Source organism: Emys orbicularis, chromosome 5 (genome assembly GCF_028017835.1).
Source record: "Emys orbicularis isolate rEmyOrb1 chromosome 5, rEmyOrb1.hap1, whole genome shotgun sequence".
NCBI lineage: Eukaryota > Metazoa > Chordata > Testudines > Emydidae > Emys > Emys orbicularis.
Window position 1 is genome coordinate 92601644 of NC_088687.1, and position 144179 is coordinate 92745822.

The 144179-nt window shown below is 42.8% G+C and overlaps 2 protein-coding genes across 2 annotated transcripts; both read left to right on the forward strand.

Moving 5' to 3' along the window:
- The first annotated feature begins 51417 nt into the window (after positions 1–51417).
- Positions 51418–79223, forward strand: NMU (neuromedin U). The gene is made up of 9 exons (XM_065405830.1): positions 51418–51778; positions 57230–57288; positions 62320–62370; positions 62474–62533; positions 63397–63426; positions 63532–63582; positions 65579–65653; positions 76877–76930; positions 79188–79223. The coding sequence occupies exons 1-9, from the start codon at positions 51418–51420 to the stop codon at positions 79221–79223; spliced, it is 777 nt and encodes a 258-aa protein (XP_065261902.1).
- Positions 79224–90923: 11700 nt separating this feature from the next.
- Positions 90924–110523, forward strand: PDCL2 (phosducin like 2). The gene is made up of 6 exons (XM_065405726.1): positions 90924–91019; positions 92133–92253; positions 93857–93947; positions 96442–96585; positions 104484–104692; positions 110348–110523. The coding sequence occupies exons 1-6, from the start codon at positions 90924–90926 to the stop codon at positions 110521–110523; spliced, it is 837 nt and encodes a 278-aa protein (XP_065261798.1).
- Positions 110524–144179: the final 33656 nt, after the last annotated feature.

Below are 144179 nucleotides of genomic sequence, written 5' to 3' on the forward strand. Positions count from 1 at the left end.
TTTAAATTTTAGTCCCCAATATTAAAATCAGAGTGTATGAATGTTGCAATTTAGTATCAATGACCTTTCCTACTCTACATTAACAGTTATCCTTTCTTTGGACCGCATTTCTGACTGGTGGTCTTAGTTCTATCACCCATTACATTCCTTCACTGGTTTGGATACACACAAGCTATCCCCCAATCTCTAGGAATTAAGTTATTCTACAAATTCTGCCCTTTTAGGAGCTTACAATTTCATAGTTACTGCATAATTATCTGTTCTTTCACATTAGATAAGTGGTTAGTAAAGTTCTCCCCATCTACCCTCAGAAGCTATTCTTGAGTCCTTAAAGGCCTTCCACCAATATTTCTTTCACATACAAGGTTCCAGCTGGTGGCTTCTCCTTCCTGGATCATAAGCTATAGTGTTTTTGGTAAATGTTAGTTGACCTCTTATTACTCTTAGTCCAGTTTCCTCAAGAAAAGATGCTGGGAAAAATAATTGCCTCCTTTGAACAATTCAGTGAAATTAAATATAAACATTAGGCCCATTAATCTGTGATATACACCAGTTGGCGATGTCTGTCTCCTTGATTTCTTTACTTGCATTATATTATTATTTAGTGAAATAGCAGAGTGAAGTAAAGCAGCTGCATTACAGAGTTCTTGTTAACTTTTTCTTCTTAAATGTATATACCGATAGGGAACGAAGTAGGTTTCAAAAGAGGATTAGAGATGATAGAATTCAATTAGCCTCTAAAGCCTGAGGAGAAGTTGAAATACAAATATAAAAGAAAAATTATCGAAAGAGATGAAAAGGTTTCTGAAAGCTTCAAAATCAGCAGCTTTGATAGTTGGTCAGACCAATGTCATTGCAACATGAGAATTGCTTTCACTTTCTGATGTCAGTGATTTAGCACCAAAAGCACTAGACTTCCCATATTTTAGTAGGAATGATTTATTAGACTCGTCTATGACAGAAAAAGTAAGATGAGGGAAAGTGGTAAGATCTCATAAAACATCCCAGGCTGTCCAGAAGGTGCTCTATCTCTAAAATGCCCTCTCATACAGTACATCAAGTCTTCCGAGTCCACAGTGGACGAGATTTTATTACACATTACTCTACATGTAAGTCTCAATTCATTTCATCATCAAAATTTTAGAAGATTTCTACAATATTAAAAAAAAAGTCTGAATGTGGCATAAGTTATTTACAATCTCCAGTGTGGGATCGTATTTGTAAGATGGCAAATTCTGTACATTTTTATCATAAAATTAATTGTCTAATTTCTATTCCATTTTAATTACTTGCCCTATCCAGAGAGAACTCTGAGATGAAATATGGATCAGGAGTCCTTAAGACCTCAAGTTAAGAATTTTTTACTGTATGAAATTTCCCAGGTGTGGCTAAATCTTTTGTACACTTGGAGTCAAATAGACTGCTGCTGTCACAACCAGGATGTAGGTGGTCATACCTAGTGGTCGGAGCAAGAGTCGGGAGTCAGGTACCAGGAGGTCAGAGTCCCAGTAGGCCAAAGGGAAAACCAAGTGCCAGGCATCAGGAGGCAGGTAGGGTCAGAAGCCAGAATCTAGGGTGTCTCACAAGCATGGGCTGCAGCAGAGGCAGGCAGTTATATTGTTCCTCAGACAGCTCCCCTTCATGACTTCCTGGTTTATACATTGGTATTGGCCAATCAGGGACCTGTCTGAGGCCACCACTCCAGTCCTGCTGGATGGTACTTTCTGCTGAGCCCAGCTTCACAGCATCCTCCCACAGGAATCCAGCCTCACCCTCTTGTGGTGATGCAGAGGTATCAGTGGCCCTGTGGTAGCAGGTTCTAGCCCTACAGCTTCTAACTGCTGCCATGTGGAGATGTGTAATGTTGCATCTGACAAACGTGTAGGTTCATGTTTCAAAGCAAAGTTTGTATTTATTCTCTCATGTGGAAATGTATCTGTACTGTATTTATAACAAACTTCAAAATAATGGATCTGTGGAAGTGCCCCAGCTCTCAAGACCAAATTGGCCTGTGATGAAATTTCTTTGTATTGCTTTCACAGCTGGGGATTCACCTAGTGTGAGAGAATCCCTGGCTGGATAGAGTCAGCAGTGCCAGTTCTATGCCACATTCTCCCAGCAGCCCCTTGGGCAGACACATGGACAGATAATACTATGGCTTGCTGGGCAGATGTGAAGCATGGGGACTCTACATGGAACTATGTAGATTAGAAATGCCACTGATCCTGTATATGTTCTCCTAATAGTCTAGAAATTCCAGTAATTTCTACACTAGCAATTATTTCTTATATAAATAACAACGTTTAGACAGTAAGCATTAGATTGTCACTTAGGTACTGCCTTGAATAAGGGGTAGTATGAAGATACTCTGTCCCAGGGAAATGTGGGGAAGAACAATTCCTTCTAAGGTGCCAGGGGAGTTTTGAGCTTGTAACACCTTGTAGGATAGTGCAGCCTGCTTCCCCTGTATGCCTGACCTACCCTGAAGGCCAAGGCAAGGAGAAGCCATGAAAGAACACAAAGGGAGCAGTAGATGTGTGCTCCCAAGCATAGGGCCTGCAGTTGCCTCTAGTTCAGAGCCTGCAAATGACAGGGAGTTGTCACCATACATACACACACTAACTCCGGCAGTTGGTTAATTTTGTTCCCCACCTTCCCATGTGAATGTCCAATAGGCAAATATCCTTTTAAAACATCACTTCCCTCTTCCTCATCTGCTGTTCACTTATAGAATGCATTCTGGGTAAAATCACTTATGCAGATGAAGCAGCTCTGTGGTCATTCTCCCTGTTCACCGACAGGTGGGAGCAGAGAGCTCCCAGAGGGCTTCAGGTCACAGGGCTTACATGTGTTCTAGCAATATAAGGAGGATGAAGATTGAAATATTTACTATTTTCCTTGAGATCTTATTGAATCTGCTACTCCCAATTGCATTATTATTTATTTATAGGTAGGGTCCTACCAAACTCATGGTCCCTTTTGATCAGTTTCACAGCCAGAGGGTTTTAGAATTGGTCAATTTCACGTTTTCAGATGTTTACATCTGAAATTTCATGGTGTTGTAACTGAGATGGTTCCAACCTAAAAGGTACTCCGAGGTGGGTCTGATCTCCCTCCCCCTGCCCCCAGCCTTTCAGGGGAAGAACAAGTCCTGTCTCTCCCCAGCCTGGCGGCAACTTGCAGCTAGGAGCCCCCGGCTGGGGCACTCCCAGCAGCAAGGGGGAGATCAGATTTCATGAGGCAGGGCTAATTTCACAGTCCGTGACATGTTTTTTAGGGCCGTGAAATTGGTAGGGCCCTACTTATAGTGCCGATGGGCATATTGAGAATGAGACTCCATTGCGGTATGCATTTACTAATATCGAACAATAGACCATCTCTGCCCCTAAGATTTTACAATTAAAATAGACAAGACAGAGGGTAGGGGAAAGGGAAAGAACTTACAAATAGGCAGATGGTTTGGAAATATTACATTATTTCCACAATTATTTTTAGTTCTTTGAGTGGGGTTTAGTTAGGAGGGTATTCACTAAAACAGAAAGATAAGGAAAGGGAAAGGGGCCATAAAAGGGATTGACATGAGGGGAAATAAGGTAGGGGAGACCAGGAAAGGAAGTGTAAGAGACCTCAACTTACTTTGTTTGTTAAGAGAGGGTAAAGATTTCAAACAGGACAGACTTGGGGTTTTTTACTTTATCTCTTAAAAGGGAGTGTAGTATGGAGAGAAAGTGATGGGGTGGGACAGTCCTGGAAGCTTAAATATGCTCTTTCCCCATGCAAAAGATGCAACACAAGCCTGGTGGATTTTGATTGTCCACGTTCCAGAAGAGGCATAAGGTTAAAAACAAATGGTATCAATTAAAGAGAGGAGTTTTGGGTTTTTAATGCTGTCTGAAAAATATCTCTGCGCTTGCTGTCAGAAAAGGCCACTCTGGGTCAGGACTGGGTGTAATAAGGACAAATCATTGCTGTGTTTTCCTTATAATGCTTCTGGCTCTGAGAAAACTTGCTGTAGGTTATCCAGGCCTTTCACAGAGGGTCAGTAAATATTATTTAAAGACTAATGAGGCCTGCTTTGTTATAGCTGTCCAGTGTGGATGTTCCCAAATTATTTATGCACATCTGCTCCACCAGCTCTTGCCAGACATCAGGAACTTTGACAAATTAATACTGTACATTTGTGTATGTAGTATCTACACAGAGCACAACAAAAAAGCCATATAAGCAGTGTGAAGGGAAATTAAATTGCATCATACAATACAATCCCTTAGCCAGTATATTGTTAAATATTTACCAGTTGTGCCAAGAAAGCAAAGTATCAAAAAAGGGATGAATATTAGTCTGTGGAGTCAAGACTATAAATCTGAGATATTCTTTAGTATCCTACCATGCCAAATAGAACAACTTAAATTGTTAAAAATGTAAATGGGTTATTAATATTATAAAGGAAAGGCATTCAAACCATGCTTAAAATGGTTATTCCATTTAGGTCCATGATTGATATTACAAATTCCACAAAAAGCCAAAGTGTGACAGTGATACACGTTTGTACTTCTATGGCTATTTTGGAAATCTCTTCTACACAAGAGAGAGGCATTTTCCCCCTGTAGCTTTGCTTTCACTAAAGCTTATTGGAAATAACATGAAACCCTGTGGAAATTCTCATCTGTTTATCACTGATAATCTCTTTAGAGACTTTGAGTGGAGAAGAGAGAAAGAAACAGGTTTGCAGGCGTAGTGGAAAGCTCATTCTAGTAATGCAGAATTGCTTCCTCTTTTCAGGTCTGCTTATTTTGTCAGCACAGATGTTACTGACATGACTTCACACAACTTGGGAACCACCATTTTAAAACAAGTGAACAACTGGCAACTGCTACCACACTGAAATATCAGGAAATCACTGAGATATCTAAGATACCACAGCATAGCAGAGCTGATAGTGACCTTTTTATTAGTAATCTCTAAGCAATGTATCTGTTAGCAGAGATGTGTGTCCACAAAATTATACTACTCTATTTTATGTACAAAATATACCTATAGTTGCCCCTGTATATATAACATTGACTATAGATGGATCATAAATAGTAAATACCCTAATTTATTCACAAAGATGCTGCAACTCTTAGTACAAACTGCCAGTGTTCTCAGCCAACAAAAAAATAAGATTGCAAGAATCAGTGTTGTTCAACTCCAGTTTACTTTAACAGTCTCTTCAAACCAGAGCAACTGCTTTCCCCCCTATCCTTGGTGTGTGTCTGATCATGTGGCTTAGTTTCCAAGGACTTCAATCCGGATAGGTTCTATCTGACATGACAATACAATATGAACAGATATCATTTAATAGGATGCCAAAGCTCTCAACTCCTTGTTCACAGGGTTCTCTGTTATTAAAGACCATGAGCTCAATTCAGATCTGATGTAAGTAGGTGTGACTTAGCGGAAATAATCGAGGATGCACCCTCTTACACCATGTGTGAATTTAAACCAATGGTTGAATTCTCTTAGTAAGGACAGTGCAACTTCACTGACGTCAGTGGACTTTCACACCCCAATAATAACTCAAATATTGTTACTTAAACTCTTAGATATGAAGGTACAATTATCCTAGTGTCCTAACTCACTTAGCAGTTAACTCAGCTTGTTCGTGAGTTGAGATTGCCTTCAGTAATTAATATAAGCAGGCTAAAGATGGGCAACACCTGAAGATTTTCCAACCCTCTGTCTGTTCTGTTGGGTTTGTGAAATAAATCTGAGTTCACAAACCTTTGCAAAATATAGTTCACAGCAGTGTTCCTCCCTCCCCGTCCCCTACCACAATTCACATTTTATAAATTAATGATTTTTTCTAGCTAAACAAAAGCTTGAGCTAAGTATTCTCAAAAGACCTCATCAGCCACATGATCTTTGGGAAGTTCATGGAACTGTTTCCTCAAGACTATACTGAGAACATAAAGGGAAAACTCACATAGCTATAATGCTGACTATTAACTATAAAGGGCACAAATAGCAACACCATCAGCCTTCTTTCCTTTTGGCCAGTCAATTCTCAATGCCATGGGCAGTGCATACCATCTTGCTTGCTGCATTACTATTGGATGGAAATTGCAATTCGTCATTCCCTTCCATTGTCTTCCATGGGAGTCGATCAGGCCCAGAGTGTGTCAGTTACTCACTGTCCCTCACTAACAGTGGCCAAGCCCTTGGTCACGTTGTCATAATCCAAATCCTGGCAAATTACAGTAGGAGAGAAGAAATCCTGAAATAAAAGATAAGCAAAATATTCACTTGCCTTGACAGCATAGACAGCCCTGCTAAGCAGGCTCTCAACCTCTCTTTCACAGTATAGTTTAGATAGCTGAGCAATTGCACATGGCAAGATCAAACCGCTGGTTATCTCTGTGTCAAGTTGTAGAATGTCTCCCTCACCTGAATGGGTTTTGTATCTCCAGGAAGGAAGAGAGAGAAAAAGAGAGTGAGTGTGAGTGACCAGAGCTCCTTTTACATTTTTACAGAAGTTGAAGCAATGTGTTCCCTATAAAGTCCTTGTATTCATTATTGAGGCAGTAGGATACATGGAAGAGAATGGCAAAAAAGTTTGAATCCAATTCAGATGACTTTCTACGTTTTACTGTCTCAGTCCACCTCCCAAAATTAGATATAGATATTAGGTTATATCCTCTTCCACTACCCCACAAATAGCCTTAGCGATTCCAAATAATACTTTGATGGACCTTTTGTTAGCAGCTACACACTGATCTTTCCAGCCCAATGGTAACTGTGGTGTTTGAAAGAAAAGCCACAGCAGAAGCCAAAAGGAAAACATGCCACAGAGGAGGTTTAAAGGAGAAACCTATTTTATCAAATGATAATCTGAGCATTCAACAAAAGATCAGCTCCTGGGGCTGGGTATAGACTGGGGCTAGCTGCAGACACACAAAAATCAGTGTGATCCCTCTCGTCCATTCCCAGGCTTTCCTTTGACCCGGAAAGTCTCTCCCATTCTCTGGGATTTCAAATGTGTGAACTTATCTCAGGAAAAACAGCATGTACATCTAGTCCTCAGACTTTCCCAGTTGTTGCAGGAAACTTGGCCAGTTGTTCCATCTACAGTGGAGATAAACTCAGGCTACAGACTATTCTTCTTCCCCTCAGGGAAGCCCTATTGCTCTTTCACTGTCTTCCAGCCCTACTGTAGTTCTCAGGGCTCTAGGATCCAGTCCTTCCTAGGACTACAAGAGACCTCCTCCTTCTACCATGGCACATAGCCTCCCTTCTTCCACCTCTGCTTATTTCATCCCTTCAGACTTGACACTTATGACAGATGTTGCACAGCAGCGCCAACTGCAGCACCACTCTGCAGAGAAGACTATTAACCCTTTCCTATCCCAGCCCAGTGTGTGATTTGAATATCCCATCACACACAATCATCCTCATGAGCAAGTGTAATGACCTGTGCTCACTGCAAGTGCACCCATTTGTCTTACACTGCAATATTACAGAGGTTTTCATCTTCGGTGCACCCTGCAAGCTGGTTGTCTTTGCATGCCACTCAGCCCTCTGGCTGAGAAGTGGTTAGTTCAAACCCCTTCAGGGGTAACCAAATGTCTAGGTGTAGTCCTGAAGAATCAATTTAATCTTCTGGGCTATCTGTTCAACCCTTTCCTGGGGTTTCACTGCATTTCCCCAGCTCTGGTTCTGAGCACTGTCCTGCCCAATGAAAGTCCTGCTGAGGCCTCTACACTCCAACAATCTCTAGCACTTCAGCCCTTCACAGGAGCCAGCCTTCCTGTCTGCTTCCAGGTGAAGTGAATGTGACTAACTGGGTCTTTTTAACCCTTTCTTGATCATTACTGGAGGTGGAGGAGATTTCACCCCATCGCAGCAAGCCATGGGCCCATCTGGTAAATGCTATATTACTTCCTTCCTAGAAGAGGAATTCCACATTGTGGTGAGCCACTCTATGTTGAGCTTCACTTGGAAAGAGTAGTGTATGATTACATGCCATGACATTATTTGGGAGCTAAGGGAAAGAAGCTAGTAGATGGCTGAGGAACATTCTGGATATTAAAAAGGAGGGCTGAACAAGCTGGTGGAGCAATGATATTGAACAGTTAGAGCATATTTTCCAGGGTCTTATTGAACCACAGAATCGTAGAAGACTAGGGTTGGAAGAGACCTCAGCAGGTCATCTAGTCCAACCCCCTGCTCAGAGCAGGATTAACCCCAACTAAATCATTCCAGTCAGGGCTTTGTCAAGCCAGGCCTTAAAAACCTCTAAGGATGGAGATTCCACCACCTCCCTAGGTAACCCATTCCAGTGCTTCACCACCCTCTTAGTAAAATTGTTTTTTCCTAACATCCAACCTAGACCTCCCCCACTGCAACTTGAGACCATTGCTCCTTGTTCTGTCACTGCCACCACTGAGAATAGCCTAGCTCCATTCTCTTTGGAACCCCCCTTCAGGTAGTTGAAGGCTGTTATCAAATCCCCCTTCACTCTTCTTTTCTGCACACTAAATAAGCCCAGTTCCCTCAGCCTCTTCTCATATGTCATGTGCCCCAGCCCCCTAATCATTTTCGTTGCCCTCTGCTGGACTCTCTCCAATTTGTCCATGTCCTTTCTGTAGTGGGGGCCCCAAAACTGGACACAATACTCCAGATGTGGCCTCACCAGTGCCAAATAGAGGGGAATAATCACTTCCCTTGATCTGCTGGCAATGCTCCTACTAATGCAGCCCAATATGCCGTTATCCTTCTTGGCAACAAGGGTACACTGTTGACTCATATCCAGCTTCTAGTCCACTGTAATCCCCAGGTCCTTTTCTGTAGAACTGCCACTTAGCCAGTCGGTTCCCAGCCTGTAGCGGTGCATGGGATTCTTCCATCCTAAGTGCAGGACTCTGCACTTGTCCTTGTTGAACCTCAGATTTTTTTTGGACCAATCCTCCAATTTGTCTAGGTCACTCTGGACCCTATCCCTACCCTCCAGCATATCTACCTATCCTCCAAGCTTAGTGTCATCTGCAAACTTGCTGAGGGTGCAATCCACTCCATCATCCAGATCATTAATGAAGATGTTGAACAAAACTGGACCCAGGACCGACCCCTGGGACACTCCACTTGATACCGTCTGCCAACTAAACATTGAGCCGTTGATCACTACCCCTTGAGCCCGACGATCTAGCCAGCTTTCTATCTACCTGATAGTCCACTCATCCAATTCATACTTTTTTAACTTGCCGGCAAGAATACTGTGGGAGATCAAAAGCTTTGCTAAAGTCAAGGTATATCACATCCACCTCTTTCCCCATATCCACAAAGCCAGTTATCTCATCATAGAAGGCAATCAGGTTAGTCAGGCATGACTTGCCCTTGGTGAATTCATGTTGACTGTTCCTGATGACTTTCCTCTCCTCTAAGTGCTTCAGAATTGATTCCTTGAGACCCGCTCCATGATTTTTCCAGGGACTAAGGTGAAGCTGAGTGGCCTGTAGTTCCCCAGATCCTCCTCCTTCCCTTTTTTTAAAGATGGGCACTACATTAGCCTTTTTCCAGTCATCCGGGACCTCCCCCGATTGCCATGAGTTTTCAAAGATAATGGCCAATGGCTCTGCAATCACATCCGCCAACTCCTTTAGCACCCTCGGATGCAGCGCATCTGGACCCATGGACTTGTGCTCATCCAGTTTTTCTAAATAGTCCCGAACCACTTCTTTCTCCACAGAGGGCTGGTCACCTCCTCCCCATACTGTGCTGCCCAGTGCAGCAGTCTGGGAGCTGACCTTGTTTTTTGAAGACAGAGACAAAAAAATCAGAGTACATTAGCTTTCCCCCAACTTGAAGCACAGGAATACCAAGATGAGAGCTGCCCTGACAGTTGAGAAGCAAGTGGCAATAGCCCTGTGGAAGCTTGCAACACCTGACTGCTACCGGTCAGTCGGGAATCAATTTGGAGTGGGCAAATCTACTGTGGGGACTGCTGTGATTCAAGTAGCCAATGCAATCACTGATGTTCTGCTATCAAGGGTAGTGACTCTGGGAAATGTGCAGGTCATAGTGGATGGCTTTGCTGCAATGGGTTTCCCTAACTGTGGTGGGGCGATAGACGGAACGCATATCCCTATCTTGGCACTGGACCACCTTGCCAACCAGTGCATAAACCGCAAGGGGTTCTTCTCAATGGTGCTGCAAGCACTGGTGGATCACAAGGGGTGTTTCACCGACATCAACGTGGGATGGCCAGAAAAGGTGCATGATGCTCGCATCTTCAGGAACTCCGGGCTGTTTGAGCAGCTGCAAGAAGGGACTTACTTCCCAGACCAGAAAATTACTGTTGGGGATGTTGAAATGCCAATAGTTATCCTTGGAGACCCAGCCTACCCCTCGCTCCCATGGCTCATGAATCCATACACAGGCAGCCTGGATAGTAGTAAGGAGCAGTTCAACTATAGGCTGAGCAAGTGCAGAATGGTGGTAGAATGTGCCTTTGGATGTTTAAAAGCTCACTGGTGCTGTTTGGTGGCTAGGTTAGACCTCAGCGCAACCAACATTCCCATTGTTATTACTGCTTGCTGTCTGCTCCATAATATCTGTGAGAGTAAGGGGGAGATGTTTATGGCGGGGTGGGAGGTTGAGGCAAATCGCCTGGCTGCCAATTTTGAATATCCAGACACCAAGGTGATTAGAAGAGCACAGGTAGGCGCGCTGCGCGTCAGATACGCTTTGAAAACCAGTTTCATGACTGGCCAGGCTACGGTGTGACAGTTGTGTGTTTCTCCTTGATGAAAACCCACCCCCTTTGTTGATTATAACTCCCTGTAAGCCAACCACCCTCCCCCCTTCGATCACAGCTGGCAAAGGAAATAAAGTCACTATTGTTTTGAAACCCAGGTGAACTGTCAGGCTAGAGGGAGGTTACTAGTGAAGTTCCTCAGGGATCGGTTTTGGGACCAATCTTATTTAATCTTTTTATTACTGACCTTGGCACAAAAAGTGGGAATGTGCTAATAAAATTTGCAGATGACACAAAGCTGGGAGGTATTGCCAATACAGAGAAGGACTGGAATATCATACAGGAAGATCTGGATGACCTTGTAAACTGGAGTAATAGTAATAGGATGAAATTTAATAGTGAAAGTGCAAGGTCATGCATTTAGGGATTAATAACAAGAATTATTGTTAAGCTGGGGATGCATCCGTTGGAAGTAACAAAAGAGGAGAAGGACCTTGGAGTATTGGTTGATCACAGGATGACTATGAGCCACCAATGTGATATGGCTGTGAAAAAAGCTAATGTGGTCTTGGGATGCATCAGGTGAGGTATTTCCAGTAGAGATAAGGAGGTGTTAGTACCGTTATACAAGGCACTGGTGAGACCTCATCTGGAATACTGTGTGCAGTTTTGGTCTCCCATGTTTAAGAAGGATGAATTCAAACTGGAACAGGTACACAGAAGGGCTACTAGGATGATCTGAGGAATGGAAAACATGTTTTATGAAAGAGTCAAAGAGCTTGGCTTGTTTAGCCTAACCAAAAGAAGGCTGAGGGGAGATATGATTGCATTCTATAAATAGATTAGAGGGCTAAATACCAGAGAGGGAGAGGAATTATTTAAGTTCAGTACCAATGTGGACATCAGACCCTGGTGACTTGAAGACATCTAATTGGTCTAAGTAATTTTTAACTTGTTCTTTCCCTATTTTAGCCTTTTCACTGGTATTCACTATGTTAGACGTCCAATCACCACCAACCTTCTTGGTGAAAACCGAAACAAAGAAGTCTTTAAGCACCTCTGCAATTTCCACATTTTCTGTTATTATTTCCCACCCCCCCTCATTGAGTAACGGGCCTACCCTGTCTTTGGTCTTCCTCCTGCTTCTAATGTATTTGTAGAATGTTTTCTTGTTACCCTTTATGTCTCTAGCTAGTTTGATCTTGTTTTGTGCCTTGGCCTTTCTAATTTTGTTCCTACATACTTGTGTTATTTGTTTATATTCATCCTTTGAAACCTTGTTTCCACTTTTTGTAGGACTCTTTTGATTTTTAGTTCATTGAAGATCTCCTGGTTAAGCCAGAGTGGTCTCTTGCCATACTTCCTATCTTTCCTATGCAGTGGGATAGTTTGCTCTTGTGCCCTTAATAATGTCTCTTTGAAAAACTGCCAACTGTCTTCAATTGTTTTTCCCCTTAGTCTTGCTTCCCACGGGATCTTACCTACCAACTCCCTGAGTTTGCTAAAGTCCACCTTCTTGAAATCCACTGTCTTTATTTTGCTGTTCTCCCTCCTACCATTCCTTAGAATCATGAACTCTTATCATTTCATGATCACTTTCACACAAACTGCCTTCCACTTCCAAATTCTCAACCAGTCCCTCCCTATTTGTCAAAATCAAATCTAGAACAGCCTCTCCCCTAGTAGCTTTCTCCACCTTCTGAAATAAAAAATTGTCTCCAATACATTCCAAGAACTTATTGGATAATCTGTGCCCTGCTGTGTTATTTTCCCAACAGATGTCAGAGTAGTTGAAGTCTCCCATCACCACCAAGTCCTGTGCTTTGGGTGATTTTGTCAGTTGTTTAAAAAAAAGCCTCATCCACCTCTTCTTCCTGGTTAGGTGGTCTGTAGTAGACCCCTATCATGACATCACACTTGTTTTTTACCCCTTTTATCCTTACCCAGAGACTTTCAACAAGTCTGTCTCCTATTTCCATCTCAATCTCAGTCCAAGTGTATACTTTTTTAATATACAAAGCAACACCTCCTCCCTTTTTTCCCTGCCTGTTCTTCCTGAGCAAGTGTACCCTTCTATACCAATATTCCAGTCATGTGTATTATCCTACCAGGTCTCTGTGATGCCAACTATGTCATAGTTGTGTTTATTTACCAGCATTTCAAGTTCTTCATGCTTATTCCCCATACTTGTCGCATTAGTATACAGACATCTAAGATACGGATTGCTGATTATGGCCCCACTAGTCATACCAAGACTGAAGGCAATAAACAGAGATGGGTTGTCAACTCAAACTTGGCAGCATTGAGCTACAATCAGCATGAAAAAAGAGGGATCTTTCTACAGACAAAAATTGGAATTCTTTACAGTCATTTTAACTCCCGCTTCTGTCTGAGAAATGAAACCAAAAATAATGGGGATTGTTTTGTCTTGGTTATTGTCCCTTATGACTCAACTTCTAGTCACTTTATTCATGAATTCTAGTAGCAATAACTTACTTCTGCCTTTACCAATTGTTCTTTCTATTTAGATCCATAATTAACATTTAAGAGAAGCATTTGTACACAATAAGTACCGTGATGGCTTTTAATAGTTATTGTATGCTCTGCTTGTGTGTACATTAATCTTGTTTAATATTCTGTAAATACATAGACACAAGTGTAGGTGTTTCCGATTCCTATTACATGCTACATATGGAGCACATTTAAAATTACAACTGTATATAGCTCTGTGTCAATCTCCCTCTCATGAAATTTTGGTCTGTAATTTTAGCTGATCCTCCTCTTTGAGGTTCTGACTGTCACACATCTCTCATTGAAGTCAGTAGGCCAAATGCCTCTCAATTTACTCACATAAAGAGACTGACTGTATTCATGGATGATTGATGTGGGATTCATGTGCAGTGGTCCAGACTTTGTAGGGCAGCGGTTGCTGGGTTAGCTTTCTCTTACAGGGGGTATTCCTCAAAGGATGTCACAAACAGTAGGCATTGCTGTTGGAGCCATTTCCTCCTGCCCCTAACCAACCAATTTCTAATCCCAGAACCAGATGCCTGCAGAGCGGGGCTTGGAGAAGGGTAGGACAATACGACACAGCTTGCACTCCCCCTTATTCTCTAGATGTAGGTCCTCTCTGCTCTTGGAAGTAGAGGGACAATCTGACCCATACTGATCTAGTTGAACTGGAAAAATAACACATTTTAGATAAATGATAGAGGATTTCCATGGAAGCTGCTTTCACTCCTAACAGTGTTGATTAGGAATGTGACTACAAGAACTGATGCAACTTACCTTGATATAACAATATTTTGTTGTCTCTACTCTGGCATAAAGGAGGCAGCCAAATTGAATGAAGTAGGTGGAAGTGTCCCATGGAAGAATTTGCCTCACTGTGTTTTTCTGATTCTTTATCTGTCACTCTTAATGCTAATGTGAATTTTAAATTGAAGCAGCCAATTCCTCCCTTCTCCCTCTTACCATTTACAGTCATGTTAATTCCTAATCAAGGTTAGTACAGGACCTTGGTCTGATCCAGCCAACCTTGCTCATGCAAGTACTTCCACTGACTTTAGCAGGATTCTGCTTGTATGAGAGAGGCTCATTCACATCTGTAAGGACTGCATTAGGCCCTAAGGAGCAAAAACTAAGAGCTGTTTTCCTCTGCCAAAGCAGGTGACGAAGCATCCTGTGCAATAACAGAATGACTTCACTGAGAGAACTCGCAAGATTTTGCAAGATTGGGCCATTATTTGCAACAGTTGTAGTATAAGACACAATAAATGGGTGAAAACAAGGCCTTGTTCTCACTGTTCCAATCATAGCCCTGCATGTCTGCGTAGCTTTCTGTTCCCTTTACACTTCATGGGAGTATTTAACTGAACTCACATTAGTTTTTACACTGTTGCTAAATCAGACAGAGGAACTTATCCAAATGCTCAGGGCTCAAACAACAGCCTCATAAACACTTAGGCTCCTCTTAAGACCTTAAGGAATATAGAGGGCCTTGAACAGCCCTTTATAAACCCCCCTATTATGGCTTTTTATATTTCTATACAGTACATCTTGTTTAATTAAAGCACATTCAAATACTGCACTGTAAATTAATTCTCAGTTCAGTTGGCTAGCAGATGGTGCCTGAATAGGGTTGCCAACTTTCTACCCACACAAAACCAAACATCGTGCCCCAACCCTCCTCCGAGGCCCTGCCCCTTCTCCAAGGCCCCGCCTCCACTCACTCCATTCCCCCCCCCCCCGTCTCTCGCTCTCCCCATCGTCACTCACTCACTTATTTTCACCGGGCTAGCTCAGGGGGTTGGGGTGTGGGACAGGGTGAGGGCTCTGGTTGGGGGTGCAGCTCTGGGGTGGGGCCAGAAATGAGGGGTTCAGGGTGCAGGAGGGAGCTCCAGGCTGGGGGTGCAGACTGTGGGGTGGGTCTGGGGCTGAGGGGTTTGAGGTGTAGGAGGGTGGTCCAGGCTGGGACCGAGGGGTTTGGAGGGTGGGAGGGGGAATCAGGGCTGGGGCAGGGGCACGGGTGTGGGGAGATGAGGGCTCTGGCATAGGGCTGGGAATGAGGGATTTGGGGTGCAGGAGGGGGCACTGGGCTGGGGCAGAGGGTTAAGGTAGAGGGGGTGTGAGGGTTCCAGCTGGTGTTGCAGACTCTGGGATGGGGCTGAGGGTTTGGGCTGTAGGAGGGTGCTCCAGGATGGGATCGAGGGGATCACAGGGCGGAAGGGGGAGCAGGGCTGGGGCAGGGTGTTTGGGCACAAGAGGGAGTCAGGGTGCAGGCTCCAGGCGGTGTTTACCTCAGGCAGCTCCTGGAAGCAGTGGCATGTCCCCCCTCTGGTTCCTCAGGCACCACCCCCGCAGCTCCCCCTGGCTGCGGTTCCCGGCCAATGGAAGCTCTGAAGCCAGCGCTGGGGGCGGGGGTAGCGTGCCAAGGCCGCTGGCTGCAGGGCCGGCTCTAGGTTTTTTGCCGACCCAAGCAAAACAAAACAAAACAAACTTCCAAGAGCACAACTGCCAAAGCAAAAAAAAAAAAAAAAAAAAAAACCCACCTCCCAGAATGCCGCCTCTGGAATTGTGCCACCCCAAGCACATGCTTGGTTTGCTGGTGCCTAGAGCCAGTCCTGGCTGGCTTTCCCCAAGCCTGGGAGCTGGAGGGGGGACATGCCGCTACTTCCGGGAGCTGCATGGAACCAGAGTAGGCAGGGAGCCTGCCTTAGCCCTGCTGTGCCGCTGACCGGACTTTTGCTGGCCCAGTCAGCGATGCTGATCGGAGCCGCCAGGGTCCCTTTTCAGCCAGGCGTTCTGGTCGAAAACCGGACACCTGCCAACCCTATGCCTGAAGCATCGTAGCATGAACTGCCAAGCCTTCAGTGAGCCACTGGGGACCTAGTTATGCACCCATTGAGGTCAATAGAAAAACTCCCATTAGCCTCAATGGCAGCAGAACTCGGTTGTAATGAAACATTATTCCATGATTATTGTAAATGAACTAATGTAGAGGTTGTGTTGCTTGTTCAGTGTTTTTATTTTCTTTACGATTGCTATGCAATAGTTACTTTCGAGGGAACCGAAAGGGTTTATTTTCATTTTAAATGTTATTCTTAATAATGTACTACTTAGATAGTGAAACCATATTAGCCTAAAGACCCCATAACTGAAAATCTCTTTCTCACCACACACATCTGCTCACCCCTCTGAAGATTTTGGATGTCCTGCAAACCTTCATGTAAATGGGGTTGTACAATAGTGTTTTCATAGTAATACAAATTGTAATATGTTACAAATATTAACTAATTATCCCTTACATCGTCCTGTGAAGAAGGTAGGCAAGTATATATTATCCCCATTTATAAATGGGGGGAAACCGGCCAAAAGGTTAAGTGACTTGCCAAAGGCCACAGAAGGAGTCAATGTCACAGCTAGGTTTAGAACTCGGGAAGTCCTGTCTCCTAGTCCTCTGAGAGCCCATCCTTCCCCACTTTCAGATATTGCTCAGAGATGGCATGTTAAACAAATGTAAGGGTAGCTGTTAAAAATAAAAATAATAACACCATATTCTTGAAAGCAAGAAAATCACCAGGATTGTTAGTTTACAGCTGTAGTTTGGTGGCAAACAAAAAGGGGCATGAAGAGGTAAGTGTTTTGCTTTCACTGTGGACAGGGTACAGTATTCAGATGGCAACATACTAGGTAGTGGAGCCAGCCACCCTCTCTATTGCTTCCAAATAGATTCCAGTGGCACACACCAATTGTAGCAAACGTCTCAGAACATCAAGTGGATAATGCCCTCATCTTGTTCACCCAGGTTGATTGATCACTGTAGTTTGCAATTTCCCCTTTTGGAGGGCATAATTTCATGACAGTGAATCTTACTCTTTAGGCCTGTTTTAGGGTTGAAGTGTTACTTTTTTAATGTTAATTTTTAAATTAGATCATGTCCTGAGTGTCGCTTCTATAACTTCCACAAAATTGACACACTCCAGTCATTTTGAATTGATTTGCATTCCACTGGGCATGCCCAGAGTCACAAACACTCTCAGAGTGAAGTACTGCTAAAATTTAAGTACTTCTGTAAATGGAAATTGCTCAGGAAAGTCCCACAATCCTGATCTCTTCCCAGCTAAAGGGCCTTTAGACATTATAAATTTTTGAACAAGTTTAATTATGCCTGTTCTGAATGACTAGAACTCGTATTCATTGTTATTTCTAATTACATATACTAAGGTCAGTGCAAAATGACCATTATAAAGTTACTGTATGTTTATTTGATCTTTAGGAGTACAGCTACCTGTAGAATTGATAGAGCCTATACTAATAGGATTACAATTTTATAAACATATAACTTTCTAACAATTGAAATATTCTTTAGTTTGACTTCTTAGTCTCACCTTTCCCCTACTTTGGCAGCCATCATTTTAGCAGTTCAAGCATCCCAACGTACTCTAAAGGGAAGGCTGAAGATTTACTGAAGACTTGTAAAGTGAAATCCTGACCCAACTGACATCAGTAAGAGTTTTGCCAATGGGGCCAGGATTTTACCTCTAAGCTTCTTTACCTACTTGGCATTCTCCAAAGGGACCTATTCTACTAATCTCTGTCAGGGAAGATGCTTCAGGGCTGCTGTATGTTTTTATGTCCATCTTATGTCTATGACAGGTACAACCAACTTATCCAGTTTTATTTTGTTTGATAGGTTATTTAGGATTGTAATGTTTAATTACCACTAATCTTTCTTTTAAAATCAAACACAGTAACTATCCTTGCATATGCCTATGAATTGTGCTTTCCTTTATAGCAATGTATTCAAGAGTCTGCTCCACACTAGGAAACTGACTTGCTGAAATCCATGTTCAATACTCGTTCTCCCTGAGTCAAAACTGAAAGCAGTTTAAATGCTAGTGAAAGCTATGTTCACAAAGCATGATTTCACTATGTCACTGTCCAGTCTGGACTGCTGAACAGCTGAAAACTAAGGATTCTGGGATAACTAATTTTAATTCCCACCGGTAGGGATACCATTTCCTCCATATAATGTTGATGACTGTTGTATTTTTTTTCTTCAAATTTATTTAGTTTCTTATTTGATAGAAAATTCTGTTTTAGGACAAATTCTTCTTTAGACATACATCTGAGTGTAGGGGACTTAAAAACAGCTGCTAAGAAACATTCACCTGTATCTGTGAATCTGTACTGTATCTAGACAGTATTTGGTCCTGCCATGCGGGCAGGGGACTGGACTCGATGACCTCTCGAGGTCCCTTCCAGTCCTAGAATCTATGAATCTGCATGCTTGGGAGCATCTCACAAAGGGATATTAAACTGGGAAAAATAAACATAAGAATCCATTTGGCTCAGTGATGCAGTTACTTTCCAGTTCATGACACAATGAAAGCATCAAACAAGTGTAAACAGAGTCTGAATGAGCTCTCCCCTGACATCTAGAGGTGAGCTGTGGAAAAGGACTTGATCTTGTTTGCATGGGCACATCCACCCTGCCTAGGTGCTCAGCATGATGGGATTGCTTGCCCAAATGATCACTTGTGGCTGGTGTTGGATCCCCAGTCTCCTTGTTATTGGGCCAGGAGTAATAAGGGGTTGTTATCCTTGTTGTGTGAATCCAGGGCAGCAGAACTGTACCTGGCATACCCTGGTGGAGGGACTCACCCTCAACTGAATGGCATGCGCTAGGCAGGGAACATGGGTTCAAAAGCCCAATAAGTGGAGAGAGGGTTGGTACAGGTACTTGTACCTGGTGGTGTAGGTACTGTTTAAGGGTCCTAGACACCATGTCACCCTTCCTCTCCCCACAGTATAATAAAAGTGCTAATTTAGACTCAGTTGAAAGTCTTGTTACACACTGAAGAGCTGAAATCACTCATACTTTTAAGACAGTGTCTCTGGTGCAAGAGACTGCCCAGTGTGCAGTAGCAATGAGACTTCCCCACTAACAGCTGAAATCACTAAGAGCTGTGTTAAGTGATGGATGCTGCAGACATCTTGGTGAGTGGCCAGCAGGGCCCCACAGAGAGGAGCAGCAACTGGCTGCTGGGGCGATGAGCGAGTGTCTGAGCAGCAGAGCATGTAAGGTGCCTCCTTATTCTCAACCCCCCCCCCGACCCTGGGTGGAAAGAGGTGAACTCTGCAGATGACTCTCTGAACTCTGGGGCTGCATTGACCAAGGACAGCAACTGGAGTGGGGTGCAGAGAAGGGACAGGCACATTAAAGGGACTTTTTTATTGCTGACTTAAGAACGTGAGGGGAAAAGGACACTGCCCAACTTGCTCGGGTGGGTCTTTTGCTCAGGGTTTATGTTTATGAACCCCAGTTACAATGTTTTACCAAATTAATGCTGAGTTAAAAGTTTTTGCTACACTGAGGCTAGATCCACACTACCCACCTGATTCAGCGGGTAGAGATCGATCTTCTGGGATCGATTTATCGCGTCTCATCTGGACGCAATAAATCGATCCCAGAAGTGTTCCCCCATCGACTGCGGAACTCCTGCTCGCCGAGAGGAGGAAGCGCTGTCGACGGGGGAGCTTGCCTGCGCTGCGTGGACCCGCAGTAAGTAAACTTAGTTCGATCTAGGAAATGTCTACTTCAGCTACGCTATTCTCGTAGCTGAAGTTGCGTTTCCTAGATCGATCCCCCGCCCCAGTGTGGACCAAGCCTGAGATGCAGTGCTTGTGAGAGGGGATGTATTGCCTCTCAGAGGCGCCCAGGGGGTGGTGTGTAGTTGTCCCAGGTCACTAGGTGGGGGCTCGTGCTGGTTTTGTGTTGTATTGTTGAAAAGGAACCCCTAGATATTGAACCCGACCCTTGTTGTTGCCAGCTCTAACTGCCAGAAGTGTTACACAAGCAAGAAAAGTAGTTTCCCCCACACATGCACACCTACAGGTAGATAAGCAAACCATATCCCTGCTAGCTGGCAGCTGCTGAGGTAGTTGTTTGCCACCTTTCTGAGAGAGGGTGCACAGAGACAGTGAACTGTGGGCTGAAGAGAAAAAAACAATTACATTATGTCTAGTTATTTCAGTGCCTGCACAGATATAGTTTGTTGTTGTGAGCTTGATGTACCATGTGTGTTGTTTCATTGTTCATCCACAGTAATGTAGTTTTGTAGAGCGCATCAGTCCATGGAGAAAGTGTAGTGGCATTTCTCTCAGCATTTTCTGGCAGTTTCTCAAAGAAACAATATTAAAGGTGCAACTGCAAACTATCATGATGTGAAGTAGGAACAATAGGAAGAATAGTAAGAGGCCAATATGACTCCCTCAGGAACTCTTTAATGACCTGAAAATTAAAAAGGAATCTTACAAAAAGTGGAAACAAAGCTATGGAGGAGTACAAAAAGACTAGCACAAGGATGAAGGGACAAAAATCAGAAAGGCTAAGGTACAAAATATCCCATCTAGCAAGAGACATTAAAGGCAATAAAAAGAGGTTCTTTAAATACATTAGGAGCAAGAGAAACACAAAGGAAAGTGTAGATCCTCTACACAGAGGGAAAGGAGAGCTAGTAACTGATGACATCAAGAAGGCAGAGGTGTTTAATGCCTATTTTGCTTCAGTTTTCACTAAAAGGCTAATGGTGACCAGATATTCAACACAATTGCTATTTATCTGCCTCATAAATTTTATCATGTTAATTTCATTTATATTGAGTCCAGTTAGTTTAAAGTGGACAATTAAATAATTCAGTCTTGTCTGGAAATTGTGACACACTATGCACTTCCACTACTCTATCTAGCATATAATTGGGAGATATGTGGAAAGCAGAAGAGACATCCCATTTTAAAGGGTGAAAGTGGACAAGATATTGGCTATGAACTTGCAGCTAGGAATGGGTGAGCCGGAGTAGTTTAGATTTGTGTACTAATGTTGACCACAAAGTTCAGTATCTAGATTCCTTCACTCCACATCATGAAGCTGCAGACTTGAAGTAAAAGGTTCTTCTGAGTCAGCCATGAAACAAGATAAGTCTCTTCTCTGCCTTCCATGTTTGGGCTTCTAAGATCAGAGGATGGAGCACTTTTTGTATCCTCCCTCATAACTACAGGGGAGGATGCACTAATTGGAGGAGCAGTGTAATCTTTCGTTACCATGGGATTTGAGGTGACATAGGTGGATGTGACTCATGTGTACACAAACCACAGGAAACAAAAACAAAAAAAATCCCTTGAGCATAGGAAAAGTAATGTAAAGGATTTAACAGATTCACAACCAGGCCTGCCAACAGGAGTGGGGGGGGGCAAAGGGGGCAATTGTCCAGGGGCCTGGGCAATTTAAAAGGACCCAGGAGCCCCCAGTCATGCAGCAGAGCTAAGGCAGGCTTCCTGCCCGCCCTCACTCTGTGCCGCTCTCAGAAGAGGCCAGAACAGCCCTATGGCCCCTGGGGAGGAGCAGGGAGTCTCTGTGCACTGCCCCTGGCCCCAGCAACGACTCCGGAGCTCCCATTCACCGTGAATGGCAGCCAATGGGAGCTGCGGGGGCGGTGCCTGCAGGCAGCGGCATGCGGAGACCCTCTGGGCCCCCTGCCTAGAAGCCACTGCCAGAGGGGTGTGCCGGTTGCTTTCGGGAGCCACCTGAGGTAAGCACTGATCCCCTGACCCACTCCCGCACCCCTATCCCAGCCTAGAGCCCGCACCCAAACTCCCTCCCAGAGCCTCCCCCCCCCGCACCCAAACTACCTCCCAGAGCCTGTATCCTGCACTTCCTCCCATGCCCCAACCCCCTGCCCCAGCTTGGTGAAAGTGAGTGAGGGTGGGGGAGAGCGAGGAACAGAGGTGGGGGGATGGAGTTAGCAGGGGTGGGGACTGAGAGAGGGGGTAGGGCAAGGGTCTTTGGATTTGCACAATTAGACAGTTGGAAACCCTACCGGGCAGGCATGTAGAAGCTCTAGCCATTCCGGAAGAGCTTGCTGGGTACCAGCCAGGGCAGGTGCAGCACCGCCCAAATGTCAGGTAGACTGCATCCACGTGAGCACGGCTTGTGCGTGCATGGGGGCCCATTGACTGTTCTGCCCTGGGGCCCGGAATTGCTGTCAGTGGGCCTGTTCACAACCTTCTCCCATTAAAAATATATATATATTTCAGTAAGCGAACAAGTGAAAATTTAGAGACTCAGTGAGATTTTCCTGTGATGATGGGAGAAGTGAGAGTTCAGCACCTCACAAGATCAGGCCCAAGAATGGTATTTAAAAAAATTCATTTAGTCAAAACAATTGGGACAAAACCTAAAGTCTTCACTGAGTTTATTATTCACTCAGAACTTCCACTGAAGTGTATTGTTAGGCTAAATCCTGATGGGCACCAAGCATCTGCACTTCCCAAATAAGTCACTGGGTCAAATCATGAAGTCTTTACAGCTTTATAAAAGCAGTGGAATTTTGCTTGACTAAGGACTACATAAAAGCTAAGTATCACAGGCTCTGGCCTTAGTACAAACACTCTTTTCAATCCTCCAAATACAACTGAGCATTCACACCATACAAAAAGTCTTGTGGGTTTGTAATTTTAGAAAAACGTTGAGCAAGGCTCTGTGCTAGTCCAGCAAATACTGCACTATGATGGGTGTGCTGTAGTGCTCATGTTCCAGTCTCTAACTTCCTTCTAGGCTTGTAACAACCTGGTTTTTATTTGCAATAAGAGCCCTTTACACTCCTCTGGCACTGGAAAGTGACCTCAAAGTGAGCATAAAGTGAACATGAATGTAATTTAAGGGCCCTTTGCTCTGGTAGCATACAGTGGCCTCAATCAATGCAAACAAGAATCAAGCCCAAAGTCATACTTGTGTAAATGAGAACTGTCACTAAAAGAAGCAAGTGTAAATCCAGGTTAAATCCATTGAATTGAAAACTGAGATCAGAATATAGCCTTAGATTATTAATTGTGCATGTTTCTTCCACTGTTAGCCCGGGGTTTTCAGAACCCAAAGCAGTGGTAACTTAACTGTTTCACTCCAGGTGGTGTCAGGAATAAATCAATGGGAACACAGTGCTTCCAGCTGATGACAGACTGATACAAGTAAGCATGCTCTTATCTAAAACGGCAATTTATTAGATTTAAGCTCACAGAGACATAAGCAATAGGTTTAGAACATCCCAAATAATTACCTAGAATCTGAGATGGTATTGAATAATTAGCAGCAGGTTGGTAATGTTGGTCACTTCCCCTGTGGGGATTAGGGTCAGGAAAAAATCTCTTAGGACAGCTTCAGAGATCTGCTCCAAAATACCCCAAGTCTTTTTATAATTAACTTTTACAAAACACATAGCTCATAGTGACACCCTATTTGGTCATCACTTCTCTTAACTTCAATAAGCTACTTAACAAAACATTCCTAACAATCTTAGTCATAATAAACTTCTATATCAAAATGTGAATGCACTCAATATGGTTGCAATTTGCTCGATCAAATTCTGGGGTAACACCAGGGGCGGCTCTGTTTTTTGCCACCCCAAGCACGGCAGTCAGGTGGCCTTCAGCGGCACGCCTGCAGGCGGTCCACTGGTCACGCGGATTCAGCGGCGTTTCTGCGGGTGATCTGTCAGTCCTGCGCCTTCGGCGTACCTGCCGCCGAATTGCCGCCAAAGCCATGGGACTGGTGGACCTCCCGCAGGCATGCCGCTGAAGGCTGCCTGACTGCCACCCTCATGGTGACCGGCACGCCGCCCCCTGCGACTTGCCGCCCCAGGCACACGCTTGCTGCGCTGGTGCCTGGAGCTGCCCCTGGTAACACCACCAGATCCTATCATTGTTCCCTGGGAAGGAAAAAGCTGGAATTACACTGATAATTGAAGGTTCTCTAACCTATTAGAAGCTGGCCTCAAGAATTCTTGGGACAGGTGCCAGGTCTTGTACTGTTGCATGTGCACACCTTTACTCTGTCATTTTAATTACACAGATCTCAATCAGTGATTGCTGTTGTTATCCAGTGTAGCTCTCACCCTGCAGATAGTTTCAAGTATTAGTGACACTAATGACAGCCGTACACGTCTTGCCTAGTCTTTCACCAATAAGACAATTAAAAATACTAGTTTCTGCAAGATCTTTATCTACCAATGATGACTTAGTAAAGGTGTAGCAGGTAAAATGAATCAGTCACAAAAAGCTTAAGTTTTGTGTAACTCAGGTAACACATCTTTCTACCCACATTAATGATGTCTCCCAGTGTTCTCTCCTCCCCCCAATACCTTGATAAGTTCTCTGTCTCAGAGAACACAAGTCACATACATCCAAACTGTCAGGGCCAGGCCATGGGTGGACTGTGTGCACCAGTCAGTTACCAAGTTGCAGGCAAGAGACAAGTAGCAGGATTAGGCCCAAGATGGGTAAGGGCACCAGGAAATCAGAGTCAGGCACAAAGCGGCAGGTGGGAGGTAAGTTGCAGAGTCCGTGTCAAGCCAGGTTAGGATACCAGGAAGTCAGGGTCAGGTACCAGGTTACAGACAATAGGCAAGTAGTGGAGTCAGGAATCAACTGGGGTCAGAAGTGTAGTCTAGGGTTCAAGTTCTTGGGCAGAAGTAAACAAACAGTCTACATCATTGCTCAGACAGCTCACCATGCTGGCTTCTTGGTTTATATACTTACATGAGCCAATCAGTCAGTGAGCTGTGGAGGGCTGCCACTCAGGCTTAACTGGGTGGGACTTCCTGTAATGTCTAGCATCACAGGCTTCTTCAGGAGAAACCTGACTTGAACCTCCAGTAGTGATATAGAAGTGTGGGCAGCCCCACACCCCTATAGTCCCAGGTTCTAGTCCTGCAGTTTCCTACAACTCATACCACAGCAGCTTTCTGTTGTTGCAAACTATTTTCATAAGTAACTTTTAATGGATTTGCGATGGGTTCCTGCCATAAATACTACTAATTCTTCTATAACGGTTTAAACACACATTGGTCCAAATTCATCCCTGGTGTATTGCCACTCACTGCAAAGGCATTATATGAGATTAATTTTGCCTACTGAGAACAAGCTTTCTAAAAGAACCGATAACCTTAGAAATAAGTGTGTCCAGTTCTGAAATACTAGGCTCAGGTTTTCCATCAACTTTATCACTCACTCAGTATCTTAGATTTCTCATGGGCATTTCTTGATCAATGGTAGACAAGACAAGGTTTAAGTTTCTTGTTATACCTCTGTAGGCACATAGAGTGATCTAATTATTTGTGCACCACCTAAGTCAGACAAACAAAGAAACTTAAAAAATAAAAAAAAATAAAAAACAGACCACAACAACATAATGCCTCTGGACTCAACTGATCCCAAAAGTCAAGTGTTAGTTTGACATCTCTTCTCCTGGCAGGTCTGAGCTTTTGAACTGTTTTATATAAGAAAACAAGTTGAAGCTTTGATGCTTAGCCTGCAGCTGTTACTTTAGTGCAACACTCAGACATTTCTTAAATCTCTTAGCCTGACTGGAGTAGAAAGGACAATGAGAGGGAACATTACAAAATGTTGTGTTCACTATTTAAAAGATTAGATCCTGAGGCTTGTGATGTGAAGTAGGGCTCTAAATTGACCTTTACTATCTTAGCATTAAGGGCAAATTTCAGATTAGTGACTAGGAGACAAATACTTGCATCTGGATACTGAAGTGATGCTGTTATGAGCCAATATCATCTTAAATATGTGTGATCTCTTTGATTTCTATCCCAAAGAACTGCTGTACTTTTGAGGGTGAGCAAAATCCACATGTACAAATCCTACACTCAGCCAAAGAAAGAAGGCGTTAGGGGTGTGGTTTGCGGACAGGAGCTACTCTCAGCACCTCTCTCTGGCATTCAGAAGTCACCCTGGGCCCAAGAGATCCTCTTTATTCACTACCAACTGCCCCGCATAACAAATCATGGGCTTCTGCAGTGCCCCTCTCCCACGCTTCCTATCTGGGAAGCTATACCCTGTAAAGATTCAGTTCCCAATACCACATCTTTCTTTCCCAGCCAAAACTTAATAACAATAACACTTAAACATCATTTATATAACACACAATTCTAAATACTTATAACCAGCCTGTTAACTAAACTTACTAACAATGTTTGTTTAATCTCTGAGGAGTCTTGCATTGTTGCATGAACTTGTGGGTCTCCTTTGAAATATCAGTACTACTGTCAGCGGGCAGTGAGTCCATTTGCTCTGGCAGTGTTATGGCCTGGGGCTTGGTTGTCTTGACCTGCTGTGGTTGTTCCCCAAGCTCTCCTCAGGCAAAACGGCAAACACAGTGCTCCATATCTCCCATCCTTCCTGACGCTCAAGAAGGTGCCGCATATTCCTCCTCAGTATACATCTATTGGAGTGATAACTTCATGAAATTGTGGCGCACCCCCAGGTGACACCACTGCTTTTTGCAACCACCGATTTCCACCATAGATGTGCACTGCATAGTGTTCATGAAATGGGGGCAGCTCCCAGGATCCCAAATCACATTACTACTTTTGTTTAGCTGTATCTGTTTCTTTAGACTTCTGCAAATCCCCATTTCCTCTGACAGCAGCTTCTACCATTACAGGGATTCTAGTTTTCAGTTTAAAGAAGACTTCTGCAGGGGACAAACCATGTTTTATAAATGACAGGATGGCACCAAACAATGTTAAGTATGGGTCAGAGGCTGACTCCGCAATCTTTTTCAGTTGCTGCTTTATCATTTTCCCCCAACTGATTTGATTGGGAATAATGTGGACTAGCGGTTACAAGTCTAAACCCAAATTTCAGTGCAGTTTCTTAGTTAACATCCTCTGCCTGAGTTAACTAAAAAAACCTCTTAAACATGTCAACTGTGTCAGAATCAGCTTGTCACAGGGTTCACTCACCACTAGCAGTGCCTCCTGCTGGCCATCCTGAGAATTAGCTCCACCAGGCTTGCTCTCTTCCTCCGCTGGTGTCTTCCCCCTCCAGTCTTGCTCTGCAGCCGCGTTCAATCTCAGATCTGCAGTCTCCTCTTCATGGCTTGGCTCTCCAGCCAGGTCACTAAGGTCATCCCCTTCCAGCGAATTTAAAGTCCTTCCAGACCCACTGTCTGGCCAGCATCTCCAACACCCTTGCCACTTCCCTAAAGTTTCAGCCCAGGGACCCTATAACAAGCCGACAAGGTCTCTGCGCGGTCCTATCCCTTGCTCCTGTTTCCCTAGGCTTCCCCCCTCTCTGGATTTGCTAATCTCCCAAATCTCTCCACTCAGGAATAACTACAGCCTAATTTTCTGCCTTCTTGCAGCCCTCTTATAGCTCACTGCTCCTGGGCTTTATATAGGCCCCGCCTGTTTCTGCCCAGCTGAGACTACTTCTAATTAGTAGCATGCTCCCCGGTTCCTCCTCCAAGTGCACTCCAGGTGGAGCTAACTGGCCTGCCTGACCACTTTAACGCATCTCAACACCTCATCACACAGGTATTGTCAGAGATAAAACTGCCTTCTGATTATCTTCCTTGTCACTGGCACCCATTGCTTGCAGACACCGTTGTCTTCCCCATCTCCAGAGAGTTTCAGCTCTGGTGTAGCTTATAGCTGCGCTGTTCTTCCACTCAGGTTACTTTCTTTAATTTCTACTTATTCCTGGTAATACACAGTGTTCAGGAATCACTTTGGTATTACAAGAGATCCTCTTTATTTAGTAACATAGTTCTAACTGCTTTTACAGCATCTCTTCCCCACACTTCCTGTCTGGGAAGCTAAAACTCTTAAGGGTACAGTTCTTAATCCCACATACCCAACAACCCCTGCCCCAAGTGTCAAGGCTGGAAGGAGGGTCTTCCAGCTGGAGGAAATAAGAAGGAGAGGTACAAGAAATAAAAGGAAGGAAGAAGGATACTGGGGCTGTCTGCTTTCGAAGAAGGAGTAGTTCTCTTGTAGGTCTGGAAGGAACCGGGTCCCAGAGGCCTGAGAACTACAGCTTGCCCAGAAGAGCAGACAATAGAGTGAGACACTAAGTTTCCTCTTAGTTCATCCATACAGCCTTGAATTCCTTTGATTGTCCCATTCTAGTCCATCTTTTGACAAGTTGGGGAAAAAGAAAGCTCTCTCCAGATCATTGGCCTACTAAAAGTGTTTCTCCAGGTATGGCAGTCACATGAGATCTTGATGGAACACGTAAATAATTTTGTGTCCAGATTTATGAAGGAAGTGTCTGAGCTCCCCAAGATAAATACTGAAAAAATCTTAACGTACATTCCTCAGACAAAATGGTTTAACATAATGGTAGGGGCCGAGCTCCTCTTGACCTGCTGCTCACAAACAGGGAAGAATTGGTAGGGGAAGTAGTGGGTGTCAACCTGGGCAGCAGTGATCATGAGATGGTTGAGTTTAGGATCCTGACAAAAGGAAGAAAGAGTAGCAGAATACAGACCCTGGACTTCAGAAAAGCAGACTTTGACTCCTTCAGGGAACTGACAGGCAGGATCCTCTGGGAGGCTAATATGAGGGGGAAAGGAGTCCAGGAGAGCTGGCTGTATTTTAAAGAAGCCTTATTGAGGGCACAGGAACAAACCATCTCCATGTGCAGAAAGAATAGCAAATATGGCAGGTGACAAGCTTGGCTTAACAGAGAAATCTTTGGTGAGCTTAAACACAAAAAGGAAGCTTACAAGAAGTGGAAACTTGGACAGATGACTAGGGAGGAGTATAAAAATATTGCTTGAGCATGCCGGGATGTAATCAGGAAGGCCAAAGCACAATTGGAGTTGCAGCTAGCAAGGTATGTGAAGGATAACAAGAAGGGTTTCTACAGGTATGCTAGCAACAAGAAGGTGGTCAGGGAAAGTGTGGGACCCTTACTGAATGGGGGAGGCAACCTAGTGACAGATGATGTGGAAAAAGCTGAAGTACCCAATGCTTTTTTTCCCTCCGTCTTCACTGACAAGGTCAGCTTCCAGACTGCTGCACTGGGCAGCACAGTACGGGGAAAAGGTGAGCAGCCCTCAGTGGTGAAAGAACAGGTTAAGGAAAAGAATAGGTTATAGAAAAGCTGGACATGCACAAGTCCATGGGTCCGGATGCAACACATCCAAGGGTGCTGAAGGAGTTGGCTGATGTGACTGCAGAGCCATTGGCCATTATCTTTGAAAACTCGTGGTGATCAGGGGAGGTCCCGGACAATTGCAAAAAAGGCAAATATAGTGCCCAGCTTTAAAAAAGGGAAGAAGGAGAATCCAGAGGAGTGGTAGATATGCTGGAGGGTAGGGATAGGATACAGAGGAACCTAGACAAATTAGAGGATTGGGCCAAAAGAAACCTGATGAGGTTCAACAAGGACAAGTGCAGAGTCCTGCACTTAGGACGGAAGAATCCCATTCACTGTTACAGACTAGGGACCGAATGGCTAGGAAGCAATTCTGCAGAAAAGGACCTAGGGGTTACAGTGGACGAGAAGCTGGATATGAGTCAACAGTCTGCCCTTGTTGCCAAGAAAGCTAACGGCATTTTGGGCTGTATAAGTAGGGGCATTGCTAGCAGATTGAGGGACGTGATCGTTCCCCTCTATTCAACATTGGTGAGGCCTCATCTGGAGTACTGTGTCCAGTTTTGGGCCCCACACTACAAGAAGGATGTGGAAAAATTGGAGAGAGTCCAGCGGAGGGCAACAAAAATTATTAGGGGGCTGGAGCACATGACTTATGAGGAGAGGCTGAGGGAACTGGGATTATTTAGTCTGCAGAAGAGAAGAATGAGGGGGGATTTGATAGCTGCTTTCAACTACCTGAAAGGGGGTTCCAAAGAGGATGGATCTAGACTGTTCTCAGTGGTACCTGATGACAGAACAAGGAGTAATGGTCTCAAGTTGCAGTGGGGGAGGTTTAGGTTGGATATTAGGAAAAACTTTTTCAGTAGGAGTGTGGTGAAGCACTGGAATGGGTTACCTAGGGAGGTGGTGGAATCTCCTTCCTTAGAGGTTTTTAAGGTCAGGCTTGACAAAGCCCTGGCTGGGATGATTTAGTTGGGAATTGGTCCTGCTTTGAGCAGGGGGTTGGAGTAGATGACCTTCTGAGGTCCCTTCCAACCCTGCTATTCAATTATTCTATGAACTCACAGAGTTCCAGGAAAGTGGCCTTACGCATGCGAAAGTTTCGCAGCCAATGGGAATCATCCCATACCCGCAACACTGTGCGGTCCCACCAGTCTGTGCTTGTTTGCCAGGCCCAGAATCGGCTTTCCACTGTATCAACCAGCCCCACTACCACCATGATGTCCCAATTGCCACATCCCATGCTTTCAGGAACGTATGTGTCCATGTCTTCCTCACAATCGTCCTTGTGCCGTCTCTTAGCCAGGTTCTGCACATACTGAAGTATAAAGTGCGAGGTGTTTACAATGCTCGCAACAGCAGCGGTGAGCTAAGCAGGCTCCATGCTTGCCGTGCTATGGTGTCTGCATGGGTAACCCAGAAAAAAAGGTGTGAAATGATTGTCTGCAGTTGCTTTCACAGAGGGAGGGAGAGAGAGAGGGGAGACTGACGACATGTACCCAAAACCACCCGCAACAATGTTTTTGCCCCATCAGGCATTGGGAGATTAACCCAGAATTCCAATGGGCAGCGGAGACTGCAGGAACTGTGGGATAGCTTCCCACAGTGCACCGCTCTGTGAGTCGATGCTAGCCATGGTAGTGAGGATGTACTCCGCCGAATTAATGCGCTTAGTGGGGACATTCACAATCGACTGTATCAAATCGATTTCTAAAAATTGACTTCTATAAAATCGACCTAATTTCATAGTGTAGACATACCCTAAGAGACTGACCTGGGTTTTCAGTAAGGACCTTGTGGTGCTTTTGCCTTCTGCAGCAGAGGTTCTGGTTTGCTTGCTGGAATCATCTGGCCATATCTCACCTAATCACTTCCCTGCCACTGCAGGGGCCTCAGGAATTGGTGGCCCCTGGCTCTCTCCTGTTCTCTGCCTGGGGCACATAGTTTAGTTTCCTAAGGGCTGGAATGTTTTGGTCTAACTAGTCTTTGGGCTTAATATAGGGGCAGCTGGGTGAAGCTGAATGGTCTGTGATATTCAGGAGGTCATACTAGAGGATCTGAGGGTCCCTTCTGGCCTTAAACTCCATGAATTATAATGACGGTTTATAGGGTTGAAAGCCTCAAGGACTAACCAGTGATGTAAAATTGTATAAATGTTTCAGGATAAGAGCATGAGCACCTTATATTTCTCCTTTATTTATATATATATATATATATTTCTCCTTCAGTTTGCTCATCCACACTTTGAATAATTAGGACCTAAGAGGAATAATTATAAACCAGAAAAGTCTTGGCAGATCAGAGAACCTGAAAGGGTGCATCCAGAGAGATTAGAGAGGGGTCAAAGTTGCTTCTAGCCCTGTAACCATTGACAGACGTACTTTGTTAATGCTGGGTAGAGGCTGAAAACAAAAACAAAAATTCTTTTCTTCGTGTTCTACCACATCTAGGACCTGGCCTGCTGATAACTTTCTGAAAATTCTTTCAGGCTCCTCTAATGAAGCCCACCCCTTTGTGACTTCACTCCACAGGCTTCATGCCCAGTTTAACACGCCATGGGGTTGCTTCTTAGCAGGATGTTGCTGGGACAATTTATATGAGGTTGATTGTAACTGCCTCATAGGGATGCACACAGCAAAATCCTAAAAGAAAACAAACAAAAACTACCACCACACACAACAGGAAGCAACCCTACCTAAACTAACCTCCAAACCTGCCTTTGCTATCAGGGACTAACAAAAAAATCCTGGGCACAAGAAAAAAAATGGATCCCAAGACTTCAGCGTCCCTTTGCCATTTTTGTTGCGTTCTGCAAAATTCTACAGATAGATGCTCAGTGTTCTTTTTGTTACCTATGTTGCTATCCTTTTTTCTTGTACCTGGCACAATTAGGCATTTAGCCATTCAAAGCAGAGCTGGTTGGATATTTTTGGACAGAACCCTGTTCTGTTGGAAAATGCCAATTCGCCAATGTTGAAACGTTCTGCGGGAACATGTCAATGCTGAATGCAGCAGCAAAGGTAGGAACTCCCTCCTCCCCCACTTCATTCACCTCACTTGTGTCTGAGCTTTGAAGCCTGTTTGCGGCCATGATTAAGACCAGCTAATTTCTTTTTGTACAGTAATGTACAGACATATTACTGCAAGGGTAACAACATGTGTATTGGCTATGTAAATAAATACAGGATTATTCCTCACTTGTGTGCATGCAATATGTGTTTAACTTACAAAAGTGAGACCATGAGAATGCTAGACAGACAGTAATGGAAACTGAATCCTCTGTTCACAGAACAGGAACAGTGTGAGTAGTAGCAGTGAAAATTTCCCCACACTTTTTCCCCTCTGTGCTTCAATCCTTACCTGGAAGGACAAACAACTTTTGTTTTGTTTGGCCTCCATGTTTACCAAATCGCTTTATTTTTCTGTGTGGGATACCTAAAAAGGAACTGGGTTCTGGATCATTGAATTCAATGAGTTTTGCCAGTGACTTTGATGGGAACTGGGTTAGACCCAAAGATTACTGTAGGATATGAGGACACCTGTCTACTAGCAACTAGTCTGAAACCAATAGCTCATTTACTCTTTCACTTAAGCTTATGTCAGATGACAACAACTTTTAGTCACTACCAACTTAAATTTAATTTGAACCTGTCACTTAGAAGTGAAAGCCTCGGTATCTTAGAACCAATAATCCCCAGAGCTGTCGAGTTCCCTTATAATACCCATCTTAGTTAAGGTTTAATTGAAGCCTGAGTGTCTATCCAATAGTCAGACTGAAAGCTCATATACATACCAGAGATTAGAGAGGAGAGCTCAGAGGATTTATTACTAGCCTTTTTTCATCTTGAACTTAGATGTTGATTTGAGCTTTCCTCCAAGCAGATTTGATCAGGCACCAGAAAAAAAATACAGTAGAGTGTGAAATGAATTTTATGCTCCACATCATGAAAACACATTACATTCAACTCAGCTTTGTGTTAGAAAAAATAGACAAAGATCTAGGAAGGCATTTAGCTAGGCAATAGCTATTCTATTTAAAAGATATTATATACATCTGTGCCCACAACTGTGGGAACAACCAAATGAAATTAGCAGTAACAACAGCCATCAAAAAGAGAGAACATAATAAAGGCAAAGTTTTGTTTTTCCAGGACTATACTGCTCCAGTGCAGTGCAAGAGAGAATTATTAGCAGTGCCAGCCAGATCCTTAATGATAAGGTTGTAAAATGTCAGAACATACCCAGCCACCTTTCAAATAACCTGGGAGAAAAGCAATGTAATGTTCATCAATCCTGACAAATTATTAGAGTCCATGAGTAAAGAAGTAGTAGTGATAGAGCTGTCTTCTGCTGCTGGAAACCATCAGGAGAAATCTTAAAATCAAGAGGAGCAAAGATACAGGGGACAAAGCACAAACCCAACTGAATGATACAAATATCAATAATACTCAACTGAAGGCCTAATAATAAAAGGGAGGAAGTAATACATTGTATACATAAAGAAATATATGAAGATAGATGCAGATGTTTGTGCATTTGCACATTGTGGACTGGTTTCTGTGCTTAGCTGTACAAATCTGAATTTGTTGCCAGGATAGTTGTAATGTAAATGCACCAGGCTTTAAGGCACCTTCTCAAATAATATATTGGTGACTTTGAGCTCTGCTCAGAGTGAGGAGGGAAGTGTACACAGGTTTAGATATTTGTATTTCTTTTCCTCGTTGCCTTTCTTAGTGAAAATAATAAAGTTAAAATTAATTAATCTATTAAGAAGGAGGGAAAGTGCCCCACAGTCTTTCTTCAAAAGATAAGTGCAGTGAGGAAAAGGAGTGGGTGTACTCAACCCAGTGTAACGCTCAAGAGGGTTAACTTTTATGTTCTGTTTAAAAAAGAAAAAGAAGTGGGTTTAGGCTTATTAACGTTTAGTGGAACAAAGTTCAGGGCCTTTGCCCTTATATGCATAGTGGCAGTGAACGAACCCAACAGGGAGATGTAAATATCTATTAGATATGGCTTTCAATAATGAAAACTCTAACAGGCCTTCCTCAAGTGCTGGTAGTCAGACCGCTCAGATATGGCAAAAAGATATCAAGTTTTAAAGTAGAATTTACTGGGTCTTCTTTACTACGCAAGCTTGCTCTGTTTAGTGAGGGGTGAAAATGACTTGTTCCAGAAAATTGAACTAGCTTTGTTTGTTTATGTTTCAGCTGCCACAGATGACAAGAATGTCACTGGGTGACCAATCAGATGTAGGTGAGTGAGGTGTTTTGACTCTGACTAGGCAATATTGTACGAGAGTGTCACAGGCTATGTCTACACTAGCAATTGGTCACAGGTCCATTGACGTGGTTGTGCCAGGCTCCCCCCCACTTCTAAACCCCAGAAACACAGGTTTCAAAAAGTGTATATGGGTCAAGAATGCCTGCATGCCTGAGAGGTGTGGGGATGAAAATGCCTTGGGCTATGGCATGGCCCTGTACCTATGCGTGTTTGTAGTGTGGACAGGGGTAAAGGACTTGTACAATGTCACAAGTTCAATAGTCCACCAGCCCTGTTCCCACAATGCTCTGAGCCCTTTCCTGCCTAACGCTTACCCAAATCTATAAAGGGGGTTGGGAACACCACATGGCTGTGTGCAGCAGCTCGCTATAGAAGCTCTCCACTGTGTTTTATTAAAATTTTATTCCTTTCTCATTCACTGGTTTGTTATTTAATGAATCCCAAGATCATTACAAGAACTATAATAGTTCAGCATATACTAATTAACTTGTTAAATTTGCAAATTAACAATAAATTAATGAGACTTGATAGTCGCGTAGGTAATCACACTGAGACTACAGCCCATTCATGTTTTTTAACTATTGTAATATTTAGCAAGTGAAAACTAACTTAGCAAGGAGCCAATTGTTTTGTCATTTATACCATTGTAAGCCCACTAACTCCAGAGTAACTAAGAAAAGAATTAGGGTCAAAAGTTTGTGTGTGATGTTCAGTAGCGTAATAAAGCCAAACTCACGAGCCACTAGATTTTAGGATAGTCTCTGAATTCCTTGGGCCACATCCTGAGCTGGTGTAAATCAGGGTAGCTCCACTGAAGTCATTCCTTAGTGGAGCGGCCCTGATTTACACCAGCTCAGGATCTGGCCCATTTTTCTCCTTTATACTGTTAAAAGTCAGGAACCCTTTTAGTGGCTTGAACTCCTGAATCCAGGGTGTTCATCACATCTGACTGGATTTTAGGAGCTGTCATACTGTACATGAGTTATGAAAATAGAAAAACTTTCTAATCTTTATATTTTTATATAAATTAAAAACTTCTAAAACAGAGACAGTACACAATGAAGACTGATCCTCCATTCTGTTATACCAGCTTTATGCCAGTGTAGATTCATTAATTTCAATGGAATTTCACCAGTAACAGAGGTAATAGAGTAGAGAATCAGGCCTGTGGAACTGCAACTAATATGTATTTTTAAAAATTTCTTAAGGGGCTGATGCCAATCTAACTAAATGTTTTAAAATATGCTTTAGAAAGGTCTTTGTGCTAAAGGTATTGAAAAAAACCCTGTGTTTCTGTTTTTCCTTCTGTCTGGCTACATTGAATATAGTCTGTAGGATTTTAGTATTTGGAATGGGATGCACATTTCTTTTCCTTGGTATATTCAAGTTCTCAAGTATGTGTTTTGTTAGCAATTAGGTTGTGTTTGTATATTTTCCCCCTGAACTGACTTGTAAACTTTTCTGTTATACATCTGTACATATTCAGGTAGCCATTTATGCACTGAATTTTATGTAGGCTTATTAACATCTATATAAATGTTATGTTAGCATATATTGTAAAATAAAACTTACTTTAAATCATTGTAATCCTGTGTTTTGCTTTCTTTTTGTTTTCTTCAATTCTTTTTCCTTTCTTTTTTTCTGTGGCATTTTTTCTCGCTTGGAAAAGGTCATAACATTTCAGGGTGTTCACTTTCTTTAGTACTGTTATGAAGCCTGAATCCTTGAGGTAATGAGATGCAGCTGATCTGTCAGTGACAATATGCAATGAGTGGAAAAGAAATACAGCAAAAGCAAAGCAAAAAGCATCTACCCTCAGTAGCTTATGACAGTGTAATGGCTATTCACTTTCTGAACATTATTGGAAAATCGCCCAAGGGGACAAAAAAACATGACTATGTGTCACCTAGTGTGATTCTTTTAACCTCTATAGTATTTTCAACCTTCGTGTTAATGTTACATGGTGATTCAAACTTAAGGAAACTTTCCTTCCTAATAGCCCTAGAAAGTGCACTGTTATTTTTCAGCCCTTTAGTAATTCTAAATAGATTCTTGTTGTATGTATTAGTTGGAACTTTTCCTGACTGAAATTTTCAGGTCATTCTTTTGGATGTATATGGCTCAGAAAAATAACAATGACTTTCACCCTAGAGATGGCTAGATTTCACTGGTGGTATCTGTAGAAAGGGGGTGTATGGGAGAGGTAGTACCTTTGAGTGATTTGAACTGCCACACTCCTTGAGTGGTTCTTTTCCTCTCTGGTCCTCACTGTACATCCATCTGTCACGTGTGGCTCCACGTAGCTGTAAGTATGTGACAGCGGCCACATCCCGGTAAACCGCCTTGGCAGGTGGGCTAAACCAGGTGAGGGTAACCAGAAGTGTGGAAACTGACAGTGATTTAGGGATTGCCTTCCCAAGCATACAAAGACTGTTCTGGTAGCCAAGGCAGAAGAGACCATATATTAGTCCAACGGCTTGAAAAGCAGTGCAGCAACATATTGTAGAAGGTGAAAGGCATGATGGGGCACTACGGAAGTCATGGCTATCCACTGCAGCTAAAGAAATCTCCAGTTGTAACAATCTTTGTGCCACTGGGCCAAGCTTCAGCAACTGAGAGAATGGGATTGTCCCAGTGCAACGACTCCCCCATTTTAATCAACTTCACATGTCATTCATTCACATCATCTGTAGAAAGAAAAATGTGTGGCATGATAATTTAAAGTATATGGGTCTGATTCAAGTTGCCCTGCATTTTGTATGGACATTTACCTCAGTAAAAAGAAGGTATAAAATGCTTCCATTCTGAGTGTGTAGTATCTTACATCACTATGCAAATTACTGCATGAGATGCAGACAGAGGTGAAGATTGCAACATGCTACTTTGTAAAAATACGTTGAAAAAATCAGATACTAAGCCCAGGTCTAGTTTGCAATTCTAAAAGTAAGCCTGGTCTTGGTATCAGTGTGTGGGGCAGGCCAGATGGCCTTTCTCATGGGGAGGCAAAATCTGACCTCCTCTAATAGTATGCTGCTGGAGTACCCCCTGCCAGGGAATCTTTGTGGACAATTTCATGGGAAAATACCCTCCTGTGGATTTTCAAGCATAAGAGAAACAATTTGACCCCATAATATATTCTATCCCTTATGTAATGCATCCAATAATTCTATTTGCTTTTTAATTGCTGCTATGCTTTGTGCAGACATTATCATTATTGTATGATAAACAATGCCATCTAGTTCTTTTCTTTGGGAGATCAGTTCTGAGCCCATTTAAAAAGTAATTTAGCCTGTATTTCTAAATATGCACTATCCTGCATTTCATCTATCCTACTGCCTAATATGAATGTCATTCAGTCATCCTTTCTTTTTTTGCAGTCCTCCTTAATTGTTGTTAGTCACTAAGAGAAACAAACTCTAGCAACTTTAATAATAACTGAAATTATAAGTAAATCTGTTTTCTTAAACAGATTATTTAACTTTCTGTACCGTCATCTTGTGTGAGACGAAAGCAATGTTAAATCAAAAAGACATTGCAAATGGAAAATAACGTAGGCAGGATATTCATATTGGTGAAGGTCAGAGTGATTTTTTCCCCATAAGATGTGATATTATTATGCTGTACCTGACAGAAAAAATGAAATTTTGTTGACATATCTTAAATTTTTAATTGCATTTTGAGAAACACAGAAAAGGATCTGTCATGATTTTCATGGCTGTCCTGTTCTTGAATCTTTAATCCACATACAAAATATTTCTCTTCCTCTTTACTGGTTATTTATTTCTCAGTTTTATCTGACTGCAGCAACTCAGCGATGTCACCTTTACTGTTCTTCAGCAAGAAAATGGCTGCTCATTGGGTTTACAGCAAATAATCAGTTGGTACCCTGTCACTCTAGTGAAAGAGACAAGATTGATAAAAGTCCAATGATACCACCACTGGTTTTTAGCCACTGATATATGGTTCATAGTACCATTTGGGACTGCTACTCTCGGTTTCTCCCTAACCTTGAACCTGATATCTTTACTCAAGCATGGCTTCCATGGAAAGTCCATTGGTAGCTACCTGAGTAAAGCCTGCAGCTTTGCGCCCCTAATGCTGAGTCTCTGAATACTGCTTCTTTCCACCTAGTATTCAGTTTTCCATATTCTAACCAGCAGTGCAGCTTAAGCCACTCCAAACTTGTCTGTTGTGATACCAATGATCTATTGTGTTTAGGAGCACAGTAAAACCCTGATCTTTCTCCCATTGATGTTAATAAGAAAAACACCCGTTGACTTAAATGGTGCAGGATCTGGTCTAATTGAATGGGAGGTGGCAACCACTAGCTACTATAGTAGAGGTAGTAGGGCCTGATCCTATAAGGGTGTTGGCGATCCTGAATGGCAGTCAGCATCTTGGAAAATTAGGCCCATAGCCTGGCAAACTGGTACAGCTGACTGAAAAGGTTGGGAGCCATGACACTACAATACTGTGGACTCACTGAGAGTGTGCATTCTAATGCACACTATTTTGCTGCAGCTCATGTGTGTAGCAAATTTAAGGTAAAAAAGTAAACCTCTGAATGATGTATTATTAAGATTGTTTGTCTTTTATAATGCAGCTCCTGTGCGGGATCTGATGTGTAGACAGTTCTCAGTTTCTATAAGATATTTATGCACTGCTGTCATTAACTATGCTTGCTTTCATGAAAAGAAAGTGAAAACATTTGCATTTTATTTAGAAAATACATTAAAACTACCTAGGTAATATCAACATTTATGCTATTTACTGGATAGAAAAGAATATAGCACTAAAAGACATTGAAAAGTACCATTTCTGCCCTGGAGTTTTTTCTTTATTTAAAAAATAAGCTGTCAAGTAAGTATTTTATATTCTTCATTTCCCCCCTACTCTCAGTTGTTGTTTTTTTTTTTTTTTTTTTTTTGTAAAACATCCCTAGAAGTCTGAAAATAAAATTTTCTTTCCCACTGATTTTGACTTTTTCCATTTGGCAACTATTGATTTTTGCTTCACTGAGTTTTGGCAGGGGTTGACGTTAACAATAGCAGCTTTTCTTTAACACCTTTAACTTTCATTGCACTTCTCTTGTCAAAATATAATTGTTTGCACACTAAAATAATCAATTGCATCACACCTCTAGGAATAGTGGCAAACACAGTTTTAACAGATACTGCAATCCCAGCCAAGTGTATATAACACATTGTTCTTTGTGTGTTCCACAAAAGCATCGGTCATTTAGACACATAAAGAAGATTGGGAACATTTATTATTTATGTGCAATATTGTCATAGTTTCCTGATGAAATATTATTTATTTATTTGTATTGTGATAGTGCCTTTGTAACCCACACACCTCCTGGGTGTGGTGTTCTGTCCCACCTAGTGGCACCAAGACCACTTAGAGAGAGTTAAATAAGTCTGTTCTACAGCCTTAGCTAACAGCCAGTTGACTTTTAGCTCACACTGTAGAGGCTCATGCACTAAGCTCCAGAGGCCCCAGGTTCAATCCCGCCCACCGACATCCGGAGTCTGTCGGTGTTACACCTTGAATCCAACAAGGATCAAGATTCCATTGTGCTAGACACTCTAATGGAAAGATGGTCCATACCCTCAAAAGCTTACACTCTAAGCAAGATAAGGTGGTGAAATAATGTATTTTAATGGACCAACGTCTGTTGGTGAAAGAGACAAGTTTTCAAGCTTACATAGCACTCTTCTTCAAGTCTGGGAAAGGTACACAGAGGGTACATCTACACTACAACAAAAGTCCCACGGCATGGTGATGGCTGGCCCAGGTCAGCTGACTTGGGCTCACGGGGTTCAGGCTTCGGGGCTAAAAATTGTAGTGTAGACATTTGGGCTTGGGCTGGAGCCCAGTGTCTGAAACATCATGAGGGGGCTGGATCTCAAAGCCCAGGCTCCAGCCCAAGCCCCAATGTCTGCACTGCATTTTTTAGCACCTTTGCCCAAGCCCCACGAGCCTAAATCAATTGACCTGGGCTCTGAGACATGGGGCTGCAGGTTTTTTTTATCACAGTAGATGTAACCTGCGTGTCACAGCTAAATACAAGGTGGAACAGATCAGTGGCTCTCAACCTTTCCAGACTACTGTACCCATTCAGGAGTCTGATTTGTCTTGCGTATCCCCAAGTTTCACCTCACTTACAATCTACTTGCTTACAAAATCAGACATAAAAATACAAAAGTGTCTCAACACACTATTACTGAAATATTGCTTACTTTCTCATTTTTACCATATAATTATGAAATGAATCAATTGGAATATAAATATTGTACTTACATTTCAGTGTGCAGTGTATTGAGCAGTATAAACAAGTTGTTGTCTGTATTAAATTTTAGTTTGTACTGACTTTGTTAGTGCTTTTTATGTAGCCTGTTGTACAGCTTGACAAATATCTAGATGAGTTGATGTACCCCCTGGAAGACCTCTATTAAAAACTACTGGAACAGCTTGATTAGCATAAGTAGTCAACGCATATTGTAAGACACCATTCAAGGTGAAATGGCAGGTTAACACCTCTGCAGTAATAGGACAAAAAAGGTGAGATAATAGGTTACAGATTGTTGTAATAAACTATAGATCCAGTGTCTTTATTAAGTCCATGATTTTTAGTGTCTAGCAAAGTTATAAAGCTCCCACGCTCATCTTTTGAAGGTGTTGTACAGGTTCCCTATGAGGATGAAGATGTCAGATATGGAGTGATCGCTTTGAGAAAAGTGTTCGCCCAGGGGTGATATGGTGCATTTTCCTTTTATCATTTTTCTGCATGAGTTCATTCAAGAGTGTAGTGATTTGTCTTGTTTCACCCCCATAGTTGTCATTAGGACATTTAGTGCACCGAATGTGTTAACTACTTATGCTAAACAATCTGTTCCACCTTGTATTTAGCTGTGATACTCTCAGTACCTTTCCCAGATAGAAGAAGAGCTCTGGGTCTTTCACAAACAGAAGTTAGTCCAATAAAATATATTACCTGATTCACTTTGTCTCTCTAATATCCTGGGACCAACACAGCTACAACACTGCAAACTACAATCTAAGCAATAAGAGCTTGTCTACACTTAAAGTGCTGCAGCGGTGCAACTGCGTGGCTGTAGCACTTCAGTGAAGACACTACTTATGCCAACGAAAGGAGTTCTTTCATCAGCGAAGATAATCCACCTCCCCGAGAGGTGGTAGCTAGGTTAACAGAATTTTCCCATCGATCTAGCACTGTCTACCTAATTCTCCCATTGACCTCAAGTGGGTTTGGTTGGTTTAACTGTGTTGCTCGGGTGTAGACTTTTCACACCCCTGAGCAACATAGTTATACCAACCTAATTTCCTAGTGCAGATCAGGCCTAATTCAAATACTTTTTCACACAAGTGGTTATTAAAAAGCAAATCCAGCACAGCCTATGTTTATTTACAAATCTGCAGTAGCAATTTTGTAACACCAACTGTTAGCTCATTCAAAACTCACAGACTCCAAAAATCAGTCATCTTCAACTCCAGTGACATCTTAATTGTTTCTGTCCAAATACTCTTTGTTTGTCCTATCCTTGTCATGTGCTCCAGTTGTAGTTTTGGGAACTGCAGGTGGGTCATTCCCCCTGCTGGGTGTGGAGCCCCTCTATGGATTCAATCCTGCAAGGTTCTGAGTGTTATAAAAAGCATTTAAACTTGTGAGTAGTTCCATTGAAGTTAGTAGGAGTACTCATGTTTAAAGTTAAGCATGTGTTTAAGTGCTTTGCTGGATGGAGGCCAGAGTGCTCAGCATCTTTCAGGATTGAGCACTATCTGAAGTAGAGGTTAAAAACCAAGGGACAGGATTGCATTTTACCTTACTAGCTTCCAATTTCAATAAGATCTCTGCTCTTAGACAGTGCACCAAATTCAGCTACAGTTGTAGCTTTCAATGAAGTCAATGGGGGTGGCAGACTTTTGCCTTTTGCCAAAAATGTTCTAGAGTTCTGAAAGCAGAATTTCTTGTGTGCCAGGTTTGTTCCTGGTGAACAAGATTTGTGCATGTATTGTGAGTAAAATAGACAAGAATTCTCTGTATCATTTATTTCTTTTCCAAAGGGAAACAGTAGTTCTAAAGTTCTCTTTAGTTCCAACTCTGAAGTTCCAAACTCATGATCATCTGGAAGACAGGACAGTTCTTTATAGACTGAATGGTCACACTTCTGAATTTCTTTTCTTTTCCTGCTTAACATCTTCTTATAAGAAGATGTTATAAGATGTTATAAAGTCTGAAAACTACAGATCAATTTGAGATTGTTATTATTTTATTAATTATGCATTAGTCACTGACAGTGTGCTTAACCACTTGTTTCTCCAGGGCAAAGCTAGTCACTAATCTTTTTAAAGGCTCACTGCTGCTGATGTGCCTTGGGTTGTTTTAGACCACAGTATGTTTCTTTCCTCTTCAGGCTGTGTCTGAGAGATTTCAGTATTTTGGAATATTAGCCATTTTTCATACATCTCATCAGACCACACCTGATTCATAAATGACTGTAGACGTTCATTATCTTTCTCTGGCTGAATATATTTACAACTTTTTGTTTTTAGCTTCAGAACTTCATAAAGTAAATAAATCATTCTGTTCCATGTCCTGTTCGGTATGTGGAATTAATGAGGAATGTTGGGGGAAAACTGAAGCATTGCATGGTATCAATGGGGTGAGAAAAGTTTATGGTCCATGACCAATTCTACTTTTAAACTGAATGCCAGGCTATAAAAATTATATATTTTTATTGAGTATATTTCTCATGAAGTCTGCCTGCTCTAAAGATGGTGATTGCTTTTGATGGACGGGATGGTTCAAGGGATTATTAATGGGATGCAAAGCTTTTCACTTTTAAATGATTGATTTAAATCCATCCCAGGAAATAGTGACTGAAACTGCTTAGTGGCCTCTATAAAGTCATTTTAGTGGTTTTCAGTTTAGTCCTATTGCACAGGTATCTTCTCCATAAAATCAGCCACTAGGAAATGGCTCTCTTTTTGTAGTCTCAGCAAAGAGGTCAGTGATTAATTTCCTAAGGCTCAAAATGAGATCAAACTAACTAGAGACATTAAGGTTAACAAGAAAACATTCTACATTGGAAGCAAGAGGAAGACCAAGGACAGGGTGGGCCCATTACTCAATGGGGGGGGGGGAATAATAACAGAAAATGTGGAAATGGCAGAGGTGCTTAATGACTTCTTTGTTTTGGTTTTCACCAAGAAGGCTGGTGGTGATTGGACGTCTAACATCGTGAATGCCAGTGAAAATGAGGTAGGATCAGAAGAGGGTAAAATAGGGAAAGAACAAGTTAAAAATTACTTAGACAAGTTAGATGTCTTCAAGTCACCAGGGCCTGATGAAATGCATCCTAGAATACTCAAGGAGCTGACTGAGGAGATATGTGAACCATTAGCTATTATCTTTGAAAAGTCATGGAAGATGGGGGAGATTCCAGAAGACTGGAAAAGGGCAACTATAGTGCCAATCTATAAAAAGGGAAATAAGGACAACTCGGGGAATTACAGACCAGTGAGCTTAATTTCTGTGCCCAGAAGGATAATGGAGCAAATAATTAAGCAATCAATTTGCAAACATCTAGAAGATAATAAGGTAATAAGTAACAGTCAGCATGGATTTGTCAAAAACAAATTGTGTCAAACCAACCTGATAGCTTTCTTTGACAGGGTAACAAGCTTTAGTAAAGCTTCTGATACTGTCTTGCATGACATTTTCATAAACAAACTAGAGAAATGCAACTTTGATGGAGCTACTATAAGGATGGGTGCATAACTGGTTGGAAAACCATTCCCAGAGAGTAATTATCAGTGGTTCACAGTCACACTGGAAGGGCAAAACAAGTGGGGTCCTGCAGGAATCAGTTCTGGGTCCGGTTCTGTTCAATATCTTCATCAATGATTTAGATACTGGCATAGAGAGTACACTTATAAAATGTGCAGACGATACCAAGCTGGGAGGATTGGATTAAAATTCAAAATAATCTGGACAAACTGGAGAAATGGTCTGAAGTAAATAAGATGAAATTCAGTAAGGACAAATGTGAAGTTCTCCATTTAGGAAGGAACAATCAGTTGCACACATACAAAATGGGAAATGACTGCCACAGAAGGAGTATTGTGGAAAGGGATCTGGGGGTCATAGTGGACCACAAGCTAAATATGAATCAACAGGGTAACACAGTTGCAAAAAAATGCAAACATCATTCTGGGATGTAGTAGCAGGAGTGTTGTAAGCAAGACATGAGAAGCAATTCTTCTGCTCTACTCCACGCTGATTAGGCCTCAACTGGAGTATTGTGTCCAGTTCTGGGTGCCACATTTCAGGAAGGATGTGGACAAATTGGAGAAAGTCCAGAGAAGAGCAACAAAAATGATTAAAGGCCTAGAAAACATGACCTATGAGGGAAGATTGAAAAAACCTGGGTTTGTTTAGTCTGGAAAAGAGACGTCTGGAAAAGAGAGGGGACATGATAACAGTTTTCAAGTACATAAAAGGCTGTTACAAGGAGGAGGGAGAAAAATTGTTTTTCTTAACCACTGAGGATAGTACAAGAAGCAAGGGCTTAAATTGCAGTAAGGGCAGTTTAGGTTGGACATTAGGAAAAACTTCCTAACTGTCAGGGTGGTTAAGCAGTGTAATAAATTGCCTAGGGAGGTTGTGGAATCGCCAGGGCCGGCTCTAGGATTTTTGCCGCCCAAAGCAAAAACAATTTTGGCCGCCCCCCCCCCCCCGTTTTTTAATTACCCCACCCCCGGCCCCGCCTCAACTCCGCCCCTTCCCCAAATCCCCAGCCCTGCCTCCTCCCCCCAGGCTCTCAAGCCTAGGAGGGAGGGAGGGAGGGGGAGAAGCGGCGCCCGCGCCGCAGCCACTCGGAGTCTCCCCCTCCCTCCCAGGCTCTCAAGCCTGGGAGGGAGGGGGAGCAGCGGCGCGTGAAACGGCTGTTTTGCGCGCCGCAGCCGCTCGGGATCTTCCCCTCCCTCCCAGGTTTGAGAGCCTGGGAGGGAGGGGGAGACCCCGAGCGGCTGCGGCGTGCGAGCGGCAGCAGCAGCGGAGGTGAGCTAGGGCGGCTGGGGCACATTTTTAGGGGTGGCATTCTGGCGCCAGCCATGCCGCCCCTAAAAATGTGCCGCCCCAAGCACCAGCTTGTTTTGCTGGTGCCTAGAGCCGGCCCTGGGAATCGCCATCATTGGAGATTTTTAATAGCAGATTAGACAAACACCTGTCAGGAATGGTCTAGGTAATACTTAATCCTGCCATGAGTGCAGGGGACTGGACTAGATGACCTCTCAAGGTCCCTTCCAGTTCTGTGATTCTATGTCCTCCTTCAGTCTAAAGGGTCCCCTCAAGATTGGATTGAGGGACACGGGTGGACAGTGCCCATGCTGTACATATTCTGTGGATAGAGGATTTCAGATTCAGATGTGCACAATGGGTCAAATACAGCTCTTTAGTGATTATAAATCCACTGACTCTAGAAGAATTGTACCCACTTATAAGCTGGCTGAATTTGGCCCATCATGTATATTGTTACACAGATTTCTCTCACCTACCTATGGGTTTAACCACATCTTTCTTATGGAAGTACCTGGAAACATCCCTGAATGTCTGGTGCACCCCATGCCAGTGTTCCCAGAAGTAGACCTCACTGGGTCAGACAACAGCTGTCACAGGGTTAATTTCCAGCCAGGATTCCAAGTCAGCTCAGGGAAGCACTCCTAGTTAGGAGCTAATTAGAAACTGCAGGGTCTATCCAAGCTCCACACATTTAAGGATACTACTCTCAGAAGGGAGAGTTGAGGAGTTCTGTTGATCAGATCAAGGTAGGATGTTTTAGGACAGGTGTTCTCAAACTGGGGGTCAGAACCTCTCAGGGGGTCATGAGGTTATTACATGGGGGATGTGAGCTGTCAGCCTCCACCCCAAACCCCGCTTTGCCTCCAGCATTTATAATGGTGTTAAATATGTTAAAAAGTGGTTTTAATTTATAAAGGGCGGGGGGGTTGCACTCAGAGGCTTGCTGTGTGAAAGGGGTCACCAGTACAAAAGTTTGAGAACCACTATTTTAGGGAAACTTAGGAAGTATTGTACCCTGCATTGTCTGTACTTTGGTTTTGAATTTATTGCTTGTAAGGAGATGCAACTAAAGGCTTTTGTCAAACTGGAGTCAGTTTGGGTTGCAACAAAAGCTCAATCAGAGATGCTGATTGTTCATATCCAACCCTCTGGTGAACTTCATGGTTCTGCCTCTGGCCCCTTCATACTCTTACTATGAGTATGCTGTCAGTAAGATAAATTAAGAAAGTACATCAGACCCAAGTGTCTTCTGAGTAGGGATTGACTGACCATCATGGCCTTGCCTACCCTAGACTTATTTCCCAAAACTTGTGTAGGAATTCTAGTGTAGACAGGATGTCTGTGTTTTAAGCATCATGAAGTGTAGACCTGCTCTTGGAAGGATTAGGCATGGAGCTAATGTCACTGGAGGCTGGTCTCCACCATTGCCCCCTGCTGTTGTTACTATTACTGTAGCTGGACTGGTGGTAGCAATGATGGGAATTTTTTGGTAAAGTAAACCCAAGTGTAGATACCACTTCTTTGTGTTTATGTTCCAATATGGGTGTAATAATTCCCTACTATATGAGTACAAATGAAGTGACAGAACCACTACAATGGACTGAATTCTTACAGGCTCCCTATATGTACACTAAAGCTGGATAGATTCAGAGATGGATCTCTTGACCTTGACTCTTCTGGTGACAGAAACAATGGTGCCTTTACATCCTCAGCTGTTTGATTTCCTCTCCATTAGCCATAATTAGTGTTTAGTCAATCAACAATAGGAAGAATGCAAATATTCCAGTGAAACTAATTTCAGTCATCAGAGCACAGAAAGGAATGAACTCCAAAACATCCTAAACTGGAAATATCCTTTTAATAAGGATGTGCCTTATTCCTGCAAGCTGGGTAACATCAATTTCATCAAGCAATTAACCCAAACAAGAACAGATACAGCATGACATATTTTCTCCTCCTCCTATTAAGGATGTTGTATTACTTGCAATTATGCAAATGACTGTTATAGTTTTTCAGGACAAAGTTAATCATCATCAACTATGAAAGCTTTATGAAAACTAAGGGTGAATTTCTAAATACTTGGGGCTTTTTATATGGCAAGTTACCGCTTTGCAAGCCAACGTGTGAATTTACAGCACACAAACTTGATATGCAGTAATATCCCTTGTGAACTCTGTTACAGCACACTGAAAACCCAGAGTGGAGCTTGGCTTACTATGCTTATTCTGTAAGACTCCCATTGACTTCAGTAGAAATTTCGTCTCAGTGCAGACTTCAGATTTGGCCTAATGGTAACATGCCTTTTCATTATTAATTGTATTTGCTCTCTGGTGACATGACCAGAATGATTATCCTTTTCCCCCAAACCTGTTCACATTACTTTGCCATCAGGAAAGAACAATAATGCATTGATGTTCTTTAAAATTAGTAAGAATATATAGGCTAAAATTTGTGGATGGAACTTTTTCTGAGTAATCAACTTTTGACATTTTCTGTCCCCAGAAATAGTGGAAGAATTCACCTCATGAGGAGTCAGAAAAAAAGGGGGGGGAGGAGGACCATTGTTTGGACAGCAGCATTACTTCAGGGTACAAACCAGATTTCATGTTTAATTATTATTGATCTTTCTCATGCATAGAATTCAACTGTTAACCAAACTTGGGGCTGGGATTGAAGATTTGGGAGGCAACACACAAAATCAAGTGTTAGGCATAGGAAGATTAATAAAGGTTCTACTGCAGATCTATAGGAAATGGAGAGATGAGTGGGTGGATCATCCTACTGGAGAATTTTGTCCTCATTGTAGAAATCTCATTTAATATGCTCTTAAGATTTTAGATTATAATGTTAAAACAGATATCAGATGAAACTCAGTTATCAAATATCTTTTTCAAACAAAAGATTGAGTTTAATTCAAGCTTTAGGTCAAGAAAAGTTTCTTAAAACATTTTGTAGCATTGTTTAATATGTCTGGAAGAGTCATAGCTATGTCAACATCAGATTTGTTTATATTTTAATATATTGCTCTATGGTGCATTCAATATTTAACATGTGTATTAATTAACAACATACATAGTAAATTAAATCCTTCCTTTGACCAAACCACAGGACACTGATTCATTAATTTGGACCAAAATTAAAGATTAAGGACATATTTTGCAGAAATGATGCCTACTAATTTGGGCTAATCTCTTTGAAATGGCAAGTCTTACTTCTTAACAGAAACCAGGACAGAAACACAGTCATGATCTATATTGATTTAAAACAAACACTTTTCATTAAGCAGAGATAAACACAGTAATATGATATTTAAAATACAGATTCACTTAATTTAATGCTCTGATGACTGATAGTCTATTGACACTGGGCCCAATTCTGTTTCCAATGAAGTGAGTGAGAGAATTGTCATTGGCTCCAGTGGGAACAGGAAAAGGACTGCTATGACAGAGAATTTTGTATTGTTTTAGTACAGTGGTTGGTAGACTGATCAAAGAATACAGGTTTTATGGCTTGTGAGGCTGTTCCGGGCAGTAGAGGACAATTAGTGAAAAACCTAATCTGCCACAGGTAGGGCAGAGTGACTGGTACTAAGGGCGAAGATTGGACACTGGATGAAATTGTTGTTGCAGGTATAATCAGCTCTTTGTTTCACAGTATAACCAACTCTTATCAAGCAGCCTTACTCCATCATTTACTGTTCCTCACCTGTCAAATAAACTAACACGGCTGCTACTCTGAAACCTGTCAATAAAACATAACAGTATGATCTATTTGAGGGTACCTGGCTCGTGTATATTGTCCATAATTCTGTCATTGCTTAAGCATTATACAACGTTGCAATAGAAACAAACAAGATTTCACAAATAAAGTATTAAGGACTGATAGAAAATTCCAGAAATTTAGGGCAAGATTGTGGATTTGAAGACACTGCCCTGAATAGGGAACAGTGTGAAGCTCTGCCATCCCAGAAGGTGCAACTCACTGGAACACAATCTTTCCACAGCTGCTCTTTGCATGCAGGTGGTGAGGTGAGTAATTTGTTTCATCCTTTAGATTGTGGCCCCAGATGCATCAGCCTTGCTGTGCGCTGTAGCCTTGCCATCTCCTCCCCTTCCCAGCATCATGTTCCCTTAGAGGCATGACTGATCAACCCCGTACTCCCCAACATACAAGAGCTGGGGAGAAGGAAAGTTCCTTGTATGTCCCTGTGCACAGGTTAAAACTCTCATTTACTTTGATGGGAGCAGAGTTAGGTTAACAGTGAGTGCTTTTGAAAATCTCACCCTGAAGTTCTACTGGAAGTCTGTACTATGGATGAGCATCACAAATAATAAATAAGAGTATATACAGGATAAGAGGTGAAGTTTCAGGGAAAACCTTGCAGACCAGAATCAATGTGATTTTAATCCACAAACACTGCAATTTGCATGTGTTATATTTAATAATCTATCATTTTAATTGTATTTCATTTAAATTGTTAAAATGGTTTCCATTTTGAAAATCTATCTCTAGTTGCTTAGTTGGTCAGATAAACTGTGACAGAACCATATTCCACGGAAGTCAAAATGCTTCACAAAATCAGTCCAATTTCACCAGAATTTTTATTTGGAAGAAAAAAATGTTGTATTATAACATAAAATGTATTTTTTTAAAAGTCAACATTTAAATTGACTTTAAAAAGTCAACATTTAAATGAAAGATTCTAATCAACTTGAAACATTTTGTATACTTTTTCTTCACCGAGAATTTCAAAATTGTGTTTTCCCTCCAGTTTGGAATGAAGCCACACTTCAAAATCTTGAACTTTTTCATGAAGCAGAACTTCCATCCTCCTAATTGTTCTAATTAAAACGTTTCTGCACCATAAACTTTAGAGATGAAATTGACCACCACTGCTCTCTTCTCAAAGGTGATCATTGAGATAAATCCCTTTAGTCGTTTTAGAAGTGCACAAGTGTGAAAAAAAACATGTTTGAGCAGGTGCCTTTCCCACAAATTTTGGCAGGTCACAAGACAATACTTAAAGTTAGGCACATGCTTAAGTAGCTTCCTGAACTGGGGGGCTAAAGATCTTAACTCCGCCGTGCTGCTTTCCCATTCTCTGTAGGGAAGAATGGAAGGCAAGAGTCAGCGTAGATACTGCAGGAGTCAGTGCTTTAGAAATAACATAAATGGATGCATCTGACACCAGAATTTTGCCTTATTTTCCATACCTCTCCCCCAGTTGTTTTACGTCTTGGTTGCCCAGAAACTGGAACCCACATAACTACATTGATTTTCATTCACATCGTTAGTTACTTGGGTGCAAATCTAACCCACTTATTTTGGGTTAACAGGGTCCTATTTCTTAAAAAATTGTCATTTTAACCAAAATACTCCATTCCAAATGCAACATCCTACAATGCAAAATACAGTATTTTAACCAAATACAAACGACTCTCAACAAAACAGGCAGGGCTCGCACAGTGGAGCACGCGAAGGGCGTTGTGTGCCACCCTTCACAAACACAGCTTGGGGTGGTTTTTCATGGGAAAAAATCCGTTAAAGAGAGGGTCCAAATGTGTGTGTGTGGGGGGGGTATGCCTTGATCCCGCCATGCCTGTGGCCCCCTCCCGTGGAACCTGGGGGACCCCAGGCCGCCTTGGCTTTTCTTCTCCACTTCCCAGCCACTCAGCCGCGGGCCGAGCTACGAGGGGCCCCGCGCTCCCGCCCTGCTGTGGGTGGGGAGGGACCCCTCGCCCGGGCTGAGTCACGAGCTGCCCGGCAGAGCTGTGGGACTCCTCGGGCCTGGGACCCGCGTGGATGCGGGGAAGCGAGGATGACGCGCTCGCCATGAGTCAGGATGACGCAGTCCACGTGTCCGGGAGATTTAAAAGTTTGGGAAGGGACCGCGGGCTCCGCAGCGTGGCGACTCCAGAGCTGGAGGGAAGCGAGCGACGCAGCCGCGGCTGCAGCGGGTGAGGCAGGGAAGGGCTCCGCGGCGCAGACTCGGGGCCAGCCGGGCCCCCCTTCGGCAGACACCATGTTCAGGAGAGGCTCTTGCCAGCAGCAGCAGCCCCAGCCCCCCGTTCAGCACCACGCTGCCTCCCCCCGCGGCAGCCAGCCCAGCCTTAGGAACCAGCCGGGGCGCCACAGCAACGTGCCAGAAGCGTCCCTGTTATTGCTCTTCCTGCTCCTCGCCTCCTGGACGTGCGCCTGCCAAGGTGAGAAGCAGCCCCTTCCCCAGACCCTGTCCCTGCTCCTCTGGGGTACCTCTAGCTGCTGCTGGGTCCTGCCGCTTCCTAGCCCCATCCCCGCCCTTCTCTGCTCCCCTTGGCGGTGTGCTGGTTTACAGGGTGTTCCCCGCCAGTCCCTCTCTTTCTCGGGGTGCTTAGGCTGAGAGAGAGAACAGGTGGGTGAGGGCATATCTTTTATGGGACCAACTTTTGTTGGTGAGAGACACAAGCTTTCCAGCCCCCCAGGGCTACAACTGCACTGCATCCAAGGCTTGGGCTAGTGTAAGCGTTCGGGGAGCTGAATCTCCAACTCTCCACTCGCCCCAGTACCTGTGACAGTTTATTCAGGGATGCGGCTACCTGAAAAGGTTCAAGGTGTCCAGGAGTAAAACTTCCGGAGTGGGAGTCTCCTAATCTGGTGTCGCCACCAAGCGTATGTGCTTCCTCTATGTTTCTAGCTCACAGGAGAGGTGCTGGGACGGAAGGGAGACTTGGGACACAACCTTGCGCTGAACCTAGGAGAGGAACAAGACGTTTGAGTTAATCATGCCATTCTGAACATGCGGATGGAGGGTGCAGTGATACTGCCCTGCAGTAATCCTGAATACAGAAAACCTTCTCTTGAATTTAAGAGCAACGAAATTGGGAGTCCAGGCAGCTACCTTAAGCACTTACTGGAGCACATACAGAGGTACCCCCCAGAAATGTACACACTTATGGGGAAGTCCCTAGGAAATATTTTGGTAGGGATAAAAGCAATAGGATCCTATACAATTCTAAATCTAAACCATGATAGAAGTTAATAGAGAACAATGTCCTTTCTGTGGATTAATTTAATCATGCCTCAGAATTTTATATACTTCAATTTTAAATTGTATAGGATGGTTTAAAACAACTCTAGAAATGAGACCAGATTGTTACATTCTATGGGAGATCACAGGCATTTCATTTGCCTTTGAAAATAATGTGGAAATCACAGAGAAGAGCTCTGTAGTGGCACAAAGTCCTGTAAATATTGCTAGCCACTGTTTTGTTTGAGTCTCTATCATTACTTTCAGAATAGTACTCCAAACCAACCTGCGTACCAAGATACATCCTGCAGTACCTCAGCACATCAGGGCAGGTTATAGACACCACTGTGGCAATCTTAACTGAATTTCTTATTCATATTACTGCTTATACAGTTTTATTCATGTGAAGCAAGAATAGTGTAATAAACCTGATTATATCATAGTGAAAAATTACAAAAACAAGTAATGCACATGATTATTAATTAATTTTCACACACATAAGTCTGCAATTTTATATATTTTAATTGCAAAGGCATGAAGTTCAAATTTAGAAAGAACTATGGAAAAAGTTAATTTATTAAAGCTAATATTATTTTAAACTGAAAACTTGGCATAAAAGAAAATGACAAGGCATTAAATATTTATTTCTTTATTGCTACTCTGAGTCAAAATGGGCTCAGTGTTCTCAAACAATTTATTTTACAGGAAAAAAATAATCAACTATTCGGCAGCCTGATTTCATTTGAAAGGCATAAGACATTAAACCTGAAAATTACGAATTTATAAAGGTGTTATAATATAATTTGTATTTTTATAGTATTGTTCTATTCTGCATATCTTCAGATGCTTTACAAAGTAGTTAGTTATGTATTCATTGAGTAGGAATGTCACACAATAAGTCATTACAATGAGTATTTTTGTTTTGTTTGTGTTGCTTATCTGAAGGTTGCTTTTCATTTGTGAGTCTATGATATTTAAAAGCACCAGGAAGGAGGGAGGTTTAAATATTGCATCATGCTAAGTACTCTGGTATGGCCATTTTTAAAAAAAAAGTAACCTCTTTGAAATTGCATAGCTACAGAGATATTGGGCAAAACTCTGAATTTCTTGAGTGTACATACTTTGTATACTTTTAATTTAAGAGAACGTACTTGTTAAAATAAATATATTCATACTGATTGCTACACATCATCAGATACCTGTATTGGATTAATGAATACAGATCAGATTCGGCTCTTATTAAAATCAATGGAAATGGAATTAATGGGAGTTGGATCATGTTCTAAATCTACAAGGGGTACAGTCTTGTGTTCTTTGTGCAGCCAAAATTCCCCTTGACCTTAAATGAATATAAATCATATTACCAAAGTTATAAAATGCAGTGGCCATTAGACGTTGATTAGGCATAAACTTGTTAAAATGGTGTAGAGAGATGTTTACATTTATGTGAATCCTGTGTGTGAAGTGAAATGAATTCTACAATAGTCTTAAATAGTTAGTCATGTAGAGAATGTGGAGTCATTTTAAATATACCAATATAAAAATAAGCAAGGCTTTAAGTACCATTCCTTGTCAATATTGTTAGTGTTTCATCTTTTTTGTCTCCATATTACTCTAATGTTAGAAGGCAAGTGTTCTACATGTGATACTTATACAAAGACATTCTCAACAAACATTATGAGTCAAATTGTAGAATACCACTGATATCTTTTGTGCACCCTAAATCTACGTGCTCAGTTTTCTAATTCCTTTAATTATTCAATACAATACAATTTTGTCTTGTATTTTGTCATGGATTGAGAACTGGTTAAAAGACCGGGAACAAAGGGTAGGAATAAATGGTAAATTTTCAGAATGGAGAGGGGTAACTAGTGGTGTTCCCAAGGGTCAGTCCTAGGACCAATCCTATTCAACTTATTCATAAATGATCTGGAGAAAGGGGTAAACAGTGAGGTGGCAAAGTTTGCAGACGATACTAAACTGCTCATGATAGTTAAGACCAAAGCAGACTGTGAAGAACTTCAAAAAGATCTCACAAAACTAAGTGATCGGGCAACAAAATGGCAAATGAAATTTAATGTGGATAAATGTAAAGTAATGCACATTGGGAAAAAAAAACCCAACTATACATACAATATGATGGGGGGGCTAATATAGCTACAACTAATCAGGAAAGAGATCTTGGAGTCATTGTGGATAGTTCTCTGAAGACATCCACGCAGTGTGCAGCAGCAGTCAAAAAAGCAAACAGGATGTTAGGAATCATTAAAAAAGGGATAGAGAATAAGACGGAGAATATCTTATTGCCCTTATATAAATCCATGGTACGCCCACATCTTGAATACTGTGTACACATGTGGTCTCCTCATCTCAAAAAAGATATATTGGCATTAGAAAAGGTTCAGAGAAGGGCAACTAAAATGATTAGGGGTTTGGAACAGGTCCCATATGAGGAGAGATTAAAGAGGCTAGGACTTTTCAGCTTGGAAAAGAGGAGACTAAGGGGGGTTATGATAGAGGTGTATATAAAATCGTGAATGGTGTGGAGAAAGTGGATAAGGAAAAGTTATTTACTTGTTCCCATAATATAAGAACTAGGGGCCACCAAATGAAATTAATTGGCAGCAGGTTTAAAACAAATAAAAGGAAGTTCTTCACACAGCGCACAGTCAAGCTGAGGAACTCCTTGCCTGAGGAAGTTGTGAAGGCTAGGACTATAACAGGGTTTAAAAGAGAACTAGATAAATTCATAGAGGTTAAGTTCATTAATGGCTATTAGCCAGGATGGGTAAGAAATGCTGTCCCTAGCCTCTGTTTGTCAGAGGGTGGAGATGGATGGCAGGAGAGAGATCACTTGATCATTACCTGTTAGGTTCACTCCCTCTGGGGCACCTGGCATTGGCCACTGTCGGCAGACAGGATACTGGGCTGGATGGACCTTTGGTCTGACCCAGTATGGCCATTCTTATGTTTTTATATTTGTATCTACAGTAGTTATTTTCACTCAAGAAGGCAACATTTCATTTTCTCTTAACAAAAGGTTCTATAACATTTTAATTCTGGAGTTTTAGTAACTTTAAATCATAAAGTTAATCAACTTCTATTCATCTTGATAGACTTGATCTGATATTACTAAACTAGTGAAATAGTAGAAAGAGCTAATCCTTTTTACACTGTAAAGTCAGTTTATTTATGTTAACTTGGAGTACTTAACACATGAAATGTGAATCCTTTTAGTTAATAAACTGAGATGATTTTGAATAACATATTTTAAATATATTTATTATTATTTTGGAAACTACAGGCCCACCCTTTAAAGTGCTGAGTAGCCTAAAAACCCACTGATTTCAGATTGGAGTGGAATAGAGTTAGGTTTTTTGGGTGTTTCTGTACTCCTCACTGGAGAGGCTTAGAACCTTGTATGTTTGGACTTTATATTAGTAAGCCACAAATTATTTACTTAAAAAAAAAAAAAAAACCCACAGACTTAATTCCTGAATCCAGGATTGGTAATTGTAGGGACCAATGTTGTAATCCTGCCAGCGTTGTTCATGTGAACAGTCCCAGGACTGCAGGCATTTGCCCATTACCATCACAATACTCCTTCATCCCAACACACTAATATGCTCCCTGAGAAATTCATTTTCAATTCAACAATAATATTACCCTCAATGCACATAGCAACAAACTGTAAATTGTAAGGCAAAACACAAACTTGGCTCCAGCTTTCCAGTGTCACATAAATTAATAATTAACAGATATTTATTATCTTACAACAATCTTAGCATTTCCACATAGCATACACTCAAAAGAGAAAGAATGCAAAGCTGATATGCAACATTTTTTTATCTTGTCAAAAATGCCGCCTTCAAAAAGTCAAAAAATCAAATGCTATCCGTACCACTAAACAAAATACACATAAAAATGTTTCATGTGTGAACCTATACAATATTACATATGTTTAGTGTAATATACAATAAATTAACAAGTCAGAGCTATAGTTACTATTTTCAGTTCTTTGATGAATGCACCGAGTGAGATGAGCTCTTGGAGAGCTATGGGACTTGAGAGGAATTGGAATGGTTTTTTAGACTGGGATTTTAGTTGTCTGGGACTGCTAGACAATGTTTCCAGCCTGCTACTTACAGCTTACCACAGAGTTACATCAGCATGAATGTTGATAGAAATAGAATGACTTCCACAACTTTTACATATGGAGGGTCAAAATCCGCTGTCAGTTACATCAGCAGTGTAAATGACATGAAATCTGAGCTAGAATAGCTAAAATGTATTGGGCCACCTTCCACCTTTGTGTAACTCCATTTTCTTCAAGGAAGCTATTGTGCAACTGTATTGTGAATGGCAAAAGGAACTCTGCTCCAATGAAGAAAGTAACTTCATCAGACAGAAACAATTGGAGCAAATATAATAATGTTTGCGGCCACAGGCTCCAGTATACTATAACTCCCTGTATCTTTCACTTTTGTGCATTCTAACAGTGTATTCTGGGCATCAAATCCTTAGCAATATAAACTACTTGACATACTATATGAGACTATATATATGAGATACTATATATATGAGAAAAATCATTATAAATAGAATAATTATAGCCTTTGTTCTATGGTATCACTGTCTCTGTTTTCAGGTGTACCAGTGCCATCTCAAGAACTACAGGCAGAACAAGATTTGCAGCTGTGGAATGAAGTAAGCAGCAATATCTTCAAGTGTTGGATCAACCATGTGTTTTAATAATATTCTGCTACAGTTTGGCAGTTGTGGATGATTCTTGCTAATTTATTGTATAAGGGGCAGGTATAAAAGATCAGAACACCACTGATGCATTATCATAGAGCCCCTCCTCACGCAGGGCCATATACTCCATATGATCCCTGCTACATGGCTGGAGTTTGAGAGCTGCCATAGTTTCCTGACATCCTCAATCATAGAGACTTATTTTTTGGCATTCCACATCCTTTGCACAGGTTTTCCCCCAAAGAAGGAAATACTGAACTACACGAACTAATCAAGTCATCTCTGATCATAAACAGAGTAGATTCAGATTGGAGTGCATTGAAAAGTGTTCTTCCTACTGCTCACACATGTACCCATCTTGCACTGTAAATATTTCTGACATACTGGTGGAGCTCTTCCTCCGTCCCTTTCTACCTCTCCTACATAGATTGTACCCTTCTATATTGATTTTTGGGGATGGGATGCAACCACCTTTTTCAGATTGCTGAATACTAAATATTTTGTCTTAACCCAAATACTAAAATGATCATTAGGCTGGGAGTTGGGAGGTCATTAGAGTAAGGAACAAATTGTGTTTGGCTCATGCAGAGCTAGACTTGGTAGTGGGAGGCAAGCTTTCATGTAACTGGCAATGATTAGGCATATTTATGGGCCACAGAGAAAATACGTATAATCATAATGTAGAATACATACAATGTAGTGATTGTTACAGCAAAAGATATTACTCCAAAGATACTGTATATGGTACTAAAACACTTACTGAATCACATCCTATCATTTTGGTTCACTTGATATTGGATTATGTACTGCTTCAATTATATATTTTAACATTGTGGGTGCTGACTGATGTTATAGCATGTTGTAGTTCTGGGTTTTTAGATTTATGTACAAATATTTTGATTACAATATGTTACATGTGTGTTAGGTGGCCAGAGCGCATTGTTCTGTGCCTTGTGATACGGACAAAGCATTGACATATAACATTCAGAAGGGCTTTACCTCAGGATATGCATACACTCACATCCACCACATCCTTAAGGTGCTATATGCTATTAGAAAACAGGAGACTGATCATAGGAAGAGGATGCATTTTATATATATATGCATGCAGTAAACTTACTAGTAAAAGTTCAAGATGTTTCTTCTAAAAGGATGTGCATACAGTACCAGGGCCGGCTTCAGGCATCAGCCAACCAAGCACATGCTTGGGGCAGCACCTTGTAAAGGGCGGCCAATCTTGGGGTGGCGGGGGGTGCTCGGTTTTTTTTTTTTTTTTTTTTTTTGGTTCGGCGGGGCGGCGCTCGAGGTGTTTTTTGTTGTTGTTTTTGTTTCGGCCGGGCGGCGCTCCGAGGGGTGGGTTGTTTTTGTTTCGGCAGCGTGGCACGGTGCTGGGTGGGGGGAGTGTTTCGGCAGGGCGGCGCAGCGCTGGGGGGCGGGTGTTTCGGCGGGGCGGTGCGACGCTGGGGGGGTGTTTCGGTGGGGCGGGGCTGGGGGGGTTGTTTCAGTGGCGCAGCGCTCGGGGGGGGTGTTTTGGTGGGGCTGGGCGGCGCGGCGCTGGGTGAGGGTCTTACGGCGGGGCAGCGCTCTTTTTTCTTTTTTTGCTTGGGGCAGCACAGCTGGCCCTGTACAGTACTAATACAGTACAGCAGCCTTATACTTTCTTGTAAGCTTAAACCTAAAGAATAATGCAAAATTTTTCTTAGAAAGTTAACAGATCTGGGCTCTGGTGGATCAAGGGGGTGGGGACAGAGGAAGTTCCAGAGTCAAAGACCCCTCCCAGGGAATGCCTTGCTGCCAGCCTCTGCTCCCTTTTAAACTCAGGAGTATTAGTGCAAACACCTGTGCCGAATACAACCATTGTGATACTGATCATATGAGTTGATGGACAGTCTCTCAGGAAAATGAGTCCCAAACCACTTAGGGGTTTAGATGAAAAATCAGAAACGTAGAAGACATTTGTTTTATACATCCCTCGAATTAGACGTGTTGTAACAAAAGGCTTGCTTCTGCTCTCATTGAAGACAAAGGCAAAATTCCCATTGATCTCAGTGGATGCAGGATCAATCCATAATATGATGAACTCTGTATAGAATGATATAACAAAATCAAACAGTTACAAAGTGTGTGTTTTACAGCAAAATTAATGTGGGATTGGATTATATATGGCACGACTGCAAACTAATAAGAGATACAGCCATCTCCTGGTAGTAGGATCCTCCAAATCATGGTAATTGTTTAGGTTATGAGAATCAGCGGTCCCGTTTGGTTCCTTTTAATTCTTACTAGCAGATCACTCAAGAGACAGCATCCCTAGAATAACAGAATACTTGCCAGGTGTTACTCTTAGACTATGTTTTAACTGCAATAATGGGGTATGAGTGCAGCTCATAAAGACATATCCAAACCAGCTTTAATCTAGCTAGCTTTAGTACCCAAGCAGTGAAGCTGGGGCAGCACATACTTCAGCATGGTCTATATACACCCACCCTGGACCCTAGGTAATTACTTGCATGGTTAGCCTATGCTGAAGCATGTGCTGCTGCAGCTTTGCTACTCTGGGACCCAAGCTAGCTAGATTAAAACTAACTCAGTATGTCTACATGAGCCAGAATCTCACACCCTGGTTGCTGGGGAATTTAATGCACTTGTACTCTGTCCTTGCATTACTATAGTATCTAAGCACTTCACAATTTTTAATCATCATAACACCCTTGTGATGTTGAAAAGAAAAGGCAGGTATTGAGGAGATACATCTGCAAAGATAAAAATTATAGGGTTTTTTTAATGTGAGTTCTTGGTTTTTAGCATTCTCCGAGTCTAGATATTGTAGATTCTTCTCAACTCAACCATTTAAAAGTAAATTTTGGCTGACAGATTCTCAGTCTTGCTCTCCATTGAGACCAAGATGGCCTACAGCTTATCTTGCTTAGTGTTCATGAATTACAGTAACCCTCTAACAGAGACCTCCAGCAGCAGGAAGGGATTGTCCTAGGTGGGAATCCGGCTTAAAGCCTGGGATCCCAAAATATGATTTTTGAATTGGTCTATTTTATCCACTTTTGCTTTACACCTATACATTTTCAACACTAAGTCCACAGTAGCAACGTTTAATAATCTATTAGTATTCCCAGAGACACAGAGATTCAGGAAAAGGGGGAGGGGGAGGAGACATTTGAATATAAAAGGCTATTTGGAGAGGGAGCGTGGTGAGCTACTCGCCTCCCCTCAATCTCTCCTAATGTTTTTTTCATATGATTAATTTCTGAGCAGAAAAGCTTCTCCTAAAGCACCTGAACCAACATTATTTGTATCTTCTTTTGTAACTTGTGCTTGCCAAGGTGTAGCGTTTGGAGTTCTTTATCTCTGATATTTGTTATAGAACTTATTGTATTGTCCAGTCTTTTTTGAAAACCACTTCCCTGGAACATAATGCATGATTGAGAGCGTGATTGCAAAAGGTATTTGTCATCTGGACAAAAAATATAGGATATTTTATGGAAAATGTGTCACATGCTACTGTACGTTGCATGTGACACAAATTTTAAACTGTCATGAAAAGTTAAACCTCTTTTTAAAAAAAATTCCCTATAGTATTATATCCTGGTCCTGCATTCTGGGCTTTGGTAACCCTTCCTTTTTCATTATAAAATATGGTATACTTCCAGTTATCTGAATTCCTTTAATCTGAAAATCCTAGTTATCTGAAGTCACATTGTGTCCCCCATGTAGCCCTATATTCAATCACTTGCTAATAAGGTCTCACTTAGTGCTAATCAACAGCTTTATATTTGTATAGTGGCTCTGAACAGTTACCTGCAGTTACTGAGATGTAATCCTATTTCACCAGCAACAGCATATTGGCAGGATCATGTCAAAAAAAAAAAAAAAAAAAAAGATCTGTGCTGGATCTAAAGCAAAAGTATTAAGCAAACAGCAGCATTACTCCCTTCATTCCCCATGTCTGTATCAGCAAAACTGCAGCTTAAAATAGCACTTCCATAATTTATCCAAGCACCTGGTTATCTGAAGATTTTGGATGTGCCCCAGGCCATTTGGATAAATGGGAGTATACTGTACTCTTGAACTTTCTTCACTGAAAATATTAATTACTTGAATTCATATGACTTTGAGTCCCCTATTTCCCTTTCCTCACTCTCTCCTGGATTACTTGAGAACTGATCAATAAGTGTCTATTCCTGTCACTGGTGTTATATGTTATGTAGGTGGTCCACAGTCAATCAGTCACACCTCCAGCAGTGCCCTTTGGTCTGAGTTTAACTTCCTTGGAATATATCTCATTGGCACTGTGATTTTTATATATAGCATCCCCTTTAAGCCAACCATGTGAGGTATTGAGTCCCTTCAGTGACAACTGAGATCAGTGGAGTCATTGAGAGTTGAGGGTGCTTAGTGTCTCACAGAAGGGGTGGCATACATACCATAGCTCCAGTGGGATATACATACAGTAAATCCCCAGGAAAGCTGAAATTCAGTCACTCTTGGGGAGCTATGGCCTATGTACCTCCTGCATGGCATTATTATTTTATTTAGAGTCTGGAATCCCAAAATGTTCCAGCTGCTTCAGAAGAGATATCGCAACCCCTGCCCAAAGAGTTTACAATTAACTTTTAAGATATGACTCAGTGAAGGTGACAGACGGTAGGAAGTGGGAGAAGTGAGGAAGGATGAGGGGTACAGAAATATGACCATGTGGTTACTGACATTGGGCATGTGCAAATCTTAGTTGTTCAGTCAATTTTTTTTACTTGAATAAAAATATATTTACATGCAGGGAACATGAGAGAGAGAGAGAAAATAACCCAGCTTTGTACCTCAAGAGTACATGCAAAGCATATACAAACCACCTATTTTGATAATCCTGTCATACCTTTTGCTACACTGAACGCTATTTGAAAATGTATATATTTTATCTGCTCACTGTTCAGTCTGACTTTCTAAGATGTAACATCTCAATTTTTACAGATAGATGATGCATGTTCTGCTTACCTGTCCATCATAGATCCTCACCCTGAGGTGAGTCTAGTTAGAGCAATATTATTTTAATTATTTATAATTGTTTTTCAAGTGCCATTAAATAAGTAATCCAGTGTCTGAGTTCACATTTCCTTTTCAATAGACATCCAGTGCACTGGAAGAACTTTGCTTTATGGTCATGGGATTTCTACAGAAACCTCAGGTAGTGCAAATTCAAATCTATTTTACATTTTTGAAATATGATTTTCAATATACTAACTGCCTGAAACTTTAGAATAAATTGAGGATCCATGCAAATAGTAATTATCCCCAGCTTTCTGAGCTGGGCAGTCCTTGGATAACCATGGATACTAGCTTGCCACAGCCTCCAGCTCCATGTTATGTAGTTATGTTGCTGCTCAGGTCCTGGAGGAATAGTATAAATCCATATCTCCCTCACTCTGCAATGCCTTATGAACCTCATCCAAAGCCCACTGAACCCATCTGAAAGACTGATTTTGATTAGCTTTAGACCAAGCCCTATGTTTGGGAAATAATCTCTCTCCGCCTCTGGAATATTCAGTCTATGGAGCTTTCGTAGCTTGTGGGTTAGAGTAACCACACAGCCTCCAGTGTAGGAATGAACTAGTTTCCTTCAGTTACCTGGGAGGGGAGTCTCCTGTCCTCCCTGTATTGGTAGTTTACTTTTACTGGAGAATGGGGCCTCACACCTTGCTGAATCATTAAAACATGAACTCCTTTAAGTCTATTAGTGTCAAAGCAATAAAGTTCCCCTATTCTGAATAGTGGAAAGAAGAAAGTGGCCCAGTAGTAGCATGTTAATGATTGTAAAGAAATGTATGTAATGACTAAAAATGACTTATTTAGTCAAGTTTTCTGGTGGAAAGCAATCAGTACGCAATAGTTTTTGAAAGCAGCAATTAATTTGACAACTTAAGAAATATAATGTGGTTATTAAAAGAGTAAAATGTTCCAAGAAAGTACCAAGATGTTTATAATGTTACTAAAACTGACCTTGGCTTGTTTTAGAAATTAAAGCATCTATACCAATTATTGTTCCCACAGAGTTTAGAGGAAAAAGACAACACTAAAAGGGTAAGGTTGTCACACATATTTTTGGTCACACTTATATTGTCAAGAAAACCATAACCCATTAACCTGTCTTGTAGTAAAATCCCACTTTTAATTTTTTCTGAACAGTTCTTATTTCATTATTCTAAGACTCATGACTCAGGCAATTCAGACATCATGGTAAGTTTCACCACTCCTCTTTGTGAACAAATGTGTGCTTGTACTTAAAAACAAGACAGTATTCCTCTTAGCTGTAGTCTTGATAGTCTCTCCAGCTGGAGATCAAGTTAATAATTTGTGGAGTTTGACACAGTATCCTTAATACTGTACATTTAAACAAAATAATGGAATGTCCAAGGAATGGTGCCAGTGTCTGAACATTGTAACTTCAAAATCTAGGAAAGGTGTCAGAAGACACATGTTTATCCTAGAAAAAATAAAACCATGTTAATTTCTGGTATTTTATAAACAGCATATCTAATATAATTACATGTTGAAATTAAGATCTCATGTGCCTGATCCTCAGCTAGTGTTGACTGGTGTTGTTCCACCAAAGTCAATGGAGTTATGCTGATTTATACTAGTTGAGAGGCTGGCCTTAAATGTTGAAAACTATTAAATATATCTAATACAGCATTTTAGGCAAAATATAAGATGCTAATTAAGATTTTGGATTTCACAGTAAACAAAAAATAGAATAAATCAAATATCCTAATGTTCTGATATTTTAAAAAAATCTCATCACTCAACAAATAAACTACATTTTGATCAGCTCTTGCTTTTAAAGTGCAGACATAACATAGATATTTGTTTTCTATGTGCAACCATGCTCTTTCATTGTGCATCACTGCATTTTGAGAGTGTAACATTCAGACTTTTCCCTTTTTGGTAATCATTCTGTCATGTTTATGTTCACTGTTGTCTTGTGCTATATGTTTCCATTGGGAATATACTGCATCATTGCTAGAACACAGTACAAGTTATTTTCTAAACCTCCAGTTAAATCTATAGTCAATATGTTTCCTGGTTGATTATCATGCATAGACCCAAGGCAGCTGAGTTTGGTGATAGCACTTTGCTAGCTGCTTTGGGACTTCAGCCGCTCATGTTTAGGTTTGATGTTTTTTCTACTGCATGAAATGCTATTTTCTTTAAGCCCCTGCTCTGTTTCTGTACCCTACAAATGAAAGAAAATGACAGTCATTTTGCCTATTAAATATGCTGTAACTTTTGTTACAATAGTAATTCAACCTTTTTGTTGCACTTTGTATAAAAGTAATATCAGATATGCACTGTTTTTCATGTTGTGAACCATGTTCTCTTGTTTAAACAAGGGGATCAATTTGGGCTTAAAAATTAGTTGAATGAATACAGGTAATTATAGTTTGCTTTATTTCTCGGAACATTTTACTCCTTATGTAATAAATAATCCATACTGAGGCCTTGATCCTTTGATTCATTGCATAGGGGCACATTGCTGCACCTGCATGGAGCCCCACTGAACTCAACAGGGATCAGTGCAAGCACATCAGTGTGCCTGAACATGTGAATTGCAGACTCTGGGCCTTAATTTGTCTTTCCTGAAGCTAATAGGGCGACCTGCATCATATTTGCTGATTTTACTTCAAATATATATCTATCCTGGCACGAACACTACTAGAAGTTACTTTTTAATAGAACACCACTTTTATTCCTGTGATTCAAACTATTTTAAAGCAAAATTAACTTTGAGTGCCAGGAAATTTGAAGCTGTCTATTACAATAGCAGATCATCTTAGAAACAGTAGTAATCAGAAATGGAGAATGAAAGCTTCCCAAAAATGTTCTCTGCACAGTTCACTATATTCACAGAGCTAGCCGTGCACTCACATAGGTTGATCGAAGTCAGAATTGGGATTTGCCCCTGACAAAACAATATACAAACAATAACCTATAATGAACACAGTAGAGAAGATTCACTTTACCACTCTAGGAGATGTATTCATAGACTAAATAAATATGCTGTATCTTTCAGGTATAAATTCAGAGTACCCAAAAAGTTAACTATCAGTTAACATCTTCAGTCCTTTGTTTTGCATGTTTTGTCCATAAACCAGTAGTATAATAAGAGACATTCTTTGCATCACAAGACCAGGATTTCATTGTTGCTCATGTGTCTGTGTTCATGTCCTCTCAGTCGTCTGTCCTGCATCCTTTGCTGCAACTTGTTCCCCAACTTCATGAGAGAAGACTGAAGAGATACAAAGCAGACGTATGTAACTTTAAACTATGTATGCTTGCTGTGACCGTTGGTGCCTGGGGGGGGCACGCTGAGAACGCTCAGTCCAGGCAAACTGCAAAGAATGGGGCAGACAATCCCCAAAACTGGTGGTTATTCTATTAGATTCATTAAGGCAGCAACAAAACAGCTTCTACAATACCTCTCTGGTTACCCCGAAGCCAGAAATACAGTTCCCTTAAAGCAATCCAGCCTTGGGCTCCCACCCAGGCAGCCAAGTCAAATATGATGAGGATTACTGAAAATCTTGTCCATCATATATAAAGTTCTACCAATCCCAAGGAATCGGACATATTACCCACTAGGTCAATGAATATTTCAGATCTTATCCATATAATTGCTTACAGCCAATTCTTATTAACTAAACTAAGATTAAAAAGAAAAGAGAGTATTGTGATTAAAAGATTATACATACAGATATGAATAAAGTTCTTAGGTCAGTTTCATAGTAAAGATGGTGAGCTGCTGAGTTGCAAAAGGTTCTTTCCAGAATCAGTTCATCGGGTTATAGTCCAAATAGGTGGTCCATATATAGAGTTTGTTCAAATTCTTCCATGAGAATTAGCAGGGTAATCTAGACTGGAGCTGGAGAACTCAGTCTTGTGACTCAAGCTTCCCCTGACCAAGCTTAAGCAGATCTGAGATACAGGATTGAGGCCTTAGTTCTTTTATAGATCTCTGACAGCAGGCATTCCTTGGGGAAGCATTGTGTCTTTGAAGTAAAACCTCCTATTTCTTATGTACAATTATACATCGGTAATTGGTTGCATTCATAAGCAGTTCATAGACGGTTTACTACAAACTTCAAAGAGAAATAGACAATTTTATTATTACACCCAAGTTTCATCTAAATGTTAATATTCCCTTTTAATCTCTGAATCAATAGAATATAGTAACAAAGAGGAACCATCTGTTACAATGTTAACCTCTAACAAGAGATAGGTAACCACAGACAAGTAAGATCACTATCTTCTACTAATTTTCTAACAATACAAGTCTGCATTTCAAAGCTCTAGTCTATCTAACATGGCTTCGTTAGCTATTTATAAGGAATGGCCCTAATTACCATTTATAATATGTCTTTAAAGGCAGCATTTGGGTCATTTAGCCTGCTTTCTTGCTCAGTGTCACACTTGCACTCCTACGTTGTGTGGTTTCATTACCTCTTTCTGAAAACATCCTATTTAAGTGTTTTTGATCATAGCATTTTTTTCAAGGTGCATCATCATATCGGTATGCTATTTAAGTGAGGTTTTGAATGTCCTATTTACTGGAAAATACTCATGCGCCTTTGATGTTTAACATTTATAAAAGAGAACTAAAATAACATACATTTAATAAGTAATGCCTGAAAAAGGAACAATGACAGATGCCATATCCTGTATAATGAATCTAGATGTTTTATACAGTTTTTAAAATCTCAGCCAAGTGTTGTGCTATCATATAGCTTAATTTTGTCTAAGGGCTCTTTTTTTTTTTCTCTTTGACAAGACTGAACAATATCTACTTATTAAAATGTATTTATGACTTAAATACTTGTAACATCAAGAATTTTCCTAGTAATTACATACAGAAATATGGCTTAATTTAAGACACAGATCAGAAAATTCCCTCTTTTTAATTTTTGCCCAGAGCCTCAAAAGTCTTATTTTTCCAAGCTGTAGAAACATGGCCTTTGAGAATATAGATTCTTCTCTTGCTTTGTGCCTCTATTTTTAATAAGCTTGTTAAAAAAAATTTGCTAGTGTAAACTGATTCAAGATAAATAGATAAGAGCAAAATATTACTCAGTCTGTACAGTCTGAGTCTCCTCTTGCTTACGTTAGTGTAAATTGGGAGTAATGCCTTTGAACTCAACGGTGTATACACTAGAGTAAAACAAGTATAAGTGAGAGGAGAATCAAGCTATGGACATTTTCCCAAAAAAACTCTTAATTCCGTGTCTTATTTTTAGACTTGAAGTACAATTAATCCATTAGATGTTTTGCAGACTAAAAAGTTTTATAGGACTCTAATAGAAATAACAGAATCATTAAAAAATATTCCTGATATTAATATTGCTATGGCATACTCACTGTCAGAGCATGCATGTGCACATTTTCACCCTGCCCCATCTCAAGGCACTGTATTGAAGGGTTTCTTTCATTCAGTCTAGGGTTTATCTGTCCTGGTTCCACAATTTTCTGTTGCTTCCAAGGTTTAGCCTCCAGCCAGGTCACCTGTCAATCTATTCCCCTTCCAGGTTTAACAGAAACATCCAAATATAAGAAAACTCAGTCTAGTGGCCTTTAAGCTCAGTCCTTGGCCTCTGCCTGGGACTCATAGTTCTTAGCCTCTTTCACTCCTGATGCCTGTACTTCCCCTCTTAGTCTGGAGAAGAAGTTGGCGGACCCAGGCCCACCCTCTCCTCTGGGATCCAGCCCAGGGATCTTGTTTTACAGCTACACACTTTTCCTTCAGTCCCTTTGCTGCTCCTACCTTTGCCCTTTACCAGGTCTTTACAAGGTCCCCATCTTGGACTTGTGGCTCCTTATGCCTTCTTCTTAGCCAGCTACAGAGGTGCTTTCTCTGCCAGCAGCTGGGATGTACTGTATACAGTTTCTCTGTCTCTTATCTTAAAGCAATTGGTATCTCCCTCCTTCAGGATCTGGGGTTGTGTTTCAGGCAGTTTCTTTGACTCTTGCCTTATGGCTGTCAAGATCTCCCTCCTTTAGACAGGAGTTGCCGCAACTCTCTTCCTCCAAGCTGGGGCTTATGCCAGCAGTAAAGCCTAGTCAGCTTCTCCTTCAGCTGGATCCTTTCCCCTAATTAGCCCTCCACTTTGGAGGGTTCATCAGGTCAGCCTTCTTCTGCCAGTCCTTGCCTTGCTATGAGGCAGGATGCAGTATATATGCTGGTTCCTTTCCTAGAGCTCATCCCAATTGGCTGGGAGAGCGAGGCACTTTGCCCTACCCACTCTGCAAGGCTCCTGGTACCTTAAAGAGACAGTAATGGGATTCTTTCTAAACACTACTTATTCCAGGAACCATTTCCTCTCTCCCAAAGCCTCCTTGGTCTTTGCCTATCAGACATCTCAAAAACTTAAAGGGGTCCCTGGAATAAGTAGTGGTCCATGGCTACACTCTTAAAGGAGCCACTATCCTTAAGGGGGCAGCTCAGCCTGTCACAAATGTGTAGATGGGTTCTATCATGAAAGTTACTGGGAAATCTCAAATCCTAATGAAGCCAATTGAGCACATCAGCAGTCAGCACCTTGCTGAATCAGGCCCTTTAATTCTTGCATATCTCTGAACTCTGTATATATCCTCTGGGAATGTTGTAAAATTGTTTCTGTTGGGCACATTGTCATATTATTTTTGTTACTAATTTAGATCCCAAACCTGTAAACACGTACTCATGTATTTAACTGTAGAGATTTTGACAGGTTCCAGAGTGGTAGCCGTGTTAATCTGTATCAGGAAAAACAACGAGGTGTCCTTGTGGCACCTTAGAGACTAACAAATTTATTTCGTGGACTAAAACCCACTTTATCAGATGCATGGAGTGAAAAATACAGTAAGCTGTATATATATCATAGCACATGAAAAGATGGGAGTTGCCTGACCAAGTGGGGGGGTCAGTGCTAATGAGGCCAATTCAATTAAGGTAGAAATGGCCTATTCTCAACAGTTGATAAGAAGGTGTGAGTATCAGCAGAGGGAAAATTACGTTTTGTAGTGACCCATCCACTCCCAGTCTTTATTCAGGCCTAATTTGATGGTGTCCAGTTTGCAAATGAATTCCAGTTCTGCAATTTCCTGTTGAAGTCTGTTTCTGAAGTTTTTTTGTTGAAGAATTGCCACTTTTAAGTCTGTTATAGAGTGTCCGGGGAGATTGAAGTGCTCTCCTACTGGTTTTTGAATGTTACAATTCTTGATGTCTGATTTGTGTCCATTTATTCTTTTGTGTAGAGACTGTCCAGTTTGGCCAATGTACATGGCAGAGGGGCATTGCTGGCACATGATGCCATATATCACATTGGTAGATATGCAGGTGAATGAGCCCCTGATGGTGTGGCTGATGTGGTTAGGTCCATCATAGGAAGAGCATATATTAACACAAGTTCCCCAACTTCAGGACTGTCTTGGATGGAGTTTTTTCTTTATTGCCTTATAAAGCAAGCTGGCCTTTTCCCAGGATGTATTTCTGATGCACAGACAGCATTTGTGGCATTTTCAGAGTTTGAGAGACCTAGAAGGCCATGCATAACTTAGGGTATGTCTATACATGGGAGTGTGCTTCCCATGGGAGGGGGCTAGCTGCCTGAGTACATATCCATCCAAGACAACTGGCAGGAGGGCTAGCCTCTCATGCCAGTCAAACCTCCATGGCTACACTCTATATTTAGACATACACATTTTAGAAAACATCATCATAATTAAAAATGCAGTTCAGACAGGAAATAAAATCTCAAACACTTTTGTCAGCATATTTCCTTTTTCTGTGGACTAATTGGAACACTGTACTGTAACTATGCATAGTTGTCATTTCCCCTTGACGTTTAATACAAATTCAAAAATTGGAGGCCTTATCAAAGTTGTATAGACTCCACTGGGAACAGTCAATTGCATTCTGGAGGGCACATTCCTCTTCAGAGTTTTTAGGTCTTTGGAGAGACAATATATTTCATCCAGGGGGAGCTTTAAAAATGTCTTTGATAAACTTGTTCCTGGCTAGCTTTCTGACTTACTAATGAAACAACTCTGTTCTCACCATCTGATGTAGATTCTGCATCAGAGGCTTGAAAATGAGGAGGAAGTGATTGGGGAACAGTGAGCTTAAAAACAGATTTCCCCCCCCCCCCATTTTTTTAAAGAAGCATCTCAAAGTATCTTAATGCATCAAAACACTCATAGCAGTATTAAGCATGAGTGCCTTACATTTGGGGTGAAATATGCTATTCATTTATATTCATTCTTTATGCAGCATTATCTATGAACATTTCTGTTTCTCTTCTTTATAAAGCTGTCAGTTTGTGGATCATACATTTCAGTTTTTGCATAGTTTTGCTACTCACAGATATGTCACGACAAAGAATTCAGACAACAGGGAAGCACACTCTACCACCCATTATGAAAAGGCTGCTCTCTTAATAAAATGTTTGTATTTATATCCTTGCCCCTTTGATATTTTGGCTCTGAGAACATCAGTTCCATTTGCTTTTTCCCCAAGAGATCTAGAGAGGATACACTGAAGATGTACAAAAACTACTTTAATAGTCAGTTGCCTTCTAGCAAGAAAAAGATAAAAAACAATTTGTATGATATCATTCTAATGTAGTGACCTTTTAAAGTATATGGAAGACTCTCTTCCCTGCTTCTTAAAAATTGTTCACTCTGATGAGAAAGCTATCAATATGTAATAAATCACCTAATATAAGAGAATTCTGATTATTTTAAATGTCTTTTCATCAGTTGTTTGGAAACATGAACTACAAATGAAAATTTTTGGAAATGTGTCAAAACAGAAAAGGAAAAAAATGCTGTAAAATCATCAGATTGATGGGGGAAGCAGAAAAATGGAGTAAAGAGATGTATTATGTCTGATTCAGGTGGCATAATGGAATTCAAATGGAATCTGGCTAACAACTAGATCCAAAACAAGAATTAATATTAGGCAATAAAGTTAGATTTTAAAAATGTAACAAGAAATAACGTAGTCTGTACTTCCTAGAAAACTGCAGAAGATTTCATGTTTTGTAAAATTCCGTAACTTCTTCAACATGCTATAAAAGTATCTTAAAATGCTAACTCTGCTATACAAAACTATAATAGATCTTCATGAACTGGAAAAAGATATTGCATTTCTCTTCTTGGCAGGACTATAATATTAACATTTTAAAGCAGTGAACTATGTTGTATATATCTCTTTCAAGAGTGCTGTACTTGATCTTCCACAGTAACTATTTCCTGGGAATTACAGATACAGCTCTGTAAATCTCAGGTTGCTTCTACTCTAGGTTTCCTGTAGCAGAGGATTTTAACATTTTAAAGCTCTGTCTATAGTTATTGTCTAAATATCATGTTCAGACACTGAGAGAAAGGATGGTGTGTCAATCTTGGGGCTTGATTCTCCTCTTACTTAAGCCAATGTTAAGTAGTATAAGTGTGATCATTAACAGGCCATTGCTCCTTCAATTCAGATGTCCTTTTCTAACTTGGTCTCCATTGTGTTACTGTCTCTTAGAAAGGGGGACATTGAATTTTATCACTTGCCTTGCATTTTTCTGAAACATTATTCATAAGGCAAAAAATGCAAAGTGATACCACTTTTAATGACTTTTGATTTAATTATTTATTGGTAATGTGATAGGATTACCAGTGGCATTCCCTAGTGGGCAATTATCCTGTTTTCTTTTGGCAACTGATCAAGTCAGCAAGAGCAAATGGGACAAATGCCCACTTTTGAGGGCGGGGGAGTTAGGTCGGCTGGGACAGGGCTTTAAAAAGGGACTGTCCCCGCCAAAATGGGACGTATGGTCACCCTACCAATGACAGGGAAGGACCCTCAGTCTATCTCTTAGCCCCTGTAGGTAGCTCAACCTTGCCATGAGGATTTCAGTATCTCTATCTTATCTTTACTCCTGGGAGAGGAAATAAGGTTTATGTCCCTTTATGGCAAGGATGTTTGGTATAGGGGGCTGGGCCCTCCCACTCCACTAGGCTCTGACCCAGAGCCCTATGAGAGGCAAACAATGTCAGAAACCAGGAAATGCCTGGGCCACTTCCTACCATCCCCAGCCTCACAGTCCATTTTAAAATATCAAAGGAAAAAATCAGGGTAACTGAACCTTCAGCCCGGCGGGTCTCAGCTGGTAGTCTCTTCCTCCCAAGCGGAGACTTCTGTGGCAGCATGGGTCAGGAGCTCTCTGGGCAGATCTGTCCTATTCCCCCATCTCAGTTGTTTGGCTCCATTTTTAAGCTCCTTTCTCCAGCTGGAGTGTTCAGGAGGACAGAGTCACCTGGGCCCAGAACTGCTCCTTACGCCTTCAGTTCTATGAGTCTATGAGACTCTCTTTCCTTATGTATGCTCTGCTTTGCAGTAATTATTTTAACTTCTCAGTGCTCACTGGAAAAGGTCCTGCCTCCAACGGGCATTTTAGGATATGGAGCAATTTCAATTCTGCCAATTTCAGTTCAGAAACCAGAACAAGAGTGGAATTGGAAACCTCATGTAGCAAAGGTGTTGTACTTACAGTATAGTCCATTTTCTTAAACGGAAATGCTGCAGAAAGGAGGCGTTGGAGAGATTTTATCCACCTCATTTTCCTGTCTGGAACACTACATAAGCTCTCAGTTCACTGGGAGCTTCTGATCAGATCTTCACTTATTACAACCTATGTTGCCACCATTTCTAAGAAAAAATCAGAGGACTATGGACACTAGATATTTCTAGGAAAGAAGACTAAGAATGTGGTCATAGTGGAAACAAAAACCAGAAGGTGCCACCACCAAAATAGCTTCAGAAAAGGATGTCTAATACTTGGGTTATATTAAATATCAGCACAGCTTTTCTGTTGAGGGAAGATGGGTGGTGGTGGTGGAGTTGAACTGTAGCATTTAATGTTATCATTATATTAATTATATTATATTTATATTTTATATTATACTGGTCTTTTGAGACCTTTGCAACAGTACTATTTTAAAGTGCAATAAAGAACTTTTAGTGCACACCAGCATGGTCTACATGAACTAATTAATGCACAACATGTTACTGCACTTTTAAAATCGCAACCACACAGTGTGTATTGCTGCTCTGTACGGACAAGCCCCTAAAGTGTGACTTTTTTTTTTTTTTTTAACTGATTTAGCTAAACTGGTGCAAAACCCTGTTTGCACACACATAGTTTGGTTTAAGAGGGCATTATTTTACTTTAGCTTAAGTCAATCTGAAACAGGTTTAAGCTACACTGAAATAAGCCACTCATAAACTGAAAAAGTGTCCACACAAGAGTTTGCACCAGTTACATGAAATTGGGTTAAAACCTATTGAAGTTTAATTAGTGCAATTTCTGTTTGTAAACAAGGCCTCTGTGTGATGAATCTGTACTTGTACTTGTAGGTACAGTTACTTTGGATTTCTTTAATAGGCATATTATGAAATTTATTATATAAATTATAGATCTGAGGTGTAGTAGAATGGTATGCTATTAAGGAAGATGATGTAGCAACAGCATTGTCTACAGGAAACTTTATGAAAAGCTCAGGAAAATCATGACATTGTGCCTACCATCTTGGGGAAGCATAGCTGAGGTATACTACTGAGTCCTCTTTTGGCCTTGTCCCTCAATATTTACTTTAGCACAACTGTTCTATTCAAGGACACTCATTAATATGCAAGAACAAAAGATTTCCCATGGAGGATACTACACTTTAAGAAGTTATCCTCTCTTAGACTGGCAGGGAACACAGACATTTGAAAGGACCTTTTCTGCAGAATACACCTGAAGAACACTGGACAACCCAGTCAACTTCTGAATAAGGACCATATTGCAAAGAGATATATCCTACAGCAAGATCCAGGTGTTAAGTGACAATGAAGTGTTGCTTGGAATTATTGTATTTATGATCCGGAGTCAGAGTTGTTGGAGAACATCATATAGGATGGGCCTGTTTGCTGCATTCCTCTGTTGTGCGCTGATGCCTTGGGATACCTATTTTGAGTGCATGTATCTGATCAACTACAACCAGTTGATGAGAAAAACAGCCATGCTGCTGAATGTCCATGCATCTGTGACTCAGTGAACATTGATTTTAAATGGGAGCTGTCAAGCAGAAACTCCTGAAAAATCCTATAGAGAACCACTCTGTATATTCAAGCTGAGAGATGATGCACTCATGCGAGCTGCACTATGTGGTAAAGTACACATCACTTTAACAACTATTTGATCTTTTTTGTTAATTATTTTATCGTTGTTGTTTTATCTGTTCTCTGCAAGTTACGATTTTAATTATTGCTGTTTGATAGTATCACCTCCTCCTGAGAACTTAGTACTCTTGCTGAACCTATTAATAGTGCAAGCTTATTTACACTAAGTTCTGTGACAACACTTTCATTCATTGGCCCTCTACTGTATTTACCCCATTGCATCTTTCTCCTCCTTCCCCATTTGCTAGCAACTTATAGACTGCTGCTCCCTTTAAAGAATGTACCTCTCAAACAAGATGGAGGAGGGAAATAGAGGTGACTTGATACTGGTATCTATTGTATTTCTATGTATTTAATTATTTTACAGCTTTCCATCTTTCAGTATTTCTTTCCTCTAAATCTAGTGTAACATGCATTCTGGTAGCACACCTCACATAATATATATATATATAAGCAAACCAGAGAAACCACTTTAAACACTGTTCTTTTAGTCTTTTCAAATAAAAACTAGTATACTTGCTATAAATATATATAATTCTAGAAAGAAGCATATGATGTAAAGAAAATCATACAGGCAATCCCTACAAGTCAAAGCATAACTGGTCCATGGTGATAATGGTGTACCCTGAGACAAGTAAAACAGGGTCCTACCATGCTTTACAAGACTTGAAAATTATGTACAATTTACTTTCTTGGAGAAGTTCCTGAGATTTGGGGAGTCCTATGGTTGGAGATGCATGAGGCCATCCTGATCAAAGGGATCCTCTAAGTGCTGTTATAGACTTCTACTGACATTAGGAGCTAACAAAACATGGTTTTCTATTGGAGAATTCTGACTATGATTGTAATCTGTAATACCCTGATGAAGAGACAGTTGTTAATGAGGAGATACCAGTGGTGGTTGAGAGAGTTCATGATAAATGGATGAATCTAGATCTAAGGGTGTTGTGGGAAGCATAAAGTTTGAACCATTTTGTCTTGAACTTTGATTGGATTAATGTTAACAACAAACATCTTTGTGAAATATCGGCTTTCAAAATGGACACTACAAATATTGGGCTTAGTTCTCCTGTCATGGCCAGTTAGTAGTTAGTCAGATCTAGTGGTCAGAGTAGGATTCCACAGTCACAAGACAAAAGTCAAGAGTCGGCTAGGTCAGGAGATCAGAAGCAGGAGACAAACTGGAGATAGAACTGGGAGTCAGAGTCAGGCTGGGTCAGGATGTCAAGGAGTCAGAGGCAGGAGACAACTGGAGGTCAGGAACCACAAGTCAGATGCCAGGAGTCAAGCCAGGTTGGAATGCCAGGAAGTCAAGCCAGGGGAGCTGGAGCCCCATTGTTCAGACAGCTTCCTGTTCCTGCTGCTGGCTTAAAAAGAGCCAGTGGGCCAATCAGCTGTTCTAGGGCTCTGCCAGTAGGACGTCAGGCAGAGCCTCAAACTGGAGCTGGGCTTTGTGGTCCTAGGTAAGCAGATGTCAGTAGGCTACCAAGTGGAGGGTTGGAGCAGGGTCACTCTTATAAATCGGACCCGATTTTCAGACCCATGAGTCATGAAACCTACAAGTTCTCTATACACGGAACTTTCAGTGAAGGCAAAGGGAATTCCATGTCTGGAGGGTTTTCAGGACTGGGCTTAATATGACAAAATGGAATTTGTTTATTCACCAATCTTTCTTACTATATAGTTGATTAGATCATTGGTTCTCAACTTGTGGGTCATGAACAGGTTCAGAGGTCACAACTCTCCTTTTCTTTGCAGCTAGATGTGGGAAGGAGGAGAGTCCTTAAGCCCATGAATTCTGAGAATTCTCAAGCTATCCCCAAGCACAGTCACAAATATGAGTGATGCAACTTGGAAAGTCAAAGCCGAATTCTGCTCAGCTATGTTGGTGTATTTCTAAAACAATTCTGACTCAACTGAGTCAAAACTGGAAACAAAATTTGGCCCTCAAGTGTTAAAAGGTTATTCCTTGTCAAAATTATTTCTGAAGATGAGTTCTCTTGTATTGTTTAAGGAGAGAATTATACATAAAGTATGTCTATAAGGGGATCAGAGGATACAGTGGTACTGTATAATGGTTGTATTATGTATACAGACAGCTTCATATGTATTAAAGGGAAACTGCTAGACACCTTCTCTCTCCATCTCAATGTTGAAATGAAATTAATACAAATAGCGTAGAATTTTATTTTTTCCTTGGTGAGTTCTGGGTATTGTTGTATTTGGACAATTTTCTTTATCAGTTGGGTTATTCAAGTTTGTGTGTTTTGAAATGCATTGTTGTTTCAGGAGGAACTTCAAGGACCTGGAGGGATTCAAAGCAGGGGCTACTTTTTGTTCAGGGTATGGTTGTTATTTTTTTCTTTTTCAAACTGATTGTTAGATTGCAAAAAGTACAGTATTCAACATCTGTGAGAGCCAGGGGAGCTTGTTTCCATTGCAGCACTCATTATAGTAAAGGATCTATCTGCATTCCCATTATAAACACCTATCATTTTTAGAGGTGCTTAGCACTTGCTACTTCTATTGAGCTCTATAGGTAAATTCTTCAGGGCAGGGAATGTGTGTTTGTACAGTGACTAGCAAAACAGGGCCTGGCTAGGGCCTTTGGGTGCTACTGCAAAAGAAATATTAAATAAAAATCAATAGGTGTTGTCAGAGCTAGGCACTTTCAGATTAGATAGTAATTGGATTGTAAATATTTACCCTTGACAGAAGTGTGTGTCAGTGTCTTGACATGGGAACATTTTCTCCTACACACCAGTTGAAAAATGTTTTTAATCTACTAAAATGGATATTCTGAGATCGTGTCTAAAACTGATTTTCTAAAACTTTTCCACCAAAAATACAGTAAGAAGTTTTGGCATGCTATCTTAATGTGTGTTGAATTGATATGTTCCCATGCTGTTTCTTAATAAACTATCAATTATCATGTGTATAATTCTTGAACTAATAAGGCTTGAGAGCTCATGAGACAGACATAAGTCATCCTTGTCTACCTGGTAAATAAAAGCTTTATTCAAAATAGTATTTCTACATGTTACATATAATACATGCAGTGCCAGGAGATATATATACACAAGTAGTTTGTATTGCAACAAGATACACAATAGTCCTGATTTTCCACTTTGCTTGTATTTTGTCTTGTTATTTGCACTTCAGCAAAGTGGGTGGTAAAAATACCTCCTCAAAATACACTTAGTCCATCCTAAACTTAAGCTGTTAAGCCTTTTTTCTGTTTCTTAACATAATAGATTAAGTTAAGGATGACAAACCTTCCTTAATATTGACTTTCCTGACTTTTGTTGGGTAAAGTCTTCACATTTTTTTTTCTATTTAAGTATGAAGCTGGCTGGCAAATGGTACACATGTTTTGTATATTACATTTCTCTAGTATGAAACTTGGAGTTAGAGAGTTATGATTAACTGAAAAGGCCAAATAAAATTCAAGGGTAACATAAACAGTGGTGTACTTTACATGTCAGATAAAAGGTGGTCTTTCTGGGTCTGAACCAGCTCCTGTTACAGTCAATAGCCGTTGTTTCATTGACTTTAATGGAAGCTGAATCAGCCCCTCATTGAGTATGCAAAATCAGTGAAATGTACACCAGTGGAAGGGTGGAAAGGATTTAGCAAGAACGCAATTAACAGGGCAGTGTAAAGTAAATGAGACCCTGCCAACTCTGATATACTACACATGACTTTGGCCTAGTGTATTCACAAGTGTGGTACCATTAGGACTTAAATTGTATGTCTTCACTAGCAACGTTAAAGCGCTGCTGCGGCCGTGCTTTAACGTGGCTGTGTAGTTGCGGCACTCTCCCAGCGCTATAAAAAACCCACCAAATTCAAATTCTAGAGGACTAAGTAGGGAAGCAAATTCCAAAGCCAATGATGCCTCATTGACAATTCCCTGCTGCAAACCCCTTTCCATTTATAGGGGACTTTCAACTCAAGTGCCTTACAGGACCTGAACTGTATCTGTAACACATGAGGAGGAAGACCTGGTAGGCTCTCCAATAGATAAAACCCAAACCATTCAAGGTTTTAAAGGTCAAAAACAACACCTTACAGTTAACCCAGATCAATCACTGATCAGAGAACACAGGTGTAAAGTACTATATGTTGTGTGTCTGTGTATTCTGCACTGGTAATACTAGACAAATAGCAAAGGTTTAGTCCCATTTGCAGTGCATTGCAATAATCTAGCCATGAGGTAACAAAGGTCTGGATAACCATGATGAGAGCTGTGTGAAAATGGAAAGGGGAGGAAAGAATGGAAAGGAGCTCCTTGTGCCCTCTTCTCCTCCCCCTTTACAAACTCAAACAGAACTGGGCACAGTCTGGCCCTCCATTTTTAACGGTTGTAAATTTGCTGTATAAACAGTTTTCAGAAGTTGAAAAGCATAGACAAGTGTTCATTTCAGTCTATCTTTAAAGATCATCATCCTAACTTTAACTGAGAAATTATCTTGTAAAAGATATGGTATAACTCAAGGGATTTGCAAAATGCAGTTGATACAGGATTACTCTGGGACCTTCTTTAAACCCTGGATGGTTTTAGTGTTAATTTCTTACAAAATATTTGTTGTTTTTCTAGCCACGCAATGGAAGGAGATCAGCAGGTTTCCGCTGAAAAGGTATTTATTACATATTTTTAATCAAGATGCACATCCAAATCCTGCTTCCTTTATACAAATAAACCAAGGTCCACATCTTCAAAAAATGTCCACTAATTTGGGTGCCACCACTTTAGGGTAACCAGTTTGAGATCCCTATGGCCTGATTTTCAGAATTGCTGAGCATCCACATCTCAAATTGAAGTCAATGGGAGCTTCAGATGCTTAGTATCTCTAAGGGTATGTTTATACTTGGCGCTCCGGGTGTGATTCCTAGCTCAAGCAGACATACTTGGTGCTAGCTATCATCAGGCTAGCACACTAAAAATAGGGTAGCTGTGGTAGCATGGGCAGTGACTGGCACAGGCTGGCTGCACCCACCTGGACATGATGGGTACATACTCAGGGTGAGTAGCCCATGCTACCACAGCTACACTACTATTTTTAGCACACTAGCTGATGAGAGCTAGTGCTGAGTATGTCAACTTGACCTGGGAATCACATCCCCTGCTCCAAGTGTACGATAACCTAAGAATCAGGCCATAGGTGTCTCAGTTAAAAATTTGAGGAACCCAAAATCTACGGACAGTTTGGGAAGTTACTACTTACCAGTGACAATATATGAACCAGACTGAATCCAACTTAACCTGGAACCTGAAAGTCAAGTTTGTAGAGCTAGTGCCAGTGACTGTTCGGGAGGGGACGGGACTTTTAGAACTGTAATCTGTGAAAATTTCATCCAGAAATCATTAAAGAAGAATGAACAGGAAACCCCACAATGTCATTTTTATAATTATTTTTCTGAGTAGAACTTCACTACAAATCCCATTAGCATCAAGGAAAGTTGCATGTGTATACTGAGAAGAGAACAGACCTTTGCCTAAATCCAGAGGTCCTTACAAAGACACAACTCACATTGAAACCAAGTAAGGACTTCAGGATTGGATCTCAAACGTGTTAGCTAATTGAAAAACTTCAGAGAGGTACATGAAAGATTTCCTTTACCAGTACTATGATTCAGTATTTGAGTATCTTTTTATTCCCTTTATTGTATTTTAGATATGTAGAATCACATCATATAACTGTATTAACAACTAATGATTTTTTTTTTTTTTCAGGATTTTTATTCCTTACCAGAACTAATGCTGTGGGAATGCAGAATACACGGACATAGTGTTTTGCTCACAAAAATTATTCCTTGCCACTTGTACAATTCTTAAAAAATCACTAGAATGTAAATGTTCCTAAATCAGATTTTGTTAAAATTGCCAATGTTTCTTTAATTTCTTGAGTATATTAAAAGCATCTTAAAATTATTCCATTGATTTATAGTGTCATGATGTATAGCATTGTGTGTAATAAAAATGTAAACAAAAAAATTAGTGTAAGATCCTTGCATGCAAAAAACATTATCCCTACCAGTATTGCTATACACATTTATTTTTTGTTGTAAATAAAGGCACTCAGTAGAGAGTTGTTTTAAATGCAAATGTTTTATTGAAGAATTTTCTATTTTTACATAATGCATTTTGAGAGTAGGCATTTTTAAGTTGTTAAACTAACACTGCGTATTATATTGTTTGTGTGTGTGTGTATATATAAAATATCTATGCAGATTCAGAGTCAGATAGGCTTATCTCTGTACACTAGAGCACTGAGTATGCTCTTGTGCCTAGATAAAGTAAGAGTAACTCCATTTAAGTCAAGAGACTTGCATCTTTGTAAAACATGTGAAAGAGGAAAATCAGACCCTATACACACATGCGCACACACACACACACACATATATATACATAAAAGCAAGCCAAACTTTCCCCATATGGTGATTTTTCTAAAATGGTGCATGAAATCTCACTCTTCCAATATGATTTTCGTTGCAATGCCATTGTATATACAACTGCATTATTACAAAACAGTACCTGAAGAGCCATTAGAATAGTATGCAGTTGGAAAGAATGCAAATACTTCAGCTAAGAAAACGTTCCAAGTAATCATTTCATTCATTTTTTTAGGAAGGATGAACAAAGGAAGTGGTGCCCTTTTCAAAGAGTGTTTTCTCAACCTTGTTATTTAATTTAGATTGGCAAAATGAAACAATTTGTACTGTTTTAGAAGAGAAATAGCTCTACTTTATTTAAATTAAAATATAATCATAACTTAATTGTATTAGCTAGCATAACACAAATGCATTATGGCCCTGGTTTAGGAAAACACTTATGCACATTGATGTGGAATCTCTCTCCTATGTGGAGATAACAAATACTTCCCACAAGAGCAGAGCTGGCCTCAGTCTTCATAGCCTGAATCCACATGTGTCTCAGGGTTTGTTTTCATTAACAAATTAAGTTGTGTCAGAACAAGATTTTGAGGGGTTATGGTAATTAACATAATAGTAAACATAACATCACTCAGTGTTGACAGGTATTGTTGTGTTTAATATTGTGTCTACTGGTCATTGTTAGAGTTCTTCCTTGAGTTACCCACTACCTGCTGACACAATAATTAACATAACAGTCCCTGTCTACACTGAGTACTAGTTTGTGTTAACTCTGTGGGCTACAATAGATCATGAGGTAATGATCCAATCTGAGCAAAGGCCAGCATGTTGCTGAGCAACCCAGGAAGGAGATTGATTTTGCTAACTGGCTTCTGGCCTCCCCATTGCTTCCAGGAGGAAGTAAACTATCCTGTGTCTATATGTGGTGCAGCATACATCTGCTAGTGTACCAGCACTGCTACACTACCCACTGGCCTGCATGAGGGGTAGCAGAGATGTAGAAGCTTTGCGGAGCCTTCTTCCCCTCCTGCATTTTGAGTAGTGGTATGTATAGCTGGCACAAGACAGTAAGGGAGTTATCACAACTCCTCAGGGTCATAATCTAAGAGGATGGAAGTTCCCAGTTTAGTCAAGACCAAAGTGCTTAACATTCTATTAGTTACCATGACTCCTCAAAGTCATACTGTAACAAAACCTAATTTACTAGCAAAGAGATACACTCAGAGTGATTTCCACCAGCAGAGCTCTCCTCAATCTCCCCAAATGGAAAATCCATGCTCTTCTTAGCTGGAATTTTGAATTACTTCCTGATATGGGATGATCTCATTAGAGATTTGTTATATGAACTAATCAGTTCAAATCACTATTTATCAAAAGCCAGCATGGTATCAGAACAGATATGTTTTTTTTTACAAAAGTAGTAAAACAAATATTTGGAATACATTGCTAGACCAAGTTGTTGTGAATGTATCCAATAAGCTATTTGTATCAAACAGCATAAAATAAAATACCATGTTATTTTCACTCTCTTGTTTCCTCTTTAGCTATTTGTCTTTTAACTGGCTGTGATGTCTTTAAATGGCAATTCAGCAAAAGAGGAGTGGTCTAGTTTCAGCCTTTGTATATATTTGATAAATATTTCAGACACAAATATTGTAGGCCATATTAATTCCATCTTTAGGTACAGAGGGAATAAAAATTGCTGAAAACCCATTAAAATGGGCCAAAATCTGTCTGAAATTGAATAGCTGCCATGCTTAGCCTATTACATATATTGTTTCTTGAAGAGAGTGGTGAATCTCTTGGATCAGGTCAGCTGAGACTCAGAGGGTATGGATTCTAAGCTGTAAGGACATATTACCTGAATGTCCTGTGAATCCACCATTTACAATCAGTCCTAGTGATATAAAATACATAAAGTTACAGGAAAACTTGCTAAATATTATTAACCACCCTTTGGTTTATGAAGAAATATACTGGAGATTCCAAATACCCATGTCAGACAGGTTCATTAATATGATACAGAAAAACGTTCTAAAGGACTGGTGCCACCATCAACCTTAATAATCAGGCAATCTACCACGTGCAGCTGTTTTTACTGAGCGCCACGGTCGCACACCCATCCCCACGTCCTTGTGTGTTGCTATTTAGCGCTGGTGACCGAGGGAACCAGCTAAATTGGACCTTTAATCGCCTCCTTCTGACATAACCCAGGGATTGTAGCCACTGAGGTCGGAACGGCGCAGCACAGAGAAAGTTCCAGTTTTCGGTGCATCTGGTGTAAGGGGTCACATTATTTACACATTGACTCTCGCTATGTATTTCCACATCCACCGCAAACACACGCACTTCTGAGGGCCCTGAAAGCTTGGGGAAGCGCTGGATGCAACGGGCGCTCAGCTCCCGCGGTTTCACGACAGATGGATTTGCCCGAGAGCCGAGAGGCAGGCGAGCGTCTCCCTCTAGAACCCGACGGCAGGAGCTCGCGCAGCGGCCGTTAAACCTCGGGGAGAGCGCTCGTCCACATTGTAGCCCGGCCAGGTTCTAACGGCCGCTGAGGACACTGATTTGAATACGCAAATAACCGTTCTCATAGTCCCGCCCACTCCGCGGTGCCTAAGCGGAGACCGTTCTAAGCAGCCAAATAACTGCTCGGGCTCGCGGCCGCTTCACACCGAGGTGCTACAGCGCCAGCCAAGGGGGGATCTGCCCTGCGGCAGGGACAGTGCCACGCGACCCCACCCCTCCGCAGGGCCCAGCCCTGACACACCCTTCCCCGGGGCCGCGAGTGGAACCAGCTGCATCGGTGGGGACAGCGAGTGCCACCCCCACCCACCCCCGTGTGTGCCATGCAGGTGAAAGCAGAGCCTGACTCGGAGAGGGCAGCCGCCGACACTGCAGGCGGACTGGGGGTGGGGGGGGGGAGCCCAGCTGGAGGAGGAAGGGTTGGGGTGGGAGAGCTGAGCTGAGCTGGGGGTTGGAAAGGGGAGGAGTGAGCGAGCCTGGGTGGGAAGGGGGAGGGGTGAGCTGAGCTGGGGGGGGGGGGGGAGCCACCTGTATGCAGAAGTCAGAGTGGGAGCTTCATGAAGGTGAGGGAGCTGGGGGAAGTGCAGGCCGCGTGCACCCACAGGCAGGGTTGGGGGGAAGGTGTGTAATTTCAGGCAAGGGGGTGTCCGACATGCAGCGGGGCTGTGAAGATGCTGTTGGGGAAGCTGGATGAAAAGGGTGACGCTGGGGGCTGCTGAGCAAGATGTGAAGCTGTACAGCGGTATCAACGGTGTGGACGGATTTGTATGAGCAGATGTGTGAAGGTTAGGGTGACCAGATGGCAAGTGTGAAAAATCGGGACGGGGGTGGGAGGTAATAGGCACCTATATAAGAAAAAAACCCAAATATTGGGACTGTCCCTATAAAATTGGGACATCTGGTCACTCTAGCGAAGGTGTGAAAGCTGCAGCCAGAGGTGGGGGAAGCTGGAACTGGGGAGGGAGTGCCACAAAGATGTGGACACTGGGCGGGGGGAGGAAGGGGGAAGCTGCAAGAAGGTGTTGAAGCCGTGACTGGATGGAGGAGTTGGGTGTGCTGGTTTTCAGGATACTCAGGACTATGAGTCAGCTTGTTACCCACTGCCTCTAGTTGTAGGGATTCTTGCCTATGGTGACTGGAGGTTAGCTCCCTGACACCACCAGCCTTAAAGCCACTCAGTCACCCTCCTGCAGGCTCTTCCAGCCATGTCTTTGCCTTGCAGGTTAACAAGAGGTGCGCCCCAGTCCCTTTGTCTGTTTGAAGCATTCCCCTGTGGTTTCCAGCCCCTGGTACTGGCTACTCACAGAAATCCCAGATCCTCTGCTCCCATAGGAGCATCGTACCCTCAGTTTACGAGTTTTGTATTAAATCATCATTCCTGTATAACACACTGCACTTATGAGCACTTACAATAAAATCAAAGAAGGTTTATTTAAGAAAGAACAGAAGTCCCATTGGAAACATGAGTGTGATGGAAACAAATGGTTGCAATACAAAACAAAATAATAAAACAAGAACTAGAATGTATACTTCTAGTTAGTTACCTTTCCTATCTAATAAAGCAGCAGTTCTCAACCAGGGGTCTGGGGCTCCCTGGGGGGCCTTGAGCAGGTTTCACGGGGTCTGCCAAGCAGGGCCGGCGTTAGACTCACTGGGGCCCAGAATAGAAAGCTGAAGCCCGAACCCCGCCACCCGGTGCTGAAGCCTGAGCAACTTAGCTTTGCGGAGCCCCCTGGGGCATAGAGCCCTGGCCAATTGCCCTGCTTGCTACCCCTTAACGCTGACCCTGGTTTTTATATGGAGAAAAACTGTGTTATGGAACAAGTCGGTCCTGGAGTTTTTATAGCATGTTGGGGGGGGGGGGCGGAGAGAGAGAACGGCTCAGAAAGAAAAAGGTTGAGAACCTCTGTAATAAAGTAGGTTTTTACCCCAAAAGTACAGTCTGTGGCAGAGATAATAGACTGGATCCTGGTTAGCCATTCTCGAAACACCCCTGTACTCAACAAGCTGGCTCCTTAGTGAAGGGATACAGAGTGTCTTTCTCCACACTGATATATTGAATCAGTCTTTTGTCTTTATTCAGAGACAGGATGATCCTCTGTCTAACATTCCTTTTTTCCTCCAAGTGGATTTGATTGTTTGTAGTTGTCATGGTTTTCCCTTGACAGTTCTGGGATGGATCAAGGACAGACAATTGAAGCTTGCCTTACATCACTGGCTGATCAGGAAGGGGTGACAACTCCCTCCCACTTGAATGGGCCATCAGCGAAACATATGATTCCGTGATAACCAAGTTGTACTTCAGTATCATAAGGCATAGTTTTCAATATAGTTACATTATTCCTCAAATATTACTCATATGCACATCTTGCAATGATTATGCATATTGGTAAGTTTTAAGATTTCAGTAGAGATCTCACATGCTAGCCTTCATGAGAGGTCAGGGCTACGATAATGGTGCCAACATGAGAGGAAAGAACAGAGGAGTGCAGACACGATCCGAGAGTTAAACCCTCGAGCTTTTTTTGTCTCATGCAGTTCTCATTCATTGAACTTGCTGGTCAGTGATGCAGCATCGGCTTCTAGTGAGGCTGCTGAATTTTTTAATGTAATTCAAAGCATCTATGTATTTTTCTCTGCATCAACTCATCGATGGCAAATTTTGAAGCAACATCTGGGAACATCCTCTCTGACACTGAAACCACTGAGTGCCACACAATGGTAAAGTCGAGTGGAGGCGATAAAACCTATCAAACACCAAATTGGGAAGATAGATGATGCCATAGTTGCCATTATGGAGGATAATGCTATGACAGGAACTGTTTGTGGGAAAAGAGTGGCAGAGGGAAATGGAATCACCAGAATCATACATAACTTCAAATTACTGTGTGGCTTAGTGTTGTGGCATGACATACTGTTTGAAATAAATGTTGTAAGCAAGAGACTCCAACGTGTTGACCTTGATATATCTGGAGCAATGGAACAAATGGACAAAGCAAAGTCATACCTACAGTCTTACCGGTCAGATGAGGGATTTCAAAACATTCTGAAGAGTGCACAGAAGTTGGCAGAGGAACTTCACACTGAAGCTATTTTCCCACCCATTCAAGAATACAAGAGTCACCGAAGAAGAAGACATTTTGATTACGAGGCACTGGATAATCCCATAAGAGACCCCAAACAATTCAAAGTTGAATTCTTTAACTAGGTGCTAGATTGTGCAATACAGTCAGTTGAAGAACGTTTCATGCTGCTCAAGGAATGCAGCAGTATGTTTGAGATGTTGTATGATATTCCAAAACTCCTCACTATACCTGAAGAAGACCTACACCAGCAATGCAGGGCACTAGAGACAGTGTTGACACATGATGACATGCGCAATATTGATGCGAGTGATTTAGGTGATGAACTGAAAGCCCTTTCAAGATACATTTCAGCAGGATCAACTCCAAAGGCTGTTCTGGAATATATGTGCACAAATTAGATGACCACCCTATTTCCAAATGTTTTTGTTGCTCTGCACATACTTCTAACACTTCCTGTAACAGTTGCCAGTGGAGAATGCAGCTTCTCCAAGCTGAAGTAAATAAAAACACATCTACGCTCCACAATGACACAGGAGAGGCTGGTCGGCCTTGCAACCATCTCAATAGAGCATGAGCTGGCCCAGACTGTGGACCTTCAGCAGGAAGCAGTTCAAATCTTTGCAACCAAGAGGGTATGGAAAGCACCACTTTGATTATTCAAACAGATAAAAATGCCAGTGTTTACTACGCAAACAAGAAAAGTTACATTTGCTGTTCAGGCGTTTGAAAGTTAAGTGTTACTTAAAATTTTTGAACAAGGCATTTTAAGTTGTAAGTTCTCCTTTATTGGGGTAGGTAGCCGAGCAGTACCATGAGAGGAGTAGAACAGGAAGAAGGCAGAATTGAGCCCTTTCAAAGTTTTGGCCCAAGCGAGGGGACATGGGGGAGTCATTTGAGCTCCCTGCCTCAGGTGCCAAAATATTGTGGGCCGGCCCTGCTTGAGCACCATTTCATGTCATCTCTACATGAACACAGAAGAGGAATTTTGAAGATTTAGGAGTGGCAGGTGTGTAGTAGTGTCTACCATGCAATGCTCATAGAATCTTCATTGATAAATTGGAGAGGGTCCATAGAAGAGCCATGAGAATGATTGCAGGATAAGAAAACATGCCTTATAGTGAGCGATTCAAAGAGCTCAATCTGTTTAGTTTAACAAACAGTAGGTTAAGTGATGACTTGATTTCAGTCTGTAAGTATCTACATGGGGAAAAAACATTTAATAATGGGCTCTTCAGTCTAGCAGAGAAAGGTATAATATGATCCAATGGGTGGAAGTTGAAGCTCGACAAATTCAGACCGGAAATAAGGTATAAATTTTAATGGTGAAAGTAATTAATAATTGGAACAATGAAAATTTTTGACAATTTTTAAATTAAGATTGAATGTTTTTCTAAAAGATATGTTCTAAGAATTATTTTGTGGAAGTTCTATGGCCTGGTGTTATAGAGGAGGTCAAACTAGATGATTACAATGGTCCCTTATGGCCTTGGAACCTATGAACGTGACGTCTCAGGGGGCTGCAGCCACTACTATAATCTAGCTTTTGCAAGTACCCAGTGCCCAGCCACTAAGATGAGGGAAAGAATCCATCCTTAAAACCCTTGCATTGATTCCCATTACCAAATCCTTGTATTCAGATTTTGTACTAAGAACTACAATTTCACTCTAATGGTTAGCTGTACCACTTGAAATATCAATTTTTGTATTTTTCTTCCCTTCTTTGAATTTAGTCATTTTGTCATGAAGTCTTCCAGCTATGCTAGCAATTTCTATTAGCTTTTCATATGCAGCTGAACTGTAAGTGAGGATTTAAGAATAAATGACATTTCATCTTTCTGCTGTGACTAAAAATTAGTCTGATTCATGATTTCTCAAGTGGGGTCTAAAAGCTCACGACTAAAATTGAAGTAAATGGGAAGGTAAATGACAATTTTGACTGTTGTTGCTGTATATTCTAAACACATTTAAATAGACTTTCTACCTTTAAATACTGACCAACAATGAATCAATGAAAATATCTTTAGTATTTCATTTCTATTCTATTATCACATTTTCTCCACAAAATTTCTAGTATTGTAGGAAAATTACACTAATATTTCAGAAAAGAACAAAATGTTTTGGGATATTTAAGTTATAACCTACATAGACATAATAAAAAGCTGCTCAGATATCAGCAACTGATAAGGAGCCAAATAATGGAGCTTTACCTGTAGAGAGCAAGGAAAACAACAAGCCTAGAAGAATGAGCCAAAGTTTGTGAGCGGGCAAGGGGCTAAGCTTGAGTGGCATCATCTCCTTCTCTCCTTCCAACTTCACAGAGGCACATATGTAAACTTGGAAAAATTCGATTTTTATTAGTAAACATAGATTTTACCACACACACAAATTAATAAAAAAAAAAGTTTCCATCAATAACAGAAATGTACAGAAAAACAAAGTAAAAAAAATGCTGCTTGAGAACTTATTAGAGTTTGATTTAAGGATATTTACTTTGTATATTCTGATGTGATGTTGACAATTGGTATTTTAACGGTTATCAAGCTTTAACTTTTTGAATCTCAGTGTCTACAGTCAATAAATATTTATTGTCTGACCATGACCCATAATATCCCACAACTGTGAAAATTTAAATTGATTAAAATAGAAAAGATTGCTTAAAAATAAAAATTTATATTATCCTTCAAAATTATATTTAAAAAAACCCACAAAATCAAAATCTGTCACACCTACACATGTATAATCTATTCACATCTGGATGGTCATAGATGGGTTCAGAGTGGGGCCTGAGGAGAGTTGTTCTCTGTACCATCACTCCCCACCAATCCCATGGAGATTTCTTCATATAGGATAATGCTGACCCTATCAATATGATCTTAGACTCACAGATTTTAAGGACAGAAGGGACCATCATGATTATCATGCACATCACAGGCCCCAGAATCCCATCCACCCACTCCTGCAATAGGCCATATAACCTGTGACTGAGTTACTGAAGTCCTCAAATCTTGATTTAAAGCAGTGGTGGGCAACCTGCAGCCCACGGGCCACACGTGGCGTGTCAGGGTAATCTGCTGGCATGCTGCCAGACAGTTTGTTTATAGTTGCATGGCCGCCCGCAGCTCCCAGTGGCCGCGATTTGCTGTTCCCGGCCAATGGGAGCTGCGGGAAGTGGCGCGGGCTGTAGGACCGTCAGGGCCGGCCCACAACATTTTGGCACCTGAGGCGGGGAGCTCAAATGACACCCCCATGCCTCCTTGCTTGGGCCAAAACTTTGAAAGGTCTCAATTCTGCCTTCTTCCTGTTCTGCTCCTCTCATGGTACTGCTCTGCTACCTACCCCAATAAAGGAGAACTAACAAATTAAAATGCCTTGTTCAAAAATTTTAAGTAACACTTAACTTTCAAACGCCTGAAGCCATGGCCTCTCCACTTTGTCACCATTGGGGATTTCATACCAGTAATGTGTTGGATGGAAACTTCTATTTTCATTGTGTTTGGGGAACATGAAGTTTTTCACTTGCTATGGCCCATGCAGTACAAGGAAGTCCCTCAGGCTACTGCTCAAGTGGGTCCACAGTCCTGGATCATCTAGACTTAAGGAACTAAACTCAGCAGTAGCTGTTTCTTGCGCCTCCACCACACTCTTCTCTGATCTACACTTTTCTTCAGGAATGTGCATGGTTACATCCATCTGAGATGGAGATATGGATGCTGCAGTAGCTGCCAGGTCACCTGCACTCTGACTAACTGGAAGATCAGACATCTCCTCACCACTCACATCCTCACTGGGGCTGGAAGGCTCACCATGAACATTTGTGTCTATGTATCTCAGGAGAGCTCCTTCCTGCTTAGATAGAAAAGCTTCCTTTGCTTTCTTTCTTCTTCTGAATGCTGCCCCAGAGGGGCGTTTTCTTCTTTCACTCATGACTGCGGTTCTGTGCCCGCTATAGTAGCTCTCAACACTCAATTGAAGCGGACAAATAAGCAGGCTGGTAGCAGAGCCTGAGTGAGGGAAGATATCAGCGTCTTAAGGGCCTGGGCTCCTACTACTTCAGTTGACTGCCTGTTCTCCTCAAGTGGGTTCAGGGAAGCAGCAGGAAACAGGAAGCTCCCTGAGAAGCTGGTGTTAATCAGTCCAGGCTCCTGGGGGTGCTAGAGAGGTACATAAGAGGTACATAAGCTCCTCCTCCTCTCTCTCCTTACAGCTCCTGCTGCTTTCTGTTATTCCCTCTCACCTTTTCTCCTGCCTGCCTGTTATGTCTCTTGTGCCCTCCTTCCTCCAGCACAGCACTCCACCATCTCTGTGCATCTAGAGCAGAGAGAATACATATGCACCAGCAGCAGACACAGTTTTCTACACTCTGGGTCCTAGTGGCGCCCCCCCACAGTCTGGCACCTGAGGCCGCCGCCTCAGTTCTCCTCATGGTAAGACCAGCCCTGTAAGGTTCTGTGGAGACTCCCTGTACAGACTCTCCACTTTCTTCTTCTTGCCTGCTGGTACTGTCTTTCTGTCTTTCTTCGGGGCTTTCTTAGATATATATTCCCCTAAGCGCTAAAGGAATGATTTCACCCTTAGCAAACTTTGAGATATATATATATATATTAGCATATATCTGTGGGATTTTAGACTGACAAACCTTTGTGGAATGGTTTATGAGCATTTACCCAACAAGCAAAAAAATTAAATAGCATTCATTATGTGAAAGCTCTTGTGTAGTGTTCTTGTTCATATGTATCATATTCCTTCCCGGGGATTGCATGTTGGTTCAAGTGAACAGTGTTTATGAAGCACTTTTTTGTATAATCTTTTGTCTTATATGTTAAAACAGTGCTATTTATTTCCACCATAAAACTTTGTGGCATTTACAAATAAGGTAGTATATCAGAGTCAACTGTACATGTTTTGATTAACTACCTAATTTAGAAATCTGTTATGACAATAAGTGAATATTTTCTTGCTGTCCATATCTGAAGATATACATCAGTTGTCCTACTGGGATATTCCATCATTCCAAAATAAATCGCTATAATAAAGAGATGCTTCTGATAGCAAAGATAATCTCAATGAAATAAAAATATAATTTGTCAAATTGCAAGCAGTTTCTTTCTGTTGAGTGTCCCATTGATGTTGCCATATATTTTTAGAATTCCACATTCATGTGTTCTATATTATAAAAAGGAACCATTTGTCATAGTATTTAGGGTGGCTTCTTAATGTTAATACTGATTTAAAAGAAAGTTTATTTTTGTTTTCAATTTTCTAAGCTTGATTTTACATTTCATATTCATAAATTCAATATTTCCTCCTTAGCAATCAATACAGAAGTTGTGATATCAATTCTCTTCTGAATAGAATAGTCCATGAATGTACTGCTGTCTTTTCTTTGTCCAGGCTTTGTTATAATTTTAACTTATTTTATTGTAATGTCATGCCCTGTATTATATGTCAAAGTGCAAAAGGGAACATTCTTGTTTAAACAAAAATACGGGAGTAGATTAACCTGTTGATTTTTGTTTTGTTTCATAATTTCAAAATAGGATCCAAATGAAGATACGGAATGGAATGACATATTAAGAGATTTTGGAATACTACCTCCAAAAGATGAACCAAAAGATGAAACTGAAGAAATGGTTTTACGTTTACAGAAAGAAGCAGAGGGCAAGTAAAGTTTAAAATTTATGCTATTAATATAGCAAAGTATGAAGATCTGAGGATTCTTCAGAAACATTTATCATGACACAAAAGTTCTAACGTAATTCCACTCTTAAAAATAGAATACTTTGGTTATTTTATTTGGTAGTGGTTTTTTATTTTTAATTTTCATTTATTTGTGTTTGGTTATTTTATTCAGTGCAATATACTTGTAAAATAACAGAATAATAGCACAATAAAATATATAGATGTGCTAATAACAAATGTTACCATACACGGTATGTAAAATGACAAATCAACAATTCACCATTGGAAAAGGAAAACCTACTTTCGGATTTTACCACACAGGGTGGTTGACGTAAGCAATATTGACGTTCAAACAAACTACTGATCAGTTATCTACCCACAAAGGCTGGTAAGAACAAAGGGGATCGAATCAGAAAATCAGTCTTCAGAAGGAAAATATGTCTCAGAAAATTATCTTCTTGTAACTGCTTTCCAGTATTCCAAATTCCCCATGTGTTTTGTGTATCCAGCACTGCAAAACAAATTTTTACACAGTGTATGTGACCCAAAATAATAAGGGCAAAATTTTCAAGAGACCTCTGAATTTGTGTCCACTGCTTGGCACATCAAATATTTTCATTCCCTATTACATTGGGGCCTAGATTGCATGCCCACATCTATCGTGCAAATGCTTACACGTATGTTTAACTATGTGCCAGGAGGTTCAATAAGACTACTCATTGTGCTGAGTTAAACACATTTTAGTATTTGCAGGATTGGGGCCTAGGTAGTTACGCTTATCTAGTCAGCATGTGTACCCAAAGCAAAGATTTAGAGTGCCTCAAAACATCCATGTGCACAGCTGCTAGTGCCAGTGTAGAGAGTGCAGGCTCAATTGTGCCCTCTTCCTCAGCCCTGTTTGATGTAGGTTTTGGGAGGCTGTCAGGAAGCTATTTACAGTTCCCTGATTCTGTGCCAGCCATTCCTAGCATGAGTTAGAGCAGTCTAGGGATCTTATCTCAGTGGAAGATTCGTGGAGTGGAGCAGAATTATGTCATGCCCCTGCCTCGTTCCTACTCTGCCTCCTCCAACTCCCAGCATGCCATTTACATTGGTGGCGGGAATGCAGCTAGTGTAGGAGCTAGCTCAAGTTGCTTTATGACACTGGGAGTTCCCCTGTTGTAAGGAGAATTCTCTGTTGGTCGCTTCTGGCCAAAATCCAAAGACTTTGCGTTACCTGAAAGATGCAAAATGGCTGGAACAAAATGGGAAATCTGAGGCTCCTATGAAAATTTAACCCCAGTACAGACATAGTTAAATCCACGAATTACCATGTTATGTTGTATCATGCTGTCTGAGAGCAACATAATATGAAAATGACAAAGCATATAAAGTAACTTATAGTTACTCAAACTTCAGTTGTTTTTCTCTTTCTTGCACAAGATTGCTCCAGAGTTGGCCAAATTTATAGGTGAGACTTGAGATGTTTTTCAAACTGATATTGCTCTCCTGCCTGCATCTAAAGATTCTGTACATAATGTTGAAATATGCATAGTTTTTTAGTGGACAAAAGCTGACTAATTATTTGGCTTGTTCTTTTTAGTGAAACCATATGAAAGAATGACTCTTAAAGAACTAAATGAAGCTGAAGATGACTTTGATGAGGATGATATGAAAGCTCTTGAAATGTATAGGTACAGTAAGATGTTTCTTGCCATATTCACAGTACATATTGTTATTTAGGATGTTTCACACATATGGGATAAAGAAAAATTCCATCCACAAACTGAAAGGAAGAAAAACTACCTACATAGTTATATATTTGAAAATTAAATAGTCAGCTAAAAATTAATGCTATTAGTTAGAAAAATATTACTTTGCCTTCTGGATGGTATTGGTTTGTAGATAGAGTAAATGTTTTAAAGATATATCCTGGCAATAAAGAAAAATGTATGTGTAGTGTATTTATAATTAAAGATTCAGTGGTACGGTATTTCATTCACACACTGTAATTACTACTTTAGAACCCTTAGCACATACGATTGAGTATTTTTAAAAGATTTTTAATACATCTATTGTTGGTCCCATATATGCAGAACCTTCTTTTTTTGCCCCTTATCTAGTACCCATTCTATTTGGTTTCCTATTTCTTAATTCAGAAGGATGGCTTTATCTAACTAATAATTTATATATACACAGTATTTATTATGAATGATTATATATAATCTCAAATCCCTGATAAACTATTAATATTATTATACAATGCTTTCTTACATACAGTATGATACAGAATCAATATGTCTAAGCACTTTGGCTTCTGGGTCAGAAAATCATAGAAGCTTACACCCAAGATTTTTAGGGTATAGTCAATTTAGTCATATTGACCCCATGTGTATAGCAAGTATTTTATAGCAATAATTTACAAAGTATACTTTTGCCAAGATCTTTGGGTAATATTGTGTAATGACTCATAAAAATACAGTGTATGACATTGTCACGAGGTTGCTTGCCCCTTTAAGGGGAATCTGGGCTCAGGTTATCTGCAACAAACTAATTTAAGGAGTCCATCGAGGCAGTTGATTGTATAACAAGTGCTCAGCTCGGTTACAGGGGGGTGCTTACAGAGAGAGAAGCTATCTCAAGACCATGAGAAAAAATCTCCCAGAGCCCACCAGCCACAAGGGGGAGGACTGTGTAACCCCTGAAGCCAAAGACAGGCCTGGTCCACACTAACCCCCCACTTCGGACTAAGGTACGCAAATTCAGCTACGTTAATAACGTAGCTGAATTCGAAGTACCTTAGTCCGAACTTACCGCGGGTCCAGACGCTGCAGGCAGGCTCCCCCGTTGATGCCGCGTACTCCTCTCGCTGAGCTGGAGTACCGGCGTCGACGGCAAGCACTTCTGGGATCGATCCGGGATCGATTTATCGCGTCTAGACAAGACGCGATAAATCGATCCCAGAAGTTCGATCGCTTACATCCGGACCAGGAAGTAAGTATATACGTACCCAAAGAGACGTAATTCACATTTATATTGGGTTTAACAAAGTAGAACCAAAGCAGGGGAATTTTGTCTTACATTCATTTGAACTGTGTGGAATTCTTAAAGGGGCCTGAGAGAAGAGAAACTGAGGCAGGAATTACCTACAACATGACACTAGTTCAGTAGGAGGCATGCCTTGCAACAGACGTATATGAAATAAATGTACCAATGTGATAAAACTATCCACATGCACTAAAAACCAGAACTGGATTTGAACCATGCCCATTATAGTATACCCCTGTACTGTTAGAACTGCTAAAATAGTAGCAATTTAGAAATACTAGACTGGTGTTGATTTCAAGTGTCTACTGCTATTTTATGATAGAAAGAATTTTAAAAGAATGTTCTCATGAACAGAGTTGTGCACCTAAATTCTTACACATCATGGTAAGAATATATTAAACATATTTTGTTTAACACTTTTAAAAAGAAAGTCAGCTGCTGACTTAAAACAATGGCTTTGTTTATTTCAATAAATTTTAATAAAAATTGGCCCTTGGCTGTGAATTTTTCTCACTTTCTACATTGTCATTATTTTTATAGATGAAGACTGCCACCTAGTGCGTTTGCATTCAATTTTTCATTACAAAATTGTGCAACAGTAAGGTATTAAACTCTGGGTTACTTTACTCAATACATTATTTTGTTTTCAAAATCATAAAAACATTTTGGCTTTTTTTTAATTTGTGTTGCTTGCCTTGTCTTCACTGCAGTATCAATACAGACATGTAATATGTTTGTTACTTTAACTTTCTTTTCCTTAATATTTTATATCCTTAATGTTCCTTGATTGATGTAAGTACATATAGTTTCTTTCCTATCTTCAAGCGTTGTCTCGCTAACTAAATGCCAGCACTGAAGCTTTTTAGCACAAAATTATTCCATTAAAACGTAAAGGCAGTCAGATATAGATTATTAAAAAAATTGGCACCACATTTCAAAAACAGTTGCCACTTTTCCAAAATGTACAACAGTATCTATCTAAAAGCAGGATTGAAGTACTAAAAATTGAAAATCATGGTTGTAATATTTCAACCATAAATGATGGTGGGTTTATTCAAAGGAACTAAGAGATACAAAATTTATATTACTGTAAAATAAATTTTAAAAAATTGTACCAAATAATTTTTATTTCTGAAATAGGCAACAACGGTTGCAAGAATGGAAAATTCTTCAGAAAAGACAAAAGTATGGGGATCTGAGAGAAATTTCTGGTGAGCAATATGTGAAAGAAGTCACAAATGCTCAGAAGGATGTGTGGGTTGTAATTCATCTATATAGATCAAGGTAATGCTATGATTATATTTTTTCAAAACTATTTAAGAATCTAAAACACTTAGCAAAAAAAGATTCAAGATGATGAGATGATAAGAAAGACGATATATGCAAAATAGATTATTATATCATTGTTTACTATATCCCCACTTGGGGGGAAAGAAATCTTAGAAAATAAGATTTCTCCTCTGTTGGTCCTCCTTGCTCCATCAGTGCACTACATAGGATTTCTTCACCTTTGACTCACATAGAAGTAATGCAAAAGATTTTTCTTGCTAGCTACTGTTGGCAGACATGAATTGTGCTGGAGGGCAAAAGTTCCTCTGTAGCCCTCCTTCAAGATTCCTCTCTAAGGATTTTGCTGCCTTTTTCTTTCTTTCATTCCCTCCCTCCAACAGATCAGCAGTCTGGTAGGGTGAGGGTCTTTCCTGAAGGATTGAGGAAGGTTGGGGATTGGATTTCCCTAATTTAGCAGTTCTCCAAGGAATTCCGTAGTGGTAGCAGTAATTGCATTAGGATTCAGTGGTAAGATCTAAGGACTCAGATGCTGAGCTCTGTGGGTGGGGGAGTTGTTTTGTTTTTTGTGTTTTTTGTTTTGTTTTTTGAAACAGGACATGGCTTTTTTTCTTAATTACATTGGGAGGCAGTTTCCACTGTTCATTCAATTGCCATGAAACAAGCCTTCCTTCCAGAATCAAGGATCAGATCAGTCAAATGGAAATAAATGCTTATTAAAAATAGGGTGTGGGACCTTCCATACTGTCATAATGGCAGACTCCTTTTGCCCTAAGCATCCCAGAGGGGGCCCAAGAATCAGTGCTCAGTCCCTGTCTTCTGATCACCCATAGCCTTTTCAGTTCATTAGCCACAAGGCTTCAGCAGAAGTTCCCAGTCCAGGGACAGTCTAGGATGGTTTTTTTTTCTGAATTACAAAGTAAACTATATATCTTATTTATTCTGTCTTAAAAAGAGCGGATCCAGTTCTGGACACCACAAAAAGTTCTCAAGATGAAACTAAGGAAAATAGGAAAAGCAGTCTCCCTCATACACAAATGACTGGAAAAGACAGTGAACTCCAAATGATCCAACCTAGTAAAGAGGAAAGTCATCATTAAGGCTTTCCAAAAGTTATACCAAGTTCAACAAAAGGTCACTAAGTTCTTCTCGATTCACAAGATTAACTTCTTCGTTCCTTCCTCTGAACCAAAACTAGTCACTGTAAAGGAAAAATTCCATCTGTGTGGATGGAATAGGTGCTCCTAAAGACCAGAAGATTGACAGTTTGCTGAAGAGTGGCTATAAAACTTTCTCCATTGTCTTATGAACATCCCTGGCCTCTGAAATTGCAGCTTGCACAACTGTTTTCATCATTTGCTCATTCCACAGAGAGAGAGACCTTGTAATGATCTGGAGAGAGATTCTAAGTAAAATGAAGTTACATCAAAATAGCATTTATCTTTCTTTATAAAGCAACCTGGGATATTACCAGTTTCTTAGCCAGTTTGTTCCTTTGCAATACCTAGCTTTGTCTTGAATATGGCTTCAGGCCCCAGATACAGATTCTCTCTGTCTTGGCAACCTCATCCAAATGGGATGAGACTATTTTGAGAATCTCTCATGATAATTTAGCATTCTTCAGGCCTAAATAGGATAGGCCAAGATTTTCAACAGTAGTTGGTGATTTTAGGTGCCCAAATTGAGACATATTAAAGGAGGCTGTTTCTTTTTCCAGAGGATGGATGCTCAGCACTTTCTAAAAGTCAAGCCCATTTGAGAAATCTCAAGTTGTTGGCTTCAACAATACCAAAGGTACTGGTGCCAGATACATAATATGTAGACAAATATGAGAAAAGAAATGAAAATATGTTTGAGTGTCAGAATTCACTACCATCTGCATTACAAAGGAAGGAAAAAGCCGGGGTGGTAAGGATTCAGAAGAGTACAGTGCACATGCTATTTGAAATTTCAAATTGGTGAAATAGTGAGTAAAATCCATTAGTTTTATTAGAGCTGTCTCAATTCTCAAATATTCTCAATTCTCATGGAGATGCAGCTGAGGTCTAATGTTCCTGAAGTTCAGATGTATGCCGTATTGTGAAATCTGGAAGATTCATTGGAGCTCCTCTTTTTCTCTGTCAAAATTTCAACAACCAAAGTTGAGAATATAAGCATTTGGAAGCAACATAAGGCTTCTATCCAACCTTCTGGTGCCAAGATAATCTTTGTTTTGAAGGCTGGAAGTATGCTAATAGTTTTGCACTGGTAGTTCTGAGTTCACCGTCACCCATCCCAGGCAGTTCTTATAGGATAAATTAGAGTTGTGATGTTCCCCTCTGGTGTTTCTGGACCGGTGATCTGCTAGGTCACTCCAATCCTTGACTCTAGGAGCCAGCCTTACCCTGCTCCTCTGTGGGAACCCCCACTCCTGGGCTGTTCACGCCTCTGGCATGTAAGCTGCTCCTTGGATTGTGCAACCGAATGATACCAGCCAATATCTCCGGTCCCAGAGACAACCCTAGGAACCTCCGGCTTGCAGTGCCCAGTTATGCTCATTGGACGCTGCAAGCTTATATGAGTTTGTCAATTTAACAAAGAAATTGATATGTACCAGGCTTGTTATCCCCAGGGGAGTCTCTGACATGCTTCAAACCAAACGCACTACTTCAGGTAGAATAAATAAACAGATTTATTAACTACAAAGATAAATTTTAAGTGATTATAAGTCACAGCATAACAAGTCAGATTTGGTCAAATGAAATAAAAGCAAAACGCATTCTAAGCTGATCTTAACACTTTCAATGCCCTTACAAATTTAGATGCTTCTCACCACAGGGTGTCTGGTTGCCCTTCAGCCAGGCTCTCCCCTTTGATCAGCGCTTCAGTCGGTTGGTGTGGTGTCTGTAGGTGTAGGTGGAAGAGAGAGAGTGCATGGCAAACATCTCTCCCTTTTATCATGTCCTTTCTTCCCTCTTGGCTTTGTCCCCCACCTCCCTTCAGAGTCAGGTGAGCATTACCTCATCACAGTTCCAAACTGACCAGATGAAGGGGGGTGACTCCCTCGAGAGATTCTTTTGTTGCTGCCTAGGCCAGCATCCTTTGTTCCTGTGAGGCTGTGCTGGATCTGCCCTGATGAGGTGTGAACTGCCTCTCTGCTCTTGGAGAGTTTTTGCCTGGGCTTATTTTAAGACATGAGAATACATTTTCAGCCTAATAACTACATACATGAAATTATAACCTATAACATTACTATAACATTACTGTAACAACAATGCTCAGTGCATCATGAGCCTTCCGAAGATACCCAACATGGCAAACTTTGTATTGGATACCACAGTCATTTTACAAGGATGAACATGGGGGTGCTGGGTGTTCCGCCGAGGTACAGAGCATCACAATACTTCTTCTTTGAGTGATGTCCCCATGGGCGCTCCATTGTAGGTGCGGCAACACCTTTGTATCTGGAGTCGGAGATCTTCAATAGCAGTGCCTGTCAGACTGCACATGCACACCTCCCCTCCCCCACACTGTGCGTGGGTAGTATAAATAGCGCTGTGCGGTCCAACCGCCCTCAGTTCCTTCTCTACCGCTGCGGTCTGGAATGGAACAGTTAGCAGACCCACTTAGTTATTTAGATAGTCTCTTGTCTGTTTTTCCCTCTTGTAGTTAGTTAGTTCTTTCATTTTCTTTTCTTCTCCTTCATCCTTAAAAAAAAATAGTTTTTTTGTTTTCCCTAATTCCCGTCAGAGAAGCTACTCCCTCACCCTTATGCCTGGCTCCTCCGGGTGTAAGCGGTGAGTGTCGTGGGGGGCCGCCTTCTCTATAACGGACGGCCACGCACAGTGTATCCGTTGCCTGGGAGAGGGACACATTTCCCAGAAGTTGTTCCCACTGTCTGGGCTTAAAGCCAAGAGCAAGGAAAGACAGGGACCTTAAACTCAAATTTTACCTCAAGGAAAAGTCCCTGCGACCAGCGTCGGACCCCGGTTCTTACTCCTCACCTGAGACCCCCTCACGCTCAGCAAGGTCATCTGATGACCCCACACTACAGCCGGGATCGACGCTCTGAGATCGATCCACCGGTGGTCGATTTAGCGGGTGTAGTGAAGACCTGCCAAATCGACAACAGATCACTCTCCAGTTGACCCCTGTACTCTACCTCTGACAAGAAGAGTAAGTCGACGGGAGAGTTTCTCTGGTCGACCCCCCGCAGTGTAGACCCTGTGGTAACTCGACCTAAGGTACGTCGACTCCAGCTACATTATTCATATACAGGTTTGACACATCTTACGCGCATTTAACATGCGCGATTTCAACTTTACGCGGTCGGCAAAAAAAAAAAAGGGAGAGAAAAACAACAATTTTAATACTATACCTGTAGTGCGGGCCATTTTGCCCGCCATTGAACTCAATGGGGTTTTGGCTATACGCGGTTTTCGCTTTACACGCTAACTGCAGAACGGAACCCCCGCATAAGATGAGACAGACCTGTAGCTGGAGTTTCATAGCATAGATTGACTTACCGCGGTAGTGTAGACATAGCCTCACTCCCCTCGCCCGAGTAAGAGAAGATCATCCCCTGACCGGGATGACACTAAGAAGAAAGCGGTCCCTCCCTCAGCTCCTGAGGCAGAAACTGCAGGAATGCCGTCCCCAGCTAGATCCGTGGTGCTAACTGCTTCTGACAAGAGGCACAAGGCTGCTCCTAGACTGACTACCTCAGCCCCTGATAGTAAGTCTAAGGACTGTGCCAAGGTAAAACAGCAATCATCGGCATCACTGCCTGTTGTGGGCGACCAAAGCGAGCCCTTTACCTCCTCGGTGGCTCCGGGTCCCTTTCTGGTTCACAGCGATAACCCAACTAGTCTCAGTCGCCCGAGCATGCCCTCAAATCCGAGCACATACATGTCTCCAGCTTCTGGGACATATGGCTGCAGCTACATTTGTGGTAAAATACGCAAGGCTGCACATGCGGTGTCTTCAGGGCTGGCTCCGTACCATATATCTTCCTCACAAACACCGCATGCAAAAACTCCTGTCCATGCCAACCCAGGTCAAGGACTCACTACTGTGGTGGACGTGCCCCAACAATGTCTGTGCCAGGGTCCCTTTTCTTCAACCTCCGTCTACCATGATACTTACCACCGATGCCTCCCTCCTTGGTTGGGAAACACATCTATGCAAGCACATTATACAGGGCAGATGGACGTCCACCGAGTCCACCTTACACATCAACCTCCTGGAACTGAGGGCGGTCCGCAATGCCAACATTTCCTACCACTCCTCAGAAACCGGACTGTTCGAGTAATGACGGACAACCTCGCTTGCATGTATTACATCAACAGGCAAGGAGATGCCAGGTCCCATTCCCTATGTTCAGAAGTGATTAAGCTATGGAATTGGTGTATCCATGATGACATCTCCATCTCGGCTGTGTATCTCCCTGGACATCAGAACATGACAGTGGATACACTGAGAAGAACCTTCTTGCACGAGCACAAAAGGCAGCTTGACATGAGAGCACTCCGACCCATCTTCCGCCAATGGGGTCATCCCACCATAGACCTTTTTGCCACTCATGAGAACACCTGATGTCCTCAGTTTTGTTCCAGACCAGGCCTGGGACGCGATTCAATAGGGGTTGCATTCCTTATGAACTGGAACATGCCACTTCTTTACGCCTTCCCTCCCTTTCCCCTCCTGTTCCAAATCTTATGCAAGATACAGGAAGATCAAGCTCTGGTTATACTAATAGCACCGACATGGCCACGACAAGTCTGTTACACGTACCTGCTTCGCATGACACTCTCTCGGCCTATAAACCTTCCCCCAGCATCCTGGCTCCTCTCTTAGGACAGGGGACGCATTCACCATCTCAATCCTCAGATGCTCCACCTGAAATCTTGGCTCCTTTGTGACTCTGGGATTCGGAAATAACCAGTTCAGATTCAGTAAAACATATCTTGATAAATAGCAGGTGCGATTCTACCAGATGAACCCTATTCCCACAAGTGGAACTGGTTCCAACTTTGGTGTGGTGACAGACAGGTCGATGCAGCCTGTCTCCATTACCTGTCATAATGGACTACCTCCTTCAACTCAAACAGCACGGATTGGCTTTTAGTTCTCTTAGAGTGCACCTGGATGCAACTACCACATTACACTGCCCTGTCGAGGGATATTCAGCATTTGTACACCCCCTTGTCAAAAGTTTTCTTAAGGGTGTTCGAAACCTATACCCTGACATATGTCCCTCCACCCTATCCTGGGATCCCAGCCTAGTCCTATGCTCTGTGACTAGACTTCCATTTGAGCCAATGGCAACCTGCTTACTCCTTCATCTAGCAATGAAAACGGCCTTCCTCGTCGCCATTACATTGGCATGACACTTGGGAGAAATATCAGCCCTTATGGGATACCCGGCATATACAGTGTTTTATAGGGACAAAGTGACCCTCTGTCCCCACCCAAAATTCCTGCCGAAGGTTATAATGTCCTTCCATCTAAATGAGCCTGTACACCTCCCCTCCTTCATTCCCAACCACACAACAATTACCAAGAAGCAGTTCTCCACACTTTAGATGTGAGATGCGCATTGTCATTCTACTTGGATAGAACCAAACCGTTCAGGAACTCGCCACGCTTGTTCATATCCATTGCTGAATGCTCTAAAGGCTCCACTATGTCTAAACAATGCTTCTCTAAATGGATTTCCCAGTGCATACGCCTGTCTTACGAACTTCACAATAAGCAACCACCTGCTTCTATCCGGACACACTCCACACGTGTGCTCTCAACCTCCATTGCATTCCCCAATAATGTTTCCATAATAGATATTTGCAGGGTTGCCACATGGGCATCCTCTGATACATTCACCCAACATTATGCCATCTTGCAAGATTCCTTGACGGACACCATTCTCGGACGTAAGGTCCTGTCATTAGCGATACCAGCCGCTCTGAAGCCTCAACTTTCCAGGTAGGAGCACTGCTTTATAGTCACCTACAGTGGAGCACCCATGGGGACATCACTCGAAGAAGAGAGGGTTACTCATCTTGTGCAGTAACTGAGGTTCTTCGAGATGTGTGTCCCCACCAGTGCTCCATTACCTGCCCTCCTCCACTCTGCTTTTGAGCTTAACTTTTGGGCTCTACGTCAGAGAAGGAGCTGAGGGCGGTCGGACCGCACAGCGCTATTTATACTACCCGAGCAAAGTGCGGGGGAGAGGAGGTGTGCATGTGCGGTCTGATGGGCACTGCTATTGAAGATCTCCAACTCCACGCAAAGATGCTGCTGCACCTACAGTGGAGCCCCCAAGTGGGGGACACATCTCAAAGAACCTCAGTTACTGAACAAGGTGAGTAACCCTTTCTTGTGTTACAAAAATCCAGGCATGAAGGCCATGGACCAACATGATGTGGCCATACCACCATACTGAGATTTTCTTTTAAAATTTGACTCTATTTAGAGTTCTTTGAAAAAAAACAAACTAAACTATCAAATGTAAAACTATGAAACTGAATATTCAAATAAGAGTAAACATACGTATTAAAATCTCAAATACAAATACTGCATTAAATAGATACAGACCAAGGTTTCTCAGTGGTGAAGGAAAAACAAAACTCAGACACATGGAGCTTATATAGCGGTAATAACAAACAGTATATGTATCATGACATTCATGTAAATATTTTCAGTTTTTATTTCAACAGCCTTTTTCCATAAGACTCCTTGTAGGAGAAGCCAGAGAAGAAATCTGTAGTGGAAGTCCCATTATAGAGCACAGTAGAAGCATACTGACTACATGTAAAAACTCTGTTCTTGAAAGGTTATTTGTATGGATTCTAGTATTTTCTTGCATGTTTCAAACTGTTGTGGCAGAAATTTCATCAAACCTATCCAATTTTTTCTAGCATCCCAATGTGCTTACTAGTTAACCAACATCTCAGCCTGCTAGCCAGAAAGTTTCCAGAAATCAAGTTTATCAAAGCCATTGTGAACAGCTGTATTCAAAACTACCATGACCGATGTTTACCCACAATTTTTGTGTACAGAAATGGTCAGATAAAAGGCAGGTTCATTGGAGTTACTGAATGTGGAGGGACAAATCTTAAACTAGAAGGTAATATAACAAATATGTTCAAAATAATTCTATAGTAATCTAATGTAATTAATAATCATCAATTCTTAAGATCACTTCTTGGGGTAGAACAGTCTGTTATAGTGTTTTTGTACCATAAACAGGAAAAATTAGGAATTAACTGTTAATAGAAGCTTCTGCATTTCTACTGTAGCACAAATATTAGTACATGTTGATAGCTTGCAATGCTATAGATAAGGTAGGTATGGTGGGGATGGCACCTGTGTAACATCTGATCTTTCCTATGGGGGAGGATTTGATCTAAAAAAGGGTATACATTCCCTCTTAAGTGTGAGTCCCCAACCCAGTTCCATGGGACCAGGCTACGCAGGATCCTTTTCCATATACCCCCCGTTCCACACTGGGCTGTGTGACCCTTACTAGGAGAAAGCCTCATTGACTATCTGATGGTCACTTGACAAGCATTTTTGTCTTTTCCTAAACTATCCAAGCTCCAGTTCCATTAATATATATTCTGCAGCTATTGCAACACTATTCTATCTATCTCTATATTGTAGGTACTTACATGGTCCCCATTACCATAATATCTGAGCAAATCACAATCTTTTTAATGTATTTATCCTCACAACACCCATTTGAGATAAGGAAATACTATATTCTCCATTTTGGAGGGATGAGACTGAGGCACAGAAAGACTAAATGACTTGCCCAAGGTCACAAAGGAAGTCTGTGGGAGAGAAGGGTTGTGTTATGTGTGCAATGGATCACTTTTGTGTGGATAAGTCCAGGTTCCTAAAAGCAGAGGGAAAAACAACCTATTGTTTCGATTTCTTGTTCCCGTCCTTAAATATAGTTCTTGGTGTTCTAACAGCACCTCTCTTTGAGACCCTTACGAGAATCTCTGTTTACTTGAACCCAGGCTCATACCCTATGAAGCACATTAGACCTCAGTTATGCAGCAGAGATCCTGGAATTATGCAGCATGGATTCTCTCTCTCATGCAGTTCAATCACTGTAGTGTTTTGTTTAACTTTTTTATGTTAAATTGAATTTTATTTATACTGCCCAAACTGTTAAACTACCCATATGCTGCACATTTTTGAACTGACGAAGATCTCCATTGTAGAACTTGTCAGGGGAAACCTGGAGGTTTTGACAGCTGTGAATGGGACAGTTAGTTCTTAGCTCCCCAGAAAGCATGGGAACTAGTTTTGGTTTTGAAGAAGCAGTTGAGGCTTTTGGAACCAGGGAGGGAATGCATCTTTAACTTCCCACTTTTCAGCAGGGGCAGAAGTTACTTTAAGCTTTTGGGGTGGATGGAGCCTTGAAGTCCTTATTCCTCACCCAGCAACTTCCACACCACAGTCTTTAATATCAGCAGCACAAAGGAAAGCAGTTTAAAACATTTCCTCATCATCTTCTGCTCCTACAACTTCTATTCCTGAGGGCATTCTGCACCAAAACATTAAAAATTCTGCAAAATTCTGCAAATTGTACTTGTCAAATAAATGTGAGGCTCCAGCATGGCATTGGGAAGCACAGACCACTGGCTCCACAGAGGTGGGAGATCACTGTGCAGCTCCCCCCTAGGACACAAACTCAGCCATGAGGCTGCACCCAGCCCTGACACAGCGCAAGGACTGGGCCTACCTCAGAAACACTCCAAGGCCCTGATGCTCCATTTGGGCGGGCAGGCAGGCTCAGCAAGGCAGGATCCAAGTGTAGAGGGGCTTAGTGTGGGGGATCCAGGTGTGGCTTGAGAGGGTTTCGTGTGGGGCAAACTGGGTATGGTTGGCTCAGGTGGGGATCTGGATGCACAGGGGTTTGTTGGGGGGTTCTGGGTGCAACGGTAATGGAACTCTGCAGGGGGGTCCAGGTGAAGGTGGTTGGGCTCAGCGGGTGGTGTCTGGGTGTGGGGGGTATAGAGTTCAGCAGGGGAGTCTGGGTGTGGGGGGCTCAGTGAGGGTCCAGATGCTGGGGGAGTGGGTTGGGGATGCAGGTGTGGGTGGGTTGTAAGGGTGGTCCAGGTGCAGGGGGAATGGGGCTCATCAGAGGGGGTTCTGAGTGTAGGGGGTGAGGCTCGGCATGGAGTCTGGGTATGAGGGGGTCTGGATGCATGGGGTATGAGGGTTGGGCGGATGGGGGAGCAGCTCCCTGTATAGGGATCCTTCCCCCTGCAGCTGACAAGCGACGGGTGCAGGAAGTGGGGGTGGGAGGAGTTTGCAGAGCTTCCTGCAGCTGTGGGAGAAATCTGGGGGTGGGTCTGACTCGGCCCTGGATGCCATGCAGAGGAAGAGGAAGTCCTGTCCTCCTCAGCCACGCTGTGGCTAGCAGCTGAGCCTGGCACAGGGTAGGAGCCACCAGCCGGGTTTTCCCCAGTCCCGACTCCTGCCCCACAGTGATTTACCTCTCTGCCGGCTGCCTTGGGCACCCTAAACATATTGCTGGGGAGGGTCGCATAACCGCTCTTGTGGCTTCCCTTTGATTCCCCATCAGAAAGTCATTTTTATGCAGAGAAGCAAAGAAATCTGCGGGGGACATAAATTCTGCACATGCGCAGTGGCCCAGAATTCCCCCAGGAGTATCTTCTAGTCAATAGATTTGATATGATGCCTGATACTCCAGTCCCAGGCTTGCTTTCTAAACCTTTCCCTTCCCAGTAGGAAGACTACATGGGTCATTTCTTTGCAAAATGGAGTGGAATTACCATGGATCACTGGGTTTTAGAGAGAACCAACCTGGAGAATGTGATTCACTTCCTCTTTGTATTGAATACCAACTTCCATTTCCCCATCCAACTTTAGGGTCATGAGACAAGATATTCTAAAGTGACAAGTGTTTTTTGTGTTCTTTGATTTTTGGGTACACAACTTGGGACATTCTATGTGGGCCTGAATTTCCAAAAGTGCTGAGCCATCCACCCTGTGAAAATTGAACTTATTTAAGGTGTCATGTTAGGCACCTAGAGCGAGGCACCCAGAATCACTTGTCACTTTAGAAGATCGAGTCTCCTGTTCATGACAGGATGCTTAAAGAAGAGATTTTCTTTGTGGCTAGGAATCACAGTAGTGGTACTTTGTTAGTTTCAAGGCAAGGAGTTCTACTCCCACTATTTTCTTATTCCAAAAAGAAAAGGTGGTCTGTGTCCCATCTTGGGCTTGAGAAGACTAAAATATATCAAAAGATTTATGGTCCAGGTAGCAACAGTAGACTCTATCTCTGCCTTATGTGTTCAAAGCTCGTTTGGGTTTCTTGTTTTAAAGAATGCACATCCATATTTCCAGCAAGGATGCTTATGAGAAAATAACTTAGTTTATATGCAACAAGCAATCATGTTCACTACAGCTCTTTAGAAGGACACTGTCAGTTTGAGTCACATATGAACAAGTACGCTAAGATGGACACTTCAGCTACTCAGGCACACATGAATGGGGTTAAAAAACGGATTCTTTATTCACAATAGCCATATTCAGTTTGCTGCATGCCTGCTACTGTAACGGATAGACTGGAGTAGTGGCTGTATGCTACTGTTTTCCCTTTATACACATTTGTAGAGATTTTTCACAGTTCATGAACCCACAGGCCTGCCCCTGTCCCACCACTACTATCCTGCTAATACCCTTCACTTGCAGAAAATGAGCTATTGTAGAGCTTGGCTTTGTGGCTTGTGGAGGCCTGTGAAATCATGCTGTGTGCCCTCTATGTATCCAAGCCCCACTGTGAAGCATAATTGTGGTGGTTCTGCTGTGTTGTGTGTTCTCTATAGCTCTCAAGATTTTGCCCTATACTTGTGCAAAAACTGTTGGTGGAAACATTTCAGTTTTTCTAAAAATCTGTATTAACAATTTATCCACAATTCAAGTAAATCTCAATTTGGATAGAGTTATTGAGAAGCTATATTGGATTGCCAGGACTAAAATCTTTTACACGATTTGTTTGCTGCACTAATAACGTTTTTAATACTGGATGTTCTGTGGTTCTGTGCCTGACTCTACATTTCAGATTTGCACTCAGTAGAATTGTTGGTTTGTAAGAAATGACAAAATAGGAAAATTTTTAGTTTCTTGGCCAATCCTTGATCGATCTTCCATTGAATGGAAGGGTTAAATGATGTCCTGGAGTAATCCAGTTTGGACAAGGGCTATTTTCTAAACAACTGTACTAATATAGACTGTCACTCCAGCAAGGTTCTATCATAGTTTAACATCGCTTTTAATAGTTGGATGTAGACACACACCAACTCTCTCTGTGGTCTAAACAAGGAGTAAATCAATGGAACTATAAATGTAAAGTTGGTGGAAGACAAGAATCAAGCCCACAAATCCTGTTACAATAGTAAGTGTGTTTGAAAGGGATCTTCTTTGGCTATCCCTCGATGCGAGGATGATGTCTGCCAAGGGGGTTCATTGGTGAGTTTTTAAGTGGCTGGGGAGACCAATCCTTGCCCTGCAGATTTTCCCACAGAAGTGACAGGTGTAATCTTGGAGGAGACATAGTTGTTGGCTGAAGTGTTGTGCCCTTTCTTTCCTTCACTGTCACTTCTCTGTCTCATGAGCACATCAGTTTTCCTCAAAGTGAGCTGTGGCTTGGTGTATGGTGTGGCGTCGCTGTGTTCTGTTCCGCGCCAAGTCCTCCCAGTTTGTTGGGTTGATGCCTCCCTTTTTAAGATGTACTTTCAGTATCTCTTTGAAACGCTTCTGCTGCCTTCTGCGAGCCCTTCTTCCCTGACTTAACTGAGGGAAGAGTACTTGCTTCGGGAGGCGAGTGTCAGGCATACGTACACAGTGGCCAGTTCAGCAGAGTTGGTATTTCATGACCTGCGCTTCTATACTGCTGATGTTGGCTGCAGAGAGAACGCTGATGTTAGTGCATTGGTCTTCCCAGCTGATCCTGAGAATCCTTCTGAGGCAGCACTGCTGGAACCACTCTAGCCGCTTGAGATGTCATCTGTAGGTTACCCAGGTCTCACACCCATAGAGAAGGGTGGGGATGACAACTGCCTTGTAAACCAAGATCTTTGTACCTGTTTGTAGATCCCTATCATTGAAGACTTGTTTGAGTAGTCTTCTAACAGATATGCTGGCACAGTGGATCCTGTATTCAATTTCTGTGTCAATGCTGGCTATTTGGGAGAGGTGGCTGCCAAGGTACGGAAAATAGTCCACATTTTCCAGGGGTTCTCTGCTGATGGTGATTTGTGGAGTTCGAAGAGTAGTTTGTGCAGGTGAGGGCTGGTAGAGTACCTTTGGTTTTCCCAATGTTGAGAGAAAGACTCTGACTGTGATAGGCATCTGCAAAAAGATTTAGGGACAAGAATCAAGCTCAACAATCCTGTTACAATAATAACTGTGTTTGAAAAGGATATCTAGGTGGTAGAATGCCTTTTTCACAGTAGAGCTTCTATTTTAAGAGAAAACAAAAAGACTCAAAAGGTCTGTAGGTACCCAACTCCATATAATAGCTACTTTTAACATGGTGTTACATGTATGTTTCACTTCTTATAATTCATCTAATCTCTTTTTTGATTGTCTGCTTTGAAAATTCAATTACCAGTCCGGTCCATTGGTACCTGTTAAAAAGCTTTTAACAATTTGCAAATTGTATGTATGAATGCATTTTATTACAGTATCTTATTTTTTTCAATTCTCTGTTTTAAGTCATTATTTGTTGTTACAGAGCTTGAATGGAAGTTAGCACAAGTTGGAGCAATAGAAACTGACTTAGAAGAAAGCCCTAAACAAAACATTACAGATATGATGATGTCTTCAGTTAGAAGTGCTTCTATTCATGACACCAACAGTGCTAGTAGGGACAATGATGAGACCAAATGTTACTCACATAGGAATTTTTAATGGTAGTACTCTGCACTGATGTTTTTATGTTTAGTCAACATATGCATGTTTATTACTGGTTTCATAAATCTGAAGCAATGCAGAGATTTGTTTTCTATTTATACTTGCAGTTTAAACTTCTAGAAAATAATTAATATACTGTCTAAAGGCCAAATTCTACCCTTGGATATACACACATGGCTCATATTGAACTGGAAGGGCCTTGATTCTCCACTTCATCTAAGTTCCACTCAACTGGAATGGAGAGGTGGAGTCACAGGGAGCTAACCGTTGCTTTCTGATTCAGGGCTGCCCGGCATCAGTGCAAGATGGGATGCACATGGGGTAATACTAACTAATGTCACTGGTTAATGATTGAGTGTAGCTGAACTCCACTCTGCCAAATCTCTTCCCCATTTCTCCCATCAAGAATCTGGCCCAAAGGATATTATAGGCACACCCATCTAGGAGCAGGATTTAGCCCTTAATCTGTTGAATAATGCAGTTTATTAGTACCTGAGAATTGCATTTAGTAATCTTCTCCAATGTCAAGGATAATTCTCCAACTGTTTCTAATATTGACAATTAGTCTCAGTTTTCTTGAAGAGAAACTGATGCTTACTTCAGAGTAGTGCAGTACAGTCATGGATGAACAAAGCCTAAAGTTATGGATGTAAATGAGGGGAAACGTCCTAATTCAGCATTATTAGTTATTGTGGCTATATTTCAGATAATAATATAATAATGTACTTTCATCATGCTGGCCTCATGTCCTCAACTGAAAAAGTCTCACTGCACTAATGAAAACTTCCCTATATAGAGTCTACTCAGGGCATGTCTACACTTAAAACGCTGGATCGGCACAGCTTCACCAATGCAGCTGTGCTGCTGAAGAGCTTTAATGAAGATGCTCTAAGCCGACAGGAGAGCACTCTCCTGTCGTCTTAGTTAATCCACCTCCCTGAGAGGTGGGTTAGGTCGGTATAACTACGTCACTCGGGGATGTGGACCAATATAGGTCTGTAGCGTAAACCTAAGATGGTTCATGGACTATATATGCAAAAACATCCAGCATTCAGTTCACATTTAGCACATGTATGATTGTACAGCTATATGACTGAGCAAAAACATAACAGGGTGGGCGGCTTCCTACTGGCCATTTCCTAAAGATTAATAGATTCAAGAATCCAATAATTGTTTTGCTCATAGTAATCTAAGTAATTTTACACTGGGTCTGCTCATACATTCCATGCACTGCAGGTCATAGTACTTTCAATGCAAGCAACTAAGAACTGTCCATTGGCACCTGGAGTATTACTGCCTTATCTCACTCACTCCAGGGTAGGAGTACTTGTGGCACCGTAGAGACTAACACATTTATTTGAGCATAAGCTTTCGTGGGCTACAGCCCACTTCATCAGATGCATAGAATGGAACATATAGTAAGCAGATATATATACATACAGAGAACAGTGGGAGCTGGGGAGGGGAGATGCCTGCAGGCAAGAGCTGCGCGGAACTGCTTGCGCGCCTCCTCCTAGGAGCCAGACCTGCTGCTGGCCACTTCCAGGGTGCAGAGCGGTTTGCGGTGCCAGGACAGGCAGGAAGCCTGCCTCTACACCCCGGCTGCACCGCTGACCATGCTGCAACCCCGTGCCCCAATCCCCTGCCCCAGCCCTGAGCCCCCCCCACCCGGAACCCCTTCCTGCACCCCAAGCCCCCATCCCACCCCACCCCAGAGCCTGCACCCCCAGCCCAGAGCCCTCACCCCCTCCCACACCTCAATCCCCTGCCCAAGCCCAGAGCCCCATCCTATACCCTGAACCCCTCTTTCCTGGCCCCACCCCACAGTCCTCACCCCCACACCCCAACCCTCTGCCCCAGCCCTGAGCCCCTCCCACACCCAAACCCCTCATCCCCAGCTCCGTTGGGTCATGGGCATCAACAATTTTCTTCAGCTGGGTCCCCAGAAAAAAAGTTTGAAATCCACTGATTTAGATGATGACTGACTGAGATGAACTGTCTTTCATCAACTCTACCTTCAGTTCTTTCCAGAAAAGTGTTTTTCAATTTCCTTTGGAATTGGTCTCCAAGATGACTACAGTATTCCTCCTGAACTAACCCATTTTTCTTCCTTTCTGGCCAAAGCAGGTGCCTCATACCCCCATGGCAAGAAACTGTTTTTTATTAGATGTTAGTTATGTTCTCAAATTTAATCCCTCTCATTCTCAAGCATTTAGAAAGTCAGAGATGTCTGTTTTGAGGGCTGCAACAAGAGCAATGGTTTGGTTTAAGACTCTGTTACTAGATGGGTCTGAGACTGCATTCTCGCAGGCTAATAAGTATTATACTGAGCTTGTCAAATGCTATTTGACTAGAGAAGCCTCCACTTCATTGGTAATGAAGGTCAAAGTGTTCCAAGATATGTAAGTTAGTGATTTAGTTGTCTCCTCCCACTTATACATAGTCATCCATTTGACTTCTTCATTCTCATGATGCCTCCTGCTAGCAACCTTTTTTTTTAGGGGGTGTCTGCACTTGCGACGGTACAAGGTCACATGTGCGTTGTGGTACCATAGCCTCCCTGTTGTCAATATCTGAAGCTCTGAAGCATGTTTCTGAAGGACAGTCTAGTGTGTGAAAGCTAGCACACATGAGGGGTGTGGGTACGTACATGTATCCACTGTGGCATTGCCCTGTACCCATTCTACAGTGCCGTATGGATGGGGACAAGGGGCATGTACCAGCTTACGGGTATCAATAGTTCTCCAGGGCCATTCCCACAATGCATTGATCCCTTTGCTGCCTGACCCTTACCCAAGAGTACAAAGGTCCCTGACCTCCCCACCTCTTTGCAATTGGTAGTAGCAAACTGCACTGAGCATTTCAGGGGGGTTTCTGCTGAAATCTATTGATCAGTAAGGTGATCATGGTCTGAGAGTAGCCTCCTGGTCTTTGGAGCACACACAGGTGCTGGTCATTCTTTGGTCAGAATACACCATCCTCCATGACTTCATCTGACTTGGCAAGAATATTCACTTGTCCCAGGGGATATTCCCAGAGGTGGGCATTCCCTGGATTCCATTCCAGTGCTGGGAGTGCATAAAGCACTCCTCCTGTACTGGAAGGCAAAGGACTCAAACAATTGCTCTGGGAAGGGACCTAGCACATGCACATGCTTCAGTGAATGGATCAAGAGCTCTCCAGGGCTGCAAGTTGGGAGCCTGAAGTCACTGACTACCTCCGCCTCAATACCGCTGGCCTCATCATATGATGGCAGGCTGGTGAGGAGCAGGACAAAGAGGTAGCAGGGACCTTGGAGGAAGTCCTGGAGAAAGCCCTAGGAGACACAGAGAATGAGCACGTAATTCTGCACCTCTACCCAGATAACAAATACACACACACACACCCCCGAGCCACTACAGGAAAGACAATCCAATGCTGGTAAGTGCTTTTTTTATACAATGGACCTCCACATTCCCTAAGAATATCCCTGTTGCTCTGCTGCTATGTGCCCCCCCAGCACACCCTACTGCTGCTCCACCCCAATGTTGTCCCAGAGCAACATAGCTGTAAATCAATGGTTTTATTAAAATCCCATGAACCAATGTATAAACAAGGCCTGAAAATGTTTTTTAAATCATTTACAAAAATAAGTTAGTCTTCTTTCTCTTTTAGTACTGTACTTTGTTTTACCAGTTAACACAAATGTTTAGCAAATGAATAAGTTTTTTAAAAAACTATTAGAACATTTCCCACTAATAAATACTTAATAAGCTCTTACTGCTTAACAGTATACTTTCAAGGCACAGTAGAAAACACTAGACAAGAGCCTTTGGGGGAAATGCAATAGCACATTTGTGCAGCCATATTATCCTGTATTTTGATCTTGTCAGATATCAAAACCCAAGTTGGATCAAGATGTGAAGACCTTCAAAAATAGCAGGTACTGCAAGAAACATTGGTGGTTCAGTAGGTGTTGCTGTTCTCTTCATATCAGAACTACAATAATACATCTGCATGGTTTGAAGGGGCACTTTGCTACTTGAGGTGCTATCTTTTTCAGAACATTCTTGATTATTAGAGATTTTATGGCAAATTTCATGTGTCTGGGCTGGTGTTAATCTTTGTTTCCTGAACACATTCCCATTTAGATCATACATATTTATGTCTAAGTTGTTCCACCAGTTTCTCCTGGATGTTTTTCACCTCCTGCTGTGTAGTATTCGCTCTGCTGTTTAACCACCAAGATTCAGTGATCTCTATTTATCTCCTACTTACTTCATAGGAAGAGATGTTTAATTAATATTTGTAAAGCACTTTCCTTAGCTGGAAGCCTGAAGTGCAAAATATTGTAGTTAGTAAAATCAAGCTTCTGGTGTAGCAGAATGCAGGATTCCTAATGCTACTTTAGATTCTTCCACTTCTGTCCCCCGATAGCAAACCCTAGATGTACTGCAACCAAAAAGACCAAATGAGAGAGAGATCCCTGTAGAGAAGGGACTATCTTAACCTAAAGTTGTTTGATATGAGATGATGTTGTTCCAGGATAAGTGTTAAAAAAAATAATTGTATGATGGGGTGTGTTGTGGGATGAAGACCAAAAAGAACATGCTGCTAGGTGCACAGAGACTTCGACTCCAGGACAGAAGTTCCACCCAGTCTACCCATTTTGAACTTTGGAGGTCTTCAATTTGAAGGACTCCAGAGGGGGGAGAGAGTAGAAGGTGGACAGCTAGACTGTGATTAGGAAGGGAAGCATTTACAAGATTAGTGTTTCCCAAGCAGAGTAAGAAGTAGAAGGGTTACTGAATGTTATTGTTATCTTTGTTTAATTTAATTAAATAAGAGTTTAGTGGTTTTTTCAAACCCACAGGTGAGAGGCCCCTCCCACTCAATGAGGTTTTGAAGAGATCTGCAGGGTCCTTGGAAAAAAAGTTAGGAAAAGCAGCCCGGATTGCCTGATATTTACACGCAAGTGTCCTAAGAGTAGGGTGACCAGATGAGGAAGAAAATATTGGGACACATGGGGGGGGGGGGGGTTATCGGCAGAGCAAAAAAAAAAAACCAAAAATGGAGTACCATGAAATATCGGGACAAATTGCCTAGATATCGGAAAGGTCCCGATTTTATTGGGACGTCTGGTTACCCTACCTAAGAGGAAGCTTAGAGGGATAAAGGGCTTTATTAGTGACCCAGAGACACCAGTGTTGAACAAGGTGTGTGCTCAGGAAAGGGCAGGTTCTGACAATCCCTATAACCAGAAAAAGAGTACTTAAATGTTTGTATAAACCAACATCCTCTAAAAATTAATGTTTTTTCTAAAGAACAAATGTCTATTCTACATAGATTCTTATGCTATGCTCATAAACATAGTATCTGAGTATTTTAAGTGCAATAAGCAACGTGACTAACATCTGTCATGTTTATATTTTAAAGCTATTGGATATTTCTTTTAATCAACAAATACTTTATTCCTGATATTCAGCTCTGCTATTTGTGAAACAAAAACAACCAGCAGCTAAACTCAATAGGAAGCTGCTCAACAACTTCAAATACAAAGGTAGCCTATATGAATAAGAGAAAAAGGCACATCTTGGACCTTTAACTTTCAAAATTATCACAATACTCAGCAAAATAAAGGGCACCATCTCTCAACTTTAGCCACAAAATGAGTCCTTTATTTACTGTGATCCTATCTTTAAAGTGTTATCCTTCTGCACTGGAACAATAGATTTTTTGCAAAGTATCTGTTCTCTGTCCCAAAGTATAACCAAAATATCAAACAAAAGCACTTCAGACTAGCACACCTTTAGCACAGAACACATCAGTCTGTCAGGCTGACGAAGTTGCTTTTTGCATTTTTTCTACATTTGTTGTTGTACACAGGAAGCTGTAAGACTTAGCTGATGGGAATTAAGGATGGTAGCTCTTTGAGTGTCCTTGGCATATTCAAATTAATGGGCAGCTCAGATGGTGGAAACGTCTGGGAATGCTCATGCACCCCTCCTACCCTGTCCCTCAGCATTCCCAAATGTTCTGAGGGTGAGGCTATAAAAAGGGCTGTGGTGCACTGAGCTGCCTCACTTCCTTCCAGCCACAGCAGCAGATGCATGTAAATTTCTCTGGATCCTTGAGATCCAGAACCTTCTCAAGAATTTTAGTGCCTTAGATAGTATTTTACTATTAGTTTAATTTGGATAGATATAATTAAGTCAGTTCTTGGTGTTATTTAGTTATAGTTTAGATTTGGTTCTGTTGATCAGCTTAATGGCAGATCTGAAGTCCAAAAGACTCAGTTTTCAGAGGTGTACATTGTGTCAGGCAGTGTTCTCAGCCTTGGATGCTCATGTCCGATTGGCATGTCTCAATGATGGCCACAGTATTTCAAGGTATTCTATCTGCAGCATCTTTACTCCAAGACCATGTACAAAGCACCTGAACAGACTACAACAGACTGCAAGTTCTCTTGCTCCAAGAAACTTTGACAGTGATGTTGCTCATATTAGCAGCTTCTAAAGAATCAGTGTCGGGGTCGCTAGATGGCTCACCAAGGTAGGGGTGGAGTAGCCCATGGAAGTACCGGTGGATACCAGCATAGAGCCAACTGGTGATAGCAGGCTGGATGCCTGTGGCAGTAACAGGAGCAGGTTGGGTACTTGAGGCAGGAGCAGGCTGGAAACATCACTAGGTGGAGGGAGAGTTCCCAGCCCAAGTAGTGAGGTTGGATAGACTGGATTGCTGCTCTTCTTGTGGGATTAAATTGCTGTCTCGGAGTCAGCAGATCTGGTCCTCACTTATGGATTGGCTGCTGCAGCATGCCTGAAGGATGAATCATCGCTGGATCTGTCTGGGGGATGAATCATCGCAGGCTCTGGCTGAAGGCTTATCTCACAATCAGACCATAAGATAAAAAGACCACCGTTAGCTCGGAGTACAGCTAGCTCCAAGAAGATCTTGACGAGACCTCCGTTTTCTGTTCTGAGGTTGAGTTCTATGACTGCTACACAGTTGATTGGGCAGGGGTTCTGGGGGCGGTCAGGGGGCGGGGATGGGGCAGAGGTTCCTGGGGGGCTGTCAGGGAAAAGGGGGGGTTGAATGGGGCAGGAGTCCCAGAGGGAGCATATGGGGGGGGTCGGGCCATGACCCCCTCCCCTAACTGGCCCTCCATACAGTTTCTGAAACCCGATGCGGCCCTCAGGCCAAAAAGTTTGCCCACCCCTGCTGTAGCAGCTAAACTACACCATATAGCTCTGCAATTGGATTACATACTGGATCCACAGGACTTATTATCTAAAAGGGGAAGGAGAAAACTCCCTCAAATTTATGCTTCTTGGATCTCCACTTTCGAAATACGAAAGATATCAGGTGAACTTTCTTGCTTTTCTCCGGAGACTTCTACATTTTCTGGGTCCTATAGTTTCTCTGTTCGTATAATTCAGTTTGAAACTATACCTCCACTCAACCCCCATCCCTTCCCTATTTAGGGAATCCCTCTTAAAAGAGCATGTTAAATCATATTCTGTCCCAATAATAGATGGGAGCAACAGAGGAGGTTTAAAAACAGTTCAGAATTCAGGCCTTCTATTCCAGATATTTCCTCACTCCAAAGAAACGTGGAGGATTTCATCTGATACTGGATCTAAGGAAGCTCACCACCATCAGGAAATTCTGTTTCCACATGCTGATGCCAGCATCCATTGGATCTTTCTTTTCCATCCTCGACTGGTTTGCAGCTCTCTATCTAAAGGATGTTTATTTTCATATTTCTAACAGACCAAGTCACAAGTATTTTATGGTGGGACAACAGCACTTCCAGCACAAAGTGCTACCATTTGGCCTATCTTCTGCCCCCATGTTTTGTTGTTGTTGTTGTTGTTGGTTTTTTTACAAAGTATCCTCACTTATGTGAGGGTATTTTCACTAAACTATGAGATAATTGGTTTCTCAGTGCAACATCACAGGATGCTCTTCTTGAGGACATTAGTTACACATGTTCCCTCTTTGAGAAGTTAGGACTCTTGATATATATGAAAGAGTTCCTGCTTCGTCCTACTCAAATAATTCACTTCATAAGAACAGTTCCAGATGCTCAGGCAGCAGGGTTTTCTCTCTCACCAACAGAAGTTGGTCCAATTAAAGATATTATCTCATCCACCTTGTCTCACAAAAGAGGCTTCTTAAGCTTCAACTTGCTATAGGCAAATGTTAATGTTTTCTCTAGTGCTGATGGTCATAATGGCTTCAGCCGCTTATGTCACACCGTATGCTTGACTCAGGATGAGAACTCTACAACACTGGCTGGCAGCAAATTTACAGACCAAGTATGGACAGTATGCTAAAAAATAAATTCTGGAGGGAATTGTGTTATCATTCACATGGTGGGCTCAGAGCGCAAATGCTCTAAAATGAGTGTTGTTTGATCCTCCATCTCCATCCGTAACGATCGCATCAGATGCTTCCAACAAGGGGTAGGAGCACATTTTGATAGTCTAACAGTTTGAACACACTTGAGCTTTGAAGAAAAGAAACTGCATATAAATATTCTAGAGTTCAGAATCATCTATTTAGCTCTCAAGTCTTTTCTACCTCACAACTAGGGAAGAGTAGAACAGATTGCCACAGGTAACATGATAGTAATATATTCTTCTTCAAGTGGTGTCCCTGTGGGTGCTCCACTCTAGGTGTCGGTGCGTCCCTGCGCCAGAGATTTCTCGCAGCAGTACTTGGTCAGGGGAAGGGTGCGCACAGGAGTCGTCTCGTGCAGCAGTTGGCACCCCCGACCGTCCCCTCAGTTCCTTCTCAACCGTCCTTGGCTGCAGACGGAGTTCCGTGGCAGTGCTCTCTTTGATACTTTCTGAAAAAAAGTTACAAGTTAAATAGGAACTTCTTATTAGTCTATACTTAGTTACATTGTTTAGTTAGTCTTAGTCTATACATAGTTTTGTTAGTTCCTCTTAGAGGTTTTACTTCAAAAAACAAAAAACAAAAACAAAAAAAAGGAAGAAGATGACTTTTTCTCTGCTTAACTCCCCGTTTGGGAACAGTTTCTACAGTTTACCATTACAATTAACTCCCACCCTTATCTCTCGAGAGGGGGGAGAGGCTTAACTGCAGTCATGTCAGGCTCATCAGGATTTAAAAAGTGTGACTCCTGCCATGAACCGATGCCGGTCTCTGACGGCCACACATCCTGCATTTGCTGTCTGGGAGAACCTCATATCTCCCAGAAATGCATACATTCCACCAACTTAACAACAAGGGCAAGATGTGACAGGGATCTCCGCTTGAAAATGCTTCTGCTGGAGAAATCCCTCCAACCTCCGCAAGAGACGTCCTCTGGTGAGTCTCATAAACTGAGATCCCTGAGTTCTGATAAGGCTCTGACTTCCAAAACTGTCAGGAAGTGAGCCTCGACCTCTCCAGCAAGGGTCTCTCAGAAAAAGAGAGTTTCCCCAGCGAGGTCTTTACCCTCAGTGCTCCACTCATCCAGAGTGAGCACTTACGAGGCACTGGGCTCCTCCAGCACTGTTCCTCAGCGGACCCCTGCCAAGCCCCAACGCGTGGCACCGGAGTTGAGATGTCAAGTCTCCTCCACGGCACTGACTACCTCGGTGCAGAGCGCGGCACAGGCAGTAGCACCACGATCGATGCTGCCACCACCAGCACCGACCCAAGACTTGATGCCAGCTAACAAGCCGAATCCAGCACTGGTCAGCGCTCCAACGGTTGACCGCAACCCCAAGGCGAGACCAGCGCAACTCCTGCATGCTGATGACATAACAGTTTCTTCAGCACCATAGTCACCACTGCTCGGCATCAAACACTCCCCGAGCTACATAGCACGGTACACTCCTTCATCTCCTGCACCACTCTCCATGCATAGTGGCAAGAAAGGAGACGTGCAGGACAACTGCTTCTCCTCTCAACGTTCATCCCCATCACAGATGAGACCTACATGGAACGCTGTGATGCCTAAGCCTCATCCCTCCGACCATTCACAGCCCTGGTATGCACAGCACTGGCCTTACCCATTACCACCTTACCCCATGCAATAACCACAATGGGGTCCTTGGCCCACATACCAGAACCCCTATTCTGGTCCCCCTTCCCCAGCAACAAGAAGTTCCAGAGTACACCCATCATTACCACACAGAGAAACCTCTGACCCCCCTGAGACAGAGATAGACGAAGAAGAGATACTATCACAGGCAGACCTGGCTGATTCACCACCTGCCCCACACTCATCTTCCGCACCAGATGAAGTGGTAACGCCGTCTACCCCTATGGCACCAGATGACCTGAAACAGTTCCAAGAACTCTTCAAAAGAGTAGCAAACAGCCAAGAAATTGCCTTACATGAGGTGCAGGAGAAACAACATAAGTTGTTAAAAATCTTACAACCGGCATCATTGACCAAGATTGCCCTCCCCATGGATGAGGCTATAATGGAGCCTGCAGAGGTAATATGGCAAACACTGGCATCGGCACCACCCACCAACAAAAGGGCTGACAGAAAATACTTTGTTCCAGCCAAAGGCATGGAATTTTTGCTTTCACACCCTCAAGCCTGCTCTCTGGTAGTAGAGGCTGCTAATCAGTGCAGTAAACAGCCTCATTTCCGCTCCTCACTGCAAGATAAAGAACATAAGAGACTGGACCTCTTTGGGCAGAAAGTTTACTCATCAGCCACCCTTCTGCTTAGAGTTGCCAACTATTCTGCTCTACTAGCAAATTACGACTACTCTAACTATAGTAAAATACAAGAGCTCGTGGAGGACCTCCCCGAGCATAAACGTCCTCAACTCAACGCCATTAACAACGAGGGTCAGTTAATAGCCCGCACAGCGCTGCAAGCCTCAATGGATGTAGCAGACACAGCTGCCTGAACAACTGCAACAGCTGTGGTTATGAGAAGAACATCATGGTTGCAGGCTTCGGGAATTCCAAAAGAACTACAGTTAAAAGTGGAGGACCTCCCCTTCGATAGGGATAAACTATTCTCGTCTCAAACAGACAACGTCCTCCATACCATGAAGGCCTCCCGAGCGACGCTGCGTACACTAGGCATTCACACACCACCTGACAAACGCTCTCGCTTTACACCATACCAGAGGTCATGAGACACCTCATTTAACCATCAACAACCACGATACTTCACTCAGAACAGACCCAAACAACGGGCTCAGAGATGATGAGCTCCACAGAACCAGGCCTCGTCCACTCGTCCATCTACATATAAGCCACAATTTTGAAGTCTTGGTTGAGGGTATGCACGACCTCCCCACACCTCTAGTGCCAACAGATACCCCATCCCACAAGTTTGGTCACCGCCTACGCCCATTTTACCATGCCTGGTCTGCGATAACCACAGATCAATGGGTTTTGGAGATCATACAATCTGGCTACACCATTCCTTTCACAGCCATCCCCCCTACCCTGCCCCCTTCCCCGTCACTCTTCACTGACCCCTCTCACGAGCACCTTCTGCAACAGGAAGTAGACCACCTCCTACTGCTGGGTGCTGTAGAACCAGCACCACATCAATACCAAGGGAGGGGATTTTATTCCAAATATTTCCTGACAGAGAAGAAAGGAGGGGGATGGAGACCAATCTTAGATCTCTGAAAACTCAACAGGTTCGTACGCAACCACAGGTTCAAAATGGTCACTCTGGCCACAATAATCTCAGCGCTAGATGGGGGGGACTGGTTTGCAGCCCTCGACCTCCAAGATGCATACTTCCATATTACAATACATCCTGCCCACAGACGGTTCCTGCGGTTCACAGTAGGACCCAACCACTACCAATACAGGGTCCTTCCCTTCAGACTGTCCACTGCTCCCCGCGTATTCTCAAAAACGCTCACGGTAGTAGCAACACATTTATGACACAAAGGAGTCATAATCTTCCCCTATTTGGACGATTGCCTCCTCAAGGACGCCAATCGACAAGAAACAGCAGGCATGCTGAAGACCACAATAGATCTGTTTCACCAGCTAGGTCTACAGATAAACGAAAAGAAATCCACCCTGGAACCAACCCAGCAATTGGAGTTTATCGGAGCCGACCTATACTCCATACAAGCCAAGGCAATATTGCCAAACCAGAGATTCACTACATGGACCAATCTTATTTCCATGGTGACCATCAGCCCACAAACTTCAGTGAGGACATGCCTTCAGATTCTGGGACATATGGCAGCTTCGATTTTCATAGTAAAGTATGCCAGACTCCATATGCGCTGTCTGCAGCACTGGTTGAGCACACGGTCTATGCACCCAGCAAACACTCTCTCAATAGACGTATGACACTACCACCAAGGGTTATCCTCTCCCTACAATGGTGGACACAGCCAGGGATGTATGCTCCGGGATTCCCTTTCAACAAGACCCCCCATCAATGACTATTACAACAGATGCCTTTCTGATAGGTTGCGGCACCCACTTGGGTCACCACAATGTACAAGATAAGTGTTCTGAAATGGAAACCTGAATACATATCAATCTCTTAGAACTCCGCGCGGTACACAATGCATGCCAACACTTCCTCCCACTCATATGAGAAACCTCAATCTCTATTCCCACCGACAATGTGGCATGCATGTTTTATATCAATCGCCAAGGAGGAGCCAGGTCTCACTCGCTATGCATAGAAGCCATGAATTTATGGAACTTCTGCATCCGCAACAATATAAACATCACAGCATCATACCTACCAGGGTGCCAAAACACTACAGCCGACAACCTCAGCAGGCACTTCTCACAGGAACACAAGTGGGAAATCCTTGACAGTGTTCTCGGCAAAATATTTCAAAAATGGGCTCACCCAGCAATTGACCTTTTCGCCTCAACGACAAATCACAAATGTCCACTACTTTGCTCCAGGGCAGGTCTGGCACCAGGATCATTAGGGGATGCCTTCCTCATCCCGTGGAACGCGTCACTCATGTATGCCTTCTCACCGATACCACTGATCCCACGGGTCATCCACAAGATACAACTTGACAGAGCATACATCATTCTCATTGTCCCCACATGGCCAAGACAGACTTGGTTTCCATACCTCTCATGTCTAGCAGTCTGTGCCCCACAATCGCTGCCTTTCTGGGTGGACCTCCTGTCCCAGAACAAGGGCCTGACACTCCATCCAGACCCAGCGAAACTCCATCTCAAAGCATGGCTCCTCTCTGGTTCTAACATGGGGAATTGAACTGTTCGGAGAAAGTAAAACAGGTATTACTAAATAGCCGTCACCTCACCACTAGAAATACTTACTGCCACAAGTGGAGAAGATTCTCCCTTCGGTGTCAGCAAAAACAGCTGGACACGACCAAGACGCCTCTATCTATGATCCTAGACTACCTACTAGAACTGAAAGAAACGAGGTTAGCCATAAGTTCTATTAAAGTACACCTGGCTGCCATCATGGCCCTCCACGAACAGATAGAAGGGGCTTCAATATTTGCTCACCCGATTACACGGCACTTTCTAGCAGGTATACAGAACATGTACCCAGAAGTACGCCAACCTGCACCACCATGGGATTTCAATCTTGTGCTCAAATGTCTCACAAGACCACCCTTTGAACCTCTAGCAACCTGCTCGCTCCTACATATGTCAATGAAGGTCGCATTCCTAGTGGCAATCACGTCTGCAAGACGTGTCGGTGAAATAGGAGCATTGATGGCTGAACCACCGTACACTGTATTTACCAAAGACAAAATCATGTTACGTCCTCACTCAAAATTCTTGCCCAAAGTGGCTACAAATTTTCATAACAAAACCATACACTTACCTGCCTTCTATCCCAAGCCACATAATGACTCTTGAGAAGCAACGTTGCACATGCTAGATGTCAGACGGGCTGTAGCCTTGGACAGAACTAAACCATTTCGCAAGTCACCAAGACTATTCATCTCTACAGCAGAGCGCTCCAAGGGCTCTACAATATCAACCCAGAGACTCTCCAAATAGGTCTCTACCTGTATTCATACTTGCTACCACCTGCATCACAAAGAACCCCCCATGGGCATCAGATCCCACTCAACGTGAGCCATGGCGACATCGATTGCATTCTTGAACAATGTCCCCTTAATAGATATTTGTAGAGCTGCAACCTGGACATCGGAGCACACTTTTGTAAAGCATTATGCTATCACCCAAGGCCTTGTCTCAGACTCTATCGTTGGTCTCACAGTGCTCTCATCACACACTTATACATAACTCCGAACCCCTAACACTGGTGGGGTACTGCTCTACAAGAACCTAGAGTGAAGCACCCACAGGGACACCACTCGAAGAAGAAGTTACTCACCTTGTGCAGTAACGATGGTTCTTTGAGATGTGTCCCTCTGTGGGTGCTCCACTACCCACCCTCCTCCCCTCTACTTCGGAGTTCACACAGCCTAGCTCTGCGGTAGAGAAGGAATAGAGGGGACGGTCGGGGGAGCGCGCACTACAGGAAGTGCCAATGGCTGCACGAGATGACTCCTGTGCGTGCCCTTCCCCCGGCCGAGTACTGCTGCAAGAAATCTCCGGTGCAGGGACATACTGACACCTAGAGTGGAGCACCCACAGGGACACACATCTCAAAGAACCATTGTTACTGCACAAGGTGAGTAACTTCTTCTTATCTTAAACAAAGGGGAGCACACTTTCCAACTGTGCAAAGTAGTAGTTGAGTTATGGAACTGAGGTATCCAGCATAGAGTTTATCCCATGGCCCTTCATCATGCTGGAAAGGACAACTTGACAGATCAGCTAAGCAGAAATATGACATCTGCATGTATGGTCAATAAAGAAACTGATGACATCTTCAAACCAAGAGGATTTCTGGACATAGATCTATTTACCACCAGATACAATACCATTTCCATTTCTGCTTGTGAGAAGGTATGGCAGTCTCTTGATATCAGACACTTTTCTCCAGAATTGGGGGAATGGACTAGTATTAACTTCCCATTAATTCAGAAGGTAGTAAAGAAGATAAAGCCAGATGGGTCCAGAATAATCTTTATTGTTCCAGCATGGCCAAGTCAGCAATGGTACACAAACCTCCTGCAACTTTCAAAGGGAGTTTACAGACTTCTTCTAGTGTTATCAGATTTGTTGCCTCAACAAAGAGGCAGGATTTACCATCCAGACCTCTATCACTGCACTTGATTGCATGGGCTATATGACTGTAATGGAAAAATCTTTCCCATTAGAAGTGCAGCAAGTTATACTTAACTTAAACAAACAACCCTGCCCCCCCCACAACTCCCGCCCCCCAAAAAACAGTTGACTAAAAAGTGCTATAATTTCAAATGGACTAGAATTGTGAAGCGGATATGTGAAAATCCTGGATCAACACATTTACCACCAATTCAATATATTCTGGAATATTTGCTCAAATTAAAAGTTTTGGGTGTTTCTTTATCCTCTTAGATTCACCCTTGATATTTTCATAGATAATAAATCTCTCATTGCACATAATATGGTTAAGACATTTATGAAGGGGCCTGCTGACATGTATCCACAGGTAAAAGACTTAGTCCCATCAAGGGATCTAACACAGCACCTACTAGGCTAGTTAGAGAACTACATGCCCTCACTGCTAATCCATCTTTTACTATATTTCAAAAAAGATAAGCTGCTGCTTTGCCCTTACCCCAAAGTAGAGTCTGAATTCCGCATTAATCAAACTATAAAGCTACCAGTTTTCTTCCCCAGACCTCAGTCACAAGGGTGAATCAAGGTTGCTTACTTTAGATGCTAAGAGGATCCTCACCTACTATCTGACTAGGACTAAGGAATTTTGCATGTCTTCAAGAATCTCTTTATATCTTGTGCAGGCCATCTAAGGTCAAGCAGTCTCTTCACAACCTATATCAATTTGGGTAGACATTTTATAGAGGAAAGCTATACATTGGCATCTATTTCTCCTCTTGTTAGAGCTGTGTCAGCCCGTTCTACTAAAACAATGGCTATCTCCATAGCATCCCTTACACATGTCCCAATCACTGAGAGCTGCTACTTGGAGCTCAATAAATACATTTACTAAACATTACTCCTTAGACAGAGCATCTAGGGCAGACCCTCAGTTTGGTAGGGCAGTACTTCCATCCCTGTTTAATTAGGATCTTGAGTCCCACCTTCCATTGATGGGATGCTGTTTGCCAGATTATCCCATGAGTGGGAATATACAGAGGATATTCAAAGAACTGAAGGTTACTTACCTGTAACTAAAGTTCTTTTAGATGGATTCTGCATATTCATACTCATAGGGTTGTGCCCAGTGATACAAGTAGAAATCATTTCTTGCAGGTACTGCACTCATGGGAGGGACACAAGGGGGGAGCATGTGACCTCCCCTGTGACTCTCCATGTGACCCCACCCCAGCCCAGGGACCCCACGCTCTCCCTGTCACCTCTGACACCTCCCTTTGTATATACAAACATCAACATGCTTAACTACTCACTTTCCCCCCAAATACATAGTATTCAGTCTGTTTATATGGAATATGGGAGTTGGGTGAGGAGCCATTTCAGCATATGTATGACTTACTAAAAGAAATCTTAAGTAGAACTGTATCCTAAACTGCTTTATGGTGTTGTACCCAAACATTGCATTTCAACGGGGGATTCAACTTCCTTTATAGGAACAGACTCCTGAAACTCTTACCAGTCCACAAAAGTGGTCCATAGTCATGCAAATAGTCCCATTGTCTTCAATGGGATTGATCAAATGATTAAGGGTTTACAGTATTAGGTTCCAAGTTTGTAAATTGTTCTGGATGAAACTGACAATGCCTGATCTGTCAGATAAGGAGCTTCATTCGAATTAAGGTGGGCAGATGTGTGATAAGTCTTAGCTCCATTGCTAAGGCCTGGTCTACACTATGAGTTTAGGTCGAATTTAGCAGCGTTAAATCGAATTAACCCTGCACCCGTCCACACAACGAAGCCATTTACTTCGACATAAAGGGCTCTTAAAATGGATTTCTGTACTCCTCCCCGATGAGGGGAGTAGCGCCAAAATCAACATTGCCATTTCGAATTAGGGTTAGTGTGGCCGCAATTCTATGGTATTGGCCTCCGGGAACTATCCCACAGTGCACCATTGTGACCGCTCTGGACAGCAATCTGAACTCGGATGCACTGGCCAGGTAGACAGGAAAAGCCCCACGAACTTTTGAATTTCATTTCCTGTTTGCCCAGCATGGAGAGCACAGGTGACCACGCAGAGCTCATCAGCACAGGTAACCATGCAGTCTGAGAATCGAAAAAGAGCACCAGCACGGACCATACGGGACCTGGATCTGATCGCTATATGGGGAGAGGATTCCGTGTAGCAGAACTACGTTCCAAAAGTCGAAATGCCAAAACATTTAAAAAAATCTCCAAGGGCATGATGGAGAGAGGCCACAATAGGGACTCACTACAGTGCCACGTGAAAGTTAAGGAGCTCAGACAAGCCTACCAGAAAACCAAAGAAGCAAACGGAAGGTCCGGGTCAGAGCCGCAGACATGCCGCTTCTACGCTGAGCTGCATGCAATTCTAGGGGGGCTGCCACCACTACCCCACCTCTGACCGTGGATTCTGAGGAGGGGGTAATCTCAGCCATGCCTGAGGATTCTGCGCACAGGGAAGATGAGGAGGAGGTTGAGTTTATGGAGAGCACACAGCACTGTTCTCCCCAACAGCCAGGATCTTTTTCTCAGCCTGACTAAAGTACCCTCCCAACCCATTATCCCAGATCATGAAGCCATGGAAGGGACCTCTGGTGAGTGTACCTTTGTAAATATAAAACATGGTTTAAAAGCAAGCTTTTTTTTAAACGATTTATTTGCCCTGAGGACTTGGGATGCATTCGCGGCCAGTACAGCTACTGGAAAAGTCTGTTAACGTGTCTGGGGATGGAGCGGAAATCCTCCAGGGACATCTCCATGAAGCTCTCCTGGAGGTACTCCAAAAGCCTTTGCAGGTTTCTGGGCAGTGCAGCCTTATTCTGTCCTCCATAGTAGGACAGTTGACCACGCCATGCTAGTAGCAAGTAATCTGGTATCATTGCATGACAAAGCCTGGCAGCGTATGGTCCCGGTGTTTGCTGGCATTCAAGCAACATCTGTTCTTTATCTCGCTGTGTTATCCTCAGGAGAATGATATCATTCATGATAACCTGGTTGAAATACGGGAATTTAATTAAGGGAACAGAGGTGGCCGTTCCTACTGGGCTGTTTGCCTGTGGCTGAAAAGAAATCCTTCCCTGCAGTTAGCCAAGGGGGGGCGGGGGGGAAGGATCATTGGCGCTGAGCTTTTCGCGTTTGGCTAGCACGGATCTTCCCTGATACCAGCCACGTGGTGGGGGGAGGGATAAAGCGATCATCCTAGAGAATTGGATGGGGGGGGGCGGTTAGTTTGGTTTCTGCTGCTGCACGTTAACAGGAAAACCGCAGCACTCAATGGGCTTTGCTTGGTATGTGGGAAAGGAGGGCGCTGCTTTTATGAAGGCTGCAGAAGCTGAAAGACAATGGCTTACCATGGCCGCATGCAAGCCAAATTCTGTTGCCCGGACCTGCATCTGTGATCTCTAACACCAAAACCGCAGGCACTCAATATTAAGATGCAAAATGCGATCTTGTACCGAAATCACATGTGCTATGTAATGTGAATAGTGTTGTTCACCGTGAAAAAGTATAAGCATTGTTCTGTAAAATGTATCTTTTTAAATACTTCTCTCCCTTTTTTCCCCTCCCTCCCGCAGCTGCAAATTTTTCAAGCCTCCCTCCTCTGTCCCGAAGGCTATCTCAGATAAGGTGGCGAAAAAAAATGGACGCGAGACGAAATCATGGAATCGACCTGCAATGAAAGAGCTCATCTGAATGAGTGGAAGGACACGGTATCAAAGTACAGGAAAGATGCCAGTGAACGTGAGGACAGGAGGGACCAACGTGAGGACAGATACTCGAGATGAGAGGTGGCGGGATGCAACGCTGGGGCTGCTGCCTGAGCAAACGGACGTGCTCCGGTGTCTGGTGGAGCTTCAGGAACAGCAGCAGGATCACAGAGTGCCGCTGCAGCCCCTGTATAACCGCCCTCCTCCCTCACCATGTTCCATAGCCTCCTCACCCAGACGTGTGAGAACGCAGCGGGGGGGGGAGGGGAGAGCTTCGTGCACCCTCCCACTCCAGCCCAGTGGACAGCCCAAGCAAACGGCTGTCATTATTTTGACCTTTTTAAGGTGGCCTTTTCCTTCCCTCCTATCCTCCTCCCAAACCCCACCTGGGCTACCTTGTCAGTTCTCTCCCTCTTTTTATAATCAAGTAATAAAGAATACATGATTTTTAAACGATAGTGACTTTATTTCCTTTGAAAGCAAGCTGTGATCGAAGGGGGAGGGTGGGTTGCTTACAGAGAATGAGTCAATCAAGGGGGCGGGTTTTCATCAAGGAGAAACAAACAGAACTTTCACACCATAGCCTGGCCAGTCATGAAACTAGTTTTCAAAGCTTCTCTGATGCGCAGCGCTTCCTGGTGTGCTCTTCTAATCGCCCCGGTGTCTGGCTGCACGTAATCAGCGGCCAGGCGATTTGCCTCAGTCTCCCAACCCGCCATAAAGGTCTCCCCCTTACTCTCACAGAGATTGTGGAGCACACAGCAAGCAACAATAACAATGGAAATATTGGTTTGGCTGAGGTCTGAGCGAGTCAGTAATGTGTGCCAGCCACGCTTTAAACGTCCAAATGCACATTCTACCACCATTCTGCACTTGCTCAGCCTGTAGTTGAGCAGCTCCTCACTACTGTCCAGGCTGCCTGTGTATGGCTTCATGAGCCATGGCATTAAGGGGTAGGCTGGGTGCCCAAGGATAACTATAGGCATTTCAACATCCCCAACGGTTATTTTCTGGTCTGGGAAGTTGTAATCAGGCGCAAACTCACCCCTGCGGCGCCTCCTGCTGGTCGTCTCGGGAATTAGCTCACCCAGCATCCAGAGCACCCTCTGCAGGCCAGGTGTCCCGCCTGTTGTTGGCCCCGTGACCCTCCCAGACCCCAGTGCCCTTGGCTTGGGTGCTGTCCCCCTGGCAGTACCCCACTCTCTCTCTGGGTCTCCCCACCTAGGGGAACCCCCACCCCTTATCCCAATGTTGCCTCAGTCGTGGCTACTGCCAGTCACCATCTAGCCCCCGCGCCCTGGGACAGACTGCAGTCTATCAGCCAATCATCACAGGCAACAAGGGGTTTGGACTGGCTGCCTTTCCCCAACCTCATGCTGCGGCTGCCCCTCTACAACCCCAATACCTAGGACCAGGCCCTGCAGCCTGGGGAGTTGCTGGCCTAGGGCTTCCCAGCCCCCAAGGCCTTTCCCCAGCCCTACCTCACTCTAGGTCCCCGGGTGAGCTCCCTGCAGCCAGGGCCGGCTTTAGGAAGTGCGGGGCCCGATTCGAACAGTTTTGACGGGGCCCCGTCAGGGATGACTTAAAAAAAAAAAAAACACGTAAAAACAACACGTGGGGCTTGTACTCAGCAGGCCGCACTCCTAGTCTTTGGCGGTGGGTCCTTCACTCGCTCCGGGTCTTCGGTGGCACTGAAGGACCTGCCGCCAAAGTGCTGCCAAAGACCCGGAGCGAGTGAAGGACCCGCCGCCAAAGTGCCACCAAAGACACGGAACGCCGCCGGGTGAGTAAAAATTAAAAAGGCGCCTCTAGCCAAGGAAGGGATTCTCTGCCACTTACCCCCCACTATGGGTGGCCCTGCAACTGGGCGCGGGGCCCTCTTAGGCGCGGGGCCCGATTCGGGGGAATCGGTGGAATTGGCCTAAAGCCGGCCCTGCCTGCAGCCAGGCCCCATCTCTCTCTGCAGTCAGAGGGAGACTCCTGAGCTTCTGGCTGCCCAGGCCTTCTTAAAAGGCCTAGTTGCTCTGTTTGGGGCGTGGCCCCAGCTGCAGCCACTTCCCCAATCAGCCTTGGTTTTGCCCCTTTCCACAGCCCCAGCCCTCTGCAGGGCTTTTCCAACCCCTTCAGGGCTGGAGCGGGTGTTCACCCAGCTACAGAAGTAAATCCCTTGCTGCAGCCGTTTAAACAGATTAGTGTTCCTGAAGGCGCGAGCGTCATGAACCCTTCCCGGCCTTCCCACGTTGATGTTGGTGAAACATCCCTTGTGATCCACCAGTGCTTGCAGCACCATTGAAAAATACCCTTTGCGGTTTATGTACTGGCTGCCCTCGTGCTCCGGTGCCAAGATAGGGATATGGGTTCCATCTATCGCCCCACCACAGTTAGGGAATCCCATTGCAGCAAAGCCATCCACTATGACCTGCACATTTCCCAGAGTCACTACCTTTGGTAGCAGCAGCTCAGTGATTGCTTTGGCTACTTGCATCACAGCAGCCCCCACAGTAGATTTGCCCACTCCAAATTGATTCCCGACTGACCGGTAGCTGTCTGGCGTTGCAAGCTTCCACAGGGCTATCGCCACTCGCTTCTCAACTGTGAGGGCTGCTCTCATCTTGATATTCTGGCGCTTCAGGGCAGGGGAAAGCAAGTCACACAGTTCCAAGAAAGTGCCCTTACGCATGCAAAAGTTTCGCAGCCACTGAGAATCATCTCACACCTGCAACACTATGCGGTCCCACCAGTCTGTGCTTGTTTCCCGGGCCTAGAATCGGCGTTCCACGGCTAGAACCTGCCCCATTAACAACATGATCTCCAAAGCGCCGGGGCTCACGGTTTGAGAGAATTCTGTGTCCATGTCCTCATCACTCTCGTTGCCGCGCTGCAGTCGCAGCCTCCTCCTCACCTGTTTTTTCAGGTTCTGGTTCAGCATAAACTGCACGATAATGCACGAGGTGTTTACAATGTTCATGACTGCTGTCTTGAGCTGAGCGGGCTCCATGCTTGCCGTGGTATGGCGTCTGCAGTGTTCACCCAGGAAAAAAGGCGCGAAACGGTTGTCTGCCATTGCTTTCATGGAGGGAGAGGTGAGGCTGTACCCAGAACCACCAGCGACAATGTTTTTTGCCCCATCAGGCATTGGGATCTCAACCCAGAATTCCAATGAGCGGGGGAGACTGCGGAAACTATGGGATAGCTACCCACAGTGCAACGCTCCGGAAGTCTACACTAGCCTCGGTACATGGACACACACCGCCAAATTAATGTGCTTAGTGTGGCCGCATGCACTCGACTTTATACAATTGGTTGCCAAAAATCGAATTCTGTAAATTCGGAGTAATCCCGTAGTGTAGACATACCCTTAGATGAGGAACATATTTTCAGCAAAGTTCTTGGCAGATTCCTGAGGCAGCTGGCTGATTTAAGGCTGTCAGTGTCTGGCATTATAATCTTCACTTATAGTTCTCTCACCCACAAAGCTGGAAAATGAGGCATTTGGTTTTTTTTGTTTTGCTGCTCCAGTTCCAGTCAACAAAATGCATGTTAGACTAGTTTGTCTGCAAAGAAGAATTCTAGGTACACTGGGGACAACACCTGATTCCATTCAGGCTGCAGAACTGGGCTGACATCAAAATCCAAACAGCCTCTAGTCAATGCAAGCAGAGGCATTTCTCTGATGATTTGGACTTGATGTGATGCAGTATGGATGTCATGGATAATTCAGACCAATGGGGAGAGAAAGAATCAAAAACACTGTTTAAACACCTTCTGTCCCCCCTTGAGGACTCCTGACCAATGTAATAGCACAATACATATGCTAACAAACTTAAACAAAGCCTTTGTTTAATTTTGTTGGCATATGTATTGTGCTGTTAAAGCCATATAAAGAATGAATGTCCTCCCTACCTGTGTTCTGCTCTTTTAAGGAGTAGAGTGCAGCCTCTCCCCGCAGAGGGGTGGGGGGCAAGTCTTTCCGATACCCTGTACCTGCTAAAAATCTCTTGCTGGTACTGTGTACTGGAGTACCACCCTACTTGCATCCCTGGTTGTGCCAGCCAGTGTAGCTCAGCTGGTGGGACCTTCTCACAGCAGTGCCTGAGTGATCATGCATCCCTCCAAACATTCTGAGGACAAGGCTATACAAGGGAATATGGAACCCTCTGCCACCTCAGTTCCTTACATTGCTCCCCGAGTCAAGATTAGGAACCGTAGGAAGGTGGCCAGGAGTTTAAATAGGCAGAGTCCATCTCAAAGAACTCCAGTTCCAGGTAAGTAGCCTTCATTTGGGTGGTGAAGATTCCAGGAGTCAGGTGCATGGAGTTCAATTCCCTACTCTGCCACAGACTTCCTGATTGTGGCAGAGCAAGTTGCTTAGGCCTCAGCCGAGACAGAGAAATTGTATTGGTGCACTCAAAGCAGTACAACTCCCTGCTGCTTCCCACCATGCACCTAGTTATATCTGTGTAAAGTTACTTTATATTGATGTAGTTATTCTGTAGGGGGAAACAATCACCTGCAGTACAGAGCACCTTTATATGAGTTATAAGTGGGCAGAGTAACTGTGCGATCAACTCAATAAAAAACTCCTCTCCTTGCTGAGCATGCGCAGCCTCCTAACCGGCGCAGATTGTGATTTTTTCCCCTTCGACGACTACTCCCTGCAGTGGCGCTGTGCGCTCGGGGCCTGCGCAGCGGGACTCTGGCTTTCGATTGCACCTTTGTATAACATGAGGCTCGTTTCCCAGGGGTGATGTGAGGGGAGGTTCATGAACGGTAGCGAAGCACCCAGCTAGCACAGGGAGGGCGGCGTATGAGACAGGACTGCAGTGACTGGCTAAGGGCTTTTAAGTGGCTCTACGCCGTCCCCAAGCATCCAGCGGCTCCCTCGGGTTGTGCGACGTCTCCCTTTCCTCCTCCCACCGAGGTGCGCGCAGCTGCTGAGGCGCTGGGAGGCGGCGGGGATTTTACCAAACCGCCCGGGGTCCAGACCTGGGCAGTCCCTGAGGCAGGGTTAACAATAAGGCCAGGGCTCACAGAGACTCTGTGCTCAGACCTCCAGGGTCTCCCGCACTCGCTGCCTCAGGAGCCGTAGGTGTGGCGTGGCCGGGGGACCCGCCCCTAAAGGAGCTAATGGTGCTGGGCAGGGCGATGTAACTGCTTTGGGACCCGCTCGGGCGCTCCCCACCCGCGAAGGCGCAGGGGTGAGCCCGCAGCCACTGCCTCTGTAGCCGCGCCGGCCCGCTCAGCCCGGCAGAAAGGCGCCATTTTCTCCTCACAGAGCCACCCGCGTCTCTACCGGGGTGATCTGAGGTCAGGGAGCCCGGGTCCCGCTGCACAGGCTGCGAGCGCGTACGTAGCTGCTCTCCGCGCCGCAGCTGGGCGGCACTACCGGAAAGGAAGTACAAGCCGCGGTGGGAGGCTGCGCATGCCCCTTAGCGGCCAAGGCAAATCACGGGCCCAGCCGCGGCTTCCTGGCGCACGCGCACTGGCGCGGGGCTTAGCCAGTCTGGTGGCTGCTGTTGCCGGTAGGCTCTGGCGGCGCATGCGCAGTGCTGGCGGTGAGGGAATCACAGGCCTGGCTGCTGCTGGAGGAGGATCTGGGCTGTCGGTGGGTTTGGGACTAAGCGCAGGAAGCGGCTTCGTACACTGCGAGGAGCCCGGGGTGGCCAGGCGGCGTGGGGAGCCGGGTAAGGTGCGCGCTGCAAGGACAGGCGGGGCGGCTGTGGCCGGGCGGGGTCCCCCAGATCCCGGGCGGGGGATTGGGGAGCCATTAAAGTTCGACAGTCCTGGCGGGGGTCCCGTCTCCAGGGCAGCGGCGGGGGGTGGGCAGGGGCTGCCCTTGGGGCCGGGCGCGGGCTGGGGCTGCGGCTCCCGGCGGGGCAGGGCAGGAGCTGTTCCATAAGGGACCCGCTAGGCCTTGTGACCCACTTTACTCCTGTCACAACTCCCAGCACGTTTGGAGTCCTGCCCGGCTGGCCCGGCGCCCGGCCGGGCTGCGCCTGCTCTCGCCGCCCCAGGGCGGGGGTGGGACCCTCAGAGCCGCCAGCTCCCCACCTGCCCGGGGCGCGGGTTGGAACTGGCGCTGCGGCGGGGACCCTGTTTGTTTTCTTTCTCGCGCCTGGAGCCGTAGGCGGCGTCTCGTCCGGTCTGTGGAGCCGGGAGCGGCGCTCCCCTCCCGCACTGCCCCCGCTGTCAGAGGGGCTCTCCCGGCTGCCCGAGCTGGTTGTGTACCGCCTGGTCTGCACCTCGCGGTTATCCTGCCGGCTCGGAGCCGAGCGTGTCCGCCGCAGCCGTAGCGCCAGGAGCGGTCCTGTCTGCGGTACAGGGTGGGCAGTACAACCAGGCGGCGGGCTGCTGGCGGGGTGCTACCCCGTGGCCTGTCGTTGGCAGGGCGGGGTGTTCTTAGTGTCACTGTTAAATTGTAATGAAATTCAGTGGCGTGAGAAGTTACAGGACAACTGACGTTTGCAACTCGTCAATCCAGTCCCGGAAACCAATAGTCCTGCTGACCTGCAGGAAGGTTTATAAACTTAGACACGTCCCTTTCATAGGGCCCCAAGGCGTCCACTTGCCTGAATCAGCTTGCAGGATCTATCTCTAAATCCCAAAATGATTCACATCATTAGTAATTATAATAGTTAATGCTTGTACAGCAATTTCAGTATAAGAATAGTTGCTTAAGTCCTGTTATAGAAAAGAGACTGAAGTTAAGGGTACAGTGAAAAATTTGTTGCATGAATACATTTTACTTTGTTTTTATGTTTTTTTGTAACACTTTTTCAGCATGGTGTCTAAGCAGTGTTTATTAATAACACCTTAAATTATTAAAAGTGAAGATTTTACAAATATATTCCCCAGTCCTGCTGGCATTTATGTACATGCTTAACTTCAAGCATGTAAGTAGCCTATCTGATTTTAGTAGAATGGCATGCATACGTACAATTAAGCATGTGCATTGTAGGATTGGGATCCTAATTTACTTGGCATTCTTTTTGTGTTTCTCTCAACCTGGAAATTGAAACTCAGTGAAGTTTATAGTCAGTTTAATTTTCAGGTTCTCGTTCCCTTATTGGAGTTTTAAAAACAGTAAGGAGAATGTTTGTTTAAAAGCTATTTTGATTGGAGGTTTTTGTTTAATAGTTGAAACATTTTGTTTTTCTGAGGTCTCTTAGCATTATGGAGATTCCAAGAAAAATAACGTGTGTCTCAAATATATTTATTTTATAATACCAGGTGTCCTTGTTAAAGTGTGACTATTGTGCATCTTGGAGTTGGTCTTAAACTGTTGAGAAACTTGTTGAAAGAGAAACAATCACACACCCTAGTACTGCAATATTTTCCTGAAAAAATTACTTTGCATTATTACAGAATAGCATGAACAAAAAATTTAATTTTCAGGCTTAAAATTTTAACAGCCAGGCTCAAACATTTATACAGCTGCTTCTCACTTATTGCTTGTTTCAATTTCTTTACATCTTCACATAAAGAAGGATGAATGTTTTCTTTGAACTCTTTCATTTTATGCATATTTGTGTTTTACTTTTTGTAAATTGTTTCACTTACATTTTTAGGACTACTTAAATTAGCCACCAGAAGGAGTTTAACATAATTTAAGACTGTAAAAGAGTGGTTATTTGGCCATGTAGTTGTAGGCTGATCTCCCTGTGAAGTGCCTCATTGAGGTCAGTGGGGCTTCATACCAGGGTCCACCTGTGAATGACAAGTTACAGGTAGAACTCAATGGGAGGGAGGTTCCTTTGCTAATAGGTGATTACTGTAGTTATAATGATTGAGGCCCTAGGGGCTGTGAGGATCTTCAAGTTTCCTCTGACCTGGCTGCCCTCTCTGAATGTCAAGTGTTTATTTTTGGATTGTTTAATCAGATTCTTCTTCTTGATTGTATGGCACTAATATATATTTTTCTCTCCACGATCTTTTCCATTTTGTTTTTTCACGTATTTAAGTCCCCTTTTTGCCCCCTCCTGTTACCTCCCATGCTGGAAATTTCCTTCCCATTCCTTTAGAATATGTACTGGGAAGCAACACTCTGCCCCTGGGTTATATAACTTTTGCTGCTTTGATATTCTAGAACTGTATGCTGCTCAGGAAAATTTGCAACTTCTCATTTATTCGCAAAGTGACTTTATATTTCATCTGGTATATTTTAACAAGGATGGTTCTGATAATTAAATATGTCTCCTGCAATATAAAGGGTTTTAATAATACAAAGAAAAAAGTATACTCAGTGCTTTTAAAAAAAAAAATGTTGACATTGCCATTTTCCAGGAAACACCTTTGACAGAATTTGAAGCTTGTAATCTGAATAGAGATTGCGTATGCCTCTCAATTTCTAGTTGCTTTAATTCTTTAGCGAGGGGCATTGGTATACTAATACATAAAAAGTTGAATTTTAATATTCTGAGCACAGCATCTGACATTGAGGGCAGATTTACTGTCCTCAAGGCTGAAATTGACAATTCTAAAATCATGTTTGCCAATAGGTACTGGGCAACCTGGGATGACCCAGATTTGTCGTAATTTTTTTATGAGTATAAATGACATGGGCCACCATCCTGTTATAGCTGGAGCCTTTAACAAAACTGTAGACCAGCCCTTGATAAATCTTCTCCCTCTCCATATAAAAACATGAATACTCATGTATTTCATACATACATAGAAGATTTAGGCTTAAAAAAATGTGTGGAGATTGGGTAATGTTATGACCAGGGTCTATATCTTTTTTTTTTTTTCTGCAGCTCATTCAATGTATTCAAGATTGGACTGTTTCTTAGTGTCACAAAACTTGATCAATTCTGTCACTGATTATGCCATTGGTACTATTGTTATATCTGACCATGCTCCTATACATATGTCTTTTAGGCCCCCAGGGTATGCACCCCCAACTGAAATGTGAAGATTAAATACCTCTCTGCTGTTTGATACATCATTTATTAACTCTGTCCTGCAAGAGTTGGAACTTTTCTTTAAAACAAATGCCTCCATCGCTTCATCAGTTGTCACATTTTGGGAAGCCTTTAAAACCTTCATCAAAGGCCATATAATCTTTTATGCCACATTTAAAAAGAAACACAGAGAACATAGAATTGATACCCTTGTGAAGGAAATTAAGGCCTTGGATGTAGACTGTGCTTCTAATTCCTCCCCAGAGAAACTCTGAATTCTCATCAATTTAAAATATGAAATCAATAAGCTTCTGTCTCAAAAGGCTGAGTTTGCTTTATTCTTTTTGAAACAAAACTACTGGGAATCTGGCGAGAGAGACAGCCTCAAGCAAAAGGCTAACAGAAATAAGATTGCTACTATCGCGAATAGCAGCAATAAATTATGTACAACAGTCAGATATTAATAAACAGTTTCAACAATTTTATTCAAAACTATATTTAGCTGAAGAGGGAATCACTAAAGATGCCCTAGATAACTTTTTTAGTGGATTGTCTCTGCCACAAATCTCTGACTCTGATGGAACTTTTAGACGCTCATTTAGAAATCACACAACTGACTCAGAGTATAAAAATATGATGGTCAGAAAGACTCCTGGTACAGATGGGTTCCCAGTTGAATTTACAAAAAGTTCTCTGAAACTTTAACACCTAGGTTATTGAATATGTCCAATGAGACTAAGAATGAGCAAACTCTTCTGCCTACTCTATGAGAAGCTGTAATTTCAGTTTTTCCTAAACCTGGGACAGACCTTGAACTATGTAGTAATTGCAAGACAATTTTTTAAAGCAATTGTGATGCTAAGATTTTAGCTAAAGCTCTTGCTATGTGATTGGACAAAGTTCTCTCTCTCATTCTACACACAAATCCAGTAGGCTTTCTTCATAATAGACATGGCTCAGATAACTTGTGTCAACTGATATTATTGCCACTTCAAAAAATTCTAAAGAACTCTTAGCTGTCATTTCTTTAGATGCTGTAAAGGTCTTAGTCCCAGGCTATGCAGGCAATTTTTTTTGTGTGTTAGCAAAATTTGGATTTGGTAAACAATATATTGCTTGGATTAAGCTCTTATACTTTAACCTGACTTCCAGGGTAGTTATCAATGGTATTATTTACACCCCATTTTCATTACAGAGAGATAAGAGACAGGGCTGCCCACTTTCTCCTCTTCTGTTTGATGTAGCTCTAGAACCTTTAGCCTTTGCCAAATGAGCAAATAAACATTCATAGTATCAGGGTGGCCCAAATGGAGAATAAAATTGTGTTCTATGCAGATGATCTTGTATTTGTATATGTGTTCCAGGTTACCATTCCTAACCTAACTACTGGTAATAAGTTTGGACACCTCTCAGGATATAAAATTAATTGGGATAAATCAGAAATCTTAGACATTAACAATATACCCACAAAGGCCTGTTCTCAAATTGGGACTTTCAGTGGCAATCCTCTTATCTGAAATATTTAGGAATACTGATTCACAAAAATATTCAGGGCATCCCTAAGATAAATATAGAACCCATTGTTGCCCAAGTGGCTAACGATTTGGGGAGATGGAGTTTAATGCTCAGTTTGTCAGGAAAAATTAATATACTGTTCTTCCCAGAATTTTCTATGTCCTGAGCAGTCTGTCTATTTCTATTCCTCAAATTCATTTTAAGAAAGTCAATAATATTTTCTCAGGATTTCTTTGGGTACAGGTAAGAAATCTAGACTGGCTCTGAACAAATTACAGCTCCCCCAATAGTCCCAGTTTGAAAAATTATCATCTCTCCTTTTTGTTAAGCCAGGCATCTCTGTGGATGTTACATATGACCACGCAGACTCCACCCTAGGTTCAGATTGAATGAGAATTGGTATATCCCAGAGGTGGGCAAACTATGGCTTGCAGGCCACATCCGTCCTGCGGGACTCTCCTGCCCGGCCCCTGAGCTCCTGGCCTGGGAGGCTAGCCCCCGACCCCTCCACTGCTATTTCCCCTCCCCCGCAGCCTCAGCTCACTGCGCTGCCGGCGCAATGCTCTGGGCGGCGGGGCTGCGAGCTCTTGCCAGGTTGCGCAGCTGCAGAGCCGCGGCCTGACCCAGTGCTCTGTGCTGCACGATGGCATGGCTGGCTCCAGCTGGGCGGCGCGGCTGCCTGTCCTGGTGCTCTGGGCAGCACGGCTGTAGCGCGGCCAGCCACCGGTGCTCCAGGCAGCGCGGTAAGGGGCAGGGAGCAGGGGGGGTTGAATAGAGGGCAGGGGAGTTCGGGGTGGTGGTCAGGGGGCAGGGGTGTGGATAGGGGACGGAGCAGTCAGAAGGCAGGGAACAGGTGGATTGAATGGGTGGATGGGACAGAGGTCCGGGGGGAGCCGGATAGGAGGCGGGGGCCAGGCCATGCCGGGCTGTTTGTGCCTCCCCTAACCGACCCTCCATACAATTTCGGAAACCCAGTGTGGCCCTCGGGCCAAAAAGTTAGCCTGCCCCTGGTATATCCTCTACCTTTTTCAGACATTGTCGGATTATTATAGATTTGATGGCTCCAGAGCTCTCCCAGTGATGGCTGTCATATAAGCTTGGTCAAACTTGGCTAAAAAGTTCTGCTTCCCTCCGTTCTTCCTTGTAGAAGTGGTCATATGGAACAATCCTGTTCTTAAAATCAGTAGCAAAACCTTGATTGGGAGGGATTGGATGGACAGAGGAATTATGACTGTCACAGATAATTGACAATGATAAATTTAAACCATTTTTGTAGATCTTCAATAACAGTTTGCAGAGTGCAGGAAATATCTCCAGTTAAAGTGTTTACTTATTAGTGTATTTAGACCAGATGGATTGGGAGCTCCAGATCATATATTATTTTGGAGGAAACTTCCTGGACTTACTCAGCCAGTATCCTCTTATGATATTCTGGCCCAAAAAACTCTGCCAAAGATTGATAATTTGAGAGTTGCTTGTATATCACTTAACGTTGTAGTTATGTTCCTGAAAAATGCGACTTTAAGCAAAACTATGTTAAGTGAATCCAATTTCCCCATAAGAATTAATGTAAATGAGGGGGTTTGGTTCCAGGGAATATTTTTTCACCAGACAAAAGACTATATATCTATATATACATACACACACACACACAGTATAAGTTTTAAACAAACAATTTAATATTGGTACACAGTGATGATGATTGTGAAGCTTGGTTGAGGTGGAGGAGTCAGAGGGTGGGATATTTCTCTTACTGCTAAATGATGAACTAGCAATTGGCTGAGCTCTCAAGTGTTAACTCTCACAGTCTACAAGGCAGCAGGAATGGAGGGAGGGGAGAGAGCATTGCAGACAGAGACACACACTGTGTGTGTGTGAGAGAGAGAGATGTGCATTTCCCCTTTAAAAACACTGCCTTGTTAATTAGATTAGCTTGCTGAGACCGCAGCTGCTGCTGCCAGCAAGCTCCCTCTGTCCTGAGACTGTTGTGTGTCCCCCCTGCTCTATGGAAGATGGGGTAAGCGGGCTGCAGGAGCGGGGGGGGACACCCTGACTTTGTGCGCTACCCTCACCTGCAGGCACTGCCCCCACAGCTCCCATTGGCTGGGAATGGGGAACTGCGGCCAATGGGAGCTTCGGAGGAAGTACCCGCAGGCGAGGGCAGCGCACAAAGCCCTCTGTCCCCCTTGCCACAGGGACATTGTACTGGCCGTTTCCGGGTGTGGCGCGGGGCCAGGGCAGGCAGGGAGCCTGTGTTAGCCCCACTGTGCGCCGCTGCCACCCTGGAGCTGCTCCAGGTAAGCGGTGCTGGGCTGGAGCCCAAACTCCGAACCCCTCCTGCACCCTGCCCCCCCAACCCTCTGCCCTGAACCCCATCCCCACCCCATCCCCCTGCCCTGAGCCCCCTGCCCTGAGCCCCCTCCCACACTCCAACCCCCTGCCCTGAGCCCCCTCCTGCACGCCGCACCCCATCCTGCACCCCAACTCACTGCTCTGAGCCCCCTCGTACACCCTGCACTTCTGCAACCCAACCCCTTGCCTTGAGCCCCTTCCTGCACACCGCACCCCCTCCCACAGCCCAACCCCCTGCCCCAGCCCTACATTCTTGGCCCTGCATGCAATTTCCCCACCCAGATGTGGCCCTTGGGCCAAAAAGTTTGCCCACCCCTGGGCTAAAGCATGCAAACATATGCACAAATGAGTTGTAATCTAAATCCTGCGAGTGACGAGTTGTTTGTCAATCTGTCAATTCAAAATGTCTTTCAGGCAGAGGCAGATTACGTTTTTTTCTGGGGCCCTGGGCCAGTCCCCGCACCCCTCCCCTGGTGCTCCTGCCAGGGAGCAGGGTTTGGGCACGGGGCTTGTGCTGCTCTGCTCACCCAGCACTCCTACTGAGAGTGGGTGCGGGGTCTTCCCCCACTCCCCAGCAGGAGCACCAGATGGGTGGAGCGGGGCAAGCCCCTACACCCCAACCCTGCTCCCCAGCAGGAGCACTGGGCAGGCGGAGTGGGCCGGTGTGCAGGGGTGCCCATTTTCCTGGGGCCCCTGGGCATGGGCCCTGTTGGCCCAGTGGCTAATCCGCCACTGCTTTCAGGGTGGAACTATGAGGTAGACCCTGGGGAATCTCTGGCTTCAGTTTGGAGTCTCTGACCCCGTGAGAGTTGAAACAGCAAAGAAATGGAAAAATTTCCTGTGTCTGTTTTATTTTTTTTATTCAGCCTTCAAGTCCATAGGCCGAGCTTCCTTTCACACAGCTTTTCCAAAGTGTGGTAGGTCCATTACCCAATCCTTTGTACCGCAGTCTTCCTTGATGACCCATCTCATTTTGATAGTTCTTCTGGACGACAATACTCTTCCCACTGGGGTTTACAAGTTTAGAGCAAACATTTTCAAAATTATAAAGCAAAATTTGCATATTTTCCTTAGCATGGACTACAGACATTACAAATAGGATTAATGCATGCAGCAACTTATAAACATTCGATAGTCAAAACAATAAATACATTCTTATACGGTTAATATATATTTTGAGCAATACTAAGGCCATGTTTACACTAGTGAGCTTACAGCAGCACAACTGTTCTGATGGAGCTGCGCCGCTGTAAGATCTCTTGTGTAGCTCTCCCGTTGACATAATAAAACCACCTCAATGAGAAGCTCTCTTGCCAACATAGCGCTGTGCACACTACCACTTATGCTGGCGAAACTTATGTCACTCAGGGGGTATATTTTTTCACACCCCTGAGTGACGTAACTTTTGCTGACATAAGTGGTAGTGTAGACATGGCCTAACTAACACATAAGTGAACTGGTCTGGTCTCCAGTTATGAGTCTGTCAGTTCTTAGCTAATGCCTACAGCCTTGGCAGGAGCTGGCATCTGGTCTGCCAGTGTCGCAGTAGCCACATGCTGCCAATGAGCTTTTCACCACTGTGGCACTGAAAGCCCTCTTAGTTTGGGAGAGCTATGCCTGTGTTATACCATTAGTCATCTTGTGTTTGGCACATCAAGGGTGAATCTGTCTTGCCTCGAGGGTCGTGGTGGTGTTCTGCCTTGAATTGAAAACTTGTGTATTAATAGGACATTTAAGAAAAACCATACTGTGATATTGCTGGGCAGAAGCAGAATTGCATAATTGTTTCATTTACATTAAATAGTGTCATATGACTTTCCCATGATAAAAGTATCTGGAAGATTTTAGGAGATGGATTAAAAAAATAAATCAGGCTATTGCTTCAGTATGTTTAAAATGTAAAGTTTAATACCCAAATGGACATTTAGAGAGCTTGGAGACAGTAAAAGTTATACCCAAGCCATTCAACTATCCCTAACCTTGTGATACAGTACCATATTTCAGAGTAAAATAGTACTCCTATCTTTTG

What these genes read in the sequence shown, in the direction of transcription:
- PDCL2 (XM_065405726.1), top strand. Translation starts at nt 90,924, where the DNA reads ATGCACCAGCAGCAGACACAGTTTTCTACACTCTGGGTCCTAGTGGCG. An exon ending in AAAGCTCTTGAAATGTATAG is followed by an intron (nt 93,948 to 96,441) that starts GTACAGTAAGAT and finishes TTTCTGAAATAG; the next exon opens with GCAACAACGGTTGCAAGAAT. An exon ending in GACAAATCTTAAACTAGAAG is followed by an intron (nt 104,693 to 110,347) that starts GTAATATAACAA and finishes TTGTTGTTACAG; the next exon opens with AGCTTGAATGGAAGTTAGCA.
- NMU (XM_065405830.1), top strand. Translation starts at nt 51,418, where the DNA reads ATGACGCAGTCCACGTGTCCGGGAGATTTAAAAGTTTGGGAAGGGACC. An exon ending in TCATAGATCCTCACCCTGAG is followed by an intron (nt 62,371 to 62,473) that starts GTGAGTCTAGTT and finishes CCTTTTCAATAG; the next exon opens with ACATCCAGTGCACTGGAAGA. An exon ending in AAAAAGACAACACTAAAAGG is followed by an intron (nt 63,427 to 63,531) that starts GTAAGGTTGTCA and finishes TTTTCTGAACAG; the next exon opens with TTCTTATTTCATTATTCTAA.